The sequence below is a fragment of the Physella acuta genome, unplaced genomic scaffold (assembly GCF_028476545.2).
Source record: "Physella acuta isolate Inbredline_101_S28 unplaced genomic scaffold, ASM2847654v3 ptg000483l, whole genome shotgun sequence".
In the NCBI taxonomy this organism is placed as follows: domain Eukaryota; kingdom Metazoa; phylum Mollusca; class Gastropoda; family Physidae; genus Physella; species Physella acuta.
In genome coordinates, this window is record NW_026732002.1 from 91,119 (window position 1) to 205,027 (window position 113,909).

At 40.3% G+C, this 113,909-nt stretch overlaps 7 protein-coding genes across 15 annotated transcripts; 6 read left to right on the plus strand and 1 right to left on the minus strand.

The window, feature by feature from the left end:
• Positions 1-11,326: 11,326 nt before the first annotated feature.
• Positions 11,327-18,367, plus strand: LOC131944140 (schlafen family member 13). Of its 2 annotated transcripts, none has more exons than XM_059304652.1 (10): positions 11,327-11,335; positions 12,321-12,418; positions 12,788-13,479; positions 13,658-13,773; positions 13,886-14,063; positions 14,151-14,264; positions 14,515-14,810; positions 15,492-15,694; positions 16,001-16,225; positions 16,494-18,367. In XM_059304652.1, the coding sequence occupies exons 2-10, from the start codon at positions 12,399-12,401 to the stop codon at positions 17,386-17,388; spliced, it is 2,739 nt and encodes a 912-aa protein (XP_059160635.1). In that variant the 5' UTR covers positions 11,327-11,335; positions 12,321-12,398; the 3' UTR covers positions 17,389-18,367. The 2 variants fall into 2 exon arrangements, with proteins under 2 accessions (XP_059160635.1, XP_059160636.1); XM_059304653.1 differs by lacking the exon at positions 11,327-11,335 and adding an exon at positions 11,392-11,456.
• Positions 18,368-18,606: 239 nt separating this feature from the next.
• On the minus strand, positions 18,607-23,107 carry LOC131944141 (RNA ligase 1). 2 transcript variants are annotated; one of them, XM_059304655.1, is made up of 8 exons: positions 23,020-23,107; positions 22,046-22,262; positions 21,269-21,420; positions 20,569-20,653; positions 20,120-20,207; positions 19,806-19,915; positions 19,488-19,660; positions 18,607-19,318 (listed from the first exon to the last, which is right to left on the minus strand). In XM_059304655.1, the coding sequence occupies exons 2-8, from the start codon at positions 22,248-22,250 to the stop codon at positions 19,121-19,123; spliced, it is 1,011 nt and encodes a 336-aa protein (XP_059160638.1). In that variant the 5' UTR covers positions 22,251-22,262; positions 23,020-23,107; the 3' UTR covers positions 18,607-19,120. The 2 variants fall into 2 exon arrangements, with proteins under 2 accessions (XP_059160638.1, XP_059160637.1); XM_059304654.1 differs by having other exon boundaries at positions 22,911-23,099.
• A 216-nt stretch (positions 23,108-23,323) lies between these two features.
• LOC131944153 (glucose-induced degradation protein 8-B homolog) lies at positions 23,324-30,135 on the plus strand. 4 transcript variants are annotated; one of them, XM_059304674.1, is made up of 6 exons: positions 23,324-23,382; positions 24,583-24,737; positions 26,047-26,243; positions 26,451-26,648; positions 27,078-27,185; positions 28,953-30,135. In XM_059304674.1, exons 2-6 carry the CDS (start codon positions 24,614-24,616, stop codon positions 29,004-29,006), a joined length of 681 nt encoding a protein of 226 aa, XP_059160657.1. In that variant the 5' UTR covers positions 23,324-23,382; positions 24,583-24,613; the 3' UTR covers positions 29,007-30,135. The 4 variants fall into 4 exon arrangements, with proteins under 4 accessions (XP_059160657.1, XP_059160656.1, XP_059160654.1 ...); XM_059304673.1 differs by having other exon boundaries at positions 23,366-23,432; XM_059304671.1 differs by having other exon boundaries at positions 23,370-23,453.
• Positions 30,136-37,405: 7,270 nt separating this feature from the next.
• Positions 37,406-52,033, plus strand: LOC131944150 (malate dehydrogenase, cytoplasmic). Of its 3 annotated transcripts, XR_009386996.1 has the most exons (12): positions 37,406-37,450; positions 38,637-38,809; positions 39,406-39,567; positions 40,300-40,391; positions 41,680-41,788; positions 42,103-42,131; positions 42,189-42,336; positions 43,311-43,449; positions 47,007-47,104; positions 47,332-47,528; positions 51,522-51,651; positions 51,864-52,033. XR_009386996.1 is itself a non-coding variant. In XM_059304666.1 (10 exons), the coding sequence occupies exons 2-10, from the start codon at positions 38,639-38,641 to the stop codon at positions 48,987-48,989; spliced, it is 1,149 nt and encodes a 382-aa protein (XP_059160649.1). In that variant the 5' UTR covers positions 37,406-37,450; positions 38,637-38,638; the 3' UTR covers positions 48,990-49,028. The 3 variants fall into 3 exon arrangements, 1 of the variants encoding a protein (XP_059160649.1); XR_009386995.1 differs by lacking the exon at positions 42,103-42,131 and having other exon boundaries at positions 42,160-42,336; XM_059304666.1 differs by lacking the exons at positions 42,103-42,131; positions 51,522-51,651; positions 51,864-52,033 and adding an exon at positions 48,986-49,028 and having other exon boundaries at positions 42,160-42,336.
• Positions 52,034-54,782: 2,749 nt separating this feature from the next.
• On the plus strand, positions 54,783-73,570 carry LOC131944152 (uncharacterized). The gene is made up of 10 exons (XM_059304670.1): positions 54,783-54,843; positions 57,613-57,676; positions 62,077-62,193; positions 62,465-62,616; positions 67,372-67,500; positions 67,753-67,890; positions 68,095-68,200; positions 70,505-70,658; positions 72,154-72,330; positions 73,318-73,570. The coding sequence occupies exons 2-10, from the start codon at positions 57,613-57,615 to the stop codon at positions 73,439-73,441; spliced, it is 1,161 nt and encodes a 386-aa protein (XP_059160653.1). The 5' UTR covers positions 54,783-54,843; the 3' UTR covers positions 73,442-73,570.
• A 7,204-nt stretch (positions 73,571-80,774) lies between these two features.
• LOC131944151 (putative methyltransferase DDB_G0268948) lies at positions 80,775-96,947 on the plus strand. 2 transcript variants are annotated; one of them, XM_059304667.1, is made up of 7 exons: positions 80,775-80,847; positions 83,073-83,294; positions 87,797-87,957; positions 91,992-92,100; positions 92,847-92,944; positions 93,687-93,818; positions 95,554-96,947. In XM_059304667.1, exons 2-7 carry the CDS (start codon positions 83,073-83,075, stop codon positions 95,651-95,653), a joined length of 822 nt encoding a protein of 273 aa, XP_059160650.1. In that variant the 5' UTR covers positions 80,775-80,847; the 3' UTR covers positions 95,654-96,947. The 2 variants fall into 2 exon arrangements, with proteins under 2 accessions (XP_059160650.1, XP_059160652.1); XM_059304669.1 differs by lacking the exon at positions 93,687-93,818.
• A 2,321-nt stretch (positions 96,948-99,268) lies between these two features.
• LOC131944145 (uncharacterized) lies at positions 99,269-110,672 on the plus strand. The gene is made up of 10 exons (XM_059304661.1): positions 99,269-99,393; positions 100,845-100,910; positions 101,159-101,275; positions 102,107-102,258; positions 103,072-103,206; positions 105,603-105,755; positions 105,983-106,088; positions 106,800-106,953; positions 110,040-110,216; positions 110,498-110,672. The coding sequence occupies exons 2-10, from the start codon at positions 100,850-100,852 to the stop codon at positions 110,628-110,630; spliced, it is 1,188 nt and encodes a 395-aa protein (XP_059160644.1). The 5' UTR covers positions 99,269-99,393; positions 100,845-100,849; the 3' UTR covers positions 110,631-110,672.
• The last annotated feature ends 3,237 nt before the right edge of the window (positions 110,673-113,909 follow it).

Sequence of the window (113,909 nt, forward strand, 5' to 3'; positions counted from 1 at the left end):
TCTTTCTTCACTAGGGAACTAACCTTGTCTCTCTTCACTAGGGAACTAACCTTGTCTCTCTTCACTAGGGGAACTAACCTTGTCTCTCTTCACTAGGGAACTAACCTTGTCTCTATTCACTAGGGGAACTAACCTTGTCTCTCTTCACTAGGGGAACTAACCTTGTCTCTCTTCACTAGGGGAACTAACCTTGTCTCTCTTCACTAGGGAACTAACTTTGTCTCTCTTCACTAGGGGAACTAACCTTGTCTCTCTTCACTAGGGAACTAACCTTGTCTTTCTTCACTAGGGAACTAACCTTGTCTTTCTTCACTAGGGAACTAACCTTGTCTCTATTCACTAGGGGAACTAACCTTGTCTCTCTTCACTAGGGAACTAACCTTGTCTTTCTTCACTAGGGAACTAACCTTGTCTTTATTCACTAGGGGAACTAACCTTGTCTCTCTTCACTAGGGGAACTAATCTTGTCTCTCTTCACTAGGGGAACTAACCTTGTCTTTCTTCACTAGGGAACTAACCTTGTCTTTCTTCACTAGGGAACTAACCTTGTCTTTCTTCACTAGGGAACTAACCTTGTCTCTCTTCACTAGGGGAACTAACCTTGTCTCTCTTCACTAGGGAACTAACCTTGTCTCTCTTCACTAGGGGAACTAACCTTGTCTCTCTTCACTAGGGAACTAACCTTGTCTCTCTTCACTAGGGGAACTAACCTTGTCTCTCTTCACTAGGGGAACTAACCTTGTCTCTCTTCACTAGGGGAACTAACCTTGTCTCTCTTCACTAGGGGAACTAACCTTGTCTTTCTTCACTAGGGAACTAACCTTGTCTCTCTTCACTAGGGGAACTAACCTTGTCTCTCTTCACTAGGGAACTAACCTTGTCTCTCTTCACTAGGGGAACTAACCTTGTCTCTCTTCACTAGGGGAACTAACCTTGTCTCTCTTCACTAGGGGAACTAACCTTGTCTCTCTTCACTAGGGGAACTAACCTTGTCTCTCTTCACTAGGGGAACTAACCTTGTCTCTCTAGGGGAACTAACCTTGTCTCTCTAGGGGAACTAACCTTGTCTCTCTAGGGGAACTAACCTTGTCTCTCTAGGGGAACTAACCTTGTCTCTCTAGGGGAACTAACCTTGTCTCTCTTCACTAGGGGAACTAACCTTGTCTCTCTAGGGGAACTAACCTTGTCTGTCTAGGGGAACTAACCTTGTCTCTCTTCACTGAAGTGTCCAACCACAGGTTGGTAGGTGATTGTAGGAAAAAAAGTCACAGGAAAAAAAAACAGAAAAAAAGTCACAGGAAAAAAAGTCACAGGAAAAAAAGTCACAGGAAAAAAAGTCACAGGAAAAAAAACAGAAAAAAAGTCACAGGAAAAAAAGTCACAGGAAAAAAAGTCACAGGAAAAAAAGTCACAAATATATATTTGCTTGTGATTTGGTAATACTTTTATGTATTAAATATTTAGAGAGTGCAAATTAACTTAGGATTAATTAAATTTAATGTAATGTGTGTAGGCTGTATACGCATAGTAATTTTTATAATTCATCTAAAAATATTTAGTAAGAAGTATGTAGATTGTAATTATTTTAAACTTAAGATTAGTAGCATTTAATAGAATGCTCCAATGTCCACGGTTTTCATGGTGTTTTTTTTAAATACCAATATTAAATTACCGTGAAATGGTAAGTTCATCTGACTTGCTGTCCTCAACTCATGGCAACAATAGTTACGCTCAGTTCAACCACCTTTACCGCCCACATTTATCACGCTCATTTCATAACAAACCTTAGGATCAAAACAGAAAGCCGACAAGGTTCAAAGGCTTTCATTGACGCATAACGTCAACAACACAACATATGTTCGGACAATGCCTACGGAGGTGAGGCCGACCAGAGAACAGCCTACGACAAAATGTGCCTAAATTTCTTTTATAAACTTTTCTACCGCGTATTCAACTAAATACGTAGCAAAGGTTGAGATTGTTGTGTAAATTATCTTAGAGTATTTTTTACTTACAATTGTTATAAACCATAATGCTTTTAACGTCTATAAATAATTTATGCTATCAAAAATACAACCCACAACAATAAACATACAAAATTTTACAATTCCTAACAAATAAATCAAAATATTTCTAAAAAGATTTTTGTGACTTTTTTTCTGTGACTTTTTTTCTGTGACTTTTTTTCCTAGCAAAAACTGTGACTTTTTTCTGTGTTTTTTTTTCCTGTGACTTTTTTCCGTTTACCTGGTAGGTTAGAGATTGTAAGTGTCCAACCACAGGTTGGTTACCAACCCGTGGTTGGACACTTACAATCTCTAACATAAGTGGTTGGACACTTACAATCCCCAACCTACGAATGTTTTTGCATGTTGATGTCCACGTGCCGAATTTCAGAGAAATTGATCTGTTAGAAGTGCCCGTAAAGCATGGGTCGCTATACTATGACGTATTGGATACTTTTACTAATATTTAGGAAGCGACCCACGCTTTTCTTTACAGTTAAAATGTTCAATATTTTCAAGCATTTCTCTTTTAGACATAGACCTGCTTCGTGTACTTTTTCTCTTGTCATTTTCTTAATCTCTTCTCCGCGGGAACTTCATATTGATCTGATTTATGATTTATGTAGTGCGTGACCAATTGACTGCTCCACTCAGCGGCTACAATATTTGATCATTTCCACCTTCAAACTTTCTATAACTGATATATTCCACCAAGAAACATTATTTAAAATGCTGTTACTTGTCTCTTTAATTTCACATCCTAAGTCGTACACTTTCATTTGAGGTTGATTTGTTTCTTTCTCCTTTACATTTGGCAGTAGTGGTTGCTGTTAGTAGTAGCTATTTCTATTTCAGCTATATGACTAGAAGCTAATTTATTTTTGGTTCGGGAAATTCCGTTAAGCTTGGGTTGTTTTCTTGGCTATAAATAGCTTCTTCGTTGATGCTGTGTGGAGTTTATTACTGCCATGTTTAGACATGTAAACAGTTTGGCTTGCCACAACTGCCCGAGGGAATAACACATCAGTAACAACACGGTGGCGTGTGTAGGTACACGCTACTCGCGTGTCAACGTGTGCAGTATTTCTTCCAGACTTTTTTCTCCGGGGGGAAGGGGGCGATCTACATTTTCCGGGGGGGGGGGGGGGACACTAGTAAAAGTATTTGTTTACTATATTAATTACATATCGTTCGGGGGGGGGGGGGTTGGCGGTAGATTTTCTGCGGGGGAGCAGAGAGTCCCCCCCCCCAAGAGATGCCTGGAAGAAACTCTGAACGTGTGCTGTCAACTCGAGGAAAAGTTGTGTACACAGACATCTGGCCCTGTGGAAACGACACGTGTCGGTGATAACAAATTCTTAGAAACGATGTGTTGGTCGGGAAATTAACAGGCTCTTTACATTTCTCACAATCATACAAAGTAATGTGATTTTCTCGTAAACCGCACAGCTGTTTTCTTAGTAGAATGCTTAGGGTTTATACACCAGACACCTTCCATACATATTTCAGAACTTCACTACAGAGAGAAATAGCTTGGTTAGATCATAGATGACACCATATTATGTTGCTGTCTCTGTTAGCATTTGTGTCAATGTTATATCAACACTTGTTATTTGTCTCTGTAAACATTTGTGTTAATGTTATATCAACACTTGTTATTTGTCTCTGTAAACATTTGTGTCAATGTTATATCAACACTTGTTATTTGTCTGTGTAAACATTTGTGTTAATGTTATATCAACACTTGTTATTTGTCTGTGGTATTAAACATTTGTGTCAATGTTATATCAACACTTGTTATTTGTCTGTGTAAACATTTGTGTCAATGTTATATGAACACTTATTTGTCTCTGTAAACATTTGTGTCAATGTTATATCAACACTTGTTATTTGTCTCTGTTAACATTTGTGTCAATTTTATATCAACACTTGTTATTTATCTCTGTTAACATTTGTGTCAATGTTATATCAACACTTGTTATTTGTCTCTGTAAACATTTGTGTCAATGTTATATCAACACTTGTTATTTGTCTGTGGTATTAAACATTTGTGTCAATGTTATATCAACACTTGTTATTTGTCTGTGTAAACATTTGTGTCAATGTTATATGAACACTTATTTGTCTCTGTAAACATTTGTGTCAATGTTATATCAACACTTGTTATTTGTCTCTGTTAACATTTGTGTCAATTTTATATCAACACTTGTTATTTATCTCTGTTAACATTTGTGTCAATGTTATATCAACACTTGTTATTTGTCTGTGTAAACATTTGTGTCAATGTTATATCAACACTTGTTATTTGTCTGTGGTATTAAACATTTGTGTCAATGTTATATCAACACTTGTTATTTGTCTCTGTAAACATTTGTGTCAATGTTATATCAACACTTCTTATTTGTCTGTGGTATTAAACATTTGTGTCAATGTTATATCAACACTTGTTATTTGTCTGTGTAAACATTTGTGTCAATGTTATATCAACACTTGTTATTTGTCTCTGTAAACATTTGTGTCAATGTTATATCAACACTTGTTATTTGTCTGTGGTATTAAACATTTGTGTCAATGTTATATCAACACTTGTTATTTGTCTGTGTAAACATTTGTGTCAATGTTATATCAACACTTGTTATTTGTCTGTGGTATTAAACATTTGTGTCAATGTTATATCAACACTTGTTATTTGTCTCTGTAAACATTTGTGTCAATGTTATATCAACACTTGTTATTTGTCTGTGTAAACATTTGTGTCAATGTTATATCAACACTTGTTATTTGTCTGTGGTATTAAACATTTGTGTCAATGTTATATCAACACTTGTTATTTGTCTCTGTAAACATTTGTGTCAACGTTATATCAACACTTGTTATTTGTCTGTGTAAACATTTGTGTCAATGTTATATCAACGCTTGTTATTTGTCTGTGTAAACATTTGTGTCAATGTTATATAAACATTTGTTATTTGTCTGTGGTATTAAACATTTGTGTCAATGTTATATGAACATTTGTTATTTGTCTGTGGTATTAAACATTTGTGTCAATGTTATATCAACACTTGTTATTTGTCTCTGTTAACATTTGTGTCAATGTTATATCAACACTTGTTATTTGTTTCTGTAAACATTTGTGTCAATGTTATATCAACACTTGTTATTTGTCTGTGTAAACATTTGTGTCAATGTTATATCAACACTTGTTATTTGTCTCTGTTAACATTTGTGTCAATGTTATATCAACACTTGTTATTTGTCTGTGGTATTAAACATTTGTGTCAATGTTATATCAACACTTGTTATTTGTCTGTGTAAACATTTGTGTCAATGTTATATCAACACTTGTTATTTGTCTGTGGTATTAAACATTTGTGTCAACGTTATATCAACACTTGTTATTTGTCTCTGTAAACATTTGTGTCAATGTTATATCAACACTTGTTATTTGTCTGTGGTATTAAACATTTGTGTCAATGTTATATCAACACTTGTTATTTGTCTCTGTAAACATTTGTGTCAATGTTATATCAATACTTGTTATTTGTCTCTGTAAACATTTGTGTCAATGTTATATCAACACTTGTTATTTGTCTGTGTAAACATTTGTGTCAATGTTATATCAACACTTGTTATTTGTCTGTGTAAACATTTGTGTCAATGTTATATCAACACTTGTTATTTGTCTGTGTAAACATTTGTGTCAATGTTATATCAACACTTGTTATTTGTCTTTGTAAACATTTGTGTCAATGTTATATCAACACTTGTTATTTGTCTGTGTAAACATTTGTGTCAATGTTATATCAACACTTGTTATTTGTCTGTGTAAACATTTGTGTCAATGTTATATCAACACTTGTTATTTGTCTGTGTAAACATTTGTGTCAATGTTATATCAACACTTGTTATTTGTCTGTGGTATTAAACATTTGTGTCAACGTTATATCAACACTTGTTATTTGTCTCTGTAAACATTTGTGTCAATGTTATATCAACACTTGTTATTTGTCTGTGGTATTAAACATTTGTGTCAATGTTATATCAACACTTGTTATTTGTCTCTGTAAACATTTGTGTCAATGTTATATCAATACTTGTTATTTGTCTCTGTAAACATTTGTGTCAATGTTATATCAACACTTGTTATTTGTCTGTGTAAACATTTGTGTCAATGTTATATCAACACTTGTTATTTGTCTGTGTAAACATTTGTGTCAATGTTATATCAACACTTGTTATTTGTCTGTGTAAACATTTGTGTCAATGTTATATCAACACTTGTTATTTGTCTTTGTAAACATTTGTGTCAATGTTATATCAACACTTGTTATTTGTCTGTGTAAACATTTGTGTCAATGTTATATCAACACTTGTTATTTGTCTGTGTAAACATTTGTGTCAATGTTATATCAACACTTGTTATTTGTCTGTGTAAACATTTGTGTCAATGTTATATCAACACTTGTTATTTGTCTGTGATATTAACAGTAAACAATAGCAAGTGAAAAAAAAATTATTACATTAAAATTGTTAAAAAAACAAATTGTAATACAAGTGCATGTATTTATTGGTCCCAGATATTTACAAATTTTAGTCATCGAGCTACGGTTCAAATCCTTGTCAATATCTGCCCTACCATTCGATCAGCATAACTTGAGAATCGCAACAAATTTGCCTACAGTTGCCATACAATCATTTTATTACCTAATGGTCTACCATAATCTAAATTAGACAAGTAAATTGTGTCGACAAGATAGTTGCGTTCGGCTTGCAAGAGAAACCTGACAAGTTTTATACATCATGCAAAGGACTCAATAAATTTAAAAAAAAACTTGTACACGTTATAATTTGACTAAAATACAATTACAGTAAAGTGTGCAAAAAAAAACAACAACAAAAAAAACAACAAAATTTTGATCAGATATACAGTAAATAACACATTTGTAAAGATGAAAACTTGTTTATCATACTCAGTATATCATCAATATCATCAAATAAAAGAGGTTGTAAACATTAAAACAGTAGACTAATCAAGTCGGTGTCGTAATAAAAGTTTACATTTTAATGAACCAGACGCGATTTCATATATGTTCGCCTCTGCTATAAGATTAAATAAGTTCATAAAGCACTATTATTTTTAACTAACCATACTCTATACTCTGTATTCTACATAGTTGAAGCTTTAAAAAAAAAAAAACCCTAAAAAAAGTCTTCATCATAAAGTAAAAATAAATTGCGAATATGGAGTTCAAGGGGACGGAGCAAGGCAAACAACTGCGCAGGTTCCAGCAGCTAAAGCACAAAATGCACCTCCAGAACCTATCAGACATGCGCAGAGAAGTGGCGGAATTGCTGCGACTGCGGCGCAGGCTCCTCCAGCGGCAATAACAGGCGAGCAGCTACTGAACACCCACTGCATACAAACTGCACAACTACCCGGACCTGCCTCAGCTTTAGGCATCTGTGTCCAGACCAACATGAGGATCACAACGCCGGCCATGACCTTGGCTTTAGAGTTAGGGTTCCTGGCAGTCTTCTGGGTTTGATTTCTTACAAACTCCAGCCAGCGAGATTTTAAAGTTGACATTCTGGACAAGCAATCTGTAACGAAATTAAAATTTAAAATATCCACGAACTTCTTTTAATGAAAGAAATGATTTATCAAAATTTGTCACAAAACTAGTTTACATCTTATATTAATATTATTGCCAACTTTTGTGATATCCTACATAAAATTGTACAGAGACACGTTCCACTTGGTAATTTTCTGAGTGCTTATTTGCTGATGTGTCAGTCTCGTAATCTTCGTCTCTGCCGAAAAATGTGAAACATCTGTAAATCTCAGCCGTAGCTTCAAGCTGACAAGCTAGTCGCCAAATGTTGTCACGTCAGCCTGACACAACTTTTCACATGTTGGTGTGTACTTTGACTGGACACACCATGTATGAGACATATTATACGACATTACGTGTCGCATACCTACTTCACACACACCCACGTACTGTCTCGCGTTTTCTGGCATCCACACATTCTATCACTCTCTCACACACACACACTCACACACACATACTGAATTACTCTCTCATACACATCCTCTCTCAATCTCACAATGTCATAGTGTCTTACCTTACACAGGTCTCATACAAATGTGTCTTGAGTCTTTGGCACTCTCAGCTCCACGCCTGGAATTAAACGTCAACTGTGCCTAGACCGGTGATTGCTCTGGTGGATGACGACCACTAGCAGACTGCATCTTTTATACACAACTTTGTGTTGACTATCCTTGAATGAGACAAAGGACTTTCAAATAAATCTCATGGTTCACTGCTTAGAGATTCCTGTAAAAAAAATTCTTTAAAAGACCATTTTTAAAGACATATTGTGTGGGCTCTGGCAAACATTTTATTTACTCGCTTCTTTATGAGGCTGTGGTGCCTTTAGCGCCATAGTGTTTTGGTTTCAGGAATATTTCTTTCTCGGGAAACCCAGGTGTTTATACCTCCATCCATTGTATGTTTCTCCAGTGCCAGCGTAAACAAAATATTATTGTTGTTCGATCGAGTTCAGTGAGTTGTGTTTACCTCAATAGTAAATTAATAATTTAGTTCTTAGGTTGAATTTCAAACTACAAATCGTTTGCAAACAAACCTAAAAATAATTTTTACAAACGATTGAATTTAGGCCCATTTGTTTAACAAAAAAAAAATCCGTTTAAGTATTTCTTATACATTGCACAAAATCTAATTTTATTTTAGCAAAATAATCGGTAGTTCACTCAGGTATTCAGGTTTCTATCAATCATCCTTGCAGTACAACCGGTACATTTATCGATGTTTTGTTTACAGTAGGCTTCACGGTTCGATAGGTCAATGTTGGTTTACTCGAAAATAAAACTAAAAATAACTTTCATTCAATTTTATTTCAAGTTGGTGCGTCAGTAGACGGATCGCACCGGGTAACATCCAAGGGGAGAGCACCACAAAAAAAGTGCTCTATAGTTTTATTGAGAACGTCTGCTTCCTCCACTCAATAGCTCATTATGTTTTATTAGTATGTAAGCATAGGGTGACATTGGAACAGTGGCGTAGCGAGGTCGGGTGGCACCCGGTGCAGTACTTAATGGTGTTACCAGAGCCGGCGTTAGGAATACGCGGGGCCTAGGGCCAACCATCCGCGCGGGGCCTTTCCATTATATATATATATATATATATATATATATATATATATATATATATATATATATATATATATATATATATATATATATATGTGTATAAAGGCCTATATAATGTGATGTACACATAATAACACAAATGTTTTGGAGTTTATAAGCTAATGTCAAACTTTCCACTATAATAACAGAATTTTATCTCTCCCATGTATTAACCCAATGTTCTTAGTTTTTTTTTTCCTTTGCTAAGATATTAAATCACTTTTAACAGTTATGTAATTCATATCAAATCACTTAAGAAAATTTAATCACGTGCCGAATAATTAGGAAAATAAAGTTTACAATACAGCGAACTCGGCCTGATGTATCAAACCAGTATAGACTTCACAATTTGTTTAGAATTCATACAATATTTTAAAACCAAAATCATTATTGTCTTAATTATTGAAGGGGTGAATCCTTAAGGTGACACAACATAACAAGAGTTTTAACTTTCTTCCAAAAAATAATAATAAATCACTCTGTTTAATGCCGCCTGATATAGATCCTAAGGCCCCCCCCCTCCTCGTCGCCCTCCTCCCACCCCTCTGCACGCAACTGAATGTTAATTTTGTTATACCAAGACAAGTAGGCCTACATATAGAGTAGCCCCCCCCCCCCCCGAAAACGAAATGAAATTTATATAATTTATAGAGAAAATATATACTTTTAACAGTGTCCGCACCACCACCCCACCCCCCCCCCCCCGAAGAAAGTCTACCGCCCCCCCCCCCCCCGAAAATTTCAAGTGCCCCTCCCCCCCCCCCCCCCGGAGAAAAAATTCTGGAAGAAACACTGTACATATACGACATTATACGACATCTACAACAAGAAAGTCAGGACTAGAGTTCATCAGGTCACTAACTGTCTACTATAGACATCCCGTCTGCTCACTAAAAGGACGTCTTCATCGGTCCGCATACAATAGGATATCTCTTTACGTCGTGGGCTAATTCTCGACCGCCATCTCCAGTCAGCTCAGGTCAAATGCCAGGCGACCGTACCCTACACAAAGGGTAGGTGTGACACTATTTTTGTATCGAATTACGGCCTGTCCCAGTTCAGGTGGGACTCACCAACATCAACCGTGGCCTCAATTATAACAATCAACAACGTCGGCATTCGACCATTTAGTTTTTCCCAATTGAATTCAGCAACAATTTTTTTTTAAGTTTACGAACTAATTCAGATAACAATGACATTGCTGAAGCGCGGGGCCCCTTCAAGCGCGGGGCCTATGGCGACCGCCCCGTTCGCCACCCCCTAACGCCGGCTCTGGGTGTTACCCCCCCCCCCCCCCCCCAGAGGCGTAGCGACCCTTCCCGGCGCCCCGGGACAAACTTTCAATTTGGCGCGCTCTCTGGGTCAACCTTTCAATTTTCGATTTGCACCACCCCTCTCCACCCTTGTCGGGATGTGTCAAATTTGTTCTTTAAACACTATTTAACACTCGAATTAATCACTTAATTAAGTGGAATTATCATTTTTCTCTATATATTCTGCTATTTTTTGCCTTGGTGTCACCCGGTGCGGTCCGTGCCCCCCCCCCCCCCCTCGCCAAGCCACTGCATAGGTATACACCTGCTTACAACCTATATCGTTTAAAAGTCCAGATACAAAATCTGTACACACACACATATAGGCACACACACACAAACGCGCGCTCGCCACTGCTTTTTTATGTCCACATTCATTGTTAGAATCTAGAAATTTAGGTGTCAAGAAATATGTGTATTAGGAGTGTTACTGAGTAGACCATTCGATATCTTACAAATTTTGTAAAAATCGAAATTTTATTGTAGATTTGAAAATGAAAAATAAAATGTCTGATAAACGCGGTAGTCCTCCTATCTTACGTCCACTTTGAGATTAAAATAAATTAGTAGGATGATATTCAGTTTTTAAAAATAGATCTCTAGATCTAGATGTCTAGCTCTAAATTGACATTCTGATGAAAAATACATATACTTTTGGATGTTTAGAGCTAGACTATACCAGACTAAATAAATAGATGTGAACACACTAGATTTAGACATAGACAACATTCTTTATTAGCCCAGCCATAAATTAGTAAATACGATTGGCCGATTTTTGAAAGTTTGATCAGCCATCCTGGCATGTAACCATTAGGCAACTTAAATTACTATTTTTATTTAAAGTAAATAGATCTAGATCTAGATCTAGGCCCTATTAATTATCTAGATCTAGATCTAACTAATATTTACTTATTACTTTACAAAGTATTTAATTTCTTAATCTCAATCTAGATAAATCTAGGTCTAAAATTAGATTCTAGACAAGATCTACTAATTCTACTTGAACTTGTCTGCTTTCCAAAAAAATATTATAGTTATAGGCCTCTAGCTAGGCCCTGCCCTGGGCCTATTGATCTATTCTAGCTAGATTTATATAGATCGCTCTAGATTCTATATACTAATCAGAGTTTCATCCAGGCATCTCTTCGCACCCCCGAAAAAATTTTACCGCCCCCCCCCCCCGAACTAAATGAAATTTATATAATCTAGGCCTATATAGTATATAATATAGAAAATATATACTTTTAACAGTGTCCCCCCCCCCCCCGAAGAAAGTCTACTGCCCCCCCCCCCCCGAAAATTTCAAGTGCCCCCCCCCTGGAGAAAAAAGTCTGGAAGAAACACTGATACTAATACTATATAGTGGGCCAGTGGCGTAGCGAGGTAGGGTGTCACCCGGTGCGGCACTTAATGGTGTCACCGCCCCAAAGGCGTAGCGACCCTTCCTGGGGACAAACTTTCAATTTTTTATTTGCCCCCCCCCCCCCCTCACTCAAACTTTCGATTTGCAACTCTTAAAACTTTGATTTAACCCTCGAATTAATCACTTATGACTTAATTAAGTGGAATTATCATTTTTCTCTATATATTTTGCTATTTTTTGCCTTGGTGTCACCCCCCCCCCCCCCAAAGGATCCGCACCCCGCCCCCCCCCCCTCGCTATGCCTCTGCCTAGGCCTAATCCTAATAATTTATTTAAGTTATTAGTTAGACTAAATAGTAGGTCTAACTAGTCTAAGTTAGTAAGTAGGGGTCTAATATTAAAATATTAATTTATTTGACAAATAGAATCTACACATCAAATCTCAAAGCCAAAAGCTTTTGCAAAAGTTACAAGATCTTGTAAACCCCACCACAGCCATATACATGTCCAGTTCAGAAAATTTGTAAGTAAAAAAATGAAAATATAAATTAATTAATAGTATAGGCTATAGGCCTACGGATTAGATCTATATTATATTTAGATCCATAGATTTTAATCTTTTTATGTACCTGGTTTGTACTCCTATATCTAGATCTAGGCCTGGCAATAATTTATGACAGAGGGCCCACACTTTGTCACTTAGGCCTGTGCTAATGAATTTTGCAAACTAATAATATAATATTATTAATTAGCCAAAGATATGATGTAGATCTAGATCTAGGCCAGTAGAAATAATATTTTAGCATATAATTATAAAAATAGGCCTACATCAATATTGCATTCTCTGCCATTATAGATTGCCGCTATACTAAAAACTTTCATTTATTTTCAGTTTGCGGCACAGCCATGAGTTTGGTGATATTGTTGTTTCATGTCCAGTCCATATCTCTAAGGGAATACGACAGAAAGAAAATGCACTTGTTCTCCAATACAGCTGTGCTTTGCTCAACTCAGGAGGTGGAGTTTTAGAGATGAAAAACATTGACTACCAACACACACAGTCCAAATCATTAGATGCATGGTGGAGTGGTATGGAGAACAACCTGGCTGGGATTTTATCTAGTGATGACATTTGCAATTATTTTGATTTTGTTGGCAACTTTGATGACGAGTTCTTGTACCTGTTCGTCAAATCCTCCGAACATCTTTGCACTGTGGACTACAACTGTCGTCTCCCTACAGACACTGCCACGCATTGTGTCACTTATAAGTCAGCTGTTAAACTCTGCTCAACTACAGGGGGAAGCAGACCCTTGTCAGCCCTCCCCACAATTCCATCTTCCTTTGTGTATGGTCAGACAGATGAGACATTGAAGCAAGAAGGCAAACAGATCCAGTTTAAATTCCTCACTTCTGAATCAGATTACACAAAAAAGGCATTGGCTGACAAAGTCAGTTTTTATTGTACTAGATATATTTCAGCATTTGCTAACCATGAGGGAGGGCACATTTACTTCGGTATTGAAGACACAACATCAGCAGTTTTAGGGGAGGAGATGACAGAAATTGATGAGCTCAAATGCAGTTAGTTGCTTTATTTTTAATTTGTCTCAACATTTTGTACATTTACACGATTAATTGCATTCTATTAATGCTTTTGTCATAGTTTTAAAGTGAACTAAAATTTATGAGTTAAAATTCTAGAAAAAAAAATTCATTGTGAACAGTGGATTTTAACATTTATTTATTTGAAAATTATCAGCCAAAGCTGTTGAGTCCAAGATGAAGGTGATAATCTGGGGGGATGAGAGGTTTGCTGCTCTAAAGGGAGTTCACTGGGATATCAAGTTTGTACCAGTTACCTCATGCCCCAACCAGGTAGTCTCTCTTTCATTTACTTTGATTTGATAGAATTGTTATTACATTCATGTAGCAGTTACTCCCTAGCTTACATTGTTTCCACCTTATTGACACCTGTTTTTAAAATCAGCACCAGCGGAAGGTGGTAGTGGTATCTGTGTGTAAAATGTTCGGTGGTGTCTTCACAAGCTGTCCTGAATCTTACTTCATCACACAAACTCCGACAACAACAGCCAATGAGCCACACTATGGACTTAGGAGACTAAGCTTTGATGAATGGAAGACGGAGTTATTAAATCAAAACAGAGGTTAACACATTTTTATAGTAGACATTATAAACAGTTTTTAATCTTTTAATTTCCCATGATCAAAGCAGACATGATTTTTACTTTCAGATGTGAAATCTCTACATTCAAGATATATTAAAATACCCCTGCGAACACCGCAGTCTCGACTAGTGTTTTCTCTACCCCATACACTGCAGGCAGCTAGGGAGAAGGTCATCAAATGTAAGTTGGTGTTGCTGCAGTTTTTTGAAGTTCTGGAGTTGAGGGCTTTTGATTTTTAAATGGTTTAATATTTTCAGTATTACATATTTTCTCTGTTTCTCTCTACATACCTGTACTCCAGATTTTTCTTTTATGAATGCCATTAGTTTTTACCTAAAATATGCACTCAGTCAGTACAGGTTGTAATCAAAGAAATTTGAGGAGTTTTTGCAACCTGATTGAACTGTAAGATTGTTCTATTCCTTTCCAGTATCCACAGGGTTGAGCCTACATCCTAAGAACATCCTCCAGTCGTTCAGTGAAGAAAATGTTAAGAAAGCCATAACTAAACTAGTGGGGACATTTAGTGAAGAGCCACACTTGATCATTTCACTTGAATCCTGGGGATTAGAACTAGAGTTGCCAGAAAAACCTTTAAATGTGAAAGCTTGTCTGGCAATCTTTAGTTCCCTGTATGGCTTGCATGTTGTCTCCCTTGTCTCAGACACCAGCAATGAACAAGAGTTATGGTCCTTCACATCTCAACTGGCTATAAGGCTCAAAAAGGTGGGAACAAATAATTATAAAATAATGTAACCCAGTCACTTACAATTTTTTACTGATTTACTATTCTTATTTAATACTAATTCTATACATTTGTGCTTTAAGCATCACAACTGAAATATTGAATGTTATATAACCTACAATTTTATTCTCTTTAAATCATTATAACAAACGAGCCGACCCGCGGCATATCATACGCCGCTATTTAGTTGTTGTTTTTTCTACTTTTCAGTTATTCATAATTTATGAATTCAACACTACCAACGCTGCCACTGAAAATATTTCTTTAAAACACTATAAGTAGCTCGTTAAGGACGATAACCCCCCCCCCCCCTCCGTTAAAGTTAACTCCACTTAGTTAACCCCCTCCCCCCCCTACGTTTAAAATCGTTTCAAACTAAATTATCTGCCCCTAAAAGTCGTCACTAAACCCGGCTCTGTTTGTAAACATTTAGAGTGAACCACAGCTCACCAGACCATGTAGGGGTGGGGGTGGTAGGGAGCGCGTTTACAGCTTGTTTTCTAGCATCTCCCAGAAGAGAATTATATATATAGATATTTGGATAGGGACCACAAAGTAGAAATTAAATTTTTTTGTTAACTTGTTGAATAATTTGTATAAATACTGTAATTTTAAAAGCATGAGTTTATGAGTAAAGTACAAATTTCTCCTTCCTCCCCCAGGTATTAGTACAGCATGGAGGGTGTACCAGCCACTTGGGGTTCAAAGTTCACATTATTGACATCAATGCTCCACTAATGCTGGAACACTTTCAAGGCTCCATTGACATCGACATATACCCACAAACCTACAAACTTACAGAAGACAGCCTGAGTGAAATTGTAACAGCGCTAACCATCGCAGTAGCATCATACAAAAATTTTGGGTAAGCTCCATCTAGTTATTTGATAAGATAAATTATTTTATAAGATACCAAATAAATTAAGTCTGGTGCATTTGAATATCTGTTTACCTGCCAACGTGAAAAGGTCAGAAGTCGCACATTATTCCTTTTCTCATCAATCTACTTACAAGTATTTACTGGCCAGCACTTGATATAAAAATTATATAAAAAGAAGTTTCCTAATTAGACTTAATTTTAATGCCCAGTGCATATCTTTTCTATTAATGATTAATGTTTATAGAAAATTAACTTGGTTTATTATTGTTGGCTATTTGTCCATGTTATTAGAGTAGACGATAAAGCTGACAGTGACCACTACTTTTTGCTGACCTGCGACCAGCTAGAGTTGTTGTGGTGCCATCAGTTTACCAGAGAGCTCTGGATACATGGCCCGCCTGGCTCAGGAAAAACAGTTGCAGCATTAGAAATGATTAAAGAGTTCCGTCGCAGGGGCTGTCAGAAGGATGAGGTCTTGTATGTTGCTGAGAACTCACTTCTGTGCTCTTTGGTCAGGTAAGCCAGAACAATTTTGTTTTAAAAGCCAGATCTAATTTAGAATTGTATGTGATTTAAATTAAACTACAAAGTTGAAAACTTTTTAAAGATCCTTTAACAATAGTCTAGTGATATAAATTATAAAAACTTTCATAAAATATTTTACAGTTCCTTTGACAAATGTCTAGTGATATAAATTTTGAAAACTTTCATAAAATATTTTACAGTTCCTTTGACAAATGTCTAGTGATATAAATTTTGAAAACTTTCATAAAATATTTTACAGTTCCTTTGACAAATGTCTAGTGGTGAGCAGACGGGAGCTGATGACAGACTCCCAGCATGGCACGGTCATGACTTCCAGGTATGGCAGAGTGAGAAATGTGGTAGTAGATGAGGCTCAAAACTTCAAGGACAGAGATGGAGACTGGTACTCACTGTTGGAGAAACTCTCACAACAAAACCTGCCTGACACCAAGTGTATCACTGCTGGCTATTTCTGGCTTTTCATGGATTATGCTCAAAAGGTTCACAAGTTTGAAGCTGGGCTGCCTGGTTTGATTGGGAAGAACAATTTCATGCTGAGAGAAATATCCAGGAACTCAAAGGAAATTTACGAATATGCAACAAAATTTATGGAAGATTCAAATGAGTCTCCTTCCAAAAATGGCGTGGCTGTTTCTCCTCAGCTAGGCCATGAGTTTAGTTCAGGTAATGATGTCAGCGTGGTGAAGTGTGAGAAGTCTTCCATGCAGGACATGCTGTACAAGGTCCTGAAGCAGTTCACTGACCAGGGCATTGACCTGAGCAACATGGCCATCTTGGTCAGCAAGAAGAGTGAAGCAGACGAGGTCATGCAGTCAGTCAGTGAAAGCTGCATGTTGCGCCCTGTGCCAAACCTCAATGCACCCAACACTGTAGCTGGTCGAGGCGGCCTCCCCCAGGGTGGAGAGTCTGGTAGCCTGACCCAGGGGGAAAGCCCTGTACAGTCCAGGCTGACAGTGTCCACAGTTAGAGAGTTCAGTGGTCTGGACAAGCCAGTGGTGATTGGCCTTGACCCTCACACCAATGAAGATCACGCTGACCTGAATAAGTTTCTCTTAAACCTGGTTACCAGAGCCAAAGATTCTCTGGTTATTTTAACCACCTCTGACCAGCTCTTGCAAAAATTGAAAGCCTAACCTTTACTGGGTTTTACAATCTGTCATATATATACTATAAAATATTTTTACATATTTAATAATTATACTCATTGATGTATACTTTAGACAAGCTGGTGGTCATTAGCCTGACCCTCACAACAATTATATTTATGTTCATTGATGTATACTATACTGTTCCTTGAACTTAATATTGTTTATGTAATAATGTATTCCACAGTTTATTTTTTATCTACGTGAAAATATTTTTGAAGTGTACATAATGTAAAGGAGCATTAAATGAAACCATTTAAGATGTATAACTGGTTTTTCTGAACAGAAAAATAATTTAGTATGTAATATGAATTTATATTGCTCAATGTAATGATCTAATTACTTATTATACATATCATTTTTCTGTGATCTCCTTATGTTTATCCTTTACAATTTTACATTTAAAGAACTGCTTGGCCTATTCAGCAGTGTTTAACAGTTCAATGATGCTATTGGCTTAAACACGTGGTAGTTATTTTATGGCAGCTATGTGAAGGAAAGTGGGTTACACAATGCCAAACTAGACATTTTGTTTAAGGCTGGTCTGAATCAGGTTGCTAGATGACCACAGTAGCCTGACCGCCACCTCCCTAGCTACCAAGTAGAAGCAAAATTGTTAGTGTGGTTTTTAAAAAAAAATCTTTTGACTGGTACAAATATGCTGTAGCTCATTTGTTTTGTTACATCAGATGGTAAAAGTTTTGTACATGTACACCAAATGGTTGATATATAAATCTACCATTGATATGCATTTTTTATTATACTATACACATCTTCCAATATACTTTACAATAAAAAATCTCTTTAAAATGACTTGAAAGAATTGTTTTATCACAAAATAGGGCAATAGTTGTGAAATACAGTTATAACTGTTCAAGTTTTAAGATGTATGTATTTTTAGTTACATAACAACATGCTTTGTGATCTGTGACAATTATTTAAAAAAAAAAAAGACGAAGTCTATCTTTTTGCATTAACAGCTCAATTGCACACTTAATACAAAATTACTGGTATACTTTTTAACATCAGCTTAAGAATACTCATCTTCATAAAGTATGCATATTAAAACAGTAAAGTAAATAAATAATCTTTAAATAAATATCTAGAATGCATTCTGGTCTGGGAACTAACAAACATGGTGTCACAGTGAGACAAGCTTAACCTTTGTAAGTAACTGGATGTCAGGCCTACACCCCCCCCCCCCCCCCCCGTTTTGAAGTGCACAATTTACACTAGTTTAGTGTGTGCCCTGAGCTCACCCTTATGTATAACAAAACTGCACCACTGCAGGAAATCTGAACTTATTTTTTTACTGCTGGGCTTGAGATATGTGACAACACAAAGTTGTAATTTACTGTATCAGTGAGAAAACAAATTGTAAGTTGTAGAGATTATACTAGACGTATCAAGAGATCCCTTCAAAATATATACATGTCAACACCAACAACAGGGGAGACTACTCCCTAAAATAACAGTCAAATCACAAGTGCCATTGTCATGTGTTAGTAACTGAAATGTAGTCCTATGGTAACAAAAAAAAAAAAACTTAAATCATGAGAAAATCAGAAAACATTCCTAAATTTGTTTGTTTTGCGAAGAAACAAATTACAATACTAATTCAACACTGGTAATTTCAAAAGTTTTCTCAAACTATGAAAACATTAACTTGGGCAAATTGTGAAATGACTGTCCAACAAAGAACAGTATAAGATATGGGATGCTAGGACAGAGCAGCCGGGTCAAACATCTTGTGAAGGTCAAGCAGTGAGCTCAGGACTTGGCCGTTCAGTTTGCTCAGCTGTGTGAAAAGGTTTTTCTCCTGGTTTAGATCACCTTCTTCTACATGAACTTTCACCTTTTTACGACCCAGTCTTGTTTCCGCCAATGGCCATGGGAGATTCAAATGATGCCGGTGCAGCTGTCAACAAAGAACAACAGGAGTCGTAACAACAAAAACTAACATTGGAGAGTTGAGTCAACACGTTTTTTTTTTATCTACAACCATGCAATTTCTCTCTCCACCATTTGAAAACATTTTTTTTGCACACACCTTTCGTTTTGTTTAAAAGAAGAAGATGATGAAGTACCTTGTACAATGCTCCATTTGAACAGTGCCAAACTATGCCTTCTACCTGGGCATCTGCCCCTTCACTGTTAAACCAGTCAACCATGGTGCTGTAATCAGCAGGTGATGGACAGGACAACAAGAAACTGCCATGTGGTACCAGCAGGTGGACGGGGAACTTTTTGGAGCCTAGACCTGGAATGACATAACCCATTCTGTTTCCTATAACAAAACTGAAAGTCTATCAAACTCTGACAGCCATATTACTAAAAGTTTATGTAACAATTAGATATGTAACAGGCACAAAGAAAAAGATAATGTTCAGCAAAACTTTACTTACTGTAAGGATTCCCATTTATATTAGTGCCAATGAGCTCACAAGTTAAGCCACACAAGGCTGATAGAGGTTGGGATTCTATCACTAGATACTCAGGGTTTTCTTTGTCCTCTCTAGGAAAACAAGTTAAATAATTTTTTTTTGAGATTCTATCACTAGATACTCAGGGTTATCTTTGTCCTCTCTAGGAAATAAAGTTAACATTTTTTTTTTTGGGATTCTATAAAAAATAGTTATCTTTGTCCTCTCTATGAAATAAAGTAAAAATTTTTTTTCTTCTTCTTCATGAAAAACAAATGCTTAGTTTTCCTAGTTACCTCAGGACAAGTGCTAATCCTTTGTTGAGATCTATGGCAGATAGGTGCCAACAATGCTGCCTGGAGTTGTGCTGAACTGGAATCCATCCTGGCACAAATCAAGTTTAGACAATTTTAAATTCTTTTGAATCCATTAATTTATATTATGTTTTACATCTTGTTAAAATCTAAGGCTATAAAAAATGGATCTCTTGTTAAAATCTAAGGCTATAAAAAATGGATCTCTTGTTAAAATCTAAGGCTATAAAAAATGGATCTCTTGTTAAAATCTAAGGCTATAAAAAATGGATCTCTTGTTAAAATCTAAGGCTATAAAAAATGGACCTCTTGTTAAAATCTAAGGCTATAAAAAATGGATCTCTTGTTAAAATCTAAGGCTATAAAAAATGGATCTCTTGTTAAAATCTAAGGCTATAAAAAATGGACCTCTTGTATTAGTGTGAACCCACCTGGGGTGTGTCCTATGCTGTCTGGCATTATGACCCCATCTTTAACCTCCAGCTGGCTAGCAGGAATCCAGTCAACTGGGGGATCCTGGGAATTGAGACACTCACTGAATCAAAATGTATTTCATTTAATTTTTTTATCACAGCTGTTTAGGTATAAATGTGTATGTATGTGTTTTGTGCATGTATAATAAATTAAAAAAAAAAAAAAAAAAAAATATATATATATATATATATATATATATATATATATATATATATATATATATATATATATATATATATATATATATACACATATATATATATATATATGTATATATATATATATATGTATATATATATATGTATATATGTATATATATATATGTATATATATATATATATATATATATATATATATATATATATATATATATATATATATATATATATATATATATGTATATATATATATATATATATATATATATATATATATATATATATATATATATATATATGTATGTATATATATATATATGTATATATATATATATATGTATATATATATATATATATATATATATATATATATATATATATATATATATATATATATATATGACATAAGTATGCAGTTAGCTGTAAAGTTATGACAACAGACTTCTTATGTTACACAGCAGTGAAAGTTAGCTTTAAAAAACTGTCTAACTGAAATAACCTTGAAATCTTTATTCATATTCCAATTAAAAACAGAGTTTATGTGTTCCCCATTTTTCTTGGCAATCTGTTTTAATTTCTGAAACTGTGCAAATCTTCGCTCCCCTGCCTTGCACGGCTTACGATCATGTCGAGCCCACAGCCATGGCACACCTGTAATTAATATATTGAATTATAGTCAAATTGGTGTAAAGCAAATATTATTTAAACTATTAACATGAACTATAAATTGCTTTAAACATAAAGCTTATATAATTGTTGATATTTAACCTAAAGCCTAATCCTCTCGGTTATAGGATTTATTTACAAATTACTGACAGCTGCTATAAATAGAGCTAATCAAGAAAAACCAAAAAACCTAAAGCTTGTAAACAACTTAAAACTAAACTTACCCTGGACCTCTTGTATTATATATGTGACATCCACTAAACTTACCCTGGAACAATTGTATTATACATGTGCCATCCACTAAACTAAACCTGGAACAATTGTATTATACATGCGCCATCTACTAAACTTACCCTGTACCTCTTGTATTATACATGTGCCATCCACTAAACTTACCCTGGAACTCTTGTATAATAAAACATGTTACATCCACTAAACGTACCCTGTACCTCTTGTATTATACATGTGACATCCACTAAACTTACACTGGAACTTGTATTATACATGTGACATCCACTAAACTTACCCTGTACCTCTTGTATTATACATGTGCCATCCACTAAACTTACACTGGAACTTGTATTATACATGTGACATCCACTAGACTTACCCTGGAACTCTTGTATTAAACAGCATGTTCCATCAAGTTTCTCTGTGGACAAAGCAGTTTCAACTCTGTCAATGAGAGCTTGAGGGTTGAGCTCATTGGTTGCAGTGACTTTATAAGTCTGGTTGTTTCTTTTAGTTGAAGTTTCATCAGTTACACCAATTACATAGGTGCAGGAAACTTTTCGCTGTACTGGATTCATGCTCATTTTTGCTCATACCTAAAAAAATTATTGGCCCTAATTATTTTTTAAAGACTAATGATGGTACTTGTACATTAGGTTTAGGCCTAGATCTAGGTTTCTTTCTTTTAAAACCTGGAATCAGTGTTAGTGAATTAAATAAAAATGGTAGCTCAATCATTCATTACTCATTACTATTAATTTAAATTAAGTTAGTATTACTATTACAGTTGATCCAATATAAATTAAATAAATTATTATATCAATCATTTTAAAGTTTAGATTGTATGCCTAGGCTTACATCATATTAAGTTCTAGACATATACTTATGATATTAAACTAAATGAGCCGACCCGCGGCATATCATACGCCGCTATTTAGTTGTTTTATTTTCTACTTTTCAGTAATTCATAATTTGTGAATTTGACAGTACCAGTGCTGCCATTGAAAATATTTGCTTTAAAACACTATCATCAGTAGGTCGTTAAGGATGATACTAAACTACCCCCACCCTCTTTCCCCCCAACCCCTACTACACCCCCCCCCCCCTCGTGAAAGCAGCCTCCTCTTAGTTACCTCACCATACTTTAAAATCGTTTCAAACTAAATTATCTGCCCCTAATAGTCACTAAACCCGGCTCTACGATTAATGTAAACATTTATTTAGTTAGCGTGAACACAGCTCACCAGACCATGTAGTCTAGTATGTAGGGGTGGGGAGGTAGGGAGCGCGCTTACAACTTGTTTTCTGGCGTCTCCCAGAAGAGAATTATATACATAGATTATTTCTACATACATTTAGTTTTAATCTAGATTATTTAGATCTAGATTCTAGATCTAGAATAGATCAACAAATTTTTCGCAAAACCACATGAAATTCTCACAATATTGTTATTTTCTGCCAGATAAATATCATAAAATGAAAGTTTAATTTGAGATAGATCTTCGCTAGGTTTAGAAATAAAATTGGCCTAGAAAAAGTTTGTAATTTTAGAAATTCATTTATCTTTAGCTAAAATTTCTTATGGCGATATGGTCATTATCTGTTTTAGATATATTACGGTTCAATCTGATCTGTTAAACGATGATAAATCTGACCTGAGTCGTTTATTTATGATGCGTCAATGTGGCATTCTTGCTAACCAAATTTGCCGAAATGGTAACTAAAATAGTCTGGTCATTTGATTGCAAATTTTAATAACAAGAAAAGTAACTTGTTTTCTGATCAGCGTAAAGAATAAGTTTACTCTCATTACTGTTGTATAAGTTGTATTGATTGATCGTTGAGATCTAGAATTCTAGGTCTAGATCTAGATCTAATCTAAAAATCTAGTCAGTTGTTTTAATTTTTAGGCTTTTTCTCAGTAACTTAGATCTAGAATCTCTAGGTCTAGATCTAGATCTAGATCTAGATCTAGATCTAGAAACTAGAAAAGTATCTTAACTGAGTTTTTAACTCTTAACTTAAAGTTTATTATTACATTATTAGTATTAGGCCTAATTAACTAATTATTTAATTATACTTTATATAATATATATAGAATCTCTAGTAAGTTTATAGGCCTAGGCCTAATTATTATAAATTTAGATATAAATCTTTCTTCTAAATCTACTCTAGTCTTAGTCTAGGATCATCTAGACTTAGACTAGTAGATTCTAGATTCTAGAATCTACTAGTCTAGATCTATCTTTCTAATACTTAACTTTAAAAACTTACTTTACCAGTCTTTACTAAATTTAGATACTAGATCTAGAATCTAGATCTAGAGTTAGACTAGATCTAATCTAGCTTCTTCTAGAAGAGTAGTCTCTGAGTGAGTGAGTAGTAATCAGATCTAATCTAGATTTTTTTCTAGGACACTAAGGACAGTCTTGAATTTATGGAGTTTGCCATTTCGTAATAATAGTAGTTAGTAGTTAGTTAAGTAATAAGTTAGTAGTTAGTTACTAGATCTAGGTCTAGTTACTAGTTAGGACTAGCTAGTCCATAGTCATAAGTCATAGGCCTAATCAAAGAGCACTTATTATACTTTAGGGCAAGGCCTAAATCTTTAAATTTAATTATCCAATACAAATTTTAACGAAGTGACTACTCCGAAAAAGATTTTTGCGCAGTGACCTATGGCTAGGGTTAGGGTTAGGGATAGGGTTAGAGCTAGGGTTAGGGATAGGATTAGAGATAGGATGAGGGATAGGGTTAGGGTTCTGCGGTTGTAAACACACATGCGCAGTACCATCGAAAACATCGCTGTGATGGAAAGTCGTAGTTGCTCTCCATTGCGCATGCATATCTTTTTCCGGCTAGCATCTGCCAAATTTTAAAGCATCAGCATCTTTATCTTATGTATATTTTCCCCAGCTGGCAAGTGTTTGAATCTTGTCCAGCAAAGATGAGTAGCAGTTCTGACAGAGTAGAAGAAAAGTTAACTAGGGACAGCTGGATGAAACAGTTAATGAGTCAACATGTTGGACGAGCAGACATGAATAAGCTGATAATGAATTATCTGGTTACAGGTTGGTTGATGCATAAACATTATTTATATTGCCTCATCTACCTGAGAACAAATATGTTGTCTTTATTTCTGTGACCATTTCAAATGAAATTTAGTTCTTTGCCCAAGAGCCTTTATTTTCCCTAATTGTATCATTGTCAAGAACTATCAGAGCTGCATGTGCCATATCAACTTCTTAAAATTGATTTAAACTTGACCTCTACAGCTCTATTGGCTGTCCCCAAAATTCATCAGCTTAATCCATCATTATGTTATAAAAAACAGGGAAAAAGATTGGAGCCTGTCACCTATAAAAAAAATATACCCCACTCTTTAGATATCCTTTTGTACTCGATTGGGGAGGTAGAGTTGACCTGTTTCATATTCATGAAGGGATAGTGTTGTCAGTTCCATGTCTAACCACCTCAACTTTCCCTATTGATGCTGGCCCATCCCACTAGCATCCCCAATCCTTATCACCACAATGCTGCCCCTCTGATGTTGACATTCCATATACTGCCAACACACCTCTTTAACTCATACACACACCCTGTATGTAGTTAAAATAATTTTGTTTAAATTTAATTTGTTTATGACATTGTGAATTCCTGAATGCTAATTAATTATATGCTTTACTGTAAGAACTGCATTAAAACTTTTTTGTCCCACCATCAATAAACTGTGAAGACCTTAGAAAAGCCTCATATTTCTCAATGATCTCAATACATTTTTATTTTAATCTTAAAACTTTTAGATCCCTGTAATTTATAAAATTCTTTGATTACAAAGATTAAAAGTATCTACAATATACTCCTCCACAACTTCCAATATTTTAACTGTACATAGACTGATCAACTTGATTCTCTATTCCTCCACAACTTCCAATATTTTAACTGTACATAGACTGATCAACTTGCTTCTCTATTCCTCCACAACTTCCAATATTTTAACTGTACATAGACTGATCAACTTGCTTCTCTATTCCTCCACAACTTCCAATATTTTAACTGTACATAGACTGATCAACTTGCTTCTCTATTCCTCCACAACTTCCAATATTTTAACTGTACATAGACTGATCAACTTCTCTATTCCTCCGCAACTTCCAATATTTTAACTGTACATAGACTCATCAACTTGCTTCTCTATTCCTCCACAACTTCCAATATTTTAACTGTACATAGACTGATCAACTTGCTTCTCTATTCCTCCACAACTTCCAATATTTTAACTGTACATAGACTGATCAACTTGCTTCTGTATTCCTCCACAACTTCCAATATTTTAACTGTACATAGACTGATCAACTTGCTTCTCTATTCCTCCTACAGAGGGCTTCAAAGAGGCAGCTGAAAAATTCAGTGCTGAGTCTGGAGTAACACCTACTGTTAACCTGGATAGCTTGGATGACAGAATCCGCATCCGTCAAGCTATTCTTGAGGGCAGGGTTATGGAAGCCATTGCTATCATAAACTCCTTGTACCCAGAACTTCTGGACAACGACAGATATTTATTTTTCAGACTCCAGGTAGCCTATAGATGCATAGTTTTCATCATAACTGAAAAAAATTTATGTTATAATATGATAATGTGAACTATTACAAAAACCCCATTATATATTCATATTTTGTTAGTTTCTAGAGTTTGGTTTAATTTTTTTTTTTTAGTCCTTAGATGTGTGTGAGTGTTTTTAGACCTAAATTTCTGTAACTGATGTTGTTTCCCACTTTAACAGCAGCAGCAGTTGATAGAGCTGATCAAGAAGAAAGACCTGGAGAAGGCCTTGAACTACGCCCAGAGCAGGCTGTCTGAGAGGGTGGAGGAGAACCCAAATGTTTTGCCTGAGCTAGAAAAAACATTAGCACTACTGGCATTTGACAACCCAGAACATTCCCCATTTGGTGAACTGCTGCACCCCTCACAAAGGCAAAAGGTCAATAATATTATTTTAATAGAAAGGGACATAACTGGAGAAATATATTTTCATCATAGAAGTGATGGTCCTAAATGTCCACAGTTTTGTAGTATTTTCATTAAAACTAATTGAGATGTCAAAGTAATTAAGGGCTTTTTAGTACTTGTATGACAGAACTGATTTATGTTAAAGGATAAATCAATAAAGTATACACTATCTACAGGTAGATAAATGACAATTAACTAATTAGCTAGGCCAAGTACTGTAATAAATGAGAGAAAACTATTACAACAAAAAAAAAACATAAATAGGCCATCACTAAATGAAGTCCAGTGTATAAAGGTTGTTGTATATCATGAGAATATAAGCTAGCTGTGTATTACATCTAGGCATGGCTGTTTGTGCTCAATTTTACAGCCATTGTTTTAACTATAATGAACACCTTAGGTGGCCAGTGAAGTGAATGCTGCCATCTTGGAAACTGATGCAACTCCACGTCTTGCTAATCTCCTTAAACTGCTGTTGTGGGCTCAGGAAGAACTGGACAAAAGGAAGGTTAGACTTGGTTTCAGAACACCTAAATAGTTAATAGTTACATTGGCAGTTATAGTTTTATAGCACTTCAACATTTAACCATCATTTCATTGGCAGTTACACTGTTGTAGAATACATTAACAATCAATACAGTCCAGTATTTTAACTGAGATTATAATGTTGGTTGTAGTGAAGTTGCCATTTATTTTAGTAATATATAACTTGTATATAAATAAATTGTGTCTAATGTCTGTCTGGTACAATTCGTCCACATAATTTATTGTGTCTAATGTCTGTCTCAGGTACCACATAATTTATTGTTGCTAATGTCTGTCTCAGGTACCACATAATTTATTGTTGCCAATGTCTGTCTCAGGTACCACATAATTTATTGTTGCCAATGTCTGTCTCAGGTACCACATAATTTATTGTTGCCAATGTCTGTCTCAGGTACCACATAATTTATTGTGTCTAATGTCTGTCTCAGGTACCACATAATTTATTGTTGCCAATGTCTGTCTCAGGTACCACATAATTTATTGTTGCCAATGTCTGTCTCAGGTACCACATAATTTATTGTTGCCAATGTCTGTCTCAGGTACCACATAATTTATTGTGTAATGTCTGTCTCAGGTACCACATAATTTATTGTGTCTAATGTCTGTCTCAGGTACCACATAATTTATTGTTGCCAATGTCTGTCTCAGGTACCACATAATTTATTGTGTCTAATGTCTGTCTCAGGTACCACATAATTTATTGTGTCTAATGTCTGTCTCAGGTACCACATAATTTATTGTGTCTATTGTCTGTCTCAGGTACCACATAATTTATTGTTGCTAATGTCTGTCTCAGGTACCACATAATTTATTGTTGCTAATGTCTGTCTCAGGTACCACATAATTTATTGTTGCTAATGTCTGTCTCAGGTACCACATAATTTATTGTTGCTAATGTCTGTCTCAGGTACCACATAATTTATTGTTGCTAATGTCTGTCTCAGGTACCACATAATTTATTGTTGCTAATGTCTGTCTCAGGTACCACATAATTTATTGTTGCTAATGTCTGTCTCAGGTACCACATAATTTATTGTTGCTAATGTCTGTCTCAGGTACCACATAATTTATTGTTGCTAATGTCTGTCTCAGGTACCACATAATTTATTGTTGCTAATGTCTGTCTCAGGTACCACATAATTTATTGTTGCTAATGTCTGTCTCAGGTACCACATAATTTATTGTTGCTAATGTCTGTCTCAGGTACCACATAATTTATTGTTGCTAATGTCTGTCTCAGGTACCATTTGCCCACATAATTTATTGTTGCTAATGTCTGTCTCAGATACCACATAATTTATTGTTGCTAATGTCTGTCTCAGGTACCACATAATTTATTGTTGCTAATGTCTGTCTCAGGTACCACATAATTTATTGTTGCTAATGTCTGTCTCAGGTACCACATAATTTATTGTTGCTAATGTCTGTCTCAGGTACCACATAATTTATTGTTGCTAATGTCTGTCTCAGGTACCACATAATTTATTGTTGCTAATGTCTGTCTCAGGTACCACATAATTTATTGTTGCTAATGTCTGTCTCAGGTACCACATAATTTATTGTTGCTAATGTCTGTCTCAGGTACCACATAATTTATTGTTGCTAATGTCTGTCTCAGGTACCACATAATTTATTGTTGCTAATGTCTGTCTCAGGTACCACATAATTTATTGTTGCTAATGTCTGTCTCAGGTACCACATAATTTATTGTTGCTAATGTCTGTCTCAGGTACCATTTCCTCACATGATCAACATCTCTGAAGGGACCATAGAGGACATTTAGACACAGGATAGCCAGAAGTGCTGTAAACCATCCATTTCTATGGCCACCACTACTGTAAACCTTCACTTGTACATAAAATATTTATTTTGTAACAGTTGTTTATTTTTACCTCTAACTGAAAGTCATTTATTTGTGACTAGTGCAGCCTCCCTGTACTGTGCACCTCACAACATGTCAGTTCAATCAACAGATTAATTTATGAATGGTCCAACAAGTTCCTTTAAATTAAATCCAGCTAAATAGTCTTACCAGAATGAGTGTATAGTGCACTTTGAATTACACCATAACTGACGCACTAATATTAATGTGTGTAGTTCAGACACACTATAATTAATGTGTGTAGTTGACGTTTTTTCTGTTTTGCTGGATCTCTTAGGCAGTATTTAGATTGGTTGAAGGTTGGCTAATGTAGGCATTTTTGGTTAAATTACAGCTAGTGTTGGCATTTGTGTACTTGCCATCCTGAAGAATTATGTGTGTTTTTAAAGTTTTTGATTCAAAAGTTGGACCCTCTGCTAATACAATGGTCAACTTTTGGTCGAGCAGGCTCTAATACTTGGCCCTCTTGAGGGTAATTGTTTCAGTCACTGTCACACTAGGTGGGCTAAACCTGACTTGATGACTGAGATATAATAACAAAGTCATATTTTATATTGGTTTTTATCAAGAATACAAAGTGGAAAAACAGAGCTAGAAATGTACTTTACAATCACAACACTGAGTTCCTGCTCTGTAAAGTGAAATAAGATTAGCCTACCATTATTTTTCTCTATTAACAAACCAAACACTTAACACCACCTGTACATTTTTATGCCTAGAATAAAGGTTGCCTTTCTGGCTACCGAAGTTCTGGCTGCAAAAAGTCAATAATTCTTTGACTGAAGTCTCTTCAAGAGAATGAAAGTAGAAAATTTTACATTTAAAATTTTTGTATCACTTAGGATATGTTCTGTAAATACATTGAGGTGTTGTATTTAACATTTCTCCATTTCAGTGTGTATGTTTGCATTTTTCTGAAGGTCTGCTTGTGTTTGCTGGTGTATTGGATGTGTGAGTGGGAATGCAATTTGATTCTTATGTTGAAGGATTTTCTTATTTGCAAATTACAATAAATTGATTTCTCCATTTCTTGAAATATTTGTTTGTTTTGAAGGTAGCCCTTACCTAGTGTGTACCAATTGTACCTGTAGTAGTTAGGATAGAAGGGACAGTAAGGTTATTACCAGTGGCGTAGCGAGGTCGGGTGTCACCCGGTGCGGTCCGCATCCCCGCCCCCTCCCCTCGCTACACCCCTGGTTATCACTATGCCCAGGCACAAATAATCTAGAACTTTAGAACTTTTTTCTGTTGTAGGTGTTTGCTAAAAATTTTTTTTGTAAGTCTGATAATAAATGTATGGTTTTTAATATTAATAACAATTCATTAAATAATAATTAAGGTATGTAATTAGGACTAATAAGATCTAGTCTGGTGTTAAATGTCCAATGAGAATAGTCTTGCGTTCATTGAATATTTTTAAATTGTGTGCGTTCTTATTAAAAACAATGTAATTATAAAAACTTACTGTGAGGTTTTGTCAGACTTTACTAAAGATTTTGGATGTTTTTCTAATTTTTAGTAACAGAACAAAATTTAAAAAAAAAAACTCTGAAACAATTTTGTTTTTTGGCAAAGTTTTGTATATAAATTACACAAAGTGAAGTTTAGAGAAGATCATGGCATTTCTGTACAGCCAATCAGTGCTTGTCTTACAAAAGTGAAACTACTGGTTATAATTTAGGCTTCGTGAAAATAAATCCATAATCATATCTCAGACATCGTTAAAAGTTAATTTCATTACATTTTTATTGATTTAGCCCTTATGGTTTTTTTAATTATTAAATTATCTTGATTTTATAAAAATATACGAAAATATACTAATATCAAAGCCATTGTAGATTCATATTACTAGTTTCTGCCAAATTTATGGTTCTATTGATTAAAAAAAATAAAAAATTAGCAGCTTTAAAATAATCAACTACTAGATTTAGTTGTAGATCTACAATCAGTTTCCTTGCTTCTGGGGGGGGGGGGGGGCGGTTTCCCGAACATAGTGGAATTTATATAGGAAATATATATTTTTTACAGTGCCCACCCCCTCCCCGGCGAAGTCTGACAGAAACGCTGACGACAATCTAAATAAATAATGCTAAACGGAATATTGGATAAGGGGTCATCCATAAATGACATCACGCTTTTTTTGACGTTTTTTACCTCCCCTCCGTCACACGTCGTCACAAAAAGCCAGACCCCCCCCCCTAAAATGACGTCACACCTCAGCCTACAACCTCCCCCCCCCCCCTCAAAATTGCAGTTGAATTTTTTTTTTAAACATCGATATTTTTCCAAAATCTTGACTGAAATATGTCAAAATAGAGTATTTTAATCAATTCCTATTATAATTTATTAAAACTGTTTTCTAAAACGCTAAATAACGTCTAAAATTCGTTTTCTAGCATTTCTTATCTATAAAGCAAAAGTGTGACGTCGCACCATCTGAACCCCCCTCCCCCTCATCACACATCGTCACAAAATTAGCGACCCCCCTCCCCCCTACGAGTGTTACGTCATTTATGGACGACCCCTAAGCAAAACAGAACTTAACATAACACATGGATATAGGTCTAATTAAAATTTTAATAATTAAAATTTAATAAATCGAATGATTTCGACTAGATGCTAGCTGTAGTAAAAATAATTACGAAATAAAAACGTGCATTTAGATCAGGGGTCTCCAAACTACGGCCCGCGGGCCGGATGCGGCCCGCGATATTCTCTCATCCGGCCCGCGGAGATCTTTTTGTCCAAGGAAAAAACGTTTGTTCGTGATGGCTGAGGAACTTTGCCCAGAAAAATCAAAGACATGCCTGGAAGAAACTGGCCCCCGAACTGAAATTTAATAGTCAATGCGGCCCTCGGACTGAAAAGTTTTGAGACCCCTGATTTAGATTTTACTGTGGAATTTACATTAAATTTTAACGAAAATTAGTTTGTGGTTTTAAATTTTTTTAAAAGTAGCGGTAGTGACTTCCCTTGACACAGCCGATGAGTTCGTTCCCTCAACTTTTCTGAAGAGAAGATCGAAGACACGCCCATTGAGCACGAAGGCCAAAAACAAGAAAGAGCCTTGCAGTAAACAAAACACCACGAAGATATATTTCAGGACTGCTTCGTGAATAAAAGAGTTGAGGAGATTCAAGAGCCAGAAGAAGCCCATGGCTGTAGACAGCTTGACCGCTATGACGTAGGTAGGCAGCCCAGATTTTTTCTTGCCCAGAGTTTTTGCTCGCTGCGCAGATCTGTGTATGCCGGCGACCGTCGCGAAGAAGCAGACGATATTGATGACGTAGGAGACGGCGAAGGGTGTGATAGAGAAGACGATGACCGACCAGGGTGGGCCGGCAAACCAGATGCAGTCTTTCTGACCGTAGCGGGGGTAGCTCGGGTCCTTGGAAGTTGCTGCAGAAATGTGCACGTCTTGGGTACTGACGTCACCCTGCGCGTCGTCTGCTTCCGTGTGAGTTAGGTCAAGGACGAGTGCCGTGCTGACTATGAAGGTCGAGCTGCCCCACACAACACAGCTGTATCTTAAATAGGTCACGTGATCAGACATAATTACAAACAGTTTACTGGACCCGAAGGTCAAGGCCATGTTCAAAGCAAACGCCGACGTCCAACCGAACTGCGCCAGAACTATCACGTGGTCCAGGACAGCCAACACGCGACACAGCATCTCCCCGTGGATACCAGTAGTGCTGAGCATCTGGAAGAGAAAGGTCAAGGCCATGGTCGCCGCCAGGCTTGCCGTCAGCTTACCTGGCAGGTTACGTAACTGTGGGAACCTGCAGTAGACCAGCAGGAGGGAGACGAGCAGCAGAGTGGACACGCCCCCTACGGCTAGATGGATGGTCATCAGCGGGTCATCGTCCGACTCCCATCCGGCGAACCGGAAGTCTGTGCACACCAAAACACGGTCTTTGAGAAGCTTGTAGAACTGTCGCGAGTAGGATTTGTCTGAGAGCACGTGGTACAGCTCCGTGCCGTTGAGTTTTGTTTCGTTCAGCGGGTAGGCCACGACGGAGCAGTTTTTATCGAACAGTTCCTCGGGCTGTTGGCAGACGTGGATGACGAAGCTAAAGATGGCGGAGGCTGAGTTGATCATTATTTCCAGACCAACATGACGCAGGGGGTACAGCAGGGTGTGTGTCGATGTGTTGACCATCGTGTACACGACGCCGTCCTTGTCCAGCAGCTTCACGTCTGTGTAGCTCATCAGCACACCGCCATCTTGGCACTCGCCATGTTTGTCGTCCGCCATGTTGGTTAGGAAGAGTCGCGAGGAGAAAGCATTTAAGTTTAACTTCAGAAACTGGTTGACGTATTTCCGTATCTCCCTAAAAAAGTCTACGGTCAGCTTACACTGGCCGACACACACGACTGACCCGGTTAGCGTGGGTTTCTCCGCGGAGTCCTCGGTGCACGGGAATTTAGTCTGGTTGGCCACCACAGGTGTCGCTGTGCCCGTGTTTGGGTTGGCCACCGCAGGTGTCGCTGTGCCCGTGTTTGGGTTGGCCACCACAGGTGTCGCTGTGCCCGTGTTTGGGTTGGCCAACACAGGTGTCGCTGTGCCAGCTGTCCCCGTGGTCGTGTGGTTGGCCACCACAGGTGTCGCTGTGCCAGCTGTCCCCGTGGTCGTGTGGTTGGTGTGGACGTTTATGGTGACATTGGACAAGATCCAGCCAGACTCACTAGGACCTAACTCATATTCCAGGTCCTCACACAACTGGGGGCGAGAAAGATTCATGAAAAGGTGGAGCGTTTGCCAGGTACTGGGGAAGAGCTGAGTCGTGCCGGCGATGACGACAGGTGCTGTATGCAGCAAACAGACGCCGTGACGTGGCTGCTCCCCGTAGCTGCAGACTAGATCCTGGCACCGGCCTGATGCTGGGTCTAACACCTGGGAGTCTCTACACCCAAGTGTCTTCGACGGGTCGTTGGAGTCGGTGCCGAACATGTTGAGAATCCCACCCCACAGCTGGACGGGTATGTTGGAAGACAAGCACTCGTCTCGCAAGACACCGGACCGGCGATAGATGTCCGGGGACAGGCAGTTCTGGCAGTGGTGGTTTTTAAAGCCGAGGGTGGGGAAGAAGTAGCTCTGGCACAGGAGTTTCTCCTCCCTGCTGCAAGAACTGGTCTCAAGCTGGGTCAGCTCGACCTCAGTCAGCTGGGTGTCCGGGAGGCAGGCCCGGGGAGGGGGGAGGTGTTTGGGGGGCTTGAAGGTGATGTAGCACTGACTGGAATCGCCGAGTTGTGCTACCAACAGCCGGCACCCCGCCACGCCCATGTCTACCGTCCACGTGACTGTCTCGCCCACACCGTGACACGAGGCGCAGTGAACGTTGAGAAACACGACCGTCATCTCACCCACGTGACCACTCACGGGCAAAATGGCCGGTTGTTCGCAGAGGTGTTTGGTGCTGAGATCTCGGACAGTCTCGGGACATCGCGAGACTACCCAGAGACTCTGGGGCTCCTGCGGCACCAGGCGCACACACTCGACGTACCTGGCCATGAAACCCACACCGTCCTTCACATTGGCCACCTGACCGAGCTTGTCCTCTATCAGCGCGACAGTCTCCCAGGTGTGAGTCATGTTAAAACACTTGCCAAACGTGTCGGCGCAGCAGTCGCCATAAGCTATACAGTCCATGTCGCAGGAACAAACCCTCCCCTGCGCGCGGTCAGCCGTGCAGACCCATGGCTCAGGGCTGTTGGTGCTGAACTCATCTGAGCAGAACAGCTGTCTGCTGCACCTGTCTGGTGTGTCTGGTGTGTCTGGTGTGTCCGACTGACCCTCGCTGGATCGCACCGATAGCATACTTAGAGTGAGTACCAACGCAGGAGCCACAGGGAGAAGACATTTGAAAAGACACATCTTCACACGCATAATCCAAGACTTGAACGGGAGACTGAACTGTAGACAGAGTAAGATTAATCACGTGATTTTAGTATGTAACGTTTGAAATTTCCGTGGAATAAAATTCTGTTCTTTGACTTACAATAAATTTTAAACCCTAGTTCTTCACATGCCTCTACATTCTACCCAGGCACCACCCATACAGAATCCAACCTTGTGGGTGAAGTGTTATAGAGTTGACACGTCAAGGGGAGATCACTCACATTGTTTAGTTACCCCGTCAACCAATAGAAACCAATGTTGTATAGCAACCGCTGCTTTGTACCGTGTTATCTCCCTTCTCTAGCCCGCCCAAACATTGGGCAATCAGCGCCATCACAATGGAATCAAAGTTGCCAGATAAAAGTTAGCCCACGTGGATGATGCACAAAGCCAAACATGAACTCTAGCGCTGTGTTTACATTGTGTTGAACTAATATCATCCACTTATATCAAAGATTCTCGTATTGGAGCTTATTACAAACATTTACCTCAGAGCTTTGGCAGTCTGGTGGGTCATTGAGTTAAATTCTTTGAACTTTAAATCACCCAAACAACAGCGTGATGGAACTTAATGGCACTGACCGCCATTTTACCTCGGCACGCAAAGGGTGGACGTGTGCAAATAAAGATGAAACTTAACACAAAAATTGAAATGTTAGCAGAATATAAACCAGAGGCGTAGCGACACCTTCATGTTCAACGGTCCAACGCCCCCCCCCCTTCCCAGCTACACCGATGGAATTAATTTACATTGCATCTGATTAAATGAAACAGCGAACCCAATGAAACAGGGGTCCCAATGAATTAGGGGTCCAATAAAAGGGCTCTATACAACAGCGGGCCTAATGAAACAGGGGCCCAATACAAAAGGGCTCAATGAAACATGGGCCCAATACAAAAGGGCTCAATGAAACATGGGTCCAATACAAAAGGGCTCAATGAAACATGGGCCCAATACAAAAGGGCTCAATGAAACATGGGCCCAATACAAAAGGGCTCAATGAAACATGGGTCCAATACAAAAGGGCTCAATGAAACAGTGCACCCATTGAAACAGGGGTCCAATGGCTCAATGAAAGAGTGCACCCATTGAAACAGGGGTCCAATGGTTCAATGAAACAGTGCACCCATTGAAACAGGGGTCCAATGGTTCAATGAAACAGTGCACCCATTGAAACAGGGGTCCAATGCTTCAATGAAAGAGTGCACCCATTGAAACAGGGGTCCAATGGTTCAATGAAACAGTGCACCCATTGAAACAGGGGTCCAATGGTTCAATGAAACAGTGCACCCATTGAAACAGGGGTCCAATGGTTCAATGAAACAGTGCACCCATTGAAACATGGGTCCAATGGTTCAATGAAAGAGTGCACCCATTGAAACAGGGGTCCAATGGTTCAATCAATGAAACAGTGCACCCATTGAAACAGGGTCCAATGGTTCAATGAAACAGTGCACCCATTGAAACAGGGTCCAATGGTTCAATGAAACAGTGCACCCATTGAAACAGGGGTCCAATGGTTCAATGAAACACACGTCCTACTGAAGTAGTGTTCCAATAAAAAAGGCTCTATGAATTAGACGTTTCACCCCGTTTAGTTCCGCCTTTGATGTTGTCGAATTTGACTGGATATTATCCTAAACGTTTCCAAATAACGGTATTGATGTCGACCAAAGAATGAAATATCGACCTATGGACCTTGTTTAAGTTTCACTGAGGTCTGCTAATTACTTTTCAAACATATTTTTTTGCCCTGGATCTCAATTTCTCCGATTTTGATTTAAAACATGTTTGATATTTAACGACAATGTATTTATTCGATAAACAGAAAGCTGTTAGCACTTATAAGTACACAGTCAGTGGTTAGTAGTGACTTTCCAGGGTTTCGTAGTGACTTTACAGGGTTTCGTAGTGACTTTACAGGGTTTCGTAGTGACTTTACAGGGGCTCGTAATGACATTCTAGGGGTTCTTACTGACATTCCAGGGTTTCGTAGTGACTTTACAGGGTTTCGTAGTGACTTTACAGGGTTTCGTAGTGACTTTACAGGGGCTCGTAATGACATTCTAGGGGTTCTTAGTGACATTCCAGGGTTTCGTAGTGACTTTACAGGGTTTCGTAGTGACTTTACAGGGGTTTGTAGTGACTTTACAGGGGTTTGTAGTGACTTTACAGGGGTTTGTAGTGACTTTACAGGGGTTTGTAGTGACATTCCAGTTTCCATCACAATAAACCCTTCTCTAAGATATACTTGGTCAGAGTTAGCTGAGCTCACAGCTCCAAGTTTATAACGGACATCTGATAGATCGTGGTCTGGCACCGCTACAGTTGAGCCTAGTGCACACCAAGATGTGAAACATGCCATTCTAGCACCAAGACAGACGACTGTTGAACGCTCCCGCCAAAGACAACATAAATAAATACCGCCTTGGTTAAATACAAGTTAGTACCAGCCCTTTTGTTAGGCTTAAGATTAATTGCAGATTGATGTACATTTAATTAGCAGCTTTTAAACTCATTAAGTCCTCTCTTAATAAACAAAGTACTAAGTGGGAGCGTGTGTCTAACCTACGGGTCTGTTGTCTCTAGAATAAGGTCGATGACCTCAAAGGGTTCCTATCATCAATAATGGTCTAGAATAAATTACATGGACTTGAAGTCTGTGATTTGGTGTGTCTGTAACTTCGGATGGCAGTGACCTTTGTTGGATCAGTCATGATATGTATATATATATATATATATATATATATATATATATATATATATATATATATATATATATATATATATATATATATATATATATATATATATATATATATATATATATATATCACAGTTAATAATGAACAATAAATATTATAAAACATGCGTTACTTTACTTTTGGGTCCCTTCGTACGGGGTCCCTAGTACTGTAGCATACACGCGGGGCCCCAGTACTGTAGCATACATGCGGGGGGCCCTAGTAAAGTAGCCTACTTGCGGGTTCCACAGTAATGTAGCCTACTTGCAGATGGCCCCTAGTAATGCAGCCTACTCGATGGGGCCCCTAGTAATGTAGCCTACTCGAGGTGGCCCCTAGTAATGTAGCCTACTCGAGGCGCCCCTAGTAATGTAGCCTACTCGAGGTGGCCCCTAGTAATGTAGCCTACTCGAGGCGCCCCTAGTAATGTAGCCTACTCGAGGGGGCCCATTAGTAATGTAGCGTACTCGAGGGGGGCCCTAGTAATGTAGCCTACTCGAGGGGGCCCCTAGTAATGTAGCCTACTCGAGGGGGCCCCTAGTAATGTAGCCTACTCGAGGGGGCCCCTAGTAATGTAGCCTACTCGAGGTGGCCCCTAGTAATGTAGCCTACTCGAGGTGGCCCCTAGTAATGCAGCCTACTCGAGGGGGGCCCTAGTAATGTAGCCTACTCGAGGGGGGCCCCTAGTAATGTAGCCTACTCGAGGTGGCCCCTAGTAATGTAGCCTACTTGAGAGGGCCCCTAGTAATGTAGCCTACTCGAGGGGGGGCCCTAGTAATGTAGCCTACTTGCGGGGCCCCTAGTAATGTAGCCTACTCGAGGGGGCCCCTAGTAATGTAGCTTACTTGCGGGGCCCCCTAGTAATGTAGCGTACCTTTGTACAGAAATGTCGAGCAAGATCCTGAAGGTCGTGGTGACTGGTGCCAGCAGTGAGATCGGCTTGACCATCTGCTACCTGCTGGCCAAAGGTGACGTGTACGGCCTGACACAGATGATGGACCTCGTGCTCGTGGAGAACAGGTCAAGGATGAAGCAGCTTCGGGGCGCGCTCAGCGAGGTAGGTTGTCTCAGGGAGGTTGTCTCAGGTAGGTTGTCTCAGGGAGGTTGTCTCAGGTAGGTTGTCTCAGGGAGGTTGTCTCAGGTAGGTTTTCTCAGTACTAAGGTAGGTTTTCTCAGTACTAAGGTAGGTTGTCTCAGGGAGGTTGTCTCAGGGAGGTTTTCTCAGGGAGGTTTTCTAAGGGAGGTTGTCTCAGGTAGGTTTTCTTAGTACTAAGGTAGGTTCTTAGTAATAAGAGGTTGTCGGGTATTGTGGTACTGCTTCGCAAGCTTGAGTTACCTTGACCAGACTAATGACCCTGGGTTACATTGACCCTACTACTGACCCGTGGCTTACCTTGACCCTACCCTGGATTTAACTTGACCCAATTATTGCCCCTGAATTTACCTTGACCCTACTATTGACGCTGAATTACTTTGACCCTACTACTGACCCTGGGTTACATTGACCCTATTATTGCCCCTGGATTTACCTTGACCCTACAATTGACCCTGAATTACCTTGACCCTACTATTGACCCTGAATTACCTTGACACTACTAATGACCCATGAGTTACCTTGACCCTACAATTGACCCCTCCCTTGATGTCCTACAGCTAGGGATGAGCGACCTGAGGCTGGTGAGGAACTTCGTATCCACAGACAATCTCCACCAGGCTTTTACAGACGCTGACGTCATCATCTTGTCGGGCGGGCTGTACGCGGCGCCTGGCTACACGCGCAATGACGTCATCGGTGTGAACGCGTTAGAGTTCAAGGTGAAGGACGGTAACATTTCTATTTAGTATTGTGTAGTCTGATGTACAGCGTTTACTTTTTACTTTCTTGTATACAGAGTATAGAGGAAGTATTATAATCGTGTATACAAATCACATGCAATTTTGACAGTTTTCATCGTTTTACTTATCATTACTTCATAATGTATGGAGTATAGGGGACTTATTTTAATCGGGCAAAAATTATAAATCAAGATTTATCAAAATTTCAGCGTTCTATGAGTAATTGAGTCGGAAAAACTGGGCGTTGCAATTCTGTCCGTGTGTGTGTATGCGTGTCTGTGAACACGATAACTTGAGTACCGTTACAGCTAGGTTAATGAAATTTCATATACGTATCATATCAAATTTGTAGTTCTGTGTCAACTTTTCAGCAATTTCCGATAACCGGAAGTGAAACTTAATCTACTTTCAATTTTTCCAAAAGCATATAACTTGAGTAGTGTTTCAGATGGATCAACAAAATTTCACATATAAATAAAAGATCTAACTATCTGCCTTCTGTTAAATTTTAAGTTGACCGTTGACCGGATATCCGGAGTTGCCATCCCCCATAATGTTATATAAGCATATTCACGAAAGTTTAGGGGAGATCACTCCCGCATTATTAGATTAAACTTAAATTTCAAATATTGACATTATCAGAAATTCAAAAGAACATACCGTGTGACCATATTGAAGAAAATCTGTGTTTATATTGACATGATTTTTTAGGAGGTTGGTCTGGTCCTGTCAAAAGTGGCCAAGGACAGCGTAAAGATCTTAATGGTGGTGGAGCCGCAGAATATCAACTTGATGGTGCTGAGGTAATGTGGTGTTGTGGTGAGCTAATGTGGTGTTGTGGTGAGCTAATGTGGTGTTGTGGTGAGGTAATGTGGTGTTGTGCTGAGCTAATGTGGTGTTGTGGTGAGGTAATGTGGTGTTGTGCTGAGCTAATGTGGTGTTGTGGTGAGGTAATGTGGTGTTGTGCTGAGCTAATGTGGTGTTGTGGTGAGGTAATGTGGTGTTGTGCTGAGCTAATGTGGTGTTGTGGTGAGGTAATGTTGTGGTGGTGAGGTAAGCTATAGTTACAGGACAGCAGGGTAGAGGTGTAAACCCACATCCCTACACTAACATTTTCCTTCCAACCCACATCCCCACACTAACATTTTCCTGCCAACCCACATCCCCACACTAACATTTTCCTGCCAACCCACATCCCCACACTAACATTTTTCTGCCAACCCACATCCCCACACTAACATTTCTCTGCCAACCCACATCCCCACACTAATATTTTCCTGCCAACCCACATCCCCACACTAACATTTCCCTGCCAACCCACATCCCCACACTAACATTTTTCTGCCAACCCACATCCCCACACTAACATTTCTCTGCCAACCCACATCCCCACACTAATATTTTCCTGCCAACCCACATCCCCACACTAACATTTCCCTGCCAACCCACATCCCCACACTAACATTTCCCTGCCAACCCACATCCCCACACTAACATTTTCCTGCCAACCCACATCCCCACACTAACATTTTCCTGCCAACCCACATCCCCACACTAACATTTTCCTGCCAACCCACATCCCCACACTAACATTTTCCTGCCAACCCACATCCCCACACTAACATTTTCCTGCCAACCCACATCCCCACACTAACATTTTCCTGCCAACCCACATCCCCACACTAACATTTTCCTGCCAACCCACATCCCCACACTAACATTTCCCTGCCAACCCACATCCCCACACTAACATTTCCCTGCCAACCCACATCCCCACACTAACATTTTCCTGCCAACCCACATCCCCACACTAACATTTTCCTGCCAACCCACATCCCCACACTAACATTTCCCTGCCAACCCACATCCCCACACTAACATTTTCCTGCCAACCCACATCCCCACACTAACATTTTCCTGCCAACCCACATCCCCACACTAACATTTTCCTGTCAACCCACATCCCCACACTAACATTTTCCTGCCAACCCACATCCCCACACTAACATTTCTCTGCCAACCCACATCCCCACGCTAACATTTCTCTGCCAACCCACATCCCCACACTAACATATCCCCCCCTTCTTTCAGCTATTTTGCCCCAAGCATAAAACCCGCCAACCTGACCGGGTTGTCGCGGGTTGACCACAACAGAGCCCAGTCTATGATTGCCCGGATGTTGAACATCTCAGTGGACAAGGTCAGTTCCACCACAACCTTGACCTTCCCTCTACCTGCCATACAAGGTCACCTGTAGACATGTCTTCACCTGTCTCAGTTCTGCCTGTCACCTGTCTTTACCTGTCTCAGTTCTGCCTGTCACCTGTCTTTACCTGTCTCAGTTCTGCCTGTCACCTGTACACATGTCTTCACCTGTCTCAGTTCTGCCTGGCACCAGTAGACCTGACCTACCCATAAGACACCACCAAATGTGTCTGTGTGTGTTTCTCCAGGTGTCTCACCTGACCATGTGGGGAAACAGGTCCATCACTGTGTGTGTGTGTGTTTCTCCAGGTGTCTCACCTGACTATGTGGGGGAACAGGTCCTTCACTGTGTGTGTGTTTCTCCAGGTGTCTCACCTGACCATGTGGGGGAACAGGTCCCTCAAGATATTCCCCGACATCCGCCATGCTGTGGTCGAGGTGTGTGGGCGGGTACTTCCGGCCTACGAGGCCATCAAGGATGATTTTTTTCTCAAGTACAAGTTTACAGAGCTGCTTCAGAACAGGGAGGCTGACATTATCAAGGTACCATTGTCATGACATCATAGAGGTAGCACTGTCATGACATCATAGAGGTAGCACTGTCATGACATCATAGAGGTAGCACTGTCATGACATCATAGAGGTAGCACTGTCATGACATCATAGAGGTAGCATTGTCATGATATCATACAGGTAGCATTGTCATGACATCATAGAGGTAGCACTGTCATGACATCATAGAGGTAGCATTGTCATGACATCATAGAGGTAGCATTGTCATGACATCATAGAGGTAGCTTTGTCCTACATCCAGTGGCGTCGCGAGGGATGGTGACACCCGGTGGGGGACTTATGGTGTCACCCCTCCTCCGAAAAAAACTGTAAATATATATATATATATATATATATATATATTTATATATAGTTGCAATTGGTGACAACCCCATCCCATTTTGACTAATGGCGTTAATTTGTAAGCTTAATCCACATATTAATTCATGTGGAAAAAGCATCGTTTTCATCGCAAGTCATTAGATTTTGGTATCACCCCCTCTACTGTCGTTGATTATCTGTTATTCAAAAATATTTTTTTTCTATATATTTTGCAATTTTTTTACCGTGTTGTCACCCCCTAAATGGTGTCACCCGTTGCGGTCCGCACCCCCGTCCCCGCCTCGCGACGCCTCTGCCTACATCTTCTGGATAGTATTGTCCTACAACATTTAAGGCATTTAACACTCTGTTCCTGAAAAAGATTGTCACGTATTGACTTACCTACCTGCCGTTAAACCTCCCCTTAAACCTGCCCTTAAACCTGCCCTTAAACCTACCCTTCAACCTGTCCACTGCTGTCCCCCCTGTCCACCAGAAGCACAAGACGACCTACTGTTCCATGACTGTGGCCACAGCAGCCTTCAACCTGTCCCCCCCCCCCCTATCCACAAGAAACGCAAGACGACCTACTGTTCCATGACTGTGGCGACAGCACCCTTCATCCTGTCCCCCCTATCCCCCAGAAGCGCAAGACGACCTACTGTTCCATGACTGTGGCCACAGCAGCTGTGCAGCACCTGCGGGACTGGACGCTGGGCACCAAGAAGGACGACTGGACCTCCATGATAGTCCTCTCTGACGGCAGCTACGGCATCGATAAAGGTCAGAGACAAGTTCTAGAACAGTCAGAGAAAAGTTCTAGAACAGTCAGAGAAAAGTTCTAGAACAGTGAGAAAAGTTCTAGAACATCTAATGAAAGGTTCTAGATTAGAAAAAGTTCAAGAACAGTCAGAGAAAAGTTCTAGAACAGTCAGAGAAAAGTTCTAGAACAGTCAGAGAAAAGTTCTAGAACAGTGAGAAAAGTTCTAGAACATCTAATGAAAGGTTCTAGATTAGAAAAAGTTCAAGAACAGTCAGAGAAAAGTTCTAGAACAGTCAGAGAAAAGTTCTAGAACAGTCAGAGAAAAGTTCTAGAACAGTCAGAGAAAAGTTCTAGAACAGTCAGAGAAAAGTTCTAGAACAGTCAGAGAAAAGTTCTAGAACAGTCAGAGAAAAGTTCTAGAACAGAGAAAAGTTCTAGAACAGTCAGAGAAAAGTTCTAGAACAGTCAGAGAAAAGTTCTAGAACAGTCAGAGAAAAGTTCTAGAACAGTCAGAGAAAAGTTCTAGAACAGTCAGAGAAAAGTTCTAGAACAGTCAGAGAAAAGTTCTAGAACAGTCAGAGAAAAGTTCTAGAACAGTCAGAGAAAAGTTCTAGAACAGTCAGAGAAAAGTTCTAGAACAGTCAGAGAAAAGTTCTAGAACAGTCAGAGAAAACTTCTAGAACAGTCAGAGAAAAGTTCTAGAACAGTGAGAAAAGTTCTAGAACATCTAATGAAAGGTTCTAGATTAGAAAAAGTTCAAGAACAGTCAGAGAAAAGTTCTAGAACAGTCAGAGAAAAGTTCTAGAACAGTCAGAGAAAAGTTCTAGAACAGTCAGAGAAAAGTTCTAGAACAGTCAGAGAAAAGTTCTAGAACAGTCAGAGAAAAGTTCTAGAACAGAGAAAAGTTCTAGAACAGTCAGAGAAAAGTTCTAGAACAGTCAGAGAAAAGTTCTAGAACAGTCAGAGAAAAGTTCTAGAACAGTCAGAGAAAAGTTCTAGAACAGTCAGAGAAAAGTTCTAGAACAGTCAGAGAAAAGTTCTAGAACAGTCAGAGAAAAGTTCTAGAACAGTCAGAGAAAAGTTCTAGAACAGAGAAAAGTTCTAGAACATAGAAAAGTTCTAGAACAGTCAGAGAAAAGTTCTAGAACAGTCAGAGAAAAGTTCTAGAACAGTCAGAGAAAAGTTCTAGAACAGAGAAAAGTTCTAGAACAGTCAGAGAAAAGTTCTAGAACAGTCAGAGAAAAGTTCTAGAACAGTCAGAGAAAAGTTCTAGAACAGTCAGAGAAAAGTTCTAGAACAGTCAGAGAAAAGTTCTAGAACAGTCAGAGAAAAGTTCTAGAACAGTCAGAGAAAAGTTCTAGAACAGAGAAAAGTTCTAGAACAGTCAGAGAAAAGTTCTAGAACAGTCAGAGAAAAGTTCTAGAACAGTCAGAGAAAAGTTCTAGAACAGAGAAAAGTTCTAGAACAGTCAGAGAAAAGTTCTAGAACAGTCAGAGAAAAGTTCTAGAACAGTCAGAGAAAAGTTCTAGAACAGTCAGAGAAAAGTTCTAGAACAGTCAGAGAAAAGTTCTAGAACAGTCAGAGAAAAGTTCTAGAACAGTCAGAGAAAAGTTCTAGAACAGAGAAAAGTTCTAGAACAGTCAGAGAAAAGTTCTAGAACAGTCAGAGAAAAGTTCTAGAACAGTCAGAGAAAAGTTCTAGAACAGTCAGAGAAAAGTTCTAGAACAGTCAGAAAAAAGTTCTAGAACAGTCAGAGAAAAGTTCTAGAACAGTCAGAGAAAAGTTCTAGAACAGAGAAAAGTTCTAGAACAGTCAGAGAAAAGTTCTAGAACAGTCAGAGAAAAGTTCTAGAACAGTCAGAGAAAAGTTCTAGAACAGTCAGAGAAAAGTTCTAGAACAGTCAGAGAAAAGTTCTAGAACAGTCAGAGAAAAGTTCTAGAACAGTCAGAGAAAAGTTCTAGAACAGTCAGAGAAAAGTTCTAGAACAGTCAGAGAAAAGTTCTAGAACAGTCAGAGAAAAGTTCTAGAACAGTCAGAGAAAACTTCTAGAACAGTCAGAGAAAAGTTCTAGAACAGTGAGAAAAGTTCTAGAACATCTAATGAAAGGTTCTAGATTAGAAAAAGTTCAAGAACAGTCAGAGAAAAGTTCTAGAACAGTCAGAGAAAAGTTCTAGAACAGTCAGAGAAAAGTTCTAGAACAGTCAGAGAAAAGTTCTAGAACAGTCAGAGAAAAGTTCTAGAACAGTCAGAGAAAAGTTCTAGAACAGAGAAAAGTTCTAGAACAGTCAGAGAAAAGTTCTAGAACAGTCAGAGAAAAGTTCTAGAACAGTCAGAGAAAAGTTCTAGAACAGTCAGAGAAAAGTTCTAGAACAGTCAGAGAAAAGTTCTAGAACAGTCAGAGAAAAGTTCTAGAACAGTCAGAGAAAAGTTCTAGAACAGTCAGAGAAAAGTTCTAGAACAGAGAAAAGTTCTAGAACATAGAAAAGTTCTAGAACAGTCAGAGAAAAGTTCTAGAACAGTCAGAGAAAAGTTCTAGAACAGTCAGAGAAAAGTTCTAGAACAGAGAAAAGTTCTAGAACAGTCAGAGAAAAGTTCTAGAACAGTCAGAGAAAAGTTCTAGAACAGTCAGAGAAAAGTTCTAGAACAGTCAGAGAAAAGTTCTAGAACAGTCAGAGAAAAGTTCTAGAACAGTCAGAGAAAAGTTCTAGAACAGTCAGAGAAAAGTTCTAGAACAGAGAAAAGTTCTAGAACAGTCAGAGAAAAGTTCTAGAACAGTCAGAGAAAAGTTCTAGAACAGTCAGAGAAAAGTTCTAGAACAGAGAAAAGTTCTAGAACAGTCAGAGAAAAGTTCTAGAACAGTCAGAGAAAAGTTCTAGAACAGTCAGAGAAAAGTTCTAGAACAGTCAGAGAAAAGTTCTAGAACAGTCAGAGAAAAGTTCTAGAACAGTCAGAGAAAAGTTCTAGAACAGTCAGAGAAAAGTTCTAGAACAGAGAAAAGTTCTAGAACAGTCAGAGAAAAGTTCTAGAACAGTCAGAGAAAAGTTCTAGAACAGTCAGAGAAAAGTTCTAGAACAGTCAGAGAAAAGTTCTAGAACAGTCAGAGAAAAGTTCTAGAACAGAGAAAAGTTCTAGAACAGTCAGAGAAAAGTTCTAGAACAGTCAGAGAAAAGTTCTAGAACAGTCAGAGAAAAGTTCTAGAACAGTCAGAGAAAAGTTCTAGAACAGAGAAAAGTTCTAGAACATAGAAAAGTTCTAGAACAGTCAGAGAAAAATTCTAGAACAGTCAGAGAAGAGTTCTAGAACCAAAATGTTGAGCACCTGTCCTACAAAATGTTGAGCACCTGTCCTACAAAATGTTGAGCACCTGTCCTACAAAATGTTGAGCACCTGTCCTACAAAATGTTGAGCACCTGTCCTACAAAATGTTGAGCACCTGTCCTACAAAATGTTGAGCACCTGTCCTACAAAATGTTGAGCACCTGTCCTACAAAATGTTGAGCACCTGTCCTACAAAATGTTGAGCACCTGTCCTACAAAATGTTGAGCACCTGTCCGACTTTGACCTTGCTCCCCCCAGGTCTGGCCTACAGTTTCCCAGTGCAAGTGACGTCACAGGGGGAGTGGGAGATTGTCCAGGGTCTGGACATCAACTATTACGAGAGGGAGAAGTTGGATGTAGGTAGATGTTGGTGTTGGATGTAGGTAGATGTTGGTGTTGGATGTGGGTGTAGGTGTTGGTGTTGGATGTTTATGTTAGATGTAGGTGTAGATGTTGGATGCAGGTGTTGGATGTAGGTGTTGGATGTTGGATGTTGATGTTGGATGTAGGTGCTAGATGTAGGTGTTGGATGTAGGTGTTGGATGTTGGATGTTGAATGTTGATGTTGACGTGTGCCCGCCAGGAACGTGTCAACGAGATCCGGGTGGAGCGGATGTTCGCCTACAGTATCCTAGAGCTGCCCGAGGCCAAGCAGGAGGTGGAGAAGGACGACGAGTGTGCCGTGGATCAGGCCCGGGCCACCAAGTGGAGCTTCGGCCACGCCGACCCCATCCCGTGCAGCATCCTGGGGCCACTAGAGCAGGACAGGCTGGGCAGTCTGTAAGCTAAATGTTCCGTCTGTAAGCACAATGTTCCGTCTGTAAGCACAATGTTCCGTCTGTAAGCACAATGTTCCGTCTGTAAGCACAATGTCTGTAAGCACAATGTTTGGTCTGTAAGCACAATGTCTGTAAGCACAATGTTCCGTCTGTAAGCACAATGTCTGTAAGCACAATGTTCCGTCTGTAAGCTAAATGTTCCGTCTGTAAGCACAATGTTCCGTCTGTAAGCACAATGTTCCGTCTGTAAGCACAATGTTCCGTCTGTAAGCACAATGTTCCGTCTGTAAGCACAATGTTCCGTCTGTAAGCACAATGTTCCGTCTGTAAGCACAATGTCTGTAAGCACAATGTTTGGTCTGTAAGCACAATGTCTGTAAGCACAATGTTCCGTCTGTAAGCACAATGTCTGTAAGCACAATGTTTGGTCTGTAAGCACAATGTCTGTAAGCACAATGTTCCGTCTGTAAGCACAATGTCTGTAAGCACAATGTTTGGTCTGTAAGCACAATGTCTGTAAGCACAATGTTTGGTCTGTAAGCACAATGTCTGTAAGCACAATGTTCCCTCTATAAGCACAATGTTCCGTCTGTAAGCACAATGTTCCGTCTGTAAGCACAATGTTCCGTCTGTAAGCACAATGTTCCGTCTGTAAGCACAATGTTTCGTCTGTAAGCTCAATGTCTGTAAGCACAATGTTCCGTCTGTAAGCACAATGTTTCGTCTGTAAGCACAATGTCTGTAAGCACAATGTTCCGTCTGTAAGCACAATGTTCCGTCTGTAAGCATAATGTCTGTAAGCACAATGTTCCGTCTGTAAGCACAATGTTTGTAAGCACAATGTTCCGTCTGTAAGCACAATGTTCCGTCTGTAAGCACAATGTCTGTAAGCACAATGTTCCGTCTGTAAGCACAATGTTCCGTCTGTAAGCACAATGTTCCGTCTGTAAGCACAATGTTCCGTCTGTAAGCACAATGTTCCGTCTGTAAGCACAATGTTCCGTCTGTAAGCACAACGTTCCGTCTGTAAGCAAAATGTTTGGTCTGTAAGCACAATGTTTGTAAGCACAATGTTCCGTCTGTAAGCAAAATGTTTGGTCTGTAAGCACAATGTTTGGTCTGTAAGCACAATGTTCCGTCTGTAAGCACAATGTTCCGTCTGTAAGCACAATGTAAGCATTATGCTAGCGTTTTCGAGGAGTCGGATTAAGAAAAAATGTATCCATGTAAGCAACCCTCAGAGAACTGTAAGCTGTGTGTAATCAACTTTGTAGTTGTGTAGTTAGTGAACAATGAAGCACTGTTTTAACATTGATTGTGTAGTGTGAAAGAAAGTTGTAGAAAGGATTGAGTCAGTATCACATGTTTAAATGTCATGTATGACATGTTTAAATGTCAAGTATCACATGTTTGAATGTCATTTATCATATGTTTAAATATCATGTATCACATCTGCAGATGAATCTGGACAAATAGACAGTCGACATATTTCAACCCAATGTTTTTTTTTTCTAAATAAAACATATTTTTAAAGTTTATTCAAATCTTTAAATTTTTTTCGTTAATTTTTTCCTCTGAAGTTGTTTATTACAATACGAGAAAAATGGCCCGTTGAGGAAGAGTACAACGGGCGCTAGGCTGATAGTGCTGTCTCTTTTCTCTAAACTAAAACCAACCCACCCCCCCCCCCCCCACACACCACCCCCACCCCCACCCCCACCCCCGCACCTACACCCCCCACCCCACCCCCACCCCCCACACACACCACCCCCTCCACACACCGCCCCCCCACCCCCCACCCCTCCACCCCCCTCCACCCCCCCCCAAAAAAAAAAACATGTCTACCGTCCCATTCAACGAAATATAATTATATACTTTTTCCGGTGTCCGCCCCCTCCCAGAAAATTCTACCCCCGCCCCCGAAAATTTCAAGTACCCCCACCCCTCTCCGGGGAGGAAAAAGTCTGAAAGAAACACTGAAACCAACCCACCCCCCCACACACCACCCCCACCCCCCCCCCACACACACCACCCCCCCCCACACACACACCACCCCCCACCCCTCCACCCCCCCTATTGTTTATTACAATACGAGAAAAATGGCCCGTTGAGGAAGGGTACAACGGGCGCTAGGCTGATAGTGCTGTCTCTTTTCTCTAAACTAAAACCAACCCACCCCCACACACCACCCCCCCCACCCCCACACACCACCCCCCCCACACACACCACCCACCCCACCCCTCCACCCCCCCCCCCCCCCCCAAAAAAAATCATGTCTACCGTCCCATTCAACGAAATATAACTATATACTTTTTCCAGTGTCCGCCCCCTCCCAGAAAATTCTACCTCCGCCCCCGAAAATTTCAAGTACCCCCACCCCTCTCCGGGGAGGAAAAAGTCTGAAAGAAACACTGAAACCAACCCACCCCCCACACACCACCCCCCCACCCCCACACACCCCCCACACACCCCCCCCTCCCCCAAAAAAAAACATGTCTACCGTCCCATTGCAAGAAAACCACTTTTTAGATTAGACACATTAATTAGGCGGTAATTTTATTATAGAGTATCGATGAGGAAATTTTTTTTGAGTTTGGGAGGGGGGGGGGGGGGGGGCTCAGACGTTCTTACGCGGGGGTAAGAAGCCCCTACCCGAAGAATTGTATGAAAGAAACTCTTCACGCAAACCACTTAGATTAGACCAAATTGCCTTTGTATTGAATGTTTACTCGATAATCAATGACGTCATATCAATGTGTGCACTATCCGGCTTGAGATTATTTTCTACTCTGTGCGCTAAATGTGTCGACGTCATACTTCGTTTTTCGAATTACTATGCATGTTTTTATTTTCCTTGTGTTTTCTCTAGAGCGTTCTTGTCAGACAGATAGATAGATAGATAGATAGATAGATAGATAGATAGATAGATAGATAGATAGATAGATAGACAGCGAAACTATTAGTATTAATTTTCTCTTACACATTTTGCACAATTCTTCATCTATTTCACTGTTTTAAATTCTTTATTTGATTTCCACTTTCGCCCCCCCCAACTGTAAATACTGTGTTTGAAAAATGACGACACGAAATGTAGCTGTCGCCTGCTACAGTTGTATGTAGTGGTGTCTCTACGACACAAACAGCAACATTCCCATCATCATCTGTTAAAAAAACTCGCTACAATAAACAACTTTTTACCGTTCACAATGTAGAATACTTATTATTATGAGATGAAACTAGTTAGTTGATATAATCAGCTCATCCTACCGTACACAATGTAGACTGGTCATTTATTATTGTTGTGAGATGAAACTAATTAGTTGATATAAATAGCGCATCCTAGCAGAGTCTGCATTTCCAACAACTGTTGGCGTTCTGGAATTTTTAGTCTAGTTAACCTCGATGTGATTTTACCCTTAGTTTAGAAAGTGGCACTTCCCTTAGTCCACTCAGTTTATATAAGTACCTGATAGCATGGCGTCCCTGAGTCCACCCAGCTATAATGGGTACCTGAATCAAGTTGGGTAAAGTAACTGGCTGGACATAGAACTGACCATACCAACTCTTTATACGGTGACGTAAGCTGGGACATAGAGAAGACATTCATCGGCTGATAGAATTGTCCTTTAGCTACCTCTGTGGCGAACCTTCAGGCTGATAGAATTGTCCTTTAGCTACCTCTGTGGCGAACCTTCAGGCTGATAGAATTGTCCTTTAGCTACCTCTGTGGCGAACCTTCAGGCTGATAGAATTGTCCTTTAGCTACCTCTGTGGCGAACCTTCAGGCTGATAGAATTGTCCTTTAGCTACCTCTGTGGCGAACCTTCAGGCTGATAGAATTGTCCTTTAGCTACCTCTGTGGCGAACCTTCAGGCTGATAGAATTGTCCTTTAGCTACCTCTGTGGCGAACCTTCAGGCTGATAGAATTGTCCTTTAGCTACCTCTGTGGCGAACCTTCAGGCTGATATCTAACCCTCACATCTTTACATACAGGGACAGAAATCGGTATAGCGAGGTACCCTCCTTACCTCCCTTGAAACGGTTGTCATGACAACGTGTCGCTCGGTTGGTGGCCAAGATGGCGGCTGGCGTATTTGTATTTGTTGAACCATCGAACCAACAGGTAAGCACTGTTTACACCGTACACCTGACTCTACACCTGACTCTACACCTGACTCTACACCTGACTCTACATATTGTGACTCTACATCTGACTATTGTCCAACACCTGACTCAACATATGACTCCAACACGCGGTTGTACATGTCACTATACAGGTGAAGTTGTGACAGGGTGGACGTCTGTGTACTGTGACGTCAACGTTTATTTCCTCAGGCGGACCGTCTGGAAATCCACATGTTGATTGGAAGTCATTGATGAGAGACATCGCTCAAAGATAGACATTGTCAAACCAAAGACATCGTGGAATCAGATAGACATCATAGAATCAGACATCGTGACATCAAAGATGTATACCATGACATCAAATAGACACATCAAGACATCGAAATAATAAACATAAACAATTTTAGCTTGCTCTTTTAATTTTCAATTCAAAAGAATCCACACAATGTCATTCTGTCGAGAGTTTGAATACTTGTGTCAGTGAGTACTGACAACACGCTCTCTAGTGACATCTAGTTCTATATGTCACACTGTTGTGGACGGTGGCCTAACATGGGGGGGGGGGGGGGATGGTAGAGAGGGCTAACATGAGGGGAGAGGGCTAACATGGGGGGGGGGGGGGGCAGAGGCGTAGCGACCCTTCCGGGCGCCCGGGGACAAACTTTCGATTTGCACCCACCCCCTCAAACTTTCGATTTGCACCCCCCTCGAACTTTTGATTTGCACCCCCCCCTCAAACTTTCGATTTGCACCCCCCCCCCTCAAACTTTCAATTTCTTTTTCTAACCCATTTTGGCGCCCTCCCCCCCCTAAGGTCGGCGCCCGGGTACATATGTCCCCCCCCCGCCCCCACCCCCTCGCTACGCCTCTAGTGGGGGGGGGGGGGGGGAGAAAGGTGGAGACCACTAACATGGAGGCAGAATTTAACCAAAATCTGACAAAGTTTTCTTCCCCCTTTCTACAACTGGAAAACAAGACCTGCACTCTAAAGACAAAACAAAAATGTTTAGAACGAGGTACAAATCAATCACGTGGTGTCGGCTGTAAACGTCAGGTGGTTTCTTTGATGTCTCCTTCCCTCCCGCCCCCTCCCCCATCCACGGAGAGCTGCTACCCGCTAGTTCAGCCTACCATCTGATGCACGTGACGTGAGAGGCTGTCAATGTCTGACTATTGTGTGTGGGGGCGTTAACGTCCAGGCCCCACGTCACATCCTGTCGTCGATGTGATGTGATGGTCACAAGGTACATGTGAACACACGAATCTAGCAGGTAGCACACATCTAGCAGGTAGCACACATCTAGCAGGTAGCACACATCTAGCAGGTAGCACACATCTAGCAGGTAGCACACATCTAGCAGGTAGCACACATCTAGCAGGTAGCACACATCTAGTAGGTAGCACACATCTAGCTAGCTAGCGAGTAGCACATATCTAGCTAGCGAGTAGCACATATCTAGCTAGCGAGTAGCACAGATATTGCTAGCTAGCGAGTAGCACAGCTCTAGCTAGCGAGTAGCACAGATACATCTAGCTAGCTAGCGAGTAGCACAGATATAGCTAGCTAGATAAGGAGTAGCACAGCTCTAGTTAGCGAGTAGCAGAGATCTAGCTAGCGAGTAGCACATATCTAGCTAGCGAGTAGCACAGCTCTTAGCGAGTAGCACAGATACAGCTAGCTAGCTAACGAGTAGCACACATCTAGCTAGCTAGCTAGCGAGTAGCAGAGATCTAGCTAGCGAGTAGCACAGATACAGCTAGCTAGCTAACGAGTAGCACACATCTAGCTAGCTAGCGAGTACCACATATATAGCTAGGTAGCTAAGGAGTAGCACAGCTCTAACTAGCGAGTAGCACAGATACAGATAGCTAGCGAGTACCATACATCTAGCTTGCTAGCGAGTAGCAGAGATCTAGCTAGCGAGTAGCACTGATTTAGCTAACATTTAATTTCATGTTGGCAAAGTTTCTTGTTGGCTAAGTTTCTTGTGGGCAAGTTTTTTCTTGTGCAAGGTTTTTTGTGGACAAGGTATTGTGTAGGCCCGGTTTCATGTAGGCAAAATTTCTTGTAGGCAAAGTTTTTCGTGGGAGAGGTTTGGTCAAGGTTTCTCGAGGGCGAGGTAGTGTGTGGGGGATTAAGATTTAGACAAGGTGTTGTGTGGGGATTAAGATTTATACAAAGTGTTGTGTGGGGATTAAGATTTATACAAAGTGTTGTGTGGGGATTAAGATTTAGACTAGGTGTTGTGTGGGGATTAAGATTTAGACGGTATTGTCTATAATAATGACGACTGAAAGAAACAAAAAAAATGTTTTATATAAACAAACATTTTTTTTTCAAGATAGCAGACCTCCAAGAAGGCGCACCATCGAAGATGGCACATCTTCCAAAAAGCTGCACCCTCCAAGATGGTGCACCTTCCAAGATGGCGCCCCTTCCTAGATGGTGCACCTTCCAAGATGGCGCCCCTTCCAAGATGGCGCCCCTTCCAAGATGGCGGACCATCGAAAATGCCATGGTGTTGGAAAGGTTCGCTACGTTATCAGCAGCTAGTGATGAGCCTACTTTAATATCCTAGTTTTAATTTAGCTAAATGTTCTAGTTTAATTGAAACTAAATGTCCTTGTTTTAATTTAGCTAAATGTCCTAGTTTTAATTAAACAAAATGTCCGAGTTTTATATAAGTTAAATGTCCGAGTTTAAATTAAACTAAATGTCCTAGTTTTAATGAAACAAAATGTCCGAGTTTTAATTAAACTAAACGCCCGAGTTTAAATTAAACTAAGTGTCCAAGTTTTAATGAAACTAAACGTCCGAGATTTAATGAACCTACTTGTCCAAAATTAAAACCACAGCTCCGGCCATTAACTTTCTTTTGGTAATCAAGCGCTGTGTGGCCGTATGCACCCCCCACCCCCACCCCCACCCCAACCCCCACCCCGCCCGCAGTTAGCTGGTCAATTGATGAGGGTCGTCGATGGCAGATATTGACGTACCATATTTATCACATGTCAAGTACCACGAGCCTTCAAGTTGCTGATGTTTATAACCGCCGTTTGATACATTCAGACTTACATTTATTGTAGCACCATCTTTGATAGAGCTAAGAGTGAGCATATTAGCAAGGTAAGCACGATTAAATATTGTAGCACCATCTTTGATAGAGCTAACAGTCACCATATTAGCAAGGTAAGAACGATTAAATGTTGTAGCACCATATTTGCTATTGCAGCGGCAAATTCACTGGGCTATTGTCCATTGATTTGCGGTAGCTACGTTTTTTTTATTAGAAGTGGGGAATTTTATAGCAGGTTTTGCCTATTCTTCACAAAAGGTGAGTAGCAAGTTTTGTCTAGTTTTTATGATCCAGTTGGTAGATCTTTTTGAATGATCTTCTGTGTCCTCTAGTGGATCTTTTGGTAAGACAATAATCATCAACTTTAAATCAGGTGATATCTGCAGGTTTGGCAGGGTGATATTTGCAGGTTTGGCAGGGTGATATCTGCAGGTTTGGCAGGGTGATATTTAAATCAGCCATCTAGCGAGTAGCACAGATCAGCTAGCTAGCTAGTAGCACAGATCAGCTAGCTAGCTAGTAGCACAGATCAGCCAGCTAGCGAGTAGCACAGATCAGCTAGCTAGCGAGTAGCACAGATCAGGCAGCTAGCGAGTAGCACAGATCAGCCAGCTAGCGAGTAGCACAGATCAGCCATCTAGCGAGTAGCACAGATCAGCCATCTAGCGAGTAGCACAGATCAGCTAGCTAGCGAGTAGCACAGATCAGGCAGCTAGCGAGTAGCACAGATCAGCCATCTAGCTAGTAGCACAGATCAGCCATCTAGCGAGTAGCACAGATCAGCTAGCTAGCGAGTAGCACAGATCAGGCAGCTAGCGAGTAGCACAGATCAGCCAGCTAGCGAGTAGCACAGATCAGCCATCTAGCGAGTAGCACAGATCAGCCAGCTAGCGAGTAGCACAGATCAGCCATCTAGCTAGTAGCACAGATCAGCCATCTAGCGAGTAGCACAGATCAGCCATCTAGCGAGTAGCACAGATCAGCCATCTAGCGAGTAGCACAGATCAGCCATCTAGCGAGTAGCACAGATCAGCCATCTAGCGAGTAGCACAGATCAGCCATCTAGCGAGTAGCACAGATCAGCCATCTAGCTAGTAGCACAGATCTGCCATCTAGCGAGTAGCACAGATCAGCCATCTAGCGAGTAGCACAGATCAGCCATCTAGCGAGTAGCACAGATCAGCCATCTAGCGAGTAGCACAGATCAGCCATCTAGCGAGTAGCACAGATCAGCCATCTAGCGAGTAGCACAGATCAGCCATCTAGCGAGTAGCACAGATCAGCCATCTAGCGAGTAGCACAGATCAGCCATCTAGCGAGTAGCACAGATCAGCCATCTAGCGAGTAGCACAGATCTGCCATCTAGCGAGTAGCACAGATCAGCCATCTAGCGAGTAGCACAGATCAGCCATCTAGCGAGTAGCACAGATCAGCCATCTAGCGAGTAGCACAGATCAGCCATCTAGCGAGTAGCACTGATCTGAAGAAACTGGTTAGAATGTCGGTATAGCCAAGCAGGTGTCTGACACATATCAGGAAAAAAAAAAACGAGAAACTAATGTTGAACTTTTTAAGGGGGGACCTGTAGTCAACTTTCTTGAAAAATTTTAATTTTCTGGTCTAAAATCAGTTTTGTGTGTATCATATTTTGGGGATTTTGATATCGAGTGAAGATTGGCATCGATTTTTTAAATTTTTTTTTGTAAATTGAGTAAATTGTTGTTTTCCCCAATAATGTTATCGGAAAAAGTAATTATTTGTCAAAGTTATTCATTATTTTGCTAATGCATACCCTTATATGACAAAATATTTAGTCAATAATGCTTAATTTTGAGTTTTCTCAGTTTTGTCAATTTTACTATATAGATCTCGCGGGAATGAATTTAACTCAAAAAGCGCCTATCAGAAATACTTCAAACTGCCACTGTATGTTGCTAACATATGTATCTATAAAGTAGTAGAAGGGTTTGGCTGAACTTTAATTTTTTTTAAACTGTGAAAGTTTTTAGAATTGCTTTCATAGAAAATTATATGAAAAAGAAATTTTACTTTTTAAAAATTTAACAAAAAATTCATTTTGTAAGATATCAAAGTTTCCTTCTATCAGATAGTCAATTGTCATGTCTACTATGAATATACAAGGTTACTTTGCATTGTTTTCAATTATATTTTTAGTTATTTTCATTCTACTTGTACTTAGAAAATGTTCAATTTGACACCAAATTTGGCAAAAATTGTATAAATTGTCCCCCAAAAAATACATTATTATATTGTTTGAAGTATTTTAAAGTTAATACAATTCCAAAAAAGCATGTATTGTATAGCTTGTAGCAAAATGTGAATGTGCTTTGACTACAGGTCCCCCCTCTGACACTGTACTCTTTAATTGACACTGTACTCTTTAAATGATATTGAAACTAATGAACTAACATTGAACTAACATTGAACTAACATTGAACTAATGAACTAACATTGAACTAATGAACTAGCATTGAACTAACATTGAACTAATGAACTAACATTGAACTAATGAACGAGCATTGAACTAATGAACTAACACTGAACAAATAAACTAACATTGAACTAATGAACTAACATTGAACTAATGAACTAACATTGAACTAATGAACTAGCATTGAACTAATGAACTAACATTGAACTAATGAACTAACATTGAACTAATGAACTAACATTGAACTAATGAGCTAACATTGAACTAATGAACTAACATTGAACTAACACTGAACTAATTAACTAACATTGAACTTACATTGAACTAATGAACTAACATTGAACTAATGAACTAGCATTGAACTAATGAACTAACATTGAACTAATGAATTAACATTGAACTAACACTGACCTAACCTTCTGTTGACCAGATGTCTGTGGCTGTGGTTCTGTACTTACTTGTGGCGGTCAGCGTCCACTCTGCTGCAGCTAGAAGTAAGTTCACACGTGTGTTTGGTTGACCTCAGTAAGTTCACACGTGTGTTTGGTTGACCTCAGTAAGTTCACACGTGTGTTTGGTTGACCTCAGTAAGTTCACACGTGTGTTTGGTTGACCTCAGTAAGTTCACACGTGTGTTTGGTTGACCTCAGTAAGTTCACACGTGTGTTTGGTTGACCTCAGTAAGTTCACACGTGTGTTTGGTTGACCTCAGTAAGTTCACACGTGTGTTTGGTTGACCTCAGTAAGTTCACACGTGTGTTCGGTTGACCTCAGTAAGTTCACACGTGTGTTTGGTTGACCTCAGTAAGTTCACACGTGTGTTCGGTTGACCTCAGTAAGTTCACACGTGTGTTTGGTTGACCTCAGTAAGTTCACACGTGTGTTCGGTTGACCTCAGTAAGTTCACACGTGTGTTTGGTTGACCTCAGTAAGTTCACACGTGTGTTTGGTTGACCTCAGTAAGTTCACACGTGTGTTCGGTTGACCTCAGTAAGTTCACACGTGTGTTTGGTTGACCTCAGTAAGTTCACACGTGTGTTCGGTTGACCTCAGTAAGTTCACACGTGTGTTTGGTTGACCTCAGTAAGTTCACACGTGTGTTTGGTTGACCTCAGTAAGTTCACACGTGTGTTTGGTTGACCTCAGTAAGTTCACACGTGTGTTTGGTTGACCTCAGTAAGTTCACACGTGTGTTTGGTTGACCTCAGTAAGTTCACACGTGTGTTTGGTTGACCTCAGTAAGTTCACACGTGTGTTTGGTTGACCTCAGTAAGTTCACACGGTGCCCTGTCAAAACGGCCCGGGACAAATCGGCCCCGTCAAAACGGCCCCGTTAATACGACCCCGTCAAATCGACTCCCGACAAACCGACCCCGTCAAAATAGCCCCGTCAAAAGGGCCCCGACTTATTGGCTCCCGTCAAATGGGCTCCCGTCATATTGACTTGCGACATATAGGCTCCCCACAAATGGGCTCCCGATATTTAGGCTCCCGACAAATGGACTCCCGACATATTAACCCCTGACAAATAGGCTCAGGACATATTGGCTCCCGACAAAGCGGCTCCCGACAAAGCGGCTCCCGACATAAGGGCTAAAGACAAATGGGCTCGCGGCAAATGGGCTCACGACATTTTGGCTACCGACAAATGGGCTCCCGACATATTGGCTCCCGGCAATTGGGCTCCCGACATATAGGCTTTTGACAAAATGACTCCCGACATATTGGCTCCAGAAAAATGAATGATATGACCACTATTGGCATAAAAGTAACCATTGTGTCCTACCTCCAATACCACCATAACCTCTTTTAAATGCCCGAATGAAATTATTTTTTCATGAACCAACATTAATTCACAAACAAATCGAGCCCTTAACAGCTAAATTCTACCAATTCTAAAGTTTTGATAATGTTTAATTTACAACAGAAAAGATCTGTTGCTTAAAAGCGAGCACAGAAGTGTAAATGTATGATATACATGATGTTAACATGATAACAGCATTTTGTTTTGATAACCTACAAGCACAGTGGCGTAGCGAGGTCGGGTGTCACCCGGTGCGGCACTTAATGGTGTCACCCCCCCCCCCCCAGAGGCGTTGCGACCCTTCCCGGGGACAAACTTTCAAGTTTTCGATTTGCACCCCCCCCCCCCCCCAACTTTCGATTTGCACCCCCACCCCCTCAACTTTTTCTCTATATATTTTGCTATTTTTTGCCTTTGTGTCACCCCCCTAAATGGTGTCACCCGGTGCGGTCCGCACCCCCCGCCCCCCCCCCCCCCCCTCGCTACGCCCCTGTACAAGCATATTGCAGTTAGGAAGGTACAGCGTGGACCCTTCTTCCCACACAATGAGTTGGAACAGCCTATAACCGACTCAATTATGGATGTCATAGATAGATGACCCTTAAATTAAAACATACTATATTTTATAATAGATAAACTAATATAAAAATAAGGCCTGCCGAACAAGAGATGCATACGTTGTATTACATAAGAGTGTTGGATAAGCTAACTCTAAAGAATATTGATGAAGGGGTCCCACTGGCAGATGTCATATTCAATGAGACCGCTTTGCCGGGAGACTTAGTCTCTACAGAAACGGTATTGTCAGTGCAGTGGCGTAGCTAGGATTTTTGGGCCCCTATGCAAAAATTATCAGTGGGCCCCTTCGTCAGCCGTTAGGCCAGTGGCGTCGCTAGGTCGGGTCTCACCCGGTGCGGCACTTCGTATTGTCACCCCCTCCCAGGAAACAAAGTATATATATATATATATATATATATATATATATATATATATATATATATATATATATATATATATATGTGTGTGTGTGTGTGTGTGTATATATCTATATATATATATATATATATGTGTGTGTGTGTGTGTGTGTGTGTGTGTGTCGGCCTACATAGGCCTAAAATTTATATATATGCCACATACTGGTACACGTACGTGTATAAGCTTTAATCACTGCAGACTTAATAGTTACGATGTTTATCTACAGTCTGTTTATAATACAGTTGGATGTAGCATTGTTTTCTTTATAGTTTACGTTTACGTCGTGGTGTAACACCCCCCCCCCCCTCCCCCCTCTTGATAAAATTTTCGATTTGTTCTTAGAAGACTATTTAACTTTAACTAATGGATCTGGAAAATGGCATTTCATTCTATAAATGTTACATTTTTTTGCCTTTGGTGTCACCCCCCCCCCTAAATGGTGTCACCCGTTGCGGTCCGCACCCCCCGCCTCGCCTTCGCTACGCCTCTGCGTTAGGCTACAGAGGAGTTAAACGAAGAGATCAACTTCTACTTACGATGGATATTTTTTAATATATAAATATTCTGAAGGCAACATTTTGTATTTTATGTCCTGATTTTGTATTTATACTATATTATTATGCTTGCCTACTACTGCTAAAAAGTTTACTTATAGGCTGATTCTCTCAATGTCTTGCACGACAAAGTGATATAGCCTGTAGTGTTATTATAACGATTGGGCTCTGTTTGACCCACAAACACTAAATCCCACTGCCGAAACACCCCCCCCCCCCCCACTGGGAACTTTTAACCTTTTTCTTTTTTAAAATTATTTATATGTAACAAATATTAAAATTCCATTGTAAAAGTTTTAATTTTTTATGAGGGAAAAAGGCCCCTATGTGCCTTGGGCCCCCATGCCTTGCTTACGCTAGCTTTACGGTAGCTACGCCACTGTGTCAGTGGTCCTTTTGTCTGGAGCCAAATTGACAGGAGCCTTTTTGTCAGGAGCCAAAATGACGCTAGCCTATTTGTCGGGAGTCGTAATGACGGGGGCCGTTTTGTGGAAAAAACTAAATGACGGGAGACTATATGTCGGGAGCCAAAATGACGGGAGCCTATTTGTCAGGAGCCTTATTGACTGGAGCCCTTTTGTCGGGAGCCTATATAACGGGAGCCTATTTGTCGGTAGCCTAAATGACGGGAGCCTATTTGTCGGGAGCCTATATGACGGGGTCCATATGTCGCTGGCCCTTTTGACGGGGCCGATCTGACGGGGTCGTTTTGACGGGGTCGTTTTGTCGGGGTCGTTTTGACGGGGCCGTTTCGTCATTGGCCGAATTGACGCCGCACGGTTCACACGTGTGTTCGGTTGACCTCAGTAAGTTCACACGTGTGTTTGGTTGACCTCAGTAAGTTCACACGTGTGTTCGGTTGACCTCAGTAAGTTCACACGTGTGTTTGGTTGACCTCAGTAAGTTCACACGTGTGTTTGGTTGACCTCAGTAAGTTCACACGTGTGTTTGGTTGACCTCAGTAAGTTCACACGTGTGTTCGGTTGACCTCAGTAAGTTCACACGTGTGTTTGGTTGACCTCAGTAAGTTCACACGTGTGTTCGGTTGACCTCAGTAAGTTCACACGTGTGTTTGGTTGACCTCAGTAAGTTCACACGTGTGTTTGGTTGACCTCAGTAAGTTCACACGTGTGTTTGGTTGACCTCAGTAAGTTCACACGTGTGTTTGGTTGACCTCAGTAAGTTCACACGTGTGTTTGGTTGACCTCAGTAAGTTCACACGTGTGTTTGGTTGACCTCAGTAAGTTCACACGTGTGTTTGGTTGACCTCAGTAAGTTCACACGTGTGTTTGGTTGACTTCATTAAGTTCACACGTGTGTTTGGTTGACCTCAGTAAGTTCACACGTGTGTTTGGTTGACCTCAGTAAGTTCACACGTGTGTTCGGTTGACCTCGCTCACACGGGGGAAGTGTGTTCTCTCATAGAGTGGCTACCAGCAGTATAACGTGTGTACAAGTATGACGTGTGTACAAGTATGACAAGTGTGTACAAGTAGGACGTGTGTACCAGTATGAGGTAATTCCCAGTTGACCTTTGACCCCCATGACGTCACCTCCACAGCTGGACCTTGTGGCGGGTATGCCTGTGTTCCCGTGGCTCAGTGTGTCAACAACACCTGCACCTGCCCCAACCCGCCCTACGACCGTGGGGATGGACGCTTTGGTTGCTACAGACCTAGTAAGGATTTTATAGTTACGTCCCTTCTTGTGCTTGTATAACGTATTGTTACGTCCCTTCTTGTGTACAAAGTGTAGTTATGTCCCTTTCTTGTGTTAGTACAAGGTAAAGTTATGTCCCCTTCTTGTGTTAGTACAAGGTATATTTATGTCCCCTTATTGTGTATGTTAGAATCCTATAGACTAGAGCCTGCTTAAAGGTAACTTAAGGTAATATTTAAAGTTTGAATGTACACACATGTAACGACTAGCAATGTCCTTGACCTCTACAGACACTGTGAGTGCCGAGGTGAGGAACGACCCGACCTTGACGACCTTCAATGGCGAGACGGTCAACTTCCCCTACCCTTGTCGCTACCTGCTGACCCACTTCAGACAGGATCTAAAGAATGGCCAGACAGTCATTGGCTACTGCGAGTTTCAGGTGGGGTGTGTGTGTGTGTGTGTGAATGTGTGTGTGTGTGAATGTGTGTGTGTGTGTGTGTGAATGTGTGTGTGTGTGTGTTTGACTATGAAAAATGTTCTATGACTCAGAAGTAACACATGTTGTGACATAAATGTGACAAATGACATTTGTTCTATGACTCCCGTGTGACAAATGTTCTATGACAGTAGTATATAAGGTCACTTTTGGGTAGTATGGGGGGGGGGGAGGTGGAGCAGGATGCGGATGCGGAGCAGGAGCAGGGGCAGGAGCAAAGGTTATATAGTAAAATACTCCTCCACCTGGATAAGGTGGGGGATGCGGAGGTGGTGCCTGGTACAACGACATATAGTAAAATACTCCCCCACCTGGGTGAAGGTGGGGGAGGCGGAGGTGGAGGGATAGACATGTTATGTAGTAAAATACTCCCCCCACATGGGGGAGCAGGATGGGGAGGGTGAGGGAGCCGCAGGAACAATGAGATACAGTAAAATACTCCCCCACCTGTTTGTGGGGGAGCAGGTGGGGGAGGCGGAGGGGAAGTAGGTCAGTAGGTCAGGTGAGGGGGGGGGGGTGACCTTGTGACGTAATCACCGCAGGTGACCTAGTTACGTAATCACCACAGGTGACCTAGTTACGTAACTTGTTTTTTTAATGAGTTTTTAATGAGTTTTTTAATGAGTTTGTTTTTAATTATTTTGTCTTAATTTTTAATTTTGTAATTTTTATTAAGATATTACGTAATTTGATTATTTGTTTGATTTTAATTAATTTTATTTTAATTTTTAATTTTAATTTAATTACTTTGTTTATATTTTGTTTGTTTATTTTTCAAATAGTTTAATTATTATTTTTTAATTAAAATTTGATTTTTAATTAGGTTGATTTTAATTAATTTGATTTTAATTTTTATATTTGTTTATTTGTTGTTTGTTTGTTGTTTATTTGATTGTTTAATTCATTTTATTTGTTTGTATGTTTTTTAATTTTTAATTTTTAAATTCCCCACCACAACGAACGTGTACAAAAATAGAAAGTTCTTTGTTTGTCTCGACTTCCAACAACCATTAACGATACCTGGCACGCATCAATCCGCCAGCGAAGTTTTCCCTGGGTCCCTGGTAGACAGGGACCGCCCGGAGATTTATGGCTTTTCTGAGGAGTAGAGGGGGAGTGGTGGTGGTGGTTGTGGTGGCCGCAGGTAAAGGGTCACCCGGTGCGTTGGTACGAGATGTATGCGGGTAGACGTGTTTTTACAAGTCTGGAAAAGTAATTAAGTTTTTATGATCGTAGATTCTCTTTGTCGGGTAAACGAATGGCTTTACCATGCCCGGTTAGCCCGAGACAGGCTCTAGGGTTTTTTCATTACCTTGTTTTAAGGTTTTCTGGTACGAGCAATCTACACCTTTTTGAGTTACACGTATACACATTCACACACGCACACACACACACACACACATACACACACACACACACACGAAATTCACACTAGGTCGGTAAAGGCGGAGAGAACTCATAGGTATACATTATCATGGTGACAACGAAAGCGACCCTTATTTTATTTACATGAAATAGTGTTTTCCAAAAAGTGTCACCATTCCGTTGTCATTTTCGCAGCTAGGTTTATTTTAACTGCACCCCGTGCGCTCTTGTTTACATTTAAAAAGACGTGTCGCGTGTCGTCCCAACGTGTCTTCCCTAATAGAGAAACGAGAGGAGAGACAACTGTTCTAAAATTAGAACAACCTTGTTTACAGTCACGAGTAACGTCCCTTGTGACAAAAAAACTCTCGTCAGAATCCTTAACTAAACATTCAATTTCTTTAACAAGTTAAAAAATAATTTAGGAAGACAATGCTTAACAACATTAAGACGCCTCCCTTTTTGTTTTCTGTGACGACAAGGCACAATACACTTTTGTATTTTATGTCTCAAGTAGAGGGGTGGGATATTTTTTCTTTGTAAGCGTGTTGTAAACAAAGGGTAGACGAGGCGATTACTAAGTAAGAAGGGAAAGAACGTGGTTTGCATCGCGATATTTGAAAACATGGCGATGTTTAACCTCAACCAAAAAAGACAATGAAACTAGAAGGAAGACGAATATATATCTTAGTCTTGCAGCAGATTACCTTCCCATGTTCGCTTTAGTATTACAGTTTTCATCAAACTTCTTTTTACAAGCTTTTATTTAACTCACTTCCTCTGTCTGTCGTAAGTCGTCAGTCGTCAGTCTAGACGGAAACGCAGGAGTGAAAATTCGGACAGTTCTACTTGACCGATACGATTCACAGTTGGCACGTGGGTCAAGACATGAAGACAATGCAATCTGAATCTAAATTTGACTTAATTGGATGCCTAATTAATTTTTTATTAATTAATTAAAATTTGGACCGAATCAATAGGCATGTCTATGCCGACCGCACCACACGCGTCATCACGTTCCATAGCTGCGCCATCAAGTTTAGTAGGCGCGCCATCACGTTCAATAGGCGCAATGGTTTTTAGTCATGTAACTCTATTGTGAATAAAACATGTAAAGTACTGAAAAAAAATTCATAAAAAACGTTTTAATAACAAGCTTTTATGTACTTATGCACTAAAAAGTAGAAAATAAATTATACACTACTATTTAAATTACTATAAAGAGAAGCGTGGGTCTCTTCTCAAATATTAGTAAAGGTATCCAATAGGTAGTAAAGTACTAAAGTGACCCACATAAAAGCTTGTTATTAAAACGTTTTTTACGAATTTTTTTACAAGCTTTTATTTAACTCACTTCCTCGTCAGTCGTCAGTCTAGACGGAAACGCAGGAGTGAAAATTCGGACAGTTCTACTTGACCGATACGATTCACAGTTGGCACGTGGGGCAAGACATGAAGACAATGCAATCTGAAACTAAATTTGACTTAATTGGATGCCTAATTGATTTTTTATGAATTAATTAAAATTTGGACCGAATTAGTAGGCATGTCTAGCCAACCACACCACACGCGTCATCAATAGCTGCGCCATCACGACCACGTAATGGCTGCGTTCAAAAACCATTGCGCGCCTACTGAACGTGATATTCAGTAGGCGCGCAATGGTTTTTAGTCATGTAACTCTATTGTAGATAAAACATGTAAAGTACTGAAAAAAAATTCATAAAAAACGTTTTAATAACAAGCTTTTATGTAATGATGCACTAAAAAGTAGAAAATAAATTATAGACTACTATTTAAATAACTATAAAGAAAAGCGTGGGTGTCTTCCTTAACATTAGTAAAGGTATCCAATAGATACTAAAGTGACCCACGCTTTTCTTTATAGTTATTTAAATAGTAGTCTATAATTTATTTTCTACTTTTTAGTGCATCATTACATAAAAGCTTGTTATTAAAACGTTTTTTTTATGCACTAAAAAGTAGAAAATAAATTATACACTACTATTTAAATTACTATAAAGAGAAGCGTGGGTCTCTTCTCAAATATTAGTAAAGGTATCCAATAGGTAGTAAAGTACTAAAGTGACCCACATAAAAGCTTGTTATTAAAACGTTTTTTACGAATTTTTTTACAAGCTTTTATTTAACTCACTTCCTCGTCAGTCGTCAGTCTAGACGGAAACGCAGGAGTGAAAATTCGGACAGTTCTACTTGACCGATACGATTCACAGTTGGCACGTGGGGCAAGACATGAAGACAATGCAATCTGAAACTAAATTTGACTTAATTGGATGCCTAATTGATTTTTTATGAATTAATTAAAATTTGGACCGAATTAGTAGGCATGTCTAGCCAACCACACCACACGCGTCATCAATAGCTGCGCCATCACGACCACGTAATGGCTGCGTTCAAAAACCATTGCGCGCCTACTGAACGTGATATTCAGTAGGCGCGCAATGGTTTTTAGTCATGTAACTCTATTGTAGATAAAACATGTAAAGTACTGAAAAAAAATTCATAAAAAACGTTTTAATAACAAGCTTTTATGTAATGATGCACTAAAAAGTAGAAAATAAATTATAGACTACTATTTAAATAACTATAAAGAAAAGCGTGGGTGTCTTCCTTAACATTAGTAAAGGTATCCAATAGATACTAAAGTGACCCACGCTTTTCTTTATAGTTATTTAAATAGTAGTCTATAATTTATTTTCTACTTTTTAGTGCATCATTACATAAAAGCTTGTTATTAAAACGTTTTTTATGAATTTTTTTGACTTGAACTTCTTTAATTTAAGAAGGTTTACTTATACATAATACAATACGTCTAATTAAAATTTTTATTTTTACCACTCAATGTATTTTGTTTTTCTATATCTTGCATTGTCATCTTAATTTTTGATCACCTTAGTAAAAATTTACTTTAGATTATAAACTTCAAGTTTTAAAAAACAACAACGTTATAGTACGTCGTGTCAAATGACACACCGTTTAAAATGTCTACATTTAAATTTCACCAAAATAATGACGTAAAAACTAAATATGATATGACGTTAGCATACATATCATTCAATCAAATCACTCTAAAGTACAAATCAATAATTATGATTGATTAAGGGGCTGGGTGAGTTATTTTTATTCGGGTACTCAGGGAAGGTTTGGAGTTGGTTGGTGTAGAGTTTACACTAGAGTGCGACGGTTTTTGTTTTCACCTAGGGAGGTTTCAAAGTTGGTACATGCATGTTTCGGAGTTGGATGGGAACGTTGTCACTTGTGACAGTAAATGAATGCAGATAAATGTTCTATGACTCCCATGTTTTCTCACAGATCCACCTATTCAACGACCGAGACCTCGGCAAGTTCTACGTCAAGGGATTTGAGGCGGCCATCAAGATCCACTACAACTACGGTCTGGACAAGGGATTCTCTTTCATCACATGGGGGGTGTCGCCCAATGTATGTAAACATGGGGGTTGTACCCAATGTATTAACCATGGGGGTGTTACACAATGTATGTAATCATAGGGGTGTCACCCAATGTATGTAATCATGGGGGGTGTTACACAATGTATGTAATCATGGGGGGTGTTGCACAATGTATGTAATCATGGGGAGTGTTACACAATGTATGTAATTGACTAGTTGAGGCTAGCACTACGGTAGTTGACTAGATGAGTCTAGGTAAAAATAAATTGCTAATGTCCACAGATACAAACCAATGACGCCAACAGCTACAGCCCTGACGGTCCCTACCCCCTGCCAGAAAACCCCGGGCCTGTGGTACTCACGGCCCCAAACAACGTGAAAATCATGCGCTACACGGATGCTCAAGGACTCGTGGTCAAGGTGAGGAGATGCTGTGGTGTTGGAGGGTGTGGTGTTGGAGGGTGAGATGGTGTGGTGTTGGAGGGTGAAATGGTGTGGTGGGTGTTGACCTTTGTACCCTATCTCCATAGGTTGATGCCTGTGGTACCAAGTTGACCTTTGTACCCTATCCCCGTAGGTTGACGCCTGTGGCACCAAGTTGACCTTTGTACCCTATCCCCGTAGGTTGACGCCTGTGGCACCAAGTTGACCTTTGTACCCTACAACAAGAACCTCAGGATCAACTCCCCCTTGGTCCCTGGTGTTTCTCTGGTTGTCGACTGTGGCTTTGGTAGGTCATATGGAACAGCATTAGTGTGGCTGTACAGGTCAGTGTGGCTGTACAGGTCAGTGTGGCTGTACAGGCCAGTGTGTGGTCAGTGTGTGGTCAGTGTGGCTGTACAGGTCAGTGTGTGGTCAGTGTGGCTGTACAGGTATGTGCGGCTGTACAGGTCAGTGTGGCTGTACAGGTGAGTGTGGCAGTACAGGTCAGTGTGGCTATACAGGTCAGTGTGGCTGTACAGGTCAGTGTGGCTGTACAGGTCAGTGTGTGGTCAGTGTGGCTGTACAGGTCAGTGTGGCTGTACAGGTCAGTGTGGCTGAACAGGTCAGTGTGTGGTCAGTGTGGCTGTACAGGTCAGTGTGGCTGTACAGGTCAGTGTGGTCAGTGTGGCTGTACAGGTCAGTGTGGCTGTACAGGTCAGTGTGGTTGTACAGGTCAGTGTGGCTGTACAGGTCAGTGTGGCTGTACAGGTCAGTGTGGCTGTACAGGTCAGTGTGGTTGTACAGGTCAGTGTGGCTGTACAGGTCAGTGTGGTTGTACAGGTCAGTGTGGCTGTACAGGTCTGTGTGGTTGTACAGGTCTGTGTGGTTGTAAAGGTCAGTGTGGTTGTACAGGTCAGTGTGGTTGTACAGGTCAGTGTGGCTGTACAGGTCAGTGTGGCTGTACAGGTAAGTGTGTGGTCAGTGTGGCTGTACAGGTAAGTGTGGCTGTACAGGTCAGTGTGACTGTACAGGTCAGTGTGGCTGTACAGGTCTGTGTGGCTGTACAGGTAAGTGTGGCTGTACAGGTCAGTGTGGCTGTACAGGTCAGTGTGGTTGTACAGGTCAGTGTGGCTGTACAGGTCTGTGTGGCTGTACAGGTCAGTGTGGTTGTACAGGTCAGTGTGGCTGTACAGGTCAGTGTGGCTGTACAGGTCAGTGTGGCTGTACAGGTCTGTGTGGCTGTACAGGTCAGTGTGGTTGTACAGGTCAGTGTGGTTGTACAGGTCAGTGTGGCTGTACAGGTCAGTGTGGCTGTACAGGTCTGTGTGGTTGTACAGGTCAGTGTGTGGTCAGTGTGGCTGTACAGGTCAGTGTGGCTGTACAGGTCAGTGTGGCTGTACAGGTCAGTGTGGTTGTACAGGTCAGTGTGGCTGTACAGGTCAGTGTGGCTGTACAGGTCAGTGTGGCTGTACAGGTCAGTGTGGCTGTACAGGTCAGTGTGGCTGTACAGGTCAGTGTGGTTGTACAGGTCAGTGTGGCTGTACAGGTCAGTGTGGTTGTACAGGTCAGTGTGGCTGTACAGGTCAGTGTGGCTGTACAGGTCAGTGTGGCTGTACAGGTCAGTGTGGTTGTACAGGTCAGTGTGGTTGTACAGGTCAGTGTGTGGTCAGTGTGGCTGTACAGGTCAGTGTGGCTGTACAGGTCAGTGTGGCTGTACAGGTCAGTGTGGCTGTACAGGTCAGTGTGGCTGTACAGGTCAGTGTGGCTGTACAGGTAAGTGTGTGGTCAATGTGGCTGTACAGGTCAGTGTGGCTGTACAGGTCAGTGTGGCTGTACAGGTCAGTGTGGCTGTACAGGTCAGTGTGGTTGTACAGGTCAGTGTGGCTGTACAGGTCAGTGTGTGGTCAGTGTGGCTGTACAGGTCAGTGTGGCTGTACAGGTCAGTGTGTGGTCAGTGTGGCTGTACAGGTCAGTTTGTGGTCAGTGTGGCTGTACAGGTCATTGTGTGGTCAGTGTGGCTGTACAGGAAGATGTGTGGTCAGTGTGGATGTCCAGGTCAGTGTGTGGTCAGTGTGGCTGTACAGGTCAGTGTGTGGTCAGTGTGTGGTCAGTGTGGATAGACAAGTCAGTATGGCTGTACAGGTCAGTGTGGCTGTACAGGTCAGTGTGCTGTATAGGTAATTGTGTGGTCAGTGTGTGGTCAGTGTGTGGTCAGTGTGTGGTCAGTGTGTGGTCAGTGTGTGGTCAGTGTGTGGTCAGTGTGTGATCAGTGTGTGGTCAGTGTGTGGTCAGTGTGTGGTCAGTGTGTGGTCAGTGTGTGGTCAGTGTGTGATAAGTGTGTGGTCAGTGTGTGGTCATCGTGGCTGTACAGGTCAGTGTGTGGTCAGTGTGTGGTCAGTGTGTGGTCAGTGTGTGGTCAGTGTGTGGTCAGTGTGTGGTCAGTGTGTGGTCAGTGTGTGGTCAGTGTGTGGTCAGTGTGTGGTCAGTGCGTGGTCAGTGTGTGGTCAGTGTGTGGTCAGTGTGTGATCAATGTGTGGTCAGTGTGTGGTCAGTGTGTGGTCAGTGTGTGGTCAGTGTGTGGTCAGTGTGTGGCTAATCCTGTATTTGACAGAACCACAGTGGCGATCAAACGACCAGGTGATGGCCCTAGCCCCACCCTCGGGCGGTGGTCAGCTGATTTCAGGGGTGCAGGCCAGCTACCCAGGGCTGAGTCGAGCCGACGCCATGTTGCATCGTGCATTCACACGTAACGTCACCCAGAACCAGTAGGTCTTCTAGATGTACCTAAGGTCCACCTTAGTTCTAGATGTACCAGTCCAATAGGTCCACCTTAGTTCTAGATGTACCTAAGGTCCACCTTAGTTCTACATGTAACTGTCTAATAGGTCCACCTTAGTTCTAGATGTAACTGTCTAATAGGTCCACCTTAGTTCTAGATGTAACTGTCTATTAGGTCCACCTTAGTTCTAGATGTACCAGTCCAATAGGTCCACCTTAGTTCTAGATGTACCAGTCCAATAGGTCCACCTTAGTTCATGATTCATCCACCATTTCATCAATTTATCCCATTTTTTTAGCACCAAGTGTGTGTGTTAAGGGGGGGGGGGTTGAAGTGGGTATCTCTACCATACAGGTTGTGCATTTTAAAACCCGGGAAACAGAAGACTGTTCTAATGTTAATTTACTTGGGGGCTGATCGAGTGATGTTTGGCTTGAGACTGTCTAAATTAAAATTAATACTTTATTTATTTATTTCCTGTATATTTCTTTTTTTTTTCTCAGTTAAGTGAGAGTTCCCAGTCTATGTCTTAGCTTTGCTTGAAATATTTCTTTTAACTCGATGTCCGTGTATTTTGTGAAAAAATATCTGACTTTATTCCTAATTTGCCATATAGTCGATCTATAAATAGCCATTGCTACTAGTCTGTTTTCGTCTTCTGTTCTTTGTCTAGTCGTGTTAATTAAATTAAGTGTGATTGCTTTATTTGTTGTGGCTGTTTGATTGGTGGTGTTTTTTTTTATTCTAAACACGGCAGATGACGTCATAAACATTAGTGACGTCACAGTTTTATGCGTTGTTATTCACAACCATATATCCTTTTCCGGTTGCATAAATAATACTGTTTCTCTACATTCGAATACGCCTTTATTTTTTATTTTTCTTCTTTAAATAAAATTGTGGTTATACATTTAAAACATCTAACATATTATTTTCAACAAAAGACCGTATAAAGTTCTCCATATATCGCTGCCGTTTCTGACGTGATGTCCGGCGAAAATATTTTGCGGACAGACAGAGAGAGAGAGAGAGAAGAGCGCACATGGCGTTTTATATATTAGGATGAAATGTTTGTTTAGTGTATTTGTTATAGCTTTATTCTTTAGTTTAGCCAGAAGTTACTCTCTACATTATTCGTTAGTTTAGCCAGAAGTTACTCTCTATATTATTCGTTAGTTTTGCCAGAAGTTACTATCTACATTATTCTACATGAAATGCCACTGATCTCTCTACATTATTCTACATGAAATGCCACTGATCTCTCTACATTATTCTACATGAAATGCCACTGATCTCTCTACATTATTCTACATGAAATGCCACTGATCTCTCTACATTATTCTACATGAAATGCCACTGATCTCTCTACATTATTCTACATGAAATGCCACTGATCTCTCTACATTATTCTACATGAAATGCCACTGATCTCTCTACATTATTCTACATGAAATGCCACTGACTTGACCTCTGACCTCCAGGCCAGACGCCAGCATCAAGTGCCTGGCCGTGCCCCACTCCCTGGGGTCCTGCAGCCCCACCCAACTGGCTACCGTCTACAGCAAGGCCTCCTGGTTGTTCAGCAAGTACCCGCCCCTCATCCGCTGCATCTCTGCTGGCTCCACCACCTGCAGCTACATCCTTAAGCTCTTCCAGCTGTAAGCTCACTTTAACTCGGAGCTAACTCAAATTAAGAATTTAACTCTGAGCTAAATCAATAGTAGGCTGAAGATACATGCACTATAAGCCAAGTTGACTAGCTTTAATCCTAACTAAACATGAAGCTAATTTAGCTAGCTTTAATCTTAACTAAACATGAAACAAATTTAGCTAGCTTTAATCTTAACTAAACATGAAGCAAATTTAGCTAGCTTTAATTCTAACTAAACATGAAGCAAATTTAGCTAGCTTTAATCCTAACTAAACATGAAGCTAATTTAGCTAGCTTTAATCCTAACTAAACATGAAGCTAATTTAGCTAGCTCTAATAGTAACTAAACATGAAGCTAATTTGAACTAACTGAAGCAAGTCTGGTGAAACTCTAACCCTAACCTTCAGTTAACTGAGGTTGAGACAACATTAAGTACAGGTCCCATTCAGGCACAAACCCGCACTAAAATATTTCTAGACCAAAAGGTGATCAGGCCTGTCCGAATATTTCTAGACCAAAAGTTGACCAGGCCTGTCCGAATATTTCTAGACCAAAAGTTGACCAGGCCTGTCCGAATATTTCTAGACCAAAAGTTGATCAGGCCTGTCCGAATATTTCTAGACCAAAAGTTGGTTAGGCCTGTCCGAATATTTCTAGACCAAAAGTTGATTAGGCCTGTCCGAATATTTCTAGACCAAAAGTTGATCAGGCCTGTTCGAATATTTCTAGACCGAAAGTTGGCAAGGCCTGTCCGAATATTTCTACACCAAAAGTTGACCAGGCCTGTCCGAATATTTCTAGACCAAAAGTTGACCAGGCCTGTCTAGAACTGACCATTTGCTGAAGCTGTCTAACTTGGGCTCATAAAAATGTACAGCTCAGCTGGGAGGTAACTCCACACGTCTCAATTTTAAAATAATATTTCATCAGTTATTTCCCTTGATGGTTAGAGCCGAATTGATTGTGACAAGGGCACTTAACTCTCGTTTACAGAGTTGTCGATTATGTTTGCAACGATGCTGTAGTATGCGCTGACGTCACGTCCATCGTTGGTAACTGCGCCGGGTCTACCCCGCCCCCCGAGCTGACCAGTCTGCTGGACTTAGTGTGTCCTTGAAGTGACGTCTGCTACACTTCTGCCCACGCTGGCTGACGAGAGCAGCCCCTGGGCATGACTGGTGAAATCGTCAAAATTTCTTAGACCATTGGATGAATGTAAATAAACCAATAAATGAATGGTCAGAATCTGTTTTGTGTCTTCATTAAAATTGTGGTTAATTAATATTTTGTAGGTGTTAATTTTGGTGGCTGCGAGAGTAAAAATATAACAATATTTACATTAAAATATTTGTTCCTGAAATATTTTAGTTTGAAAAATATAACAGTATTTACATTAAAATATTTGTTCCTGAAATATTTTAGTTTGAAAAATATAACAGTATTTACATTAAAATATTTGTTCCTGAAATATTTTAGTTTGAAAAATATAACAGTATTTACATTAAAATATTTGTTCCTGAAATATTTTAGTTTGAAAAATATAACAGTATTTACATTAAAATATTTGTTCCTGAAATATTTTAGTTTGAAAAATATAACAATATTTACATTAAAATATTTGTTCCTGAAATATTTTAGTTTGAAAAATATAACAGTATTTACATTAAAATATTTGTTCCTGAAATATTTTAGTTTGAAAAATATAACAGTATTTACATTAAAATATTTGTTCCTGAAATATTTTAGTTTGAAAAATATAACAGTATTTACATTAAAATATTTGTTCCTGAAATATTTTAGTTTGAAAAATATAACAATATTTACATTAAAATATTTGTTCCTGAAATATTTTAGTTTGAAAAATATAACAGTATTTACATTAAAATATTTGTTCCTGAAATATTTTAGTTTGAAAAATATAACAATATTTACATTAAAATATTTGTTCCTGAAATATTTTAGTTTGAAAAATATAACAGTATTTACATTAAAATATTTGTTCCTGAAATATTTTAGTTTGAAAAATATAACAGTATTTACATTAAAATATTTGTTCCTGAAATATTTTAGTTTGAAAAATATAACAGTATTTACATTAAAATATTTGTTCCTGAAATATTTTAGTTTGAAAAATATAACAGTATTTACATCAAAATATTTGTTCCTGAAATATTTTAGTTTGAAAAATATAACAGTATTTACATTAAAATATTTGTTCCTGAAATATTTTAGTTTGAAAAATATAACAGTATTTACATTAAAATATTTGTTCCTGAAATATTTTAGTTTGAAAAATATAACAGTATTTACATTAAAATATTTGTTCCTGAAATATTTTAGTTTGAAAAATATAACAGTATTTACATTAAAATATTTGTTCCTGAAATATTTTAGTTTGAAAAATATAACAGTATTTACATTAAAATATTTGTTCCTGAAATATTTTAGTTTGAAAAATATAACAGTATTTACATTAAAATATTTGTTCCTGAAATATTTTAGTTTGAAAAATATAACAGTATTTACATTAGAATATTTGTTTCTGAAATATTTTAGTTTGAAAAATATACCAGTATTTACATTAAAATATTTGTTCCTGAAATATTTTTTAGTTTGAAAAATATAACAGTATTTACATTAGAACATTTGTTTCTGAAATATTTTAGTTTGAAAAATATAACAGTATTTACATTAAAATATTTGTTCCTGAAATATGTTTGAAATGTTGAAGGATAAATGTGTATAATTGATGCCTAGGCTGACGTCCCATAGCCCCAAACATACATAGGCTAAAGTCTTATAGCCCCAAACATACATAAGCTGACGTCACATGTCCCAAACATACATAGGCTGACGTCACATAGCCCCAAACATACATAGGCTGACGTCCCATAGCCCCAAACCTACATAGGCTGACGTCACATAGTCCCAAACATACATAGGCTGACGTCACATAGCCCCAAACATACATAGGCTAAAGTCCCATAGTCCCAAACATACATAGGCTGACGTCCCATAGCCCCAAACATACATAGGCTGACGTCACATAGCCCCAAACATACATAGGCTGACTTCACATAGTCCCAAACATACATAAGCTGACGTCCCATAGCCCCAAACATACATAGGCTGACGTCACATAGTCCCAAACATACATAAGCTGACGTCACATAGTCCCAAACATACATAGGCTGACGTCCCATAGCCCCAAACATACATAGGCTAAAGTCCCATAGCCCCAAACATACATAGGGTGACGTCCCATGTGCCCAAACATACATAGGCTGACGTCACATAGCCCCAAACATACATAGGCTAAAGTCCCATAGCCCCAAACATACATAGGCTAAAGTCCCATAGTCCCAAACATACATAGGCTGACGTCACATAGTCCCAATCATACATAAGCTGACGTCCCATAGCTCCAAACATACATAGGCTGACGTCACATAGTCCCAAACATACATAGGCTGACGTCCCATAGCCCCAAACATACATAGGCTGACGTCACATAGCCCCAAACATACATAGGCTGACGTCACATAGTCCCAAACATACATAGGCTGACGTCCCATAGCCCCAAACATACATAGGCTAAAGTCCCATAGCCCCAAACATACATAGGGTGTCGTCCCATGTGCCCAAACATACATAGGCTGACGTCACATAGCCCCAAACATACATAGGCTAAAGTCCCATAGCCCCAAACATACATAGGTTAAAGTCCCATAGTCCCAAACATACATAGGCTGACGTCACATAGTCCCAATCATTCATAAGCTGACGTCCCATAGCTCCAAACATACATAGGCTGACGTCCCATAGTCCCAAACATACATAGGCTGACGTCACATAGTCCCAAACATACATAGGCTGACGTCACATAGCCCCAAACATACATAGGCTGACGTCCCATAGTCCCAAACATACATAGGCTAAAGTCCCATAGCCCCAAACATACATAGGCTGACGTCACATAGCCCCAAACATACATAGGCTGACGTCACATAGCCCCAAACATACATAGGCTGACGTCCCATAGCCCCAAACATACATAGGCTGACGTCACATAGCCCCAAACATACATAGGCTGACGTCACATAGCCCCAAACATACATAAGCTGACGTCCCATGTGCCCAAACATACATAGGCTGACGTCCCATAGCCCCAAACATACAAAGGCTTAAGTTCCATAGTCCCAAACATACATAGGCTGTCGTCACATAGTCCCAAACATACATAAGCTGACGTCCCATAGCCCCAAACATACATAGGCTGACGTCACATAGCCCCAAACATACATAGGCTGACGTCACATAGTCCCAAACATACATAGGCTGACGTCCCATAGCCCCAAACATACATAGGCTAAAGTCCCATAGTCCCAAACATACATAGGCTGACGTCACATAGCCCCAAACATACATAGGCTAAAGTGCCATAGCCCCAAACATACATAGGCTGACGTCACATAGTCCCAAACATACATAGGCTAAAGTCCCATAGCCCCAAACATACATAGGGTGACGTCCCATGTGCCCAAACATACATAGGCTGACGTCACATAGCCCCAAACATACATAGGCTAAAGTCCCATAGCCCCAAACATACATAGGCTAAAGTTCCATAGCCCCAAACATACATAGGCTGACGTCACATAGCCCCAAACATACATAAGCTGACGTCACATAGCCCCAAACATACATAAGCTGACGTCACATAGCCCCAAACATACATAGGCTGACGTCACATAGCCCCAAACATACATAGGCTGACGTCACATAGCCCCAAACATACATAGGCTGACGTCACATAGCCCCAAACATACATAGGCTGACGTCACATAGCCCCAAACATACATAGGCTGACGTCACATAGCCCCAAACATACATAGGCTGACGTCACATAGCCCCAAACATACATAGGCTGACGTCCCATAGCCCCAAACATACATAGGCTGACGTCCCATAGCCCCAAACATACATAGGCTGACGTCACATAGCCCCAAACATACATAGGCTGACGTCCCATAGCCCCAAACATACATAGGCTAAAGTCCCATAGCCCCAAACATACATAGGCTAAAGTTCCATAGTCCCAAACATACATAGGCTGACGTCACATAGTCCCAAACATACATAGGCTGACGTCCCATAGCCCCAAACATACATAGGCTGACGTCCCATAGCCCCAAACATACATAGGCTGACGTCCCATAGCCCCAAACATACATAGGCTGACGTCACATAGCCCCAAACATACATAGGCTGACGTCACATAGCCCCAAACATACATAGGCTGACGTCCCATGTGCCCAAACATACATAGGCTGACGTCCCATAGCCCCAAACATACATAGGCTGACGTCCCATAGCCCCAAACATACATAGGCTGACGTCACATAGCCCCAAACATACATAGGCTAACGTCTACAAAGTTAAAGACACAATAGACGTGCGAACGTACGTTATAAAAAATCTCGGGTTTTAAAATGTAAATGAACGCGTCAGCTATTAAAAGATAGAGGGAACAAACAACGATGCTACACAACATAAAAATAAGCGCTTAAAGAATGTTATACAACAAGGGCTTACGGAATATTATACAACAAGGACTTAAAGAATTTTATACAATCCTGTCCCAACTCACCAACTATATTAAACTTCTTGATGTACATAATTCGTTGACAGCCTTCAACCGAACAAAAAATATCTACTGGATCGTCAAAATAATTGATTGGTTGCTATTAGCTTTTACAATTAGCTTTAGTAAATTGTGAAGATCTAGGTCGATGACATTACACGACTAGGTATAAAATACGTACATGTGTATGGGGAATCTGTGTTGGTACATGTGTATGGGGAATCTGTGTTGGTACATGTGTATGGGGAATCTGTGTTGGTACAGGTTTATGGGGAATCTGTGTTGGTACATGTGTATGGGGAATCTGTGTTGGTACATGTGTATGGGGAATCTGTGTTGGTACATGTGTATGGGGAATCTGTGTTGGTACATGTGTATGGGGAATCTGTGTTGGTACAGGTTTATGGGGAATCTGTGTTGGTACATGTGTATGGGGAATCTGTGTTGGTACATGTGTATGGGGAATCTCTGTTGGTACAGGTTTATGGGGAATCTGTGTTGGTACATGTGTATGGGGAATCTGTGTTGGTACATTTGTATGGGGAATCTGTGTTGGTACATGTGTATGGGGAATCTGTGTTGGTACATGTGTATGAGCATTACTTTTGGTTCCGTATGGTTGTCACGTGGTCAGTGTGTGGCGAGCTCAGGTTGGTTAAATAATGTCTTGTGTCTGACGTGTTTCTGTCTTGTCTCACACAAAGTGTCACACCCCCCCATCCCCATCCCCTCCCCTATCAAACACCCCTGTTAAACACCCCATCCCCTCCCTCTGCTACACACCCTTCCCCTGTCAAACACCTCCCCCACCCTTCCGTACGCCCCCCCCCCCACACACACACAATTAACTTGACGTACTATCAAGGTGGCAAGTTTGTGATAAGTAATGAAAGTCAAGGGGTGTTGATTAGATGCTTCTCACACTGTTGGTATACATGGACGGTTGGTGGGCGGTTGGTGGATAATTGGTGGGCGGTTGGTGGATGGTTGGTGGACGTTTGGTGGACGGTTGGTGGACGGTTGGTGGGGTGGGGACCAGTGGGTGTGTCTACATGATAATTGAGGGGCGGGGACTAGTGGGTGTGTGTACATGAGAATTGAGGGGCATGACCTAGTGGGAGTGTCTACATGAGAATTGAGGGGCGGGGACTAGTGGGTGTTTCTACATGAGAATTGAGGGGCGGGACCTAGTGGGAGTGTCTACATGAGAATTGAGGGACGGGGACTAGTGTGTGTGTCTACGTGAGAATTGAGGGGCGGGGACTAGTGGGTGTGTCTACATGAGAATTGAGGGGCGGGGACTAGCGGGTGTGTCTACATAAGAATTGAGGGGCGGGGACTAGTGGGTGTGTCTACATGAGAATTGAGGGGCGGGGACTAGTGGGTGTGTCTACCTAAGAATTGAGGGGCGGGGACCAGTGGGTGTGTCTATAAGGCTACTGCGCCTATCACAACCTCCGTTACTCCGGGAGATCTATAGCAGCGGGTTGCTTAAACTATAATATTACAACATTTGAGGGTTGGCTTGAATGACGTCACCAGCTGTTTGATCGTATCAACAAAAGTACAAGAACATAAATTTGGGGATCAGCAATCTTAGCCAACTACTCAAACCCTACTCAGATACCGTGCAGCATTGACACGATTTAGCAAGCATGATCACCTCTTTGTTGATTTCTGTCCATCAAAGTTAAAAGAATGGATTGATTGGCTCGTTAATGACACGTGATCGCATCTCACAACTCGTGATGTTGATGGTTGAATTAATCAACTAGCTGTACGGCTCCTCCCATGAATGGCTCAATTCTTTAAGCTGGAGCACTCAACATACTGTTATATGGGGTTTCGTTGGATAATTAATCAAGTTTTAATTACATAATTAGTGTGGCCTTAACAGCATAATTAGATCCAGTTAATTAGATTCTTGTGACACCTGTCTTTGTTTTTCTGGACAGACCTACCCCCCCCCCCCCCCGAACCCACTTCCAAACACTGCCGAGTTTTCAAACATCTCAAGTCACTAGTGACACCAACTACATGGTCTGACCACGCTACAAACAGACGACAGCTACTCTTTTCACTGCCTCTCTCTCAGTGTTTCTTCCAGACTTTTTTCTCCGGGGGGCACTTGAAATCTTCGGGGGGGGGGGGCGGTAAACTTTCTTCGGGGGGGCTGACACTGTTAAAAGTATATATTTTCTATATAAATTATATAAATTTCATTTCGTTCGGGGGGGGGGGGGGTGGTAAAATTTTTTTGGGGGGGGGGGGGGGGGCTTCGCCCCCCCGAAGAGATGCATGGAAGAAACTCTGCTCTCTCTATCTTAAAAAAAATAGTTGCATCTTCCCACGAACACCAGGATAATCTCCAATAGTTGTTGGTGTGTGCTGAGCAATGGTTCGATTGAAAAGTATTTTAAGACCATGACAACATTGGCATCAAGTCGAGTACAAACGTGTTAGAGCAACACACATGTTACACGTCTTGTGCACACACACACACACATACACACACACACACACACACATATATATATATATATATATATATATATATATATATATATATATATATATATATATATATATATTGACGTTATGTAGGGTGACATTATTTGTGGTGACGTTATGTGTGGTGACGTTATGTATGGTGACTTTATGTGTGGTGACGTTATGTGTGGTGACGTTATGTGTGGTGACGTTATGTATGGTCACGTTATGTGTGGTGACGTTATGTGTGGTGACGTTATGTGGTGACGTTATAAATCAGAAATCGATGGGACCAATCAAAGAGACACATAGCCTATTGACATCTCCTAAAGTTAATGCACTAAACGAACGCTCTTGCCCGAAGTGGACTAACGTTTATCTAATGCAAGGTAATCAACAATTACAGCTAATTGTTCATTAACATTCTTCTGGTTTAAAATCATTAGATGTTGTTTTCATATTTCTAATATCGGCCACGTATGTAGTGTAAGGTAGGTCAATAATAGCACACACTTTATCTATGTATCTATATCAGCCATATAGAAAAAATTAGACTCTTTTATTTCATATTTTGTAAAATATTTTTTCTAAGCTATGCAATGTATAATAATAGGCTGAAAGGTGAAAGGTTATGAGGTTATAAAACACTATCCACTACCGCCCACTCATGACCTGTCTCAATGGACGCCAGCGAGAAAAGTCTCAAAGGTATTTGAGAGGTCCATAAATTAATTTAAAAATCATGCACAGCGTAGTTACAATTAATATGGTTATAAAATCCGGCCTATCTGGTTTTTTTTCGGACTTTACTAAAGATTGGATGTATTTGATGTTTTTAATATTTTCAGTAACTAAATAAAAATAAAAATAAAAGCAAAAACAATTTGGTTTTCAAGTGTAATGGCGACATAAACAATGGCATCCTGCTATTCGATAGGCCGCCATAAATTCTATTGTACACATTGTAAGCTAAAAAAAGAAAACTAGGTCATGGGTTTTAAATTTGCATTGTTATTTGAAAACTTGATCTGCAAAGTTTTGTAAACAAATAGTTATCGATCACTAAGTTACTGTACAGCCAATCAATATTTGTCGTACGAAAGTGAAACATCCGGTTATAACTTAGGCTTGATGAAAATAAATAGAAATGTAGCCTTAAGTTAAGCTCAACAAATTATTTTCAATTTGTCTGATTATAGCATTTATTCTAAAAATATAAAATTTCTATATTAATTTTAGGCTTAAGTTTTTATTTTTTATTTTTTTTATACGGTCTAAATCTAAAAAGCACGTTTTTATTCCATGTCAACAACATTATGGAAGGAATCTCGTCAACTCGCTGGTGTCCATTGGTAGCGACGTATTTTTTTTATAACAAGGACATTAAAAAAACAATCTTTAACCTTAGCGTAAATTACGAAAAAAAAAACCCACCCCTATTAAATTTATGATCTTGTATCGGAGTACGACAAAATAATACATCAGAGGACGGTACGACATACTTCATCAGATGACTGAGTACGACATACTTCATCAGATGACTGAGTATGACAAACTACTACATCAGATGACGGAGTACGACAAACTACTTCATCAGATGACGGAGTACGACAAACTACTACATCAGATGACGGAGTACGACAAACTTCATCAGATGACGGAAGACGACAAACTTCATCAGATGACGGAGAACGACAAACTACTTCATCAGATGACGGAGTACGATAAACTACTACATCAGATGACGGAGTACGACAAACTACTTCATCAGATGACGGAGTACGACAAACTACTTCATCAGATGACGGAGTACGACAAACTACTACATCAGATGACGGAGTACGACAAACTACTTCATCAGATGACGGAGTACGATAAACTACTACATCAGATGACGGAGTACGACAAACTACTTCATCAGATGACGGAGTATGACAAACTACTACATCAGATGACGGAGTACGACAAACTACTACATCAGATGACGGAGTACGATAAACTACTACATCAGATGACGGAGTACGACATACTTCATCAGATGACTGAGAACGACAAACTACTACATCAGAGGACAGTACGACAAACAGCATTAGATGACGGAAGACGACATACTTCATCAGATGACTGAGAACGACAAACTACTACATCAGAGGACAGTACGACAAACTGCATCAGATGACAGTACGACAAACTACTACATCAGATGACGGAGTACGACATACTTCATCAGATGACTGAGAACGACAAACTACTACATCAGAGGACAGTACGACAAACTGCATTAGATGACGGAAGACGACATACTTCATCAGATGACTGAGAACGACAAACTACTACATCAGAGGACAGTACGACAAACTGCATCAGATGACGGAAGACGACATACTTCATCAGATGACTGAGAACGACAAACTACTACATCAGAGGACAGTGCGACAAACTGCATCAGATGACGGAAGACGAAAAACTGCGTCAGATGACGGAAGACGACATACTACATCAGATGACGGAAGACGACATACTACATCAGATGACGGAGTACGACATACTACATCAGATGACGGAGTACGACATACTACATCAGATGACTGACTAAGACATCCTACTTCATCAGATGACTGAGAACGACAAACTCCTACAAAGTCTGCACACCGGCAAGAAGTTCGCCACCAAGTACGCCGCCTACAGGCCCAGCTACCCGCAAGAAGTGTACGATCACATCATGAGCTACCACCTAGAGCGGCATGATTCTCTCCCCTGCGACCAGCAGTTGGCTGTTGATGTTTGCTGCGGCTCAGGTCAGAGTACTCTGCCCCTGACCAAATATTTCGGCAAGGTTCATACAACTTCTGTATTAGCTACATTAGGCAAGGTTCATACAACTTCTGTATTAGCTACATTAGGCAAGGTTCATACAACTTCTGTATTAGCTACATTAGGCAAGGTTCATACAACTTCTGTATTAGCTACATTAGGCAAGGTTCATACAACTTCTGTATTAGCTACATTAGGCAAGGTTCATACAACTTCTGTATTAGCTACATTAGGCAAGGTTCATACAACTTCTGTATTAGCTACATTAGGCAAGGTTTATACAACTTCTGTATTAGCTACACATTTTGGCAAGGTTATACAACTTCTATATTAGCTACATTAGGCAAGGTTCATACAACTTCTGTATTAGCTACATTAGGCAAGGTTCAGACAACTTCTGTATTAGCTACATATTTTGGCAAGGTTCATACAACTTCTGTATTAGCTACATTAGGCAAGGTTCATACAACTTCTGTATTAGCTACATTAGGCAAGGTTCATACAACTTCTGTATTAGCTACATTAGGCAAGGTTCATTCAACTTCTGTATTAGCTACATTAGGCAAGGTTTATACAACTTCTGTATTAGCTACATTAGGCAAGGTTCTTACAACTTCTATATTAGCTACATTAGGCAAGGTTCATACAACTTCTGTATTAGCTACATTAGGCAAGGTTCATACAACTTCTATATTAGCTACATTAGGCAAGGTTCATACAACTTCTGTATTAGCTACATTAGGCAAGGTTCATACAACTTCTGTATTAGCTACATTAGGCAAGGTTCATACAACTTCTGTATTAGCTACATTAGGCAAGGTTTATACAACTTCTGTATTAGCTACATTAGGCAAGGTTCATACAACTTCTGTATTAGCTACATTAGGCAAGGTTCATACAACTTCTGTATTAGCTACATTAGGCAAGGTTTATACAACTTCTGTATTAGCTACATTAGGCAAGGTTTATACAACTTCTATATTAGCTACACATTTTGGCAAGGGTCATACAACTTCTGTATTAGCTACATTAGGCAAGGTTCATACAACTTCTGTATTAGCTACATTAGGCAAGGTTTATACAACTTCTGTATTAGCTACATTAGGCAAGGGTCATACAACTTCTGTATTAGCTACATTAGGCAAGGTTCATACAACTTCTGTATTAGCTACATTAGGCAAGGTTTATACAACTTCTGTATTAGCTACATTAGGCAAGGTTTATACAACTTCTGTATTAGCTACATTAGGCAAGGTTCATACAACTTCTGTATTAGCTACATTAGGCAAGGTTCATTCAACTTCTGTATTAGCTACATTAGGCAAGGTTTATACAACTTCTGTATTAGCTACATTAGGCAAGGTTTATACAACTTCTGTATTAGCTACATTAGGCAAGGTTCATTCAACTTCTGTATTAGCTACATTAGGCAAGGTTCATTCAACTTCTGTATTAGCTACATTAGGCAAGGTTTATACAACTTCTGTATTAGCTACATTAGGCAAGGTTCTTACAACTTCTATATTAGCTACATTAGGCAAGGTTCATACAACTTCTATATTAGCTACATTAGGCAAGGTTCATACAACTTCTGTATTAGCTACATTAGGCAAGGTTTATACAACTTCTGTATTAGCTACATTAGGCAAGGTTTATACAACTTCTGTATTAGCTACATTAGGCAAGGTTTATACAACTTCTGTATTAGCTACATTAGGCAAGGTTTATACAACTTCTATATTAGCTACATTAGGCAAGGTTCATACAACTTCTGTATTAGCTACATATTTTGGCAAGGTTTATACAACTTCTGTATTAGCTACATTAGGCAAGGTTCATACAACTTCTGTATTAGCTACATTAGGCAAGGTTTATACAACTTCTGTATTAGCTACATTAGGCAAGGTTCATACAACTTCTGTATTAGCTACATTAGGCAAGGTTCATACAACTTCTGTATTAGCTACATTAGGCAAGGTTTATACAACTTCTGTATTAGCTACATTAGGCAAGGTTTATACAACTTCTGTATTAGCTACATTAGGCAAGGTTCATATCACTTCTGTATTAGCTACATTAGGCAAGGTTCAGACAACTTCTGTATTAGCTACATTAGGCAAGGTTCATACAACTTCTGTATTAGCTACATTAGGCAAGGTTCATACAACTTCTGTATTAGCTACATATTTTGGCAAGGTTTATACAACTTCTGTATTAGCTACATTAGGCAAGGTTCATACAACTTCTATATTAGCTACATTAGGCAAGGTTTATACAACTTCTGTATTAGCTACATTAGGCAAGGTTCAGACAACTTCTGTATTAGCTACATTAGGCAAGGTTCATACAACTTCTGTATTAGCTACATTAGGCAGGGTTCATACAACTTCTGTATTAGCTACATTAGGCAAGGTTCAGACAACTTCTGTATTAGCTACATTAGGCAAGGTTTATACAACTTCTGTATTAGCTACATATTTTGGCAAGGTTCATACAACTTCTGTATTAGCTACATTAGGCAAGGTTCATACAACTTCTGTATTAGCTACATTAGGCAAGGTTCATACAACTTCTGTATTAGCTACATTAGGCAAGGTTTATACAACTTCTATATTAGCTACATTAGGCAAGGTTCATACAACTTCTGTATTAGCTACATTAGGCAAGGTTCATACAACTTCTGTATTAGCTACATATTTTGGCAAGGTTATACAACTTCTATATTAGCTACATTAGACAAGGTTCATACAACTTCTGTATTAGCTACATTAGGCAAGGTCACATTCAACTTCTGTATTAGCTACATTAGGCAAGGTTCATACAACTTCTGTATTAGCTACATTAGGCAAGGGTCATACAACTTCTGTATTAGCTACATTAGGCAAGGTTTATACAACTTCTGTATTAGCTACATTAGGCAAGGTTTATACAACTTCTGTATTAGCTACATTAGGCAAGGTTTATACAACTTCTATATTAGCTACATTAGGCAAGGTTCATACAACTTCTATATTAGCTACATTAGGCAAGGTTCATACAACTTCTGTATTAGCTACATTAGGCAAGGTTCATACAACTTCTATATTAGCTACATTAGGCAAGGTTTATACAACTTCTGTATTAGCTACATTAGGCAAGGTTTATACAACTTCTGTATTAGCTACATTAGGCAAGGTTTATACAACTTCTGTATTAGCTACATTAGGCAAGGTTTATACAACTTCTGTATTAGCTACATTAGGCAAGGTTCATACAACTTCTGTATTAGCTACATTAGGCAAGGTTCATACAACTTCTGTATTAGCTACATTAGGCAAGGTTTATACAACTTCTGTATTAGCTACATTAGGCAAGGTTCATACAACTTCTGTATTAGCTACATTAGGCAAGGTTCATACAACTTCTGTATTAGCTACATTAGGCAAGGTTCATACAACTTCTATATTAGCTACATTAGGCAAGGTTCATACAACTTCTGTATTAGCTACATTAGGCAAGGTTCATACAACTTCTGTATTAGCTACATTAGGCAAGGTTCATACAACTTCTGTATTAGCTACATTAGACAAGGTTCATACAACTTCTGTATTAGCTACATTAGGCAAGGTTCATACAACTTCTGTATTAGCTACATTAGGCAAGGTTTATACAACTTCTGTATTAGCTACATTAGGCAAGGTTTATACAACTTCTGTATTAGCTACATTAGGCAAGGTTCATACAACTTCTGTATTAGCTACATTAGGCAAGGTTCATATAACTTGTGTATTAGCTACATTAGGCAAGGTTTATACAACTTCTGTATTAGCTACATTAGGCAAGGTTCATATAACTTGTGTATTAGCTACATTAGGCAAGGTTTATACAACTTCTGTATTAGCTACATTAGGCAAGGTTTATACAACTTCTGTATTAGCTACATTAGGCAAGGTTTATACAACTTCTGTATTAGCTACATTAGGCAACCATTGGGGTGGGATGGGTATTACATTATGACGTGATCAAATAACTATAACAGAGGCGTCACCAGACGCGTCACGTGGGGGGTGGGTGGCCCAGAATGAACGGGTGAATTCAAGGGAGGTAATGTCATGTTCGCCTTTGTAGATTGTGTTGCAGAAGATTCCGAGTATTTTAATGATAATATTTTTCAGGTGCAATCTTTCTGTATTTATCAATCCCTAAAGAGCTTTAACGAATGTATTTTCATCGTTTTGCTCAACAATATCACAAACAGCGTAAACCAACTTAAGTGAAAGTACAGCACAAATGGAGGGGAGGGGGGCATCGACTCCCTCATGGGGAGGGGAGCAACGATTCCCTTAGGGGGAGGGGAGCAACGACTCCCTCCCCCGAGGACACCACATAATAAACGTTAAAATGGAGCCCAGATCAGGAGAATCAAAGGATCCAGTAGAGATATTTTGAGAGGGTCATAGGAGAGGCTGGGATGGAATGGGGGAGGGGAATAAAAAAAACTAGCAAGACGCATATTTAAAGAATTCATCCCACCCCTATCTCAAGGTTGTAGGTAGTGACGTCAGCGTGGACCTGATATCCAAGGTGCCAGCTGCACAGAATTTAACAACCGCAGTGGCCGCCGCTGAAGATTTGCGCTTCCTGGAGTCTGGAACTGTTGACCTCGTCACCATAGCAACCAGTTTGCAGTGGGTGAACCTGGACAAGTGAGTGGTTGTCGTAACATCAGCCCAATCTGGTCGACTTTGTAACATCAGCACAATCTAGTTAATGTCAACATTGTAACATCAGTCCGTAGTGGTTAATGTCAACATTGTAACATCAGCCCATAGTGGTTAATGTCAACATTGTAACATCAGCCCAATCTAGTTAATGTCAACATTGTAACATCAGCCCATAGTGGTTAATGTCAACATTGTAACATCAGCCCATAGTGGTTAATGTCAACATTGTAACATCAGCCCATAGTGGTTAATGTCAACATTGTAACATCAGCCCATAGTGGTTAATGTCAACATTTTAACATTAGTCCATAGTGGTTAATGTCAACATTGTAACATCAGCCCAATCTAGTTAATCTCAACATTGTAACATCAGCCCATAGTGGTTAATGTCAACATTTTAACATCAGTCCATAGTGGTTAATGTCAACATTGTAACATCAGCCCAATCTAGTTAATGTCAACATTGTAACATCAGCCCATAGTGGTTAATGTCAACATTGTAACATCAGCACAATCTGGTTAATGTCAACAGTGTAACATCAGCCCATAGTGGTTAATGTCAACATTGTAACATCAGCCCAATCTGGTTAATGTCAACAGTGTAACATCAGTCCATAGTGGTTAATGTCAACATTGTAACATCAGCCCATAGTGGTTAATGTCAACATTGTAACATCAGCCCAATCTGGTTAATGTCAACATTGTAACATCAGCCCATAGTGGTTAATGTCAACATTGTAACATCAGCCCATAGTGGTTAATGTCAACATTGTAACATCAGTCCATAGTGGTTAATGTCAACAGTGTAACATCAGTCCATAGTGGTTAATGTCAACATTGTAACATCAGCCCAATCTGGTTAATGTCAACATTGTAACATCAGCCCATAGTGGTTAATGTCAACATTGTAACATCAGCCCATAGTGGTTAATGTCAACATTGTAACATCAGTCCATAATGGTTAATGTCAACATTGTAACATCAGCCCATAGTGGTTAATGTCAACATTGTAACATCAGTCCATAGTGGTTAATGTCAACATTGTAACATCAGCCCATAGTGGTTAATGTCAACATTGTAACATCAGCCCATAGTGGTTAATGTCAACATTGTAACATCAGTCCATAGTGGTTAATGTCAACATTGTAACATCAGCCCATAGTGGTTAATGTCGAAATTGTAACATCAGTCCATAGTGGTTAATGTCAACATTGTAACATCAGCCCATAGTGGTTAATGTCAACATTGTAACATCAGTCCATAGTGGTTAATGTCAACATTGTAACATCAGTCCATAATGGTTAATGTCAACATTGTAACATCAGCCCATAGTGGTTAATGTCAACATTGTAACATCAGTCCATAGTGGTTAATGTCAACATTGTAACATCAGCCCATAGTGGTTAATGTCAACATTGTAACATCAGCCCATAGTGGTTAATGTCAACATTGTAACATCAGTCCATAGTGGTTAATGTCAACATTGTAACATCAGCACAATCTGGTTAATGTCAACATTGTAACATCAGTCCGTAGTGGTTATTGTCAACATTGTAACATCAGCCCATAGTGGTTAATGTCAACATTGTAACATCAGCCCATAGTGGTTAATGTCAACATTGTAACATCAGTCCATAGTGGTTAATGTCAACATTGTAACATCAGCCCATAGTGGTTAATGTCAACATTGTAACATCAGTCCATAGTGGTTAATGTCAACATTGTAACATCAGCCCATAGTGGTTAATGTCAACATTGTAACATCAGCCCATAGTGGTTAATGTCAACATTGTAACATCAGTCCATAGTGGTTAATGTCAACATTGTAACATCAGCACAATCTGGTTAATGTCAACATTGTAACATCAGTCCGTAGTGGTTAATGTCAACATTGTAACATCAGCCCAGAGTGGTTAATGTCAACATTGTAACATCAGTCCATAGTGGTTAATGTCAACATTGTAACATCAGCCTGTAGTGGTTAATGTCAACATTGTAACATCAGCCCATAGTGGTTAATGTCAACATTGTAACATCAGTCCATAGTGGTTAATGTCAACATTGTAACATCAGCCCATAGTGGTTAATGTCAACATTGTAACATCAGCCCATAGTGGTTAATGTCAACATTGTAACATCAGTCCATAGTGGTTAATGTCAACATTGTAACATCAGCCCATAGTGGTTAATGTCGAAATTGTAACATCAGTCCATAGTGGTTAATGTCAACATTGTAACATCAGCCCATAGTGGTTAATGTCAACATTGTAACATCAGTCCATAGTGGTTAATGTCAACATTGTAACATCAGTCCATAATGGTTAATGTCAACATTGTAACATCAGCCCATAGTGGTTAATGTCAACATTGTAACATCAGTCCATAGTGGTTAATGTCAACATTGTAACATCAGCCCATAGTGGTTAATGTCAACATTGTAACATCAGCCCATAGTGGTTAATGTCAACATTGTAACATCAGTCCATAGTGGTTAATGTCAACATTGTAACATCAGCACAATCTGGTTAATGTCAACATTGTAACATCAGTCCGTAGTGGTTATTGTCAACATTGTAACATCAGCCCATAGTGGTTAATGTCAACATTGTAACATCAGCCCATAGTGGTTAATGTCAACATTGTAACATCAGTCCATAGTGGTTAATGTCAACATTGTAACATCAGCCCATAGTGGTTAATGTCAACATTGTAACATCAGTCCATAGTGGTTAATGTCAACATTGTAACATCAGCCCATAGTGGTTAATGTCAACATTGTAACATCAGCCCATAGTGGTTAATGTCAACATTGTAACATCAGTCCATAGTGGTTAATGTCAACATTGTAACATCAGCACAATCTGGTTAATGTCAACATTGTAACATCAGTCCGTAGTGGTTAATGTCAACATTGTAACATCAGCCCAGAGTGGTTAATGTCAACATTGTAACATCAGTCCATAGTGGTTAATGTCAACATTGTAACATCAGCCTGTAGTGGTTAATGTCAACATTGTAACATCAGCCCATAGTGGTTAATGTCAACATTGTAACATCAGTCCATAGTGGTTAATGTCAACATTGTAACATCAGCCCATAGTGGTTAATGTCAACATTGTAACATCAGTCCATAGTGGTTAATGTCAACATTGTAACATCAGTCCATAGTGGTTAATGTCAACATTGTAACATCAGCCCGTAGTGGTTAATGTCAACATTGTAACATCAGTCCATAGTGGTTAATGTCAACATTGTAACGCCCAATCTGGTTACTGTCAAAATCTATCTAATGTCTAGATTTATATTTATGATTTGTTGATTTAAAAACAAATCTAGTTTAAGGTCAGGAGTAACTACCCCCCCCCCCCCCAGGTCTTAGCTAGATTTGTACTAACACGGGGTAGATTAGAGTCCCTGATGAAAATCTTTCTCTACCCAGCTACTCTCCCCTAAGATCTCTGTTTTCCTCTACTCTCCCATAAGATCTCTGTTTTCCTCTACTCTCCCATAAGATCTTTGTTTGTCTCTACTCTCCCATAAGATCTTTTTTTGTCTCTACTCTCCCCTAAGATCTCTGTTTTCCTCTACTCTCCCATAAGATCTCTGTTTTCCTCTACTCTCCCATAAGATCTTTGTTTGTCTCTACTCTCCCATAAGATCTTTTTTTGTCTCTACTCTCCCATAAGATCTCTGTTTTCCTCTACTCTCCCCTAAGATCTCTGTTTTCCTCTACTCTCCCATAATATCTCTGTTTTCCTCTACTCTCCCATAAGATCTTAGTTTACTCTCCCATAGTATCTCTGTTTTCCTCTTCCCTCCCATAAGATCTTAGTTTACTCTCCCATAGTATCTCTGTTTTCCTCTTCCCTCCCATAAGATCTTAGTTTACTCTCCCATAGTATCTCTGTTTTCCTCTACTCTCCCATAATATCTCTGTTTTCCTCTACTCTCACATAAGATCTCTGTTTTCCTCTACTCTCCCCTAAGATCTCTGTTTTCCTCTCCTCCTGTTGCAGGTTTTTCTCGGAAGTCCGGCGAGTCTTGAAGCCAGACGGGACTTTTGCCGCCTACAGCTACTGGTTTGATCAGCTGGACAATGTTGAGGCAGACACGTACTTGAAACATGTGAGCTCACACAGTAACGTTAAGGTTTAGCCTGCCTGCGTATGTTTAGATTAACGTTAAGTCAAGGTTTAGCCTGCCTGCGTATGTTTAGGTTAACGTTAAGTCAAGGTTTAGCCTGCCTGCGTATGTTTAGATTAACGTTAACTCAAGGTTTAATCTGCCTGCGTATGTTTAGATTAACGTTAAGTCAAGGTTTAGCCTGACTGCGTATGTTTAGAGTTACGTTAAGTCAAGGTTTAGCCTGCCTGCATATGTTTAGATTAACGTTAAGTCAAGGTTTAACCTGCCTGCGTATGTTTAGAGTAACATTGAACAATAGATTTTCAGGGGGGGGGCACTTGAAATTCGTGTGGTATGGGGGAGGAGGAAAGAGTATATTTTGTGTAAAAATTTAATATTTTCTCCGAGGGAGCAGGGAAGAGGCGCTTGAAATATTCTGGGGAGGAAGGGGGGGGGGGGGGGGGTTACAGTACTCTCCTCTCCCAGATAGATGACCAATAGAAACGCCTGAAAGAAACGCCTGAAAGAAACGTCTGAAAGCAACGTCTGAAAGAAACGTCTGAAAGAAAAGCCTGAAAGAAACGTCTGAAAGAAAAGCCTAAAAAACGCCTGAAAGAAACGAGTGTTCCCGAATTCTCAAGGGTAGACTTGTCTTATATACCGTACAAGCACTTAGCAGTGGTGTTCTATCCTACAACATTGTCTGGCCAAAATAAAACAAATTGAATTTTTTTTCTTTGTTTTAGATGCGCAATAAAGTGTTTGGTAAATATTTGACGTCGAGGATGGATATCATGAAGAACAAATACACAACAATCAAGCTTCCATTTCGTCAAATACAGCGGTAGGTTGAGCTGACACTAACGTTTCATCAAATACAGCGGTAGGTTGACCTAAACAAATACACGACACTCAAGTTTCATCAAATACAGCTGTAGGTTGACCTAAACAAATACACGACACTCAAGTTTCATCAAATACAGCGGTAGGTTGACCTAAACAAATACACGACACTCAAGTTTCATCAAATACAGCTGTAGGTTGACCTAAACAAATACACGACACTCAAGTTTCATCAAATACAGCGGTAGGTTGACCTAAACAAATACACGACACTCAAGTTTCATCAAATACAGCTGTAGGTTGACCTAAACAAATACACGACACTCAAGTTTCATCAAATACAGCGGTAGGTTGACCTAAACAAATACACGACACTCAAGTTTCCATTTCGTCAAATACAGCGGTAGGTTGACCTAAACAAATACACGATACTCAAGTTTCATCAAATACAGCTGTACGTTGACCTAAACAAATACACGACACTCAAGTTTCATCAAATACAGCTGTAGGTTGACCTAAACAAATACACGACACTCAAGTTTCATCAAATACAGCGGTAGGTTGACCTAAACAAATACACGACACTCAAGTTTCCATTTCGTCAAATACAGCGGTTGACCTAAACAAATACACGACACTCAAGTTTCCATTTCGTCAAATACAGCGGTTGACCTAAACAAATACACGATACTCAAGTTTCATCAAATACAGCTGTAGGTTGACCTAAACCATTAACTTCCCAGATTCGATAACATCGAGATGACAGCCAACATGACGCTGAAAGAATACATGGGCTACATCGAGTCCTTCCACTACATCAACTTCTACTTGAGGGAATTCCCTGACTCTCAGATACTGGAGGAGATGGAGACATCGTAAGGCTACATTCATGTTTCATCTAGTCAGTGGGGTACATTCATGTTTCCTCTAGTCAGTGGTGTACATTTGTTTACTGGAGGAGATGGAGACATCGTAAGGCTACATTAATGTTTCATCTAGTCAGTGGGGTACATTCATGTTTCCTCTAGTCAGTGGTGTACATTTGTTTACTGGAGGAGATGGAGACATCGTAAGGCTACATTCATGTTTCATCTAGTCAGTGGTGTACATTCATGTTTCCTCTAGTCAGTGGTGTACATTTGTTTACTGGAGGAGATGGAGACATCGTAAGGCTACTTTCATGTTTCCACTAGTCAGTGGTGTACATTTGTTTACTGGAGGAGATGGAGACAACGTAAGGCTACATTCATGTTTCATCTAGTCAGTGGTGTAGTTTAGTTTACTGGAGGAGATGGAGACAACGTAAGGCTACATTCATGTTTCCTTTAGTCAGTGGTGTACATTCATGTTTCCTCTAGTCAGTGGTGTACCTTAGTTTACTGGAGGAGATGGAGACAACGTAAGGCTACTTTCATGTTTCATCTAGTCAGTGGTGTACCTTTGTTTAGTTTATTCTAAACATTTTTTTTAAACAATCATGTTTCATCTAGTCAGTGGTGTACATTTGTTTAGTTTATTCCACCCACGACACCAACATTCATGCTTGAAATCTATAAATATTGATTTTTGAAATATTTCAAGTAACAAAGGAACATGAAGTCATATTTTTTTGAAACGACCATGTTAAATTATGTAACAAGGCATCTTTACAAGGGTACCACAAGAATACAATCACTAGATTACCGTGCTAATTCTTAAATAGAAAACAATTCTAAAAAGAAAAAGAAAAACGTGATAGTTGAAGTAATTTGAAAGTGTCCCCACTTACCCAAAATGCCAGCCATATCTCTGGGAATAAAACTCAATTTCCACCGGGAAAAGTCTCGAATATTTCGTTAATTATTTTAAAAAATCTGTATAACTAGGTCATATTGTTGGAAAAGTATAATTTTATACCAAATTATACCAATTTCTTACAGCAAAAGATTCAAATAAAAAATAACAAAAAGTGGAGTTTATAGAAATGTGCACATAGAGTTAGTATTCAGCCAATGAACGTTTGTCTTACTAAAACAGATCTTGTGACCAGACTTCATGTCAAGAAATAGAAATGTAGCATTAAACGCAAAACATATTTTCAAGATTTCTGCATTCCCAACTTTTATAACATTACACATTTTAAGTTCCCTGCATGGACAACTTTTATAACGTTTAATATTTCAGAATTTTTAAAGACATATTAAGGTTTTAGAAATATTTTTTTTAGTTACTGACATCATAAATGCAAAATTAACAAAACTGATACCCATGTCAACAAATTATTGGAGGCTTCTCGTGAACTCGGTTGTGTCCAAAGATAGTTTAGACAGTTATTTCTGGAACCTTTTAATTTATAGCTAAAACAATTATCTGAAAAATCTTTTCATTTATAGCTAAAACAATTATCCGAAGAATCTTTTAATTTATAGCTAAAACAATTATCTGAAAAACCTTTTTATTTATATCTAAAAAAAATTCTGGAAAATCTTTTGATTTATAGCTAAGACACTTATCTAGGGAGCATTACAATTTATACTACGACATTTATTACTTTACGAAAACATTTCAATTTATACTACGACAATTATTACTTTAAGAAAAATGTTAATTGGTTTATTTTTGTTTTCCTAGCCTAGCTTCCATCCTAGGGGGCGGAGCCTCCGTAGGCAGTGGAGATATACAGCTGAGTACCAAGTGGAACGTCTTTATGGTGCTGGGGAGGAATGGATGAAGTGGGACGTCTTTATGGTTCTGGGGAAGAATGGATGAAGTGGGACGTCTTTATGGTGCTGGGTAGGAATGGATAAAGTGGGACGTCTTTATGGTGCTGGGGAGGAATGGATGAAGTGGGACGTCTTTATGGTGCTGGGGAGGAATGGATGAAGTGGGACGTCTTCATGGTGCTGAGGAGGAATGGATGAAGTGGGACATCTTGCTGGGGAGGAATGGATAAAGTGGGACGTCTTTATGGTTCTGGGGAGGAATGGATGAAGTGGGACGTCTTCATGGTGTTGGGGAGGAATGGATGAAGTGGGACGTCTTTATGGTTCTGGGGAGGAATGGATGAAGTGGGACGTCTTTATGGTGCTGGGGAGGAATGGATGAAGTGGGACGTCTTTGCTGGGGAGTAATGGATGAAATGGAACGTCTTTATGGTGCTGGGGAGGAATGGATGAAGTGGGACGTCTTTATGGTGCTGGGGAGGAATGGATGAAGTGGGACGTCTTCATGGTGTTGGGGAGGAATGGATGAAGTGGGACGTCTTTATGGTGCTGGGGAGGAATGGATGAAGTGGGACGTCTTTATGGTGCTGGGAAGGAATGGATGAAGTGGGACATCTTTGCTGGGGAGGAATGGATGAAGTGGGACGTCTTCATGGTGTTGGGGAGGAATGGATGAAGTGGGACGTCTTTATGGTGCTGGGAAGGAATGGATGAAGTGGGACGTCTTTGCTGGGGAGGAATGGATGAAGTGGGACGTCTTTATGGTTCTGGAGAGGAATGGACGAAGTGGGACGTCTTTATGGTGTTGGGGAGGAATGGATAAAGTGGGACGTCTTTATGGTGCTGGGGAGGAATGGATGAAGTGGGACGTCTTTATGGTGTTGGGGAGGAATGGATAAAGTGGGACGTCTTTATGGTGCTGGGAAGGAATGGATGAAGTGTGACGTCTTTGCTGGGGAGGAATGGATGAAGTGGGACGTCTTTATGGTGCTGGGGAGGAATGGATGAAGTGGTACGTCTTTATGGTGTTAGGGAGGAATGGATAAAGTGGGACGTCTTAATGGTGCTGGGAAGGAATGGATGAAGTGGGACGTCTTTGCTGGGGAGGAATGGATGAAGTGGGACGGCTTTATGGTGCTGGGGAGGAATGGATGAAGTGGGACGTCTTTATGGTGCTGGGGAGGAATGGATGAAGTGGGACGTCTTTATGGTGCTGGGGAGGAATGGATGAAGTGGGACGTCATGTTGGGAAGGAATGGATGAAGTGGGACGTCATGTTGGGAAGGAATGGATGAAGTGGGACGTCATGTTGGGGAGGAATGGATGAAGTGGGACGTCATGTTGGGGAGGAATGGATGAAGTGGGACGTCATGTTGGGGAGGAATGGATGAAGTGGGACGTCATGTTGGGGAGGAATGGATGAAGTGGGACGTCATGTTGGGGAGGAATGGATGAAGTGGGACGTCATGTTGAGGAGGAATGGATGAAGTGGGACGTCATGTTGGGGAGGAATGGATGAAGTGGGACGTCATGTTGGGAAGGAATGGATGAAGTGGGACGTCATGTTGGGGAGGAATGGATGAAGTGAAGTGGGACGTCATGTTGGGGAGGAATGGATGAAGTGGGACGTCATGTTGGGGAGGAATGGATGAAGTGGGACGTCATGTTGGGGAGGAATGGATGAAGTGGGACGTCATGTTGGGGAGGAATGGATGAAGTGATGTGGGACGTCATGTTGGGGAGGAATGGATGAAGTGGGACGTCATGTTGGGGAGGAATGGATGAAGTGGGACGTCATGTTGGGGAGGAATGGATGAAGTGGGACGTCTTTGCTGGTTGCTGGTCTTGAAATGGTTATTAAAAATAAACAAATTTGCGAAATTCTACCGTTTTAAGTAATTGTGTTTAAAATTGTGTTCACCATTCATATGTTAAAAAGCTGTTAATGGAATAAAAGTTGTATTTGACTGACAAGGCATCTGAGTTGTATGAAACACATATAAGAATACAATACAAAGTCCAATGAACTGGTTTAAAATTTTCCTTGTTTCAATGTTTCTTATAAAGTAAACTAAAAGAAACATCAGCGGTAATTTGAGGAACATTTTATTCCAACGTGCCTTAAAAAATGACTGGGTGGACCAAATTAGTTTGTGACGTGGATAATTAAGCAGCTATTAAAATACATTTAATAAACATCTAAATGAAACAAACGGAACTATTACTGTCAAATAAACGCAAAAGTTGCAAATTTACAACTTTGCGCTACGGTAGCTGGTTGAATAGTGTCTATTTAATATGTTTGTCTCTGAAAATAGGAATTTTTTACTAACATTGCAGTAAATGCTACACATCAAGGACAAATGATACCACAGGAAAATATGAAATCTTGAACCCAACCCCGAACCCTAAACATAATCTAACATTTTGTTAGACCAGACACATATCTCCCCACCAACACACAAATCCCGATTTTAAAATGTCTTTGACTTCATCCATATGTCAATTACTCCAATAGTGTTTGCATGAGTGGACGTGTATGGGTGTGTGTATGATTGTGTTTGTATGAGTGTGTGTATGAGTGCCCCAACCTGCCTCTATCTGCCTCTACATGCCTCTAACTTCTTCTGTCTGCCTCTACCTACCGCTAACTCTCAAGGTCCCTCCCAGCTTCCTCTGGTAAAAAAAGACCTATGTTAATGATGAGGACCAAGAAATGTCTATGTTGTAGATATTTACCAGTTCATAACACTTTGTACGTTGTCCTTTTTAAAGAATCACAGCAACCGACACAAGGTCAAGGAGAAGAAGGTGAAGAGGTCATCAAAAACTGAAAGCGGCAGTTATTTTTTCCTGAATTATTGTTGTACATTAAACAAACATAACAAGGGTGGGCTATATACATAATGGCTATCCAACTACGGCCAATATCTTTAGGGAGATACATTTCACGGCCATCTATAGAAGGCCACCAGTATAGTAATATACATTTTAGGGCCATCAAAGGTCACTAATCTAGTAAGATAACCTAAGGGCCATCAAAGGTCACCAATCTAGTAAGATCTACCTAAGGGCCATGTAAGGTCACTAATGTAATAAGATACACCTAAGGGCCATGTAAGGTCATCAATGTAGTAAGATACACCTAAGGGCCATCTAAGGTCACCAATCTAGTAAGAAACACCTAAGGGCCATGTAAGGTCACCAAGCTAGTAAGATACACCTAAGGGCCATCTAAGGTCACCAGTGTAGTAAGATACACCTAAGGGCCACGTATCTACCATCACGAGCCTGATGACTGTAATGTGACAGTTGTAGAGTCCAAAGCTGGACTGGAAAAATTAATCAGCTGACTTTTATTTGTGTTTTACATTCTCTAAGTGGCAAATCTGTGGACTGGGGGATTCACAGTTTGATGTGAAGATTACTTTATTAAAAGGAAATGCACCTGATTGCTTGGCTATCGTCACGTGATACACTTGCTTTGATGGGTTTGTGGCTCCGGTCATCGAGCCGCATGGAGCCGGCAACAAACGACATGAGGGTGTGAGCCGAGATCAAAGTTGAGGTGGTCCCCCGTGTTAAATTATTCGTCACCAGATGGCGCTCTCACTGATTCATGTCACATTTTGACGGGAGTTGCATGATGGGACATGGTAGCACTTTAGTGACGTGCATAGGTCCAGTCAGATGATATAACTATTGGCTGGTGGAGCACAGTGAACAGATAACCTCCACTAGTCAACAGGTGAGTGATCTCTCTTGTTTGCTTTAGGTTAGCAGTTGCTAGTTGGTCTGTTGGGATGTTATTTTCTTTTGGGGCGAAGCTATATATATATATATATATATATATATATATATATATATATATATATATATATATATATATATATATATATATATATATATATAATTATTTAAAAATCCGTTTTTTGGTGTTTTTACTTTCTCGTATATACGAAGTATAGAGAAAGTATTGTAATCATGCACAAAAATCATTTGAAATTTTAACAATTTTCACCGTATTACACCTCAGTCCTTCATCACATCCGAAGTATAGAGGACTTATTTTAATCGGGCAAAAATTATCAATCCAGATTTATCAAAATTAAGAGGTTTTATGCGTAATCCAGTCTGAAAAACTGGGCTTTGCAATTCTGTCCGTATGTCTGTGTGTCTATGTGTGTGTGTGTGTGTGTCTGTTCATGTGTAAACACGATAACTTGAGTACCGTTACAGCTAGGTTGATGAAATTTTATATATAAGTATTTTATCAAAATCGTAGATCCGTATCAACTTTTGAGCGATTTCCGATAACCGGAAGTGGTACTTTTTCTACTTTGAATTTTTCAAAAACCTATAACTTGAGTACTATTTCAGATAGATAAATGAAATTTCACATGTAAGTAAAAGATCTAATTCTCTATCTTCTGTTACATTTTGAGTAATTTCCGTTGACCGGATGTAGTAATTTACGCTACTTCCGATTTCTCAAAAAACTAATGTAAATTTTTAACGAACTAATAATATTGCGCACTATTATGCACTTTTTTATTTGGCGTTCACTTGGTGTGCAATTCTTTTGTCTACGAGATTTTATTCTATTTCTAAAACTTTAAGTATTTAAAATGGATTAAAAATCATGTCTATAGCCCGAGTCCCCATCCCCTGTTGTTTTATATAAGAATATTCGAGAAAGTTTAGGGGAGATCACTCCCGGTTTATTTTTGGATGTACGTATATCTATTAGCAAGCTCATCGAAACATCGATTTGGTGAGTTCACGGTCTAAGCCATCGATCTAGCTATACATTAAAATAACTTAGCAACTAACCAAAGTACCTGTCGAATAATGTTAAAAGAGATGTTGACAAACTTTGACGTTTTAAATCCTGCCGGAACTTGGTTTTGCAATTTTGTCTGTGTGTCTGTTAGTCTGTATATCTGTGTGTCTGTAAACACGATAACTTCTGTACCGTTTGAGTTATGTTAACGAAATTTCAAGTATAAGTATTAGATCGAATTTGTAGTTCTGTAACAACTTTTGAGCGATTTCCTGTAAACGGAAGTGGTACATGCTCAACTTCCGGTTTTTTTAAAGCTAATTACTAGAGCCAACAACGTCACCCACAACCGAGTATAGCGTCCGCACAGTCAAGTTTTCATTTACTAACCAATTAAAGAAGTTTTCTAATTCCAGGTAAAATGTCTGGCTACCTGATCGTCCTGCTGCTTGGTGCCTTCGTCGGCCAGGTCATGTCACAGGGTAGGCTAGAGTTTTACCAACAGCTTCATGGCATTTTGGTTCGTTAAAATAGGGCTTAACTCCTTCAACAATAGCTTCATAGCACTTTGGTTCGTTAAAATAGGGCTTAACTCCTTCAACAACAGCTTCATAGCACTTTGGTTCGTTAAAATAGGGCTTAATTCAACTCTTCCAAATTAACTATGTACACTACCTTAAGTATTTAACAAGCTAAATTTAAATATTTTTACCACTCCCCACCCACGCAGTCATCTGTGGTAATAAGGCCTGCATCAAGGAGGCCTTCTGTGCCCCCAACAACACCTGCACCTGCAAGAACCCGCCCTTCGTCAGGGGAGACGGATATTTCGGTTGCTACAGACAAAGTAGGTTTTAGCTAATTACACTTGGTTTAATTAACTTAAGTATTTCATATAATTATATCTATCTCATATTATTTGGAACATTTTGATCATATCATAGTTATGGTGTAGCCTACACTGTTCGGTACACAGAATAACTCATGTTTGTTGACAAATCTTTTCAACTGGGGTCAAAAGTTGTAACACTGTGGTAAACATTCGAATAAAACTAATGGGCGTACTGTCAGATTTGTGCTCTGTTCTCGCCAAACGATGAAAGGTCATTTGATGAATGGGTGGGATTTCAAAACTGTGTACCTGTCGTGACACACTCGTCTCGCTACTCTACTGACAGTCGCAGCAGTCAGCAGGTGACTGAATGTCACAGCAGTCAGCAGGTGACTGAATGTGACAGCAGTCAGCACGTGACTGAATGTCACAGCAGTCAGCACGTGACTGAATGTCACAGCAGTCAGCACGTGACTGAATGTCACAGCAGTCAGCACGTGACTGAATCTCACAGCAGTCAGCACGTGACTGAATGTCACAGCAGTCAGCACGTGACTGAATGTCACAGCAGTCAGCACGTGACTGAATGTCACAGCAGTCAGCAGATGTATCTCTGCCTCCAGCCTTGTATTTACGTGCTCAATAAAAAGTCAGTAACCAGTAAGACGTTGTTTAGACCACCCATCCCATCTCTCACTCTTGCCGCTGACTGCTATGCCCATTACTTGCCGCTGACTGTTATGCCCATCACTTGCCGAAGTTTAACAGTCCTGAAGCTGCTCGGCTTTTCTAGAGTGCATGAGTGATCCCAACATAACGTTTTTTACTGAATTCTTGTCCAACTAGACACCGTGGACGCTGAGGTGAGGAATGACCCGACCCTGACGACGTTTAATGAGGAGACGGTCAACTTCCCCTACCCCTGCCGCTACATGATCACCCACGTCAAGCAGGAGCTCAAGTCTGGAGGGTCGGTCATTGGAAACTGCGAGTTAAAGGTGGGTCATTGGTCTGTTTCAGGGGTCAGGTCAGTTTCAATGGTCAGGTCAATTTCAGGGGTCAGGTCTGTTTCAGGGGTCAGGTCTGTTTCAGGGGTCAGGTCTGTTTCATGGGTCAGGTCAGTTTCAGGGGTCAGGTCAGTTTCAGGGGTCAGGTCAATTTCAGAGGTCAGGTCTGTTTCAGGGATCAGGTCTGTTTCAGGGGTCAGGTCTGTTTCAGGGGTCAGGTCTGTTTCATGGGTCAGGTCAGTTTCAGGGGTCAGGTCAGTTTCAGGGGTCAGGTCAATTTCAGAGGTCAGGTCTGTTTCAGGGATCAGGTCTGTTTCAGGGGTCAGGTCTGTTTCAGGGGTCAGGTCTGTTTCATGGGTCAGGTCAGTTTCAGGGGTCAGGTCAGTTTTAGGTTGGTATTGGTCAAATTCAGGTGGGTCACTGATCACTGCAAGATTCGGTTGGGTCATGGGTCCATGACTTCTACTACAGCTCTAGGCTAACTTGTATCTTACATGTTTTAGGTCAACTACAGCTCTAGGCTAACTTGTATCTTACATGTTTTAGGTCAACTACAGCTCTAGGCTAACTTGTATCTTACATGTTTTAGGTCCACTACAGCTCTAGGCTAACTTGTATCTTACATGTTTTAGGTCCACTACAGCTCTAGGCTAACTTGTATCTTACATGTTTTAGGTCCACTACAGCTGTAGGCTAACTTGTACCATACATGTTTTAGGCCCACTACAGCTGTAGGCTAACTTGTATCTTACATGTTTTAGGTCCTCTACAGCTGTAGACTAACTTGTATCATACATGTTTTAGGTCTACGGCTTCAACGCACGTGCTAAAGGTAAGCTGTACAGCCGCGGGTACCAACTGGCGGTCAAGCTGACCTACAACAGCAACACCCCCAGCCCAATTAGTCTCTCCACTACCACATACGGCGAAGCCGGCTCGGTAAGTCTGTAATAAACAACTAGACCAAAACTTTTATATTATTAAGCTTTTAAATTCTACTGAAAATAACGAAAGAAAATAAATTACAGGGGTTTCCAAACTTTTCAGCCAGAGGGCCGCATTAACTATCAAATAGCAGTTCAAGGCCAGAGTTTCTTCGGGGTGCCTCCCCCCCCCCCCCCCCCCGGATAAACGTCAAGTCTTCCTTGTGCAAAATCTTATAAAAACCAACCCGCCCTTCTTTGAACTTGTCTCTAAAGAGGTCGTTTGCTTGCAACTCAATGACCTCCAGATGCAGTTCATCTGGGCAACTGGCCACATTTGCTTCAAATGGGTTTTGAAACAATCTCACTTCTTCTGCCTTTGAATCGAATTAAAAAAAACGCTACTGAAACTGCAGCTGGAGGTCTTTGATGATTTCGCATGCAAATGACCCGGGGGACTCAGCTGTTACTTCAGCCATGAGGACATCACACTGCTGAAAGTGTGTCAAGTTGTTGGCTTGTACTTGTTGCAACAACATGACACGTTTGAATCTGAAGGCCTTTAGGTGGGTGTAGAGATCAGAAACTAGATTTCCCTCTTTTGTAGTTTTAGGTTCAGAAAATTAAATTGACCAGTTATGTTTGCAGCAGAGGCCAATTTCTATATCCACTCTTCATCAGACAATAATGGCTGTAGCTTGACTTTACTTTCCAGGAAGTCACCTATTTCCTTTCTTAATTAAATACTCAGCTCAGAACTTACTGACAACTTAGCCAACTTACTGCTGTGTAATATGGTATATCTTGCGATTCTGTGTTTGTAACTTTCAACATGTCTCTGGACTATCTATGGTTGAGCACATGTGACCTTATTAAAATTCACCATCTTCACCGCAGGATTCAGTAGGCCTACACCGCTAATGTCCACATATTTAGCAAACAAAGCTTGCTGGTGTATAATACAGTGCAGGGACATTGGTTGTAAAATGTTTTTCTCACTCGCTTGTCCAACCAAGCCTTTCTTTATGCCACTCATGTATCTTCGAGCATCAAAAGTCAGGTAACTGAGCTTAGTCCAGTCAAGTTATAATCAGCAAATGTTTTTTTAACTCATTGAATATATCCTCTCTGGTAACAGTGCCATACATGCTATGTAGGGAAGCCAGCTCTTGTGTTATGTTCATGTCTTCATCCACACCTCTAATGAACACAAGCAGTTGAGAGGTGGAACAGTTGTCCAGCGACTCAACCTTTGATATTGAATAATGGCGAAACTTGCTTGCATTTTCGCTATTTGAGTCACGATGTTTTCACCAATGTCTGCAACACGGCGGGCAATGGTATTAGCACCCAAAGCTACATTTTCAAATTGTTTTAAATTTTCTGGGCAAAGTTCCACAGCCACCTCCAACAAAAACTATTCCCGTGGACAAAAAGATACCCGCGGGCCAGATGAGAGGACCCCGAGGGCCGTAGTTTGGAGACCCCTTGCTTCAGCAGAACTATTGGTCGTAAATGAAATGGCTTACACATTTTAGCAACCACTGCTTTTACTAAAGAGAAAGTGTGTAAAATGACAAACAATTAACATTGTTGCAGAGGCGTAGCGACCCTTCCCGGCGCCCGGGGACAAACTATTCGATTTGCACCCCCCCCCCTCAAGATTTCGATTTGCACCCCCCCCCTCAAACTTTCGATTTGCACCCCCCCCCCCTCATACTTTCGATTTGCACCCCCCTCAACCTTACAATTTATTTTTCCAACCCATTTTGGCGCCCCCTAAAATCGGCGCCCGGGGACATATGTCCCCCCCCCCCGCCCCCTTGCTACGCTACTGTATTGTTGTACCCCCCCCCCCCCAACACCTATTGTTTTTAAATATGGTAATTAGTCACATAAATTTTTACATTATTAATTTAACATTTGAATAGGCTAAAAATGAGATGCTTGACACTTTCCGAGATAAGGTTGCTGCAATAGACGTGGTCGATATTAATTGATTTACCCCAAATCAACAACATTTTGAACATAAGAAATTGTTTTATTAATTTTTATTATTATTATTATTAGTATTGTTATTATTATTATTATTATTATTATTTTTATTAATATTAATATTATTATTAGTAATATTATTAACAATATTATTAATATTACTAACAATATTATTATTATTATTATTATTATTATTATTGCAATATGAGGTTATTTTGTTGCAGCTACAAATATTGTAATCTTTGTGTGCCTTAACAGTTGGACTGAGTTTAAATTGGCTGCGGCACTCCAGATAGAATTAGTTAAACGTCATTGCTAAAAATATCTTTTGGGTCAACAGGAGTTAAAACAAGGCTGGAATGATGCTAGTTTTGCGATGGCATTAAACACCCATATCTTTTTTCCATCTCTGTTCAGACGACAACCGAGCGAAACAATTTCTATAATTGCGACGGCCCGTTCACCCCCGTTGTTCCCGTGGCCACCACCCCCACCATTGTCCTCACAGCCCCACCCAGCGTAAAGGTCCTGCAGTACTTTGAGCCCACCACACAACAGAACATTTTCCAGGTGCGTTTCCATAGGCATTTCCTCCCCCTTGTCTGTCTGTATATTTGTGTGCTTATATGTGTATGCGTGTCCTTATGTTTAAATATTTCGCATTTCGTATTTGTGTATGTGTCTGTTTGTGCATATGTGTGTCTATAGTTGTGTTTTTTACTATGTGTTTGTGTGTGCTTGTGCGTGTGTTTGTATGTAATTTGAGTGGCACCTGACCCACATTTCCCACCGGCCAGATTGACTCGTGTGGCCTGAGAGTGACCTTCGTGCCCTATAACCTGACCAGCACGATCAACTCGCCCTTCTTGCCAGGCATCTCCGTCGGCATCAACTGCGCTCACCGTGAGTACACACTAGCTGACCTTTGACAAGTGAGTACACACTAGCTGACCTTTGACACGTGAGTACACACTAGTTGACCTTTGACACGTGAGTACATACTAGCTGACCTTTGACACGTGAGTACACACTAGCTGACCTTGGACACGTGAGTACACACTAGCTGACCTTTGACATACAAGTACTCACTAGCTGACCTTTGACACGAGTACTCACTAGCTGACCTGTGACACGTTATTGCACACTAGCTGACCTTTGATACACAAATGTTACGGTAAATGAACTGCATGTCAGTGAATTGCTGGCCACCAAACTAGCTGAATGTTTGCTGTCTGACAACACACTTAATGTTTGCTGTCTGACAACACACTTGATGTTTGCTGTCTGACAACATGTTTACTTGATGTTTGCTGTCTGACAACACACTTGATGTTTGCTGTCTGACAACACGTTAACTTGATGTTTGCTGTCTGACAACACACTTAATGTTTGCTGTCTGACAACACACTTGATGTTTGCTGTCTGACAACACACTTAATGTTTGCTGTCTGACAACACACTTGATGTTTGCTGTCTGACAACACACTTGATGTTTGCTGTCTGACAACACACTTGATGTTTGCTGTCTGACAACACACTTGATGTTTGCTGTCTGACAACACACTTGATGTTTGCTGTCTGACAACACGTTTACTTGTTTTTGCTGTCCACCAGATCCCATTTGGCTGTCCAATAACACTGTGATGGGTCTGGCCCCAGTGAGCCAGGGCGGTAAGCTGATCGCGGCCATCCAGGCTGAGTACCCCGGCCTGTCGCCTGCTGACGCCATGCTACAGAGAGCCTTCACCAGGAACGTCATACAAAACCAGTGAGTCCTTGACCCTGTGCACGTTGTGTAACTCTTGACCTAGATGTATTGTGACAGTTTTGTGTCGGGACTATGTTTTACAATACTTGACCTAGTTGTATTGTGACAGTTTTGCTAAAACGCAAATCTTAGCTCACTTTATTCTAAAAATAATGGAAAAACATAATGTATTGCATTTTTCTGCTTCTCCTATCAACATTACACATGTGGCCACTATACTTCCCACCTGTTAGTTGTATTTTGTAGAACAATCTGTGGTCAAGCACTTAACATTCTCCGCACTCTGTAACCGGGCACTTAACATTCTCTGCACTATGTAACCGGGCACTTAACATTCTCTGCACTATGTAACCGGGCACTTAACATTCTCCGCACTCGGTAACCGGGCACTTAACATTCTCCGCACTCGGTAACCGGGCACTTAACATTCTCCGCACTATGTAATCGGACACTTAACATTCTCCGCACTATGTAATCGGGCACTTAACATTCTCCGCACTATGTAATCGGGCACTTAACATTCTCCGCACTATGTAATCTGGCACTTAACATTCTCCGCACTATGTAATCTGGCACTTAACATTCTCCGCACTATGTAATCGGGCACTTAACATTCTCCGCACTATGTAATCTGGCACTTAACATTCTCCGCACTATGTAATCGGGCACTTAACATTCTCCGCACTATGTAATCGGGCACTTAACATTATCCGCACTATGTAATCGGGCACTTAACATTCTCCGCACTATGTAATCTGGCACTTAACATTATCCGCACTATGTAATCGGGCACTTAACATTCTCCGCACTATGTAATCTGGCACTTAACATTCTCCGCACTATGTAATCGGGCACTTAACATTCTCCGCACTATGTAATCTGGCACTTAACATTCTCCGCACTATGTAATCTGGCACTTAACATTCTCCGCACTATGTAATCGGGCACTTAACATTCTCCGCACTATGTAATCTGGCACTTAACATTCTCCGCACTATGTAATCGGGCACTTAACATTCTCCGCACTATGTAATCGGGCACTTAACATTCTCCGCACTATGTAATCTGGCACTTAACATTCTCCGCACTATGTAATCGGGCACTTAACATTCTCCGCACTATGTAATCGGGCACTTAACATTCTCCGCACTATGTAATCTGGCACTTAACATTCTCCGCACTATGTAATCGGGCACTTAACATTCTCCGCACTATGTAATCTGGCACTTAACATTCTCCGCACTATGTAATCTGGCACTTAACATTCTCCGCACTATGTAATCTGGCACTTAACATTCTCCGCACTATGTAATCGGGCACTTAACATTCTCCGCACTATGTAATCTGGCACTTAACATTCTCCGCACTATGTAATCGGGGACTTAACATTCTCCGCACTATGTAATCTGGCACTTAACATTCTCCGCACTATGTAATCGGGCACTTAACATTCTCCGCACTATGTAATCTGGCACTTAACATTCTCCGCACTATGTAATCTGGCACTTAACATTCTCCGCACTATGTAATCGGGCACTTAACATTCTCCGCACTATGTAATCTGGCACTTAACATTCTCCGCACTATGTAATCGGGCACTTAACATTCTCCGCACTATGTAATCGGGCACTTAACATTATCCGCACTATGTAATCGGGCACTTAACATTCTCCGCACTATGTAATCTGGCACTTAACATTCTCCGCACTATGTAATCGGGCACTTAACATTCTCCGCACTATGTAATCTGGCACTTAACATTCTCCGCACTATGTAATCTGGCACTTAACATTCTCCGCACTATGTAATCGGGCACTTAACATTCTCCGCACTATGTAATCGGGCACTTAACATTCTCCGCACTATGTAATCTGGCACTTAACATTCTCCGCACTATGTAATCGGGCACTTAACATTCTCCGCACTATGTAATCTGGCACTTAACATTCTCCGCACTATGTAATCGGGCACTTAACATTCTCCGCACTATGTAATCGGGCACTTAACATTCTCCGCACTATGTAATCGGGCACTTAAAACACAAAGAACATCCTCTGCCCGTTCATTCAATGGTTTTTTAAATTGTGGGCTGTGTTACCATAAGGGTGTGGTTATAAAAAACAACTGTGGCTTTTGTTGGACTTTACTGTGCTGGATGTTTTTAATATTTTCGGTATCTAAACAAACGTATAACAAAGCCAACAAAAACAAATTTCCCCATTTTCTCACTTAAAGAGTGAATATATTATAATAATAAATTATAATGTATGTCTTAACTAGGTTGTGTGCTTTTTTTTTTTTTTTTTTTTTTTTTTTTTTTAAAGCATAGTTCGCTTTACAACTTTTATCGTCAAAGTTTGGAGTACAAATTACGAGATTATTATTGTCTACACAATACTGACGGCAGCCATTTTGTTGAGCTGGATATTGTTCGCTCGAACACACTTTAGAAGGGGCATGAGGGGGCGTGGCAGCGTTATGAATAAATTTAAGTTCATTTATGAGATTCGTGACTGATATAGAGAGCATTAAGTCACCTGATACATGCATTTATTTTGTGGACTGTCCATGTATACCATGTGAACCTTCCTTTTTGTAGACTGTCCGTGTATACCATGTGAACCTCCCTTATTTTGTGGACTGTCCGTGTAAAGTAAAAAGATTCCCTTTCAAACCTGACGGTCTATGGGGCAAGTGAAGTAGAGTTCACGTGTTTCTGTGACCTCGGCATATGAAGAGATAGTGTGGTCAGCACTATGCCCAGCCGCCTTTACTTTCCCTAACTTGAGTTAGGTACCCATCAGAGTTGGGTGGACTCAGGGACGGTCTACTGATTGGAACCCGGATTCGAACTCGAGACTTACGCTAGACCACTCCGTCCCATACCATGTGAACCTCTCTTATTTTGTGGACTGGCCATGTATACCATGTGAACCTCCCTTATTTTGTGTCCATGTATACCATGTGAACCTCCCTTATTTTGTGTCCATGTATACCATGTGAACATCCCTTATTTTGTGTCCATGTATACCATGTGAACATCCCTTATTTTGTGTCCATGTATACCATGTGAACATCCCTCACAGACCAGGCGCCAGCTCCCAGTGTTCCAATGTTGGGAGCCTCTTAGGGGCGTGTAACGCCACAGAACTGGACGCCCTCTACGCCAACGTTGACTGGATCTTCGACAAGTACCCGCCCTTTGTCCGCTGTCTGTCTGGTACCACCACCGACGCCAACAATTTGCTCGACCTCTTCATCGCGTGAGTTTACATCTGTTGTACACAGCTAACCAACCACCTGTCTTCCACCGACTGCCACTAACCACCTGCCACTACACACCTGCCACTACACACCTGCCACTACACACCTGCCACTACACACCTGCCACTACACACCTGCCACTAACCACGTGCCACTAACCACCTGCCACTACACACCTGCCACTACACACCTGCTACTAACCACCTGCCACTACACACCTGCCACTACACACCTGCTACTAACCACCTGCCAATAACCACCTGTCTTACACCACCTTCAGGTTCATCAACCTGTTCTGCAACCAGGCGTGTGTCTACACCCCCGTCCACAACATCCTGGGCACCTGTGTCCCCAGTAATACGACAGAGCTCACCCCTCTCTTGGCCAAGGTCAACGCCACCTGCGGTTTCTGAGATGTGACTGACTCTATTGATGAATTAAATGGTTGAGAATCACTCAGGCTTTCGTGTGCTTCTTTCACGTTGTTCGTGATGGTTCTTATGGTGACTGATGTTATACCACACGTGATGGTTCTTATGGTGACTGATGTTATACCACACACACACACGCTACACGCACACGCACACATTCATCCGATCACCATGAAAGTGAGTAAGGTGGCTGAGCACACACTAAAACAGTTATTTGAAATGTTGGAGCGGCGGTACCCCGACGGTAGTGTACAGTTAATACACCAACTTCCTCATCATAGCACAAGGTGCCCAACGGTTAGGGGGGGGGGGGGCTGCATGTCGGGTTATTGGTAAGATTTGATTCTACGGGCAGTCTGCAACAGGGGCGAACCGGTAACATTCGCGCTACCTTATGAGCGCCTACGTTATATTTAAAGAGCACCATACAGTAGGGGGACAAAAGGCGACTACATTCTATGTTTGAACTGAGCCAGAAGTTGCACCCCGCGCCCATTCGGTAGTTAACCGGTGGTTCCCAATGTCACCCCGCGACACCCCTGACATTTGGGTGGTGACCGAGGGGTGTTGTACCTGAGACCAGCGGGGGGGGGGGATAAACTCCAGCATCTATAACAACCCATACTGAAATCCGGTGCTAATAATTGAATGGCACTGCCTGTCTTAGTAAATTACTTTCCGAACGGAGATTTGCCCGATAGTGACAACGGGGGGGGGGGGGGGGGGGTTTAAGGACATTAGTGGGCCCAAAAATCCGACCTTAAATATAGTTTAAAATTTTATTTAGGAATTTTTTTTTCCTATGCTTTGATTTACCGGTGAACGTGCACCCGAAAACTCTCACACGCGCTAGAACTGCGGTTATCTTTATATTAGTCTCTGGCCCAGACGCCAGCAATACATTCTACAGGAACTATAGCGTCAAGGATTGGCAAACTAATCATTAGCACGTCTTATTGCGCTTCTTTGTATCACTGATAATAGAGGAGGCCAACATACATTCAAACACTGGCGATATTACAGGGACAGCAAAGTGTGTGTGTGTGTGTGTGAGGGGGGTTTAATAAATATAGTTTATATGTATATGTGACCTAGGCTACTCGCAGCGCCAAATGTGACCCTGCTCGCAGCGCCAATTGTAACCTTCCCCGAGTCTATCCTGCCCGACAACGCCAATTGTAACGAGTTGAACCACTCATGCTACACAACATCGATTACAGTAGAAAGACTCGAAGATGCAGGTTCGCTATTGATCCTTTTATTACATGAATCAAGAAATGCTTCAATATAACACAATGAATCAACAGAAATGTTTCACAATAATAGTCTGAATCAACTGACCCCCTAACAGTCCTCACTAGGCTTCATATAACTGAATCCACATGTCTATTGTCCTTCTTAACACAATATAACCAACTTGATATGTCACACAGACTGACTGATCTAAAGCGAGCGATGAAGAGGGAAGAGAACGAGTTCAGTCGTCCCCTCCTATTTATCCCTTGTATTCGTACTCATCTTCGTACTTGTATTCCTCCGTAATCGATACTTGTACTCGATGTCTCCGACCACTAGTTGCGCAGTTCTAACGTACAGTCCGTGTCATAAACATCTGCATCCTATCAATCAAAGTTGACAGGCCGTCTGAATCCCCTCGTACCGTTTCCCAAAATAGCACGCGTTGGCTTTGAGATTGTTATCAGTCCGATCCAATAAGCCACCTGCTATCGGTTGCATCAGACTGTAATACTGCGTCTCGGCTTCTCGTTCGTTATCAGATTTGTAACTAGTAGCTAGGCCTACCCTAGTTACATCCACCCCTGCTTTTTTTGTGTGTTTTCAACCACAAACAACGCCTGGCAGGTGCACTCCTCCAAAGTCAATCGCACAATCGTAAAAAAAAATTTTATTGTTCCACTCACTGTCCACGACGTTCCATTCGTATACGATTGACAGTTATACCTATTTCACATATCAACTGTGTCTACATCGTCTTCCTGAGACACAAAACAGTTCTAGAATTCACATCCACCCTTTTCGTTTGGTGCCTTCACCAGTTCAGTTTTATAGCTTTTTTGAACCGTCTGTTCTCATACCAGCGCGACCATGAAAGACTTGATGGTTGCTGACAAAAAATTTCGTCTTCCTTCTGTTCCTCAAACTTCTCCGCGGACCACTTATCTGATGGTCTACTGTCTCTCTGCTTCTGGAAGGAACGGGATCCTCTTTGTTGCCGTTATCCTCCACTTGTATATCGCGGTTGTTCTGTTGATGGTGATATGGTTCCGGGATGGGTATGTGAATTTCCGTTATAGTTTCCGGTTCCCTAATTGTCTTGGATTTCCCTGTGTGTAACTGCTCTTCTTGCCTATTCCAATATTTCTTTAATTGAGCAATATTCGCCCACCGATCCGGTTTGGCGTGATCGATGGGTCTTATCTTAAAGGGGCCACCTGCTACTTTAGGCATCTCCATGACTTGCCATATCTCCTGTCCCCAGAGATCGTGGATTTTGTTTCTGCCTAACGGGTGGCTACGCAGTAATACCCTGTCATTCAGTTTGAGTGGCGGGTCCTTTGTCTGTACCGGCGGTTCCCTTCGCCGTGCTTCATGTTCTAGTCTTTCCTGTACTACCCTGTACATTCCTCTAATTCTTCTCATATGTTCATTCACATATTCCAGTGCGGTGTATGAGCCAGTCATACTCTCTCTTTTTCCTAGGAACAAATCAAGAGGGAGTCGAGCCTCCCGTCCAAACAGCAACATGTGTGGCGAAAAGCCGGTTGTGGCATGGGGTGTGCAGTTGTATAGATATACCAACTCTGGGAGAAAATCCGGCCAACGTTTTTTCTGTTCAGGTTCTAGGGTACGCAGCAAATCATGCATGCTGCGGTTGAACCGTTCACACTGTCCGTTTCCTTTCGGATTAAATGTGGTTGTTCTAGATTTGTTGATCCCGTAGTGGCTGCACAGTTGGTTAATTACTTCTGACTCAAAGGCCCTTCCTTGGTCAGAGTGTAATTGTCTTGGTATGCCATATTTGATGAACCAATGTTCTATTAAGACCTTTGCCACTGTTTTGGCAGTCTGATCTCGCGTGGGCACCGCCACCGTCCATTTGGTGAATACATCAGTCATTACCAACACATGTTCCGTCCCATCCGATGATTGCTCCAACGACGTAAAGTCCATAGCCACAATCTCTAGTGGTTTTGTCGCTAGTAGGTGTCCTGATGGCTGTCTCATTTTGACAACTGGCAT

Coding starts and splice junctions, on each gene's coding strand:
- LOC131944140 (XM_059304652.1), top strand. CDS start 12,399: ATGTCCAGTTCAGAAAATTT. Junction 13,774..13,885: donor TTACCTCATGCCCCAACCAG/GTAGTCTCTCTT, acceptor TTTTAAAATCAG/CACCAGCGGAAGGTGGTAGT. Junction 15,695..16,000: donor GCATCATACAAAAATTTTGG/GTAAGCTCCATC, acceptor CCATGTTATTAG/AGTAGACGATAAAGCTGACA.
- LOC131944141 (XM_059304655.1), bottom strand. CDS start 22,250: ATGAGCATGAATCCAGTACAGCGAAAAGTTTCCTGCACCTATGTAATT. Junction 21,421..22,045: donor TTTAATACAAGAGTTCCAGG/GTAAGTCTAGTG, acceptor TATTAATTACAG/GTGTGCCATGGCTGTGGGCT. Junction 20,208..20,568: donor CAGCATAGGACACACCCCAG/GTGGGTTCACAC, acceptor GATTTGTGCCAG/GATGGATTCCAGTTCAGCAC.
- LOC131944153 (XM_059304674.1), top strand. CDS start 24,614: ATGAGTAGCAGTTCTGACAGAGTAGAAGAAAAGTTAACTAGGGACAGC. Junction 26,649..27,077: donor ACCCCTCACAAAGGCAAAAG/GTCAATAATATT, acceptor TGAACACCTTAG/GTGGCCAGTGAAGTGAATGC. Junction 27,186..28,952: donor AAGAACTGGACAAAAGGAAG/GTTAGACTTGGT, acceptor TGTCTGTCTCAG/GTACCATTTCCTCACATGAT.
- LOC131944150 (XM_059304666.1), top strand. CDS start 38,639: ATGTCGAGCAAGATCCTGAAGGTCGTGGTGACTGGTGCCAGCAGTGAG. Junction 39,568..40,299: donor TGAACGCGTTAGAGTTCAAG/GTGAAGGACGGT, acceptor ATGATTTTTTAG/GAGGTTGGTCTGGTCCTGTC. Junction 43,450..47,006: donor CAGCTACGGCATCGATAAAG/GTCAGAGACAAG, acceptor TGCTCCCCCCAG/GTCTGGCCTACAGTTTCCCA.
- LOC131944152 (XM_059304670.1), top strand. CDS start 57,613: ATGTCTGTGGCTGTGGTTCTGTACTTACTTGTGGCGGTCAGCGTCCAC. Junction 67,501..67,752: donor CATGGGGGGTGTCGCCCAAT/GTATGTAAACAT, acceptor TAATGTCCACAG/ATACAAACCAATGACGCCAA. Junction 68,201..70,504: donor GGTTGTCGACTGTGGCTTTG/GTAGGTCATATG, acceptor TGTATTTGACAG/AACCACAGTGGCGATCAAAC.
- LOC131944151 (XM_059304667.1), top strand. CDS start 83,073: ATGACTGAGAACGACAAACTCCTACAAAGTCTGCACACCGGCAAGAAG. Junction 87,958..91,991: donor CAGTGGGTGAACCTGGACAA/GTGAGTGGTTGT, acceptor CTCCTGTTGCAG/GTTTTTCTCGGAAGTCCGGC. Junction 93,819..95,553: donor CTGGAGGAGATGGAGACATC/GTAAGGCTACAT, acceptor TTGTTTTCCTAG/CCTAGCTTCCATCCTAGGGG.
- LOC131944145 (XM_059304661.1), top strand. CDS start 100,850: ATGTCTGGCTACCTGATCGTCCTGCTGCTTGGTGCCTTCGTCGGCCAG. Junction 101,276..102,106: donor TTTCGGTTGCTACAGACAAA/GTAGGTTTTAGC, acceptor TTGTCCAACTAG/ACACCGTGGACGCTGAGGTG. Junction 106,954..110,039: donor AGGAACGTCATACAAAACCA/GTGAGTCCTTGA, acceptor CATCCCTCACAG/ACCAGGCGCCAGCTCCCAGT.